This window comes from Pipistrellus hanaki (assembly GCF_964339955.1).
Source record: "Pipistrellus hanaki genome assembly, chromosome: 3".
NCBI classification, from domain to species: Eukaryota; Metazoa; Chordata; class Mammalia; order Chiroptera; family Vespertilionidae; genus Pipistrellus; species Pipistrellus hanaki.
The window spans coordinates 153,829,701-153,951,596 of NC_140505.1; the positions used below are offsets into that span (position 1 = coordinate 153,829,701).

At 42.1% G+C, this 121,896-nt stretch overlaps 2 protein-coding genes and 1 pseudogene across 14 annotated transcripts; 1 reads left to right on the top strand and 2 right to left on the bottom strand.

The window, feature by feature from the left end:
- Positions 1 to 60,025: 60,025 nt before the first annotated feature.
- Positions 60,026 to 91,797, top strand: AMN1 (antagonist of mitotic exit network 1 homolog). 9 transcript variants are annotated; one of them, XM_084877884.1, is made up of 8 exons: positions 60,026 to 60,180; positions 60,256 to 60,365; positions 68,553 to 68,685; positions 77,306 to 77,450; positions 78,957 to 79,174; positions 79,484 to 79,540; positions 82,674 to 82,785; positions 89,619 to 91,797. In XM_084877884.1, exons 2-8 carry the CDS (start codon positions 60,352 to 60,354, stop codon positions 89,690 to 89,692), a joined length of 753 nt encoding a protein of 250 aa, XP_084734010.1. In that variant the 5' UTR covers positions 60,026 to 60,180; positions 60,256 to 60,351; the 3' UTR covers positions 89,693 to 91,797. The 9 variants fall into 9 exon arrangements, with proteins under 9 accessions (XP_084734010.1, XP_084734011.1, XP_084734012.1 ...); XM_084877886.1 differs by lacking the exon at positions 60,026 to 60,180 and adding an exon at positions 64,621 to 64,736 and having other exon boundaries at positions 60,295 to 60,365; XM_084877885.1 differs by lacking the exon at positions 68,553 to 68,685.
- On the bottom strand, positions 89,827 to 102,238 carry ETFBKMT (electron transfer flavoprotein subunit beta lysine methyltransferase). Of its 4 annotated transcripts, none has more exons than XM_084877893.1 (4): positions 102,095 to 102,238; positions 96,757 to 96,931; positions 94,050 to 94,180; positions 89,827 to 92,848 (listed from the first exon to the last, which is right to left on the bottom strand). In XM_084877893.1, the coding sequence occupies exons 3-4, from the start codon at positions 94,090 to 94,092 to the stop codon at positions 92,505 to 92,507; spliced, it is 387 nt and encodes a 128-aa protein (XP_084734019.1). In that variant the 5' UTR covers positions 94,093 to 94,180; positions 96,757 to 96,931; positions 102,095 to 102,238; the 3' UTR covers positions 89,827 to 92,504. The 4 variants fall into 4 exon arrangements, with proteins under 4 accessions (XP_084734019.1, XP_084734018.1, XP_084734017.1 ...); XM_084877892.1 differs by having other exon boundaries at positions 96,503 to 96,931; positions 102,095 to 102,237; XM_084877891.1 differs by lacking the exon at positions 102,095 to 102,238 and adding an exon at positions 101,685 to 101,898 and having other exon boundaries at positions 96,503 to 96,931.
- A 6,637-nt stretch (positions 102,239 to 108,875) lies between these two features.
- Positions 108,876 to 109,818, bottom strand: LOC311619471 (large ribosomal subunit protein eL6-like; annotated as a pseudogene). The gene has a single exon. The product of its transcript is annotated as a large ribosomal subunit protein eL6-like (transcript).
- Positions 109,819 to 121,896: the final 12,078 nt, after the last annotated feature.

Genomic DNA, 121,896 nt, shown 5'->3' on the forward strand with positions numbered 1-121,896 from the left:
AAATAGTAGAAAATTCAACACACTGGAAAAAAGAAAACAAAAACAAAAACAACTTTGACTGCAGTATCACAAGGAGGTAAACAGTAATTAGACACCTATCAATTTTCCCAAAACAATCCCCCCAAAGAGTAAACAGGCAAATAACTCTGCCTAAACTTACACAGCTTCTCAAATCACCTTAGAAGGGTCTCACATCCAATGATCAAGAGGTTTTAAAATAGCAGTAATTACTTTCATTTTAAGAAAAGTTTCCCCTCTCCTCCTCCCCCACACCAAGTACTCAACATGAAAGAGTGGGCTTCCTGGGCATTAATTTTATTACTGATTTGAAGCAGCAACAATAACCATCAGTGATTTGGCATTTCTGTTTACAGTTGTTCCAATTTTTTTTTCTTCAGTTGCATAAAGCCATTATCCAGTGTTGCTTTGAAATAGAGACTGAAGATTCTAGGTACCAAAGATTTTTCCTGAGTAAGTCAAATAAATAAATAAATAAATAAATAAATAAATAAATAAATAAATAAATAAAACAGGGTATTACTCTAAATGTCTGGATCTAGTACACTAAAGAGAGCAAAACCTAGGAAGTCACCTACTGTGCTATACAAGAGATAAAGACCTGCAACAGCGGATTTGTGGTTGTATAATTTACACGCTGTGAGGATGTGCAGCATATGCCAACTGAAGGCGGCATGCGCTGTATTTCTCCCTGCCTTATATCCTAGATCCCTCCCTCCCCACCAACAACCTACTACCTTATACCAAATATTGTGGACACGAGCCTCTCGTCCCAGACAATCCGGTGAACAAAGTTAGTGTAACGTGTTAGGTGGGCTCTGATTGGTTTCTCAGTTTAAGCCGTGGGTTGTCAAAGAATTCACAGGGAAGAGTAACTGAGCCAAACATTTAGTCACTTTCCAGGGGAGAAAAGGTGCCGCGAGGGCTAAGGATCCTAACTGTGAGGGACTGAGGTTTTTTTTAAAAAAATATTTTTAAAATTGATTTCAGAAAGGAAGGGAGAAATAGAAACATCAGTGATCAGAGAATCTTTGATTGGCTGCCTCCTGCACGCCCTCTACTGGGGATCATAGGTCCATGCTCAACCACTGAGCCATACTGGGGCCACTTTGGACTTATTTTTACCTGACATTAACATCTTATAGCATTAACAAGGTGGAATGGAAGGGGTTTTATGATAGTGGTATTATTCAATTATTTGAACTCTTTTTGAGGTACCTGCCGAAAATTACATAGTTATTAATAATCAAATGCTGGTTTTTAATGCAATTTTGACTGTCAACTTCTTTGAATCCTTCTTCAATTTTGTTGAAAGCAAAGAATTTGGAAACATCTAGCTTGCAAAGGATGTGTTACTCCACCATTTGAGGCATTCGGTTCCTTGATAGCTGTTTTCAAGTGTGTCCTTCCCCTGCCCAGGAGCCGTCCTGTCCCTCTAGCAATGCCCTATCGCATGTCCTGCCAGTGGGAGGAGAGTGGACTTAAAGGGGAGCTGGAAAGGTAAGACCTGTAAAGCACCTGAGAACCAGCACCATGCCTAGACTACAGCCATGTGCTCCGGCAGATCTAGTTTAAGAAAAAGTCTATACAGCCCTGGCTGGCGTGGCTCAGTTGGTTGGGGTCGTCCATGCATGGAAAGGCTGCTGGTTCAATTCCTGGTCAGGGCCCATGCCCAAGTTGCAGGCTCTATCCCTGGTAGGGGGCGTGCAGGAGGCAGCCTATCGATTTTTTTTTGCTGTTACATTAATGTTTCTCCTTTCCTCTTTCTCTAAAAATCAATAAACTTTTCTTTTAAGTCTACTGATAGAGAGAGAGAGAAAGAGAAGAAAGAAAAAACACATACAGAAATTGAGGATCTGAAAGTTCATTTTCTTCAAACTAGTTGTCTCCTTTCTCTGTCTTCACCAAAGCAGTCATTTGCTCTTGCCTCCTGCTAGTATTCACAAAACCCTCTGCTTCAGATGGACCAGCAACATGAATCATGAAAAGGTGGGCAGACTTCACGCTCAGCTCAGGAATGGAGACAGAAGTCCACCTGATTTTACAGAAAGAAGGTGAGGCATACCGGAGTCACAGCAAATGACAAAGAAGAAGAAAAGAACACACACACACACACACACACACACACACACAAACTCCCTCAGTTTTCTTTCTTTCTTTCTTTCTTTCTTTCTTTCTTTCTTTCTTTCTTTCTTTCTTTCTTTCTTTCTTTCTTTCTTTCTTTTTTAAATAGTTATGATATTACCGGAGTGGAACAAATAAACCTAATTAAAAGTGAAGGGGGCCGAAACCGGTTTGGCTCAGTGGATAGAGTGTTGGCCTGCGAACTGAAGCGTCCCAGGTTCAATTCCGGTCAAAGGCATGTGCCTTGGTTGTGGGTACATACCCAGTAGGGGGTGCAAGAGGCAGCTGGTCAATGATTCTCTCTCATTGACATTTATAACTCTCTATCCCTCTCTCTTCCTTTCTGTAAAAAAATAAAATAAAATAAAAAAATAAAATAAAATACATATTATAAAAAAAAATAAAAAAAATGAAGGGGGCCAGCTGATGTGGCTCAGCGTTTGAGGGTCAACCTATGAACCAGGAGGTCACAGTGGCTTCCCAGTGAAGGCACATGCCTGGGTTTCAGGCTCAATCCCCAGTAGGGCATGTGTAGGAGGCCGCTGATCATTGATGTTTCTATCCCTCTCTTCCTCTCTGAAACCAATAAAAATATATTCAAATAATAAGAAAATAAAGTTCTTTAAAAAGTGAAGGGGAAGCTGAAACTGGTTTGGCTCAGTGGATAGAGCATCAGCCTGCGGGCTGAAGGGTCCCAGGTTTGATTCCGGTCAAGGGCATGTGCCTTGGTTGTGGGCATATTCCCAGTGGGGGGTGTGCAGGAGGCAGCTGATCGATGTTTCTAACTCTCTATCCCTCTCTCTTCCTCTCTGTAAAAAATCAATAAAATATATTTAAAAAATAAAAGTAAAAAGTGAAGGGGGAATCCCAGGACCTAGGCTTTCCTCTAGGAAAAGCCAAAGGAGTCTCAGAAATGCTCCCTGGAAGATGGAGGCAGCTGGGCACTGAGTACTACATGGTCTAGGATGTTAGGGAAACGGTCTTTCCCACAGCAAGTGTTGAATAGCAAAGAAGCAAAACTAGAAGATACTGACAAGGAAGATAATCAGGGTCTTGTGGAAATACGCGAAGACTACCCAAAGGAGAACAAGTAAAGGCAATGCTATTTATTATGAACTCACCGTAGCCGAGTCAGCCCCATCACTTGTGCTTTGGAAGAGTGGGGAAGCTTTAACAGTGGAAAAAAGGGATGTGTTTTGGGTGTGCTCTGATTGGAGGACGTTGGCATGGGGAAGCTTTAGGTGGGCTAACTGATGGGGGGGGGGCACATAATAGAAACAGAATCATAGCTGCTTTATAACTATTGACATAGAAAAGAGATTTTTCTTACAGACCCTGGGCAACTGGAGGAGGTGTTGCAAAAAGAACAGGGCCTAAAGATAAGGCAGCCTTGAAGCCCAGATGAGCCTGTCACTCAAAAGAAACAAAATGTATCTTCTGGCTGGCCTGGCTCAGTGGTTGAACACTGACACATGAACCAAGATGTCCCAGGTTCGATTCCTGGTCACATTGCCCAGGTTTTGGGCTTGATGCCCCCCATGTGGGACTTGATCCCCAGTGGGGAGGGAGAGGGTCATGTGATCGATGTGTCCCTCTCATCCATGTTTTTATCTCTTTATCCCTCTTCCGTCCCCTCTCTCTAAAATTAATTAGTAGAGAAGATAATTTTACATTTTAAGCCCAGATCAAGGATAGAATCTATATGAAGGCAGACAGTGTTCCAGGATTAATCTTTACAGTGACAAAAATAGAAGGCAGACCCTAGGAACTCACTAGTTTTTAGGATTTTTTCCCCATCCTCTAACCCTATATAAGTGCTGGTTTAAGATGAAATGTCAGAGTGGTCTTCTCAGGGTACTATACCTGTTGCTCTCTCAGATCACTGACCATCCTATATAATAAAGAGGTGATATGCAAATTGACCATCACTCCAACACACAAGATGGCCGCCCCCATGTAGACACAAGATGGCCAGCAGGGGAGAGCAGTTGGGAGGGACCAGGCCTGCAGGGGAGGGAAGTTGGGGGTGACCAGGTTGAAAGGGAGGGCAGTTAGGGGCAATCGGGCCAGCAGGGGAGCAGTTGGGATCAATCAGGCTGGCATGGGAGTGGTTAGGGGGTGATCAGGCTGGTAGACAGAGGTGGTTAGGGGCAATCAGGCAGGCAGGCAAGCGAGCAGTTGGGAGCCAGCAGTCCTGGATTGTGAGAGGGGTCCCAGATTGGAGAGGGGGCAGGCTGGGCTTAGGGACACCCCCCCCCCCCCCCCCCGCCACCCCATGCACAAATTTTATGCACCGGGCATCTAGTCTGAATAATAAAAAGTAGCACAAAGATTCAATCGCTTCTCTAGTTATTTGACTCTGATAGTTAAAGGTAGTAGGACCCTTTTGTGTCTGGTTTATAGCTAGAAGGGAAATATCCTATGTGGCTAGTGAGGGGTACATATTTGTCCATTTCTACTTGGTCTTAAGTTGGAGATATGGGCAAAAATAAGGAAAGGTATCAGATATTAATCAAGTCCTAGACATTTGGAGGCAATTGTTACAGTGTTATTTGGCTTCCTGGAATGTTTGCTAGAGATAGCAATCTGACTTCCTACAAATATAACTCCAACAAACATGGCTGGTTGCTGCAGAATGTGGGTCAGAGTTCTATTTTCATGTTGAGTCTGGCTATTTTCAGCTTGTATACTTAATCTCTCAGTCTAGATACTCTAGCCATTAAAAAAAAAATTATATATATATATATATATATATATATATATATATATATATATATATATATATAAATATATCATTGATTTTCTACAGAGAGGAAGGGAGAGAGATGGAGAGTTAGAAACATCGATCAGCTGCCTCCTGCACACTTCTCACTGGGGATGTGCCCGCAACCAAGGTACATGCCCTTGACCGGAATCGAATCTGGGACCCCTGAGTCCGCAGGCCAACGTTCTATCCACTGAGCCAAACCGATTTCAGTTCTAGCCATTTTTTATGTGACATCAAAGGATGACAGTAAAGTTTTTTCTGGTTCTTGAAGCACACATGGAGTTGATGTAACAATCCAGCTCTCTGGTTCCAAAGTTGTAGAGAACAGAGAACATCGTCTATAAATACTTATATAATAGGAATCTTTTCCATATTAATAATGCTGTTTATTTATCATCTCCCCATCAATTAACTTTAAATTTTGTATTTACTCCCAGGATCTCTGTTTAAATACAAAGTATAGATATGGCTTGAGGGATTATTTTGTTATTATTGTTTTTATTTGGGGAGGGAGTTTTTTGTTTTTGCCTTTTTCGTTTGTTAACTTGATAAATATGAGTTTGTGCAAGAGGTATGTGTGTATACGCAGTGAAGAATAAATTAGAAAATATTCCCCTTGATTGTTCTCTTTTCCCCTCCCAGAAACAAAATTTATATTTGTTGTGTTTTTGAAACATAGTAATCCCTCCTTTGGAAAACTGCTGTTTGAAACTGCTGTTTGAACTACTCTGTTATTATTAGACAGTCTCTTATTTTGTAGGTCAACTCTGTTATTTTTTTTACTGTAAAATAACTTTGTTTTTTGCTTGAATAGAAAAGATAAACTTAATTGTCTGACCTTGAAAGCTAGCCATCTGATACACTAATATTGATGCCAGGTGTCTGTGTAGATATGATACTCAAGGTTACAGGTGTCTGTATAAATATAATATATACTCAAGGTTATAAAGATGACTCTTAACTAATTGGCTCATTACTCTTGTCTGGGTCACTGATGTGCAATACAACATCTTTGCCTAACTACGCAGAGGATTATTGAAAAGTGTCTTGCCCTAGCCAGTTTGGCTTTGTATATAGAGCGTCAGCCTGCAGACTCAAGGGTTCCGGATTCGATGCTGGTCAGGGGCACATGCCCTGGTTGCAGGCTCAGCCCCCAGTAGGGGGCGTACAGGAGGCTATCGATCAATGGTTCTCATCATTGATATTTCTATCTCTCTTCCTCTCCCTTTCCTTCTGAAATCAATAAAAGTATATATTAAAAAGAAAAAGAAAAGTAAGTGTCTTGTGTTTTAAATATGAAGACATTCAAGAATTGTGGTGTGTTTTTTTTTTGCAACTTAATTCTATGTTTTCCCTCCCCAAATTCTTTACTGTTGAAAGTTTTACATATGTTTCCTTTTCCCCCATTGACCTCTCCCCATCCACTCCTCCGCCTAGTACATGCCCCCCTCCCCCATGAGTCCGTTAGTCATGCTCATATGCATAGATACAAGTCTTTTGGTTGATTTCTTATCCACTCTCCCCTGCATTCCCTCTGAGGTTCAAAAGTTGGTTTTAATTTGCTATATTAATTTTTGTATTTAAAAAACATTTTTCTTTATTACCTCAAACAGAAACTCTTTTTTAAATATGATTTTTGTTGATATTTTAGAGAGTGGGGAAAGGAGAAAGAAAGAAAGAAAAAAAAATCCATGTGAGAGAGAAACATCGATTGGTTGCCTCCCACATGCACCTGATGGGATGGAACCCGAAACCTGGGTATGTGTCCTGACTGAAAATCAAATCTGTGACCTTTTGGTGCAAGGGAGGAGAATCAACCAACTGAGTCATACCCGCCACGACTCAAATAGAAACTCTATTTTTTCTATGAATTTGTCCAATCTAGATATTTTATGTAAGTGGAATTATATAATGTTTATCTTTTTGTGCCTGGCTTATTTCAATTAACATAATGTTTTCAAGGTTATCCATGTTGTAGCATGTGTCAGACTTCATTTCTTTTATGACTGATATATATATATATATATATATATATATATATATATATATATATATATATCACATTTTGTTTCTCCATTTATCTGTTTTTCCATTTAGACTGTTTCCACATTTTGTCTCATGTGAATAATTCTGCAATGAGTATTTGCTTGCAAATATCTGGTTTCAGTTCCTTTGGTTTTATGCTTATTTTAAAAAAACTTTTTTTAAAATTTATTTCAGACCGGAAGGGAGAGGGAGAGAGAGATAGAAACATCAGTGATGAGAGAAAATTATTGATTAGCTGCCTCCTGCAACCCAGCACGTGGTATTGACCAGAATCAAAGCCAGGACCTTTCAGTTTGCAGGCTGACAACTATCCACTGAGCCAAACCAGCCAGGGCTGGGTTTATGCTTATTAATGAAATTGTTGAGTCACGGTATAAATATATGTTTAGCTTTTTGAGGAACTGCCAAAATATTTTGTTTTCACTGTACTATTTTATATGCCCATTAGCAACGTATAGCAAATTCTCCACATTTACACCAACACTTATTTTCCATTAAAAAAACATTATAGCCCTCCTAGTAAGTGTGAAGTGATGAATATAATTTTTAAAAATATGTCTTTTAAAATTGATTTTTAGAGAGAGAAACCCAGGTGTAAGGCCATGCTTGGGGGTTGGAGGTGGAAGTAATAAGATCCCAGGGACAAGCCGTGTAGAGAGGCAGGGGGAGGGGGGAAAATCTATGATTCTCAAGTGGTTGGAAATCAGCCATGTGCAGGCATCTATAAGTGCTGGGCAGTCAATAGTTTTTAAAATATGCACTCTAGGTAGAGCTGGATACGTTTCATAGTGTGGACCATGTTGGATCTCCTACTCTTCATATTCTACAATATGGTGTCCAGGATAACATGGAACATGGAATCTTGTTTTCTTCTGGGTGCTCATACAACTTCTAGGCTCACTATTAGGGCATCCTAAACCTGTTGTCACATTTCCAGTGAATGGCTCCAAGTTGGTGAACTCTCTTCATTAATATGTAAAGGGGTCGTTTATGCTTCCCAATTCACCTTGATGATTTTAACATGCTTGGGGGTAGTTTTTAAGGACAGCACTTACAGTGAGAGGTGAATGGTGTGTCTCTTTCTCTAGCACACTGATGGCTATGTACTTTGCAGTTAGCTTATCTAAAATGCCTTGTAGAGACTAAGAAGAACCTATGATTTCAAGAAAAAGAGGTTTTCAGATTGGAATCACATTTCCTCCTCACAGAAACAGATTTTTGATAATTTTCACTTGAGAAAAGAATCAGGGCCTGCTAGTTAGGAATTTACTTGTTAAAGAAAGTTAAATGCTTTACATCATTTGGGTCATTAAGGGTGCAGGGAATAAAAAGACAGGTGTTAGGTAGGACCCCAAATTAATCAATTAACATAAATATATATATTTGAATATATTTTTATTGATTTCAGAGAGGAAGGGAGAGGGAGAAAGAGACAAACATCAACGATGAGAGAGAATCACTGATCAGCTGACTCCTGCATGCTCCCAGTAGGGATGGAGCCCACAACCCAGGCATGTGGGAATCCAACTGTTATCTTTTGGTTCATAGGACAATGCTCAAGCTGTGAGCTACACCAGCTGGGCTTCAATATTTTCAAATGAATTTTAACATTTAAAAAAAATGTATTTTATTGATTTTTTACAGAGAGGAAGAAAGAGGGAGAGTTAGAAACATCGATGAGAGAGAAACATCTATCAGCTGCCTCCTGCACACCCCCTACTGGGGATGTGCCTGCAACCAAGGTACATACCCTTGAATGGAATTGAACCTGGGACCCTTGAGTCTGTAGGCCAACACTCTATCCACTGAGCCAAACCAGTCAGGGCGAATTTTAACATTAAAAAAAAAAATTGATTTTAGAGAGAAAAAGACACACACACACACACACACACACACACACACACGAGAGAAAAACATTGACTGCTTGCCTGCGGCACACACCCTGACCAAATCTAACCTGAAACCTCGTATGTGCCCAGCTAGGATTTGAAACTGTCACCTTTTGGTGCAAGAACAACACTCCAACCAACCGAGCCACACCAGCCAGGGCTGAATTTTAACATTTTTAAACACTTTTAACACTGATTTAGCTGTAAAAAGTATATTATGTCTGTGAATTGTAAAAACCACTGTGAAATTTAAAAAATATTATAGGCATTTTCACTTACATTTATAAAGCAGTAAGACCAACTTCTAAAGCTCTCCAAGCTTTCTGTATGCCAGGGATAATTTGAACTTTTCTCTTTAAACATCTGGAACATAAGAAAAGAGAATGTTTATTCCAAAACACTGGCTCAGGAAAACACTTCTTCCTATGCACGATTACCTTCCTTGGTCTCACTGGTAGACAGCCACATTTGTGGACAAATATAAACCCTTACGTTTTGCTCAGTATTACAAATCTTTACCTGACTACAAATGTATTGTTTAACTTGTTATGTTGCTAAAATACTTTCAAGCTCACTTCAAAGAACTTCCCACACAGAGTGTTAAACTGTATTTATTGGGATTTGTTGTTGTTGTTGTTGTTGTTGTTGTTGCAAATGACAGAAATCCAAGTCAAACTAGTTTAATTACAAGGGCAATGTATTGGTTTAGTACAAGCAGGTCAACCTCAAAGGCTAACATGGGCCAAATAAACAAGGCTTAAGTTTATGTGGGCCGCAAAAAAACAAAATCTTCAATTTTCATAAAAACATAGGTTTATTTCGATAAAGACATGCTGTATACAAAGGGCTGAAATAAATTAGTAATTGTTAACATAAAATAATAGAACATTTTAATAAAAATTAATACTTTTTCTTGAATATTAACTTACCGGACACTGATTATCTGCATAAATTAATAAGTGTAACCCAAATAAACCTATTTTTCTTGTTGTCTGAAAGCTAAATATTTCCAGTTGCGCATATCAAATGTTGTGGAGCCAACGTGAGTGAACGACCACTGAAGTCCAGACCAAATTAAAGTTTAGGGAGCCTTTATTAGCCGGCCAGCGACTGCTCTGTCTTTCTCCACGCAGAAAATCCAGAGATCAGCCCTGACCCTTTGTGTCCGACCATATTTATTTTTTATTTTATTATTATTTTTTAAAAATATATTTTATTGATTTTTCACAGAGAGGAAGAGAGAGATGGAGAGTTAGAAACATCAATGAGAGAGAATCATTGATCAGCTGCCTCTTGCACACCCCCTACTGGGGATGTGCCCGCAACCAAGGTACATGCCCTTGCCCGGAATCGAACCCGGGACCTTTCAGTCCGCAGGCCGACGCTCTATCCACTGAGCCAAACCGGTCCCGGCTGTGTCCGACCATATTTAAACACATTCACTACCTCCTGTTTTTGCAGAGCAGGCAATTTCAAACAAAGCAGTTTTTAAGTAATGTCAGCATGTTATTTACAGGGTCCTAGCACCTGGTGGAGTAAGTAACTACATCCTGTTCTCAGGAAAGCTGACAGTGATCTATCCTGTAAAGCTTACTGGCATCCTGTTTTGTAGGCTATTTTGTGAGGTACAGCTGGGTTTCAAGGCCAAGTCAACTAGGAGGAAGCATGCTAAAAAATTCCCATTCTCTAACACAAACAAGTCAGCCCAAGACTAATGACAGGGCAATCGGTTGCTAACATATTCTCTGCTAGTATTAGTGGAGAGAAATGGTGTGCCTGTTGTGTAAGGTGTGTAAGGGAAATGAATGCAACACACTTATAGTAATCAGTCCTTGGTGAACATTGTAGTTCATTATTAATAATAATGTATAACAGGATATTGTAAAAATTAAGTTACAAAAAATTTTAAAAATATTTTATTGATTTTTTTACAGAGAGGAAGGGAAAGGGATAGTGAAATATAATGGCAACCATACTTTGGTAAAAACTGCTGTTTGAATTTTAACCCTGCTAAGTCTGGCTCTTGCATCTGATTAAAACTCTGATTAAGAGAGAGGGATAGAGAGTTAGAAACATTAATGAGAGAGAATCATCAACCAGCTGCCTCTTGCACACCCCCTACTGGGGATGTGCTTGCAACCAAGGAATTAATCTCCTGTGGTCCCGGTCCCAGGCAAGGGAAAATTGCCTTAGCCTTCCAGGTGGAGACGTGGAGGCTAAGGCAATTTTCCCTTGCCTGGGACCAGGACCATAGGAGATTAATTCCCACTGACTCCGTAGCTTCAGGGATAGAAACTGTAGATAACCTTTAGAGACTAACCGCTGAGCTCTGCTTCTGTGTTATCGGCTATCGCAAGATAGGGCCACATTCCAATGTCCAGCAGGATGTGACTGGGAACCAACCCTGCTGTCCCCAATCTTTAGAATTTAGTCTTTAGGATTTAGAATTTAGAACAAAGGAAAATTCCTGTGATTTGAACCTTTAAAAGGGACTGCCTACCCCTGAAACGGTGCAGTCGTGTAAGACTACCTGCATGTGGTGCTCTCACGGCTGTCCTGGCCAGTTATTTCAATAAATCCTTGCCTGCTTTTTTAATTAATCATCAGCCTCCGGTGGTCTTATTTTGAACCCAGATTTCGACCCCACAACAGATAGAGAATTAGAAACATCAATGAGAGAGAATCATAGACCAGCTGCCTCCTCCTCACCCCCTACTGGGGATGTGCCCATAACCAAGGTACATGCCCTTGACTGGAATCAAACCTGGGACCTTTCAATCTGCAGGCTGATGCTCTATCCACTGAGCCAAACCGGTTTTGGCAAGTTATGAATTTTTTTTTTTTAATATATTTTTATTGATTTTATACAGAGAGTAAGGGAGAGAGATAGAGAGTTAGAAACATCGATGAGAGAGTTATGAAATTTTTATTAAGATGTTTCTTACATGCCGGGACCGGTTTGGCTCAATGGATAGAGCGTCGGCTTGGGGACTGAAGGGCCCCGGGTTCGATTCCGGTCAAGGGCATGTACCTTGGTTGCGGGCATATCCCTAGTGGGGAGTGTGCAAGAGGTAGCTGGTCGATGATTCTCTCTCATCGATGTTTCTAACTCTCTATCCCTCTCTCTTCCTCTCTGTGAAAAATCAATAAAATATATTTAAATAAGATGTTTCTTACATATAGCTGGGCTATAAAAATATTCAGGTCACAAATTTGACATGCTTAGTTTAGTACACTGGAAATTCCATTGGTAGATCTAGTTTCAGATACGTCATAACCCAAGAACTCAACAAGCATTACTATTTGCAATTGCTCTTGCAAACATCCTTCCTATTTCTTTTTCCTTCCATGCCTCTGTTCTGCTTTTCTCTGTCAATAAGCGATGTTCTCTCTCACTACTGATGGGCTTCTTCATGGGGACAGATCTATCATCTCAAATCATCCCAACTGTAGGAGAACAATGTCCATGCTACCTCTGGTAGATATGTCGGATAGATATGTCTACTATACAAAAGTATTTGTTGATGTTTCTATATAATATTGACTAGAAATTTTGTTTTGTTCAAGAATTATCCTTAGAAAAGTAACTATAGCCAGGACCGGTTTGGCTCAGTGGTAGAGTGTCGGTCTGTGGACTGAAAGGTCCCAGGTTCGATTCAGGTCAAGGGCATGTACCTTGGTTGCAGGCACATCCCCAGTGGGGGGTGAGCAGGAGGCAGCTGGTCGGTGTTTCTCTCTCATCGGCGTTTCTAACTCTCTGTCCCTCTCAATTCCTCTCTGTGTAAAATCAATGAAATATATTAAAAAAAAAAAAAAAGAGAGAGAGAGAAGAAAAAAGAAAAGTAACTATGAGGAAACAACAATCAGAAACTAGATTCTCTTCATAGGGAGTTGTAGTAATGCCATTTCTTAAATGAAAGAAGAAGTATGTATTCAACAAATGTTGATTGAATATCTGCTGTGTTCTCTGAGGACATGTTTGTGAAAAAGTTATTTTAGAGAAAGAGAAAGGGAGAGGGAGAGAGAAAGAAACATTAATTGGTTGGCTCCTATATGCACCCCTACCAGGTATCAAACCTGCAACCTGGGTATGTGCCCTGACCAGAATCGAACCCACTACCTTTTGATGCATGGAATGACACTCCAACCAACTGAGCCACACCAGCCAGGGCAAGAAATTATATTGTTTTTAAATCACAAGTTGATATTTTGTCAGTTCAAATTTACCATTATACTTTTATTTTATTTTGATATCTTACACTTTACTCTTATTTTTGTTCTAAAGGAAATAGATATTATTGCCCAGCAATTAAAAGTACTTAAACATGTATTTTCTACATAATTTATTGAGTTGGTCAATATTAATTTTTATCATTTGCTTCAATTCATGTCGTCCAGATTGAGTCTTTGTTTACCTTCCAAAACAATGGATGCCACACCCCTCAGGCATGGAGAGTTTATAAACACTACAGCTAAGAACTTAAACATTCATCTGCAGCTACCTATGTGCTAGTGAAGCATAGTAATGATCCATCCTTTGGGAACACTGCTGTTTGAAACTGCTATTTTCAAGTACTCTGCTATTTCTTTCTTTTTTAATATATTTTTATTGATTTTTTACAGAGAAGAAGGAGAGGAACAGAGAGCTAGAAACATCGACGAGAGAGAGACATCGATCAGCTGCCTCCTGCACACCTTCTCCTGGGGATGTGCCTGCAAACACAGTACATGCCCTCGACTGGAATCAAACCTGGGACCTTTCAGTCTGCAGGCTGACGCTCCATCCACTGAGCCAAACCAGTCTTGGCAAGTTCTCTGCTATTTCTTGCTAGTCCCTTGTTCTATAACTCAACTCTGTTATTTTTAGATGGTCTCTTATTCTGTAAAAATAACTGCTTTTTAGCTTAAATAATAGAAAAGATAAACTTAACTGTCTGACCTTACAAGCTAGCCATCTAAAGGGGCTTATACACTGATACCGATAATATTTTCATGCCATGTGTTTGTTAGATATGATATGTACTCAAGGTTACAAGTTGTCTCTATAGTAAGGTGACCAGAGGTCCCGCTTTTGGTGGGACAGTTCCGATTTTTAACAATTTGTCCCACGGCATTTTTAAAAAGTCCTGATTTTTGGAAAGATTCTTTTAAATCTTTTGGACTTTTTTGAAATGCCGCAGGACGGGGGACAAATTGTTAAAAATCAGAACTGTCCCGCCAAAAGCGGGACGTCTGGTCACCTTACTCTATAGATATGACAGGTGTTTGTTAGATATGATATATACTCAAGGTTACAAGCTGTCTGCTAAAATTATTTACACAAAGACCTAGAAGGATATAAAAAGGGAACACTCCTTCCTTTGTTTGTTCAGAATTTGACAGAGATATTCTGTTCTGAACCTGTGTGAAATAAAGATAATTCCTAACTAATTGGCTCATTAAGGCATCTCCTATCTAGCTCACTGATTTACAATACAACACCAGAAAAGCCTGGCAGCTGGCCCATCAATGCAGGTTGCATGATCTGCATAGATCAGGAACCAAGTGGGGAATAAAGCTCTTAAACTAGGGGTGTCGAACTCAATCAGAGAAGGGGCCAAAATCTAAAATCCAGCCTAAATCGCGGGCCGAATGGTTTACTGAACAGTCATAAACTGACAATGTCATAAACTGACAGCGGAGTGCAGTGATGACAGCGCGGTGCGGGCCACATTGCAAGGCCTGGCGGGCTGGATTTGGCCCGCGGGCCTTGTGTTTGACACATGTGTCTTAAACTTTACTTGTACTGTATTCTATTATATACTTTATCCTAGTGTGAGTGCGCACGTGCATGCATAATAGTTATGTGTAATCTTTAAAAGTCAATGTCACGAAGAACAAGTAAACAAAGATGGTGGGGTGGATGTTCTAGATTAAGTGACTAAAAAAGACCAAACAACACATGAACCTTGATTGGATTATGGTTAGGAGAAAAACAAAACAAAATGAAACAAAACAGCAATAAAAGGCTTTGGGGACACTTGAGAAAATTTGAATATGGACTAGATCAGCAATTTTCAGACAGGATGGCCACAAGAATTTTTAAAACATGCAATACTTGACTATTTCATTAGGGGCACTGCTGTCTTTTCCCTCAGACAGAAGAAGGAGGAGGAGGAGGAGGAAGTGGAAGAAGAGGAGGAGGAAGTGAAAGAGGAGGAGGAGGTGGAAGAGGAGGAGGAAGAAGGAAGGAAGGAAGGAAGGAAGGAAGGAAGGAAGGAAGGAAGGAAGGAAGAAAGGAAGAGAGGAAGAGAGGAAGAGAGAAAAAAAGAGAAAAACAGTCAACTTGCCCTGACTTAGTGGATAGAGCTTCTGTCTGTGGATTTAAGATCCCAGGTTCAATTCCTGTCAAGGGCATGTACCTTGGTTGTGGGCATATCCCCAGTAGGGGGTGTTCAGGAGGCAGCTGTTTGATGTTTTTCTCTTATTGATGTTTCTAACTCTCTATACCTCTCCCTTCCTCTCTATATAAAGATCAATTAAAATATATTTAAAAAAATAAAAGAAAGAAAAACAGCCAACACAACAACTATCTAGTGTGAATGCCTTGTCTTGAATTATACATATATGTATAATATAATAGAGTTGCATCTTATTTGCCACGTTGTATAATAGGATTGTGTCTGATTGGTTAATTCTTGGTTCCAAAAAATCCTTAAATACAAGTAGAGGCTCCTGATTTTTAATTTATTTTTATTCACAATTTTTAAAAAATATATATTTTATTGATATTTTACAGAGAGGAAGAGAGAGAGACAGAGAGTTAGAAACATCGATGAGAGAGAATCATTGATCAGCTGCTTCTTGCACACACACCCCCGTCCCCACTGGGGGATGTGCCCACAACCAAGGTACATGCCCTGACTGGAATTGAACCTGGGACCCTTGAGTCTGCAGGCTGATGCTCTATCCACTGAGCCAAACCGGCTTCAGCTTATTCACAATTTTTAAATTGCAGTTAATTTTTGTATCTTCAAAGTCTATTTGTCTTTTAAAAAATTAATACTTCTTTTTAAAAAATATATACTTTATTGATTTTTTACAGAGAGGAAGGGAGGAGGATAGAAAGTTAGAAACATCGATGAGAGAGAATCATCGATCAGCTGCCTCCTACACCCCCCCACTGGAGATGTGCCCGCAACCAATGTACATGCCCGGAATTGAACCTGGGACCTTTCAGTCCACAGGCTAACGCTCTATCCACTGACCCAAACCAGTTTCGGCAAAATTAATACTTCTTACTCATTATACAATCCACCCCTCACCTCCACGTAAAGCAAACCCAGGGAAGGAGAAATTTAGGGGGCAGTTGAAATAGGTTCTCTAGGTTTGAAGCATCCATCTTGTATGAAAACTGCTGTTTGAAATTTTAACCCTGCTATGCTATTTGGCTTCTATGGATTTAACCTTCCCCAGACAAGGTTATCAGTGCTGGCGCCAGGCCAGGCCTCTGGTTGAGGTCTCAAGGCCCCACATAGGGGCTCTTTAAGAACTTGCAAAAGGAGGCCAGAAACACTCCATATTTGGGAGACAAAGAAAGTAAAATCATATAAATAGGGAGAATTCCTGCATGTTGGGGCCCAGAATTTGAGATACAGAATCTGGACCCATGTGTAACAAATGTAACTCCATCTCTCTAAGTATTGCTTTGTTCTTCTTCGGTTTTCTGTAACAGGTTCATGACAAAGGCTTCTCAGCCCACCATCTTAAACAGATACAACAAAATGACAGCACCTCAAGTTCACCTGAATGAATCGTCCCAAATTCCAACCCTAGGGGAGTGATGCAAATAATTGCCATGGAAGTAACAAAAGCTTAGTCATTGGCTTCCATTTACTTTCCATGGTAGCTAACAGACTCTTCAAACTGTCTTACCTGGGAAAGTCAAACGTAAGCAACACAAGAGCAACATTTTGATCCAGCCAAGAGTAATTTAAAATGAAACCAGAAATAATTTACCTGGGTCACAGAAATGAATTTATATTTTTCCTTAAGTCCCTAGTGTTAGTTCTGACCAAATAATTGAATCAATACTCCCTTGCCCCTGGGAAGTTATCTTTAGACCACACAATTTTACAACCAACACTCCCTTTTGCTTAGATCACATTCCACTAGCTAAGATCATTATCTTTCCCCTCAGGACCTTTCCCAGAGAATTATCTGCTCAGAAAATGCTTGCCCAGAGTCTTTTAAAATCTCTGACTGCCTTTCCCTGGTGCTGGCGCATTTTGGAGCTCAGCCCATTTGGTTTTCCAGACGACCTAATAAATGTATAATTCTTTATCCCTTTTGTGCGTTCCTCCTTCAGTGACCCTAACACCCAGTACCTGCATAGCAAGTTCTAATAATGGGCTTCTAAAGGCATGCAGTTTTTCACACATCTACTTCAAAGAATTTTTTCCACTCAAACAGCACAATTAAGGATAAAATACTTTTGAGGCATAGGAAGAGCACAGGAACAAGTAAGTATATGCTGAGACCTTATGTACAACCAAGATGGTACACTTCATATATAGGAAGCAGTGAAAGCTGTTCAAGTGCTGCTTACAAAGGGTAGTCTAATTATTACACACACAACTCAACTGCACTGCTAAATGTGGTGTCTTTATTGTCTTTTTCCTTGCTCAGCCCTATTTAGACAAAATAACCGACAGGACTGAAATTGACAACCCATTATGAAAATGATAAAGCTTTTTAATAAGAGGTAGTTAAGTTATTTATACTATACAATCCAACAGCTAGGGGTAAAGGGTCTCCAATGAGTCTTCCTGAGGTAAGGGAGAGAAAAGACAGCATGGGGGGGAACTTGGGAATTTGAAAGACAAAGGGGACATGATGACATCAAAGTGCAGGCTGAATAACATTTCTGAGAATATTGATAAGAGCAAACAGTAGCACCTGCACAGTGGGACTATGAGGAAGGAGGGAGACTGCCTGTAGGAAAACCGGAAGCAAATCTTCACATTAAAATGAGAAAAGTTTAGAACTTAACTATGTGTACTATGAAAGTGTGTTCAATGTAGATATCAGATGGTTAAAAGCTGGTAAAAGTTAATGATTCTAAAAGAAAACAAAACCAGAATTGATCTTTTTTCTTTTTCTTTTAAAAAATATATTTTATTGATTTTTACAGAGAGAAAAGGAGAGAGATAGTGAGTTAGAATCATCCATGAGAGAGAAACATTGATCAGCTGCCTCCTGCACACACCCTACTGGCGATGTGCCAACAATCAAGGTACGTATATGCCCTTGACCAGAATTGAACCTGGGACCCCTCAGTCTGCAGGCCAACACTCTATCAGAGCCAAACCAGCAGGATTGACCTTTTTTCTACCTACCCCAGACCTCATTCACTCTGTGCACTATAAAGAGTGAGGTGTTTTATCATAATCAAATGTTGCATCAAAATAGATGATTTTCCCCCACATGATTTTCCACTATAAAAGACATCTATATTTTTATGGACAAGCTTCAGAAAGATGTCTTTGGTTTTCAACACATACAGTTGAAATAGGAATTTTAGGGGTAAAATAGGACAGGTTTAGGAAATTTTAGAAATTAATGGGACCATGGAGGAAGCACAGGACTGCAGTGCAGCAGAAAATATATTTCCATAGATTAGGGAAGCTGAAAAGCTGCAACAGGTACATTTCTATAGAATTAGGGAGCTGGGAATAGCAAAACATCTATATTTACAATATAAAGGGAAGGAAGCCCTTCATCCAGAAGGAAAAGAAAGCCCAAAGGGAATAGGAAAACAAGAGGGAAGTTTTGGGGACGGGGGGGGGGGGGGGGGGGGGGGGGAGGGGGAAAGAACCTTACATGTCCCATGTGAGGTTCAACCTTTGAGCCCAGGAGTTACTATAGTAACCAGTCCAAGGGAATAGTGACCAATCAGAGGGGGATATCAAGGCACCAAGATCTGCAGCCTTTGTAAGCCACAGGGAAAAGGAACTCAGGGGGACCCTTTCCTCCTCCCCAAGTGGGAGACCATTCTGTGGGGCTCTTTGCCACTCCCCACGTGGGAGTCTGTACTCGTTCTTCAATAAATCTCCACCTTTGCTATACTCCCTCTGTTCGTGGATTCATTCTTCAATTCCGGTGGACAAAGAATCCGGGTGCCAGTCCAAAAATTCCATTTCACAGTTATCAAAATTTGAAATAAAAATGTTGCCATGAAAGGGAACATATGTAATATTTTCAATAATAAAGATTAATAATAATAATAATAATAATAATAAAATGATGACACAACAGTAAAAAAAAAAAAAGTGCTGCCTGGGCTCAGACCGTGGCCTGCTTTCTTCCTGCAGAACTCCTCTGGCTCAGGCAGATACAGAGGCACAGGGAGCTTTTCCCTCTGGCCCCTCAATCCAAATCACAGGGCCTGGGTGGCACCTGACTTTTTAAAAAGTCACTTTGGGTCAAAAAAGGTAGGTTATTACTATTATTATTATTTTTTGATAAATCAATAAAAATTACACCTATTTTTTTGTCATGTTTTTGTCACTTACCTTTTTTGGGGGGGGGGCTATTTTTTGTCAATATATCAGCAAAATATATTTTTGTGTTTGCCACAGAATTTTAGTAAATAGTTTGTGTGTCATGAGATGAAAAAGTCTGAAACTTGCTGGACTAGATATTAGGAGGCATAGGGTGGGGATAACAGATTGTGTTTATGAGTAGACTCTTCTAAAAGATACCTGTAATTGCTGAGATATTTAGAGGTGAAGTGTCATGATATCTGGGACTTACTCTCTAATGGTTAGGTTTTTTTAAAAAGCATACACACACACACACACACAAATACATAAATGGAATAATTTACTTTTTAAGAGGAAATGGCTGGTTCTAAGGGTGGGGCAGGTGAAGTATGGTAGCAATCACCTCAGGTAGAAATTGCTGTTTGGGTTTTGTACTTACTTGCTTACTAAAACAATAAAAAGTTATTTTGATTTTCTGAATGGTAAGACAATATCACTGTGACCAGATCAGTGCCAAAGTCACTGTATCTTTTCCCTTCAGCATGTTATCACCTCCCTTTCTCGGAGGTCTTTACAGGCAGACCTCGGAGATATTGCAGGTTCGGTTCCAGACCACCGCAATAAAAGCAAGCATTGAAATAAAGCGAGGCATAACCTTTTTCCTGGTGGAAGGTCTTGCCTTCCATGTGTAAAAAACACAACATCTGCCAAAACCGGTTTGGCTAGGTGGATAGAGCGTCAGCCTGTGAACTGAGGGGTCCCGGGTTGATTCCGATCAAGGGCATGTAACTCGGTTGCGGGCACATCCCCAGTGGGGGGTGTGCAGAAGGCATCCCAAAAGTACACTGATTATGGTTTGAATATTCCATTGATTGTGATTTCACTGGTCACTGAAGCACATTCTTCTGGGACCCAAGACAGATCAATTATTCTAAGTTATCTCAGAAGCACAGATAACTGAGTTTCGGTTGACTTAGTGGTCCCGGAATCAGAACAGACCTTAAATTGCCTCAGTAGCTACAGGTAATGCATTCCGGTTGACTCAGTGATCCAGAAGCTGGACAGCACAATTATTCTAAGTTTCTGTTGATTCAGTGATTCATAGATACTTTAGATAACTAACTTACTCACCAAACAGGTTCCTCATTCCAGACCCAACGACGTAGATATAATCGATACCTTTGTGATATTCTGCCAGCATAAGCCAGATGTGGCAAGCTGTTCGAGGCTGAGAGATTGGAGCTTTAGCCCCTCCTTTTCCGCCGGCCTTTAACAAATGACTCCATAATTCCACCTTTTTTTGAGGTGTCCTTTGTGAGATTCGGGGTACATCACAATACAGGGAGATGTCGAATAAAAACAAAGCTAGACTTAGGGAGAGACTTAATCAGAAATAATGACTATTGCAATAGGAAGACACTCTGATCTCAGGAATCTGCAAGCATTTAAATTTCAAACAGAAAAAAGGCTTGTCTTTAAAGGAAGGGAAACAGATGAGCAGAATCTGATAAAGGGGAAGCTGGATAAACAAAAGAAAGGATCAGTGGGAAGTGACAGGAAAAGGGTCTGGTTCTTGTCAACCAATTCCCAGGAAAAGCTGATAAGGGGGCATATTTCACCTTCTTGTATATGTGACTGCTGAGGCTTGGGGCCCCGAGCAGAGTTCAGGGAGCAGTAGGAATAAAAGAAACCTGACTAAAGTTTGATCAAGATAAACCAAAAGGGGGGAAAAATGGCTAATTGGGAACACATGGTCAGAAAATATAAGATGAGCTTAGAATGTCTTGATATGACCTTAAAATAGATTCCATAGTTGTTGTTGTTTAAAAAAAAAATTTTTTTTAAAAATTGATTTCAGAGAAGGGAGAGGGAGATAGAAACAACAATGATAAGAAAGAATCATCAATTGATCGGCCGCCTCCTGCATGCCTCCCATTGGGGATCAATCACACAACCCGGGCATGTGCCCTGAATGGGAATCAAACTGTGACCTCTTGGTTCACAGATCAACACTCAACCACTGATCAATGCCAGCCAGTGTAGATTCCCTAGTTTTAAATGATGACTCCATCACCTGCAAAGTTTGTGAAAATGACACAAGCCCTGGCCAATTTTTTCTCAGTGGTTAGAGCGTCAGCCTGGGGACCATGGGGTCCCAGGTTTGATTGCAGGTCAAGGGCACGTACCTCAGTTGCAAGTTTCTCAGACCTGTTGCGGGTACATATGGAAGGCAATCAGTCGATGTGTCTTTCTCACACCTCTCCCCATTTCCACTCTCTCTAGAAATTGAAAGATCAGACAGAGGCCGAAAACCAGAACTACAGGCTTTATTAGAGGAGAGGGACCTGCCGGGCTGTCTTGCAAGGGGAGAGCAGCAACCGGAGCAGAGGTGAACACACCTTTTGAGGGGAGGAATGGGAAGGGATGGGGCTTAGGATACTCGGCAGGCGCTGATGGGTGGTTCAATATATAGTCCATATAAGGTGCCTGGTTAGGTGTTTCCTAGTCTTGGGCCCCAAATTTGACTAGGAAAAGACTCAAAGCCTCTTGAGACCTGTCTCTACCTCCGTCCTGATTGTATTGTCTTGATTAGCTTCAGGCTATGGACTACAGGATGGGGCAAGAGGTTTTTAAACAGGGTGGGACAATTGCTTTTGCCTGCAGGCTGATTGTTATTCTCAGTCTCTTAATGGGCCTCAGAAACTTCGTAGGGAGGGGTGAGGGGGTTTTATAATAGGGTGGGGCAACTGCCTCCTCCCCAGGCAAAAACCACGTGGATAGCAAAGTTCTGTTTGAGAAAGACGACTTCCACAGCTCAAGGCAATGACTTAGCACAGGAAACCAGGGTGGCTGTCTTCCAAGGTCTTACTCCAGAGCCCTCAATTCTGGCTTCTGCTTATACAGTTCCAGACCATTCTGCCCTCCCTCTGCCAGAGCCCAAGGTGAGTGGCTACATACAAAATTTTGGGTGTTGGCCCTTAAGAGGATGCCTGCATTTCTAGTCTTCTCTCCCTGGTAGGTAGCCATTCTGCTGTTTTTCACAGCCAAATGTTCTCTGGGCACTTTTCTGAGTTCTGGTACTCTGGGCTAAGATGCCCAGTTTGGAACTTAGTCCCCAGAGTTCTTAGTAGGAACTCTACATGCGCCCGCCACCCCCTCCCCGCCCCCCCTTAAAATATTCCTCCAGAACTTCAGTTGCTGTCTCTGTGAGCCTGGCAAGCCCTTTTGCACATCTGCCCTTCCTAACAGTCTCTATGCAGTCTCCACTATCCAACCTTAGTTATCAGGATTTTCTCCAGCTAGTCTTCAGTTCATTATTCAGGATATTTTTTCTCTGTTTTAGTTGTACTTCCAGTTTGGTCCTGGGAGCCTGTCAGTGAAGCATCCACTTACAGCCACTTACTCAGCTGCCATTTTGGAATCTCAAGCCTCTGTTTTCACAAAAAGTTTTCAATCTGATAATAGCAAGTGTTGGTGAGGATGTGGAATAAGGAGAACAAATTGCTTTAAAGAAACCAATATCTGAGTCTCAGCTTCCATTGTACTCTCATGAAACTGACCTGCCTGAGAATATGTCTATGATCGGCTAATATTCTGTTCACTCTTCTCCCAATATACAAAACAAGGCATACCTCTCACCCATCCCAAAATGTGTATGGTGTGTGAACTGTGGGGTAGAGGGCTATAAAAATGTTCTCTGAAACACAACATAAAGAAACTATTGAGCCCTATTTTATTTAGATACCCAAATGAGCAACTTATACCTTGACCAATGAGCTATTTATCTGTTACTGCATAGAAAATTACCCCCAAATTAGAAGTTCAACACAATAAACACATGCTACCCATGGTCCTCACTCATGGTGGAATCTTTATCACTAGATTGAACCATCAAGACATGTGCAGAGAATCTTGGCCTTAGAAAGGCAAAGGCAGAAGTTTCCAGAAGGGATTTTGTTCCTCTGGTCACATAATCAAGTCATGTGATCTAATTGGTTAGGCTATCGAAAACCATCAGCAAAGAAACTAACTTTGGGGTTAACCAGGGGAGATTCAGATTTTAAACAGCACATCATTACCTTCCACTGCCCTTATGTGGGCCAAGAGTCAAAAGCCAAACATCTAGGCCTCCCCAAAGTTACATAATAACCTATTGTCCCAATCAATGTCCTTTTCTTTAAGATCCCTTGGCACAAATTCAGCAAACCGAGAGGTTTTACACACATTAGGAAAACATCTTAACACATATGACCCAGCCTAGTTGGAGATTACTTGCTCATATAATAAGCACTTATGAGTGCTTTTACTGCTTATTATATAGTCTTTGTTGAGAGAAAGAGGAAGAAGAAAAGGGAAGCAACATAAAGAGCAATCCTGTGAGCCCATTTCCCTTTCTGCTTCTATTTTTCTCTACTAAGCATTTTTACTTCCTCAACTACATTGTTGTTCCACTGTTTGAACTTCCCTTTCATAAAAGGGTCAGCATGACCTTGATATCTGACCCAAAGTTAGCTTTCTAGTATCTTTAGTCTCTGTTTCCCCCTAATGGCACTGATTGTATGCTCATTTTTCTTATTCCTGAATGCCTCAATACTGAGCTCCTATCTCAGTTTATCCCAAGATAGAAGTTAACCTTCTTGCTCTATGAGATGAAGAGACTAGATATGTCATCATGAATTAGAAATAAACACCTCGTTATTAGCATCTAAGTTCTACTTACCACTCTTTTCCCTAAGCAAATAGGTTAAAGTTGCTTTGTAACCTTTGTTTTTCATGTGGTTCTTTTCATGACTGGTTCCATTCACTTCCTTATTATTTTCTTTACAGTCTTAGTTTTCTCAATAAATTTGTTCTCAATTCTATGGGCATATTGAATTTTACTGTATAAACCTTGTTTATAAATAAGTTTCTTGAATGATAACTGTCTTTAAGATACCGTCTGTGAAATAAGTCAATCAGCAGATCTAGTTGCTAAGTTCTCACATCTCCAAGGCCATCTGAAACCATGACAGACCCTTGGCCAATCCTCAGGAATGTGGTCCTGAGAATATTCTTTTAAAATGTATTTTATTGATTTTTTTACCAGAGGGGCTCAGATGAGATTTTACAAAACTGGGCATGTATTTGTCCATAGATAGTCATTGAAGTCATGGATGTGGATAATTATGCCTAAGAAGGAAGCATGAAGGAAGAAGGAAAGCCAGCGAAAACCTGAGTCCTGAGGAACGTGGATCTAAAGACTGCCTGAAGGGGATAACCTGATGAAGGAATCTAAAGAGAAATGAGAATAGATGTAGACAGAAAACCAGGAGAGAATAATGTTACAGGATGCTGCTGAGAAAAAAAAGAAAATGAGGATAGAAAAGTAGCCACTGGCCAAGATGAAATTGCAATAAATCTATGGATTTTGGATGATAGAAAAGAAAGAAACAAATCAGGCACTGGATTTAAAGACCAGGAGGTCATTGATAACTTTGGGAAGGATCAGGTTGAGGGAGAGGACAATGCCAGATTGCAGTGGTGGAGAAATGAATATGAGTGTAGATGACTGAGAAATCTATACTAATAAAAGGGTAATATGCTAATTAGACCTGGTCGACTATACATCTTCAGGTCATCCAGTTTGGCAGGGGAGGGCAGTTAAGGTGCAATTTGGCCAGCAGGGGAAGGTGGTTAAGGGCGATCAGGCAGGCAGGCAGAGAGGTTGGGGGGAATCAGGCAGGCAGGCAGGTGAGCAGTTAGGGGCCAGCAGTCCCAGATTTCGAGAGGGATGTCTGACATCCCCCAAGGGGTCCCAAATTGGAGAGGGTACAGGCTGGGCTGAGGACCCCCTCCCCCCCATGCATAAATATGCACCGGTCCTCCAGTATAGATATATTATAAAAGGAGGAGCTATAGGCCACAGAGTAATCTCTCAAGAAACAGTTTTTGTTAGTGCTTTTTTTCCCCCACAGTCATTTAATAAATTTTATGTTACTTGGGAATTTTCACTTAAGTATCAAACTTACTTGGTCATTCCACATTACTTTTTCCCCCCCTTTTTTTAATTAAGGTATTATATGTGTACATATCTTACCATTGCCCCCCCCCCCACACCTCCCATACATGCCCTTCCTCCCCAGAGTTTTTCATCCATTGGTTATGCTAATATGCATGCATACAAGTCCTTCGGTTGATCTCTTACCTTCCCCATATCTCCCTACCCTCCCCACTGTAATTTGGCAGTTTGTTTGTTTCTTTACTGTCTCTGTATCTATCTTTTTGTTTATCAGTTTATAATGTTCCTTATTATCCATAAATGAGTGAGATCATGTGGTGTTTTTCTTTCATTGACTGGCTTATTTCACTCAGCATAATGTTCTCCAATTCCATCCAGGTCGCTGCAAATGATAAGAATTCCTTCTTTTTTTTATGGCAGCATAATATTCCATTGTGTAGATGTACCATAGTTTTTTGATCCGATCATCTGCTGACGGGCACCTAACCACATTACTTTTAAAAAAATATATATTTTTATTGATTTCAGAGAGAGAGAGAGAGGAAGAAAGAGATAGAAACATCAATGATGAGAATCATTGATTGACTGCCTCCTGCAGGCTCCCTACTAGGGATCAAGCCCGCAATCCAGGCATGTGCCCTTGACTGGAATCAGACCTGGGACCTTTCAGTGCTCCCTGGCATCTGGCTGGTCATGTGACACATTTAAGGTAATAAGACGAAGCTAAAAGTTTCTGAGGATAGTGCCCTTTCTGAATAAAAGGCAACATTTACTTTGCCCTCTTCCCCTTCACCTCACATCCTTCTTTCAACCAGGAGTACCTATATAGGAACAGGGTGTGTAGGTGCAGCCGCAGCCGCCTGGTGGCCATGAGACAGGAAGCAGGAAGACAGAGTCCTGTGTACTGGAGCCGGGAAAGTCAACACAGGCCCTGAATTAAAATAGTGTCTTTGTGTACCCAGGCCTCAGGGTGTGGTATTAGTAATAATACTTTTACAAGCTGACATTCACGTATATGGTAATTGACAAATGATGAATGTACTTTCACAAAATTGATCATATTTTATTTTTTCCAATTCCTCCACTGCATGTGATAAGCATTGTTTCTCTTTGGGGGGTGGGGGTGGGGGTATAATCTCCCACAATATCAAGAGCACATAATTCATTAGTGGTTATTTTGAGTTAGTTTGCTTTCCTTCTAGCAACTAGCTAAGAGTCACTATCCTAAATGTGTCTTTTAAATGTGAAGATGTGGGACAAAAGTAATGTACCATGGAGAATTTGGGGGAGAGGTCCCTACTCCAAAATTAAAGTGACAGGGGACAGTGCCACAAGGGCACCACAGGTCAAAGAAAAGATGCAGAACATGGAAGGGAAGAGTACAGCCAGGATGTCCACACGTCATCAAAGACAAATTTTACCCATTCTGAAAGTGCGCTGTCGTCTGTGGGAAAACCAATGGTCCCTGTAGTTCCGTGTTCCTGCAGAGCCCCGGGCTCCTGCGGCATGGGCATTGATCGGCTGGGAAAATGAGGAAGCTTCCTTGAATGCCTTCCAGGAGCACCTGCTCTGATGGAGCCATTTACTAGCAATGAAACTTCTCTATCTCACCTGGAATCACTGCCTGACATTCCAGGACAGAGGGCTGCTCTCCTCCTCCCCAGGCAGAGCCCAGAGGGTTGAGAGGACTAGCTCCCTCTGGTTTACACATCAAAAGGGGAGAAAGGCCTGGTTCTAATCCAAGGAGGATGTTTTTATCTTCTAGAGCACACGTGTCAAACACAAGGCCCGCGGGCCAAATCCGGCCCGCCAGGCCTTGCAATGTGGCCCGCACCGCGCTGTCATCACTGCACTCCGCTGTCAGTTTATGACATTGTCAGTTTATGACTGTTCAGTAAACCATTCGGCCCGCGATTTAGGCTGGATTTTAGATTTTGGCTCCTTCTCTGATTGAGTTCGACACCCCTATTCTAGAGACTACTGAGATCATTTAGATTAAAAAATACCAGTAATTTCGCTTCCAAAAGGGAAGACTCCAAGCTTCCTTGCCTTCTGCCCCCTAAGGAAGACTAGGGTACTTTACGGGCAAAGACTTCTTCCTCCTTCGGGGAAAGAGGTATGGTTATCCCTCCTATAAACTTCAGGGCCACACGTTAGGGTCCCTCTCCTACAGTGCGTGCCCCTTGCATGTAGGCTTGCCCTCCTGATGGCAGTGCCCTCCTGATGTCTCCGCTGTGAGTAATGAAAGCTCTGACCACTCATGCAGACCTGATGTTTTTGCAATCTACCTACCTACCTATCTTGGTGCAAGTAGGGTAACATTTCAGACCCACCATAGTTTCTGACTCTGAGAAGGCAAACCCCTATTTTGTAAAAACTGCTGTTTGGAACTCTCTGCTATTTTTTAGGTAGACTTTTATTCTAAAAATAAATAAATAAATAAATAAATAAATAAATAACTTTGCTTTCTAGCCTGCTTTAGCCTGCTTGAATAATGAGGATGATAAACTTAGCTGTCTGACCTTGTAGGTCAAAACTAGGCATGCCCATAATTTTTAGAACTGTGTTTGTTTTCAAAGACAGCAGCGACACCACTAATTGCACAGAGGGCTGGCTCCTTGATAAAAAGGAAGTTCTGCTTGTAGCTTTGCTTAGAATTTGAATTCATTTTCTCCAAGCCCACCGCGGTGAATAAAGTGTAACTTTAAACTCTCCTGCATTGTTTGATTATTCCTATTCTCTGTAACAACTCGACATAATCTTCCTTTAAGAAATTAGCAAATTACTCTTTTTATGATTCAACCAACCTTGATTTCTAATATTTATACAATATCATGTATGTATTTTCCTGCCTAAAAAGATGGAATATAAACATGAGGAAACATTGAGAAAAATCCAAATTGACGAAAATTCTAGAGACACAGAGAGAGAAACATTGACATGAGAGAGACACATCGATTGGTTGCCTCCTGCACCCCCCTGACCAAGGCCTGGCATGGAGTTTGCAACCAAGAGGGGAATGCTGTGGAGTGAGATAGGAAGTCTGAGAGACAAAGGCAACTTCCTGACTGAAGATCAAACCCTTCAGCTGCTGCTGGGTGTCTGCAGAGGCCTTGAAGCCAGTCATGCCCAGGGCTATGCCCACAGGGACCTGAGGCCCACCAATACCCTGCTTGGAGATGAGGGGCAGCGGGTGTTAATGGGCTTGTGCCCCATGAATCAGGCACGCATCCACGTGGAGGGCTCCCGCCAGCCTCGGCCCTGCGGGCCTCTAGGCTGAGTGCCGTGTGCCGTGATGTTTGGAGAAGGCCTTGTGGGATGGTGTTCCAGAAGGTGACAGCGTGGCCCCGGCCGTACAGAACCAACTCACCATCATCACAAAGCCCTAGGCGCTCTTCAGCATGGCGGCAGCTGCTGGCCTCGGTGATGACTGACTGTGCAGCCCTGGCAGCGCCCTCACATCCCTTCCCTCCTCAGTCAGTTGGAGGCACTGCACCCCCCAGCTCCAGGCCAGCACACTGCCCAAATCTGAACAAACCAGTGGCCACACCTCTGTGCCTTGGAAAGAGGCCCTTGTCCCTCACTGGACCCTCCGTCCTCTCTCTCCACGCCTGCTCTCTCATAGCTGGGTGCAGGGGTGGGGAGACTCAGCTCAGTCTTCTCACTCTGCTCTCTTACCCACAGAACAACCAGACAGGGAAGCCTGAGTTGGGGTGGGTGGGGGATGGGAAAAGGGAAACAGAATCTGGTAAAGGATCTGAGCAGGACTGCCGAGCTTACGGCATGGTCTGCTTCCAAATCTGGGACCAGGAGAATCCTATATAATAAAAGGTTAATATGCAAATTGTCCTCTCCACTGGAGGTTCAACCAAGAGTTCGACCATGGGGTGGGGCTGGCTGGCCAACAGCCTGTGGTCCAGCCGCCCCAACCTCGTGAAACCCAAAATACAACAAATGAGAATAGAAAGTGATTAAAAACTCTTTGGTTAAAAACAACAACAACAACAAAAAAACTTTCTTTAAGGCATATTTTGACATTTTTAACTTTGTACAAGGGTTTGCACATATGTTCTCCTAAAATGAATCTAAGAGTAAAGGTCTGAGATAAATAATGGAAATGACTGAAAAATTTACAAGTTATTACTACAATAAGTAGCATCCACCAGCAGAATATTTTATTGTGCATGAATCTCATGCTTATCATACATGGTTAAAAGGGGAGTACCACTCTCTTGGACAACCCGAAGCAGAACTTCAGTTCTACCTGGTTCTAACCTCAAAATTATTTTCTATTCATACTTCTTTTATATGATCCCATTTGGCAGTTACATCCACTGGCAGGAAGAAGTTCTCCTCGTTCCGTGATCAGGGTGTTCATTTGTCTTCACTGAGCATGATTTTTACTTTGAACACAATTTTGATTTATACATTCTCAGATTGCTCTTCATGCATGCATGGGTTTTTTAAATGCATCATTATTTTCCCTCTGCCAGAATAATTACCTTCTCACTATTTGAGAAGTATTTGTTCATTCTTTTATGCTAACGCCCACACTGCTTTGTCCAGAACAACCTTGTTGCTGGACAACTGGGATATATTAGCAAATAGCTCATCTATCATTCTGCTAATCACTTTAAAAGGTATGTTTAAAGAACAAGAACTAGTAAAAATGTCCAGACAAAATAGCTTCTCAGAAGAAGCAGAGTCCATCCTCCTGCCCAAAGCTAATCCTTACCATATCATTTATCTATTTCTGCCGATAGGCTCAGCCTCAATCAATACATAAGGCTTTGCTTCTTTTTGTTTTTAATTTCATATTCACTTTATTGACTGCTGAAGTTCAGTCTCCGATGCTTCTTCCAGCCTTCTGATACTGTCTTTCTGAGGCTTTTCTACGGTAGACATCATCTGGGCCCTGGAAAACATGCCCAACGAGGTCGTGGAGAGGGATACGGAGACACTGGGACTGACGGGAGCTGCCTCAGCCCCTGGACTGAAGCGCCGGGTGGCAGCGAGGCCGTCCTACCTGCCCTTGCAGAGCCCCGCGGTCGAGTTCACCACGCTATCGTGGCCGGGCCTCTGCTCCAGGCGGGCAAGGTCTTCAGGAACCTAGGCTTTGCTTCTTTATCTCGTACAAAGATATTAACCACACTGCAAAGGTATTTACTTCAGCCTAATACACAATCTGCACGTAATTTTCATTCTTATTTTTTTAAACTGTATATTTTTATTGATTTCAGAGAAGGAAGGAGAGGGAGAGAGAGATGGAAACATCAATGATGAGAGAGAATCATTGATCAGCTGCCTTCTATGTGCCCCCTACTGAGGACTGAGTCTACAACCCGGGCATGTGCCCTTGACCAGAATCAAATCCGGGACCCTTCAGTCCACAGGCTGATACTCTATTCGCTGAACCAAACCAGCTAGGGCTGCTCATAATTTTAAAAAATCAGCATCATAGTCTGGTCCTTGGTTTAATTCCAGTGCGGCTCAGTGATTGAGTGTCAACCTATGAACCAGGAGGTCACGGTTAGACTCCCGGTCAGGGCACATGCCTGGGTTTTGGGCTCAATCCCCAGTGTGCAGGAGGCAGTTGATCTATTTCCCTCTCATCGATGTTTCTATCTCTCTCCCTTCTTCCTCTCTCTCTAAAAATCAATAAAAACATTTTTTTTTTTAAAATCAGCATTATAGCCATGAAGATAACTTATGTCCATGGTTTTAGTAAAATTAGCACCTTGGGAATCAAGAAAGTAGAAATTTAGATTTTTTACTACTCATCCTATTGATAGGGTTCAGAATACGCAACCCCAAATATGGCGCCTTGGCATATCAAATATTTTAAGCTGAAGGAATGTGAAAGAACAGCAGAAACAAGGTCACTCTGACCCTGTCCTTCTTGAAACCGGTCATAGAACCCTCTTGTCAGAGGTGCCCCGGAGGCAGGCAGCATCTTTATCTCCAAAGACAAGGGGCACCGAGAGAAATCCAAACAAAGAGCTCTTGTTGAGTGTCCCCGGATTACAATGACCTTGTGTTCCTTAGCCTATCATTTCTCTAACACTATCCACTCTTCACCGAACTTAGCATCAAACACTCTGGTTTAACTGTTTCTTTGGGTCTCATGTCATGTAAGATTTACCTATACTAATAAAAGGATAATGTGCTAATGAGACCGGGAGACCTTCTGGTCGACCTTCTGGACAAAGCCGTGGTGACAGGGCTGAGGCCATCAGGCCAGGAGGGGAGGGCAGTTGGGGGTGATCAGGCCAGGAGGGGAGGGCAGTTGGGGGTGATCAGGCCAGTAGGGGGGGAATTTTGGGGGTGTTTGGGGGGGGGAGAGTTGGGGGTAAGCAGGCCAGCAGGCAGAATGGTTAAGGGTGATAAAGCAGGCAGGCAGGTGAGCAGTTAGGAGCCAGTAGTCCTGGATTGTGAGAAGGATGTCCAAGAGGTCCCAGACTGGAGAGGATGCAGGCTGGGCTGAAGGACACCCTCCCCTCCCCAGGGCATGAATTTCGTGCACGGGTCGCTGGTATGAAATAAATCTGTATGCTTTCTCCTGCTAATCTGTCTCTGTGAGTTTCATTTTCAGACCCACTCAGGGACCTTAAGAGGGCTGAGGAAACTTTTTCCTTCCCTACACTGCATAGTTGCTTGAGACTTAGCAGTTTAAACAATAAACATTTATTATCTCATGTCACTTCAGGTGGTGCGGAATCTGGGAGCAGCTTAGCTGAGTGTGTCTGGCTCAGAGTAGCTCATGCGATTACAGCCAAAATGCCAGCAGGGCTGCCGTCACCTGAAGGCTCCTGAGCTGGAGGATCTACTTCCAGGCTCACTCACCTGGTTGTGCCTTCCCACTACGTGTGCCTTTCCACAGGGTTGCTTACGAAATGGTGGGTGGCTTCCCCCAGAGTGAATGATAGGGGGGTGAGGGGTGAGGAAGATGGTGAGGAGTGAGGAGGATGGTGGGTTGAGGAAGCAGGGAGGAGGAAGCCAGCAAACCCCCAAGATAAAAGCCATGGTGTCTTTGATATCCTCATCTCAAAAGCAACCACTCTGCCACATTCAACCAGACACACAGACCATCCCAGGGACAGCCTGGGAGGGGATGACATAAGTGTGTGTGTTATAGAAGTCCAGAGAAAAAAATAAGTAACGCTTAGAGGAATGGAGTTACACAGCTTTATCACACCTGCGGACTCAAAATATGGAAGGGGCTTCCGGATCTTTTGGGGGCTTTGTGGGGATGGGGGTCATGAGACCATATCTAAGGGCCTGGTCTGGTGCCAGCACTGACAGCCCTGTCAGGGGTGTGTGTATTCTTTTACAATTTATGGCCTCTGTAACATATGAGCAAACAGGCAACAAATCTTGCTAGCCCAGACTGCAGGACAAGGGGCAATAGGTTATATTTTCCCAGCTGGGTTATATTGTTCCGCTTGAAGAAAGTTCCCTTAGAGCCGTGGTCAACGAACTGCGGCTTGCCATCCACATGCGGCTCTTTGGCCCCTTGAGGGTGGCTCTTCCACAAAATACCATGGTCTGGGCCAGTCTACTTTGAAGAAGTGGCGTTAGAAGAAGTTTAAGTTTAAAAAATTTGGCTCTCAAAAGAAATTTCAATCATTGTACTGTTGATATTTGGCTCTGCTGACTAATGCGTTTGCAGAACACTGCATTAGAGGGAACCAAATATTATTCCGGTTAAGGGCACATACCTGGGTTTTGGGCTTGATCCCCAGTAGGGACATGCAGGAGGCAGCCAATCAATGATTCTCTCTCATCATTGATGTTTCTATCCTTTTCTCCCTCTCCCTTTCTCTCTGAAATCAATAAAAATATATTTAAAAGAAAGTGTCAAAGCCCCACCAATTTCTCAATTGATATATGTGTTGGCTCAATTTGAGGGGGATTATTTATTTCTGAGAACTTCTAATTGGGAGAGGAAACTCAAAAAAAAAAAAAAAAAAAAAAAAAAAAAAGTATTCTTTAAAAACCCCCACCAAAAACCTTATCTCCAAAGAGTTTATCCCTTCTCCCACTTGCATCAAGCAGCCTTTTGCTCCTACACTTTGACTACTTCCTCTTTCCTAGCTCTTTCCTAACTTGGTTTAACTCGAACGCTTCACTTTTATACCTTCTTGGGAAAAAAGAAAAAAGACAACTCCTCCTACACTATGGGCTCTGCCTGAGTCACTCCTCCGTCTCCTGCAGAAGGCCACTCAGGCCTCCACGCCCCACTTCTCCTTTCTTTGGTCCAGGACAGTTTGACCTGCACCCCAACGTCCCCAGTGTAACTGTGACCCCCAGGTCACCATGACATTGGCAAGAGCTTTGTGGTTGAAAATTCCAAATGTGTTTTCAGCCCTCAATCTCTACAGCACTCCATGCACCTCTTTTCCCCTGGCCGGGGTGATACCATTCATTCCTGCTTTTTGTCTTAACCCCTTCATGACTGTTTCTCAGCCTCCTTTGCCGAAATTCTTCCTTTACCTTTCTATAAATATTGGTATTCTTTACCATTCAACCCTCGCCTGTCTTTTGTTATTCTAAGCATTGTCACTTTATAATTCCTTCTATATTAGTGGCATTAACTACTATCTGTATGCTGCTAACTGATAAACCTAAATTCCCAAATTATTCCTCTTTCTTGACTTCCACACTAGAACCAACCCCTTGCCTAAGAGCATGAAAGCACCCTACCTGGTTTGGCTCAGTGGATAGGGCGTCAGCCTGCAGACTGAATGGTCCCTGGTTTAATTCCAATCAAAGGCACATGCCTGGGTAGCGGGCTTGATCCCCAGTAGGGGGGCATGCAGGAGACAGCCAATCAATGACTCTCTCTCATCATTGATGTTTCTATCTTTCTCTCTATTCCTCTCTGAAATCAATAAAAATATATTTAAAAGAGGAAGAAAAAAAAGAGTGTCAAAGCTCTACCAGTTTCTCAATTGATAGATATATTGGCTCTATTTGAGGGGATCACTTACTTTTGAGAACTTATTGGAAGAGGAAACTTTTTTAAAAAGAAGTATTCTAAAAATTTTAAGACACTTCATCTCCAAAGAGTTTTATCCATTTGGTACAACACTTAGTGCAAAGGCATGATGGAATATGGACACAGCAAAAGTTGCCCTCCCTCTCCAGATGAAGCTACCAATATGTCCACCAAATCATTATTTATCACCAGGGGCCCAGTGCACGAATTCTTTCATCCACCTTGAAAGGAACTCGGGGCCATGAAACTGCGGTAGGCACAGGGTTGAATCTCAGCCCATTCTCTGCGCCCCCATGCAGCCTCTCCTACCATGACCCCTGGACACCTGTCTGTCAGCAGCCCCGCTCCCATGGCCACCACTCCCACATGATGATGGTGCAAGTTCCGACCTTACCTGCTGAAGGTGTGAAGCAACTGGGGCCGGTGCCCAAAGCGGTATGAGCGGCAGCTGCTGCCCTGATTGCCCCTCAGGAGCAGGGGGGGGGGGTGGAAAAGCCCTTGGAGGTGATGGTGCCCAGTGATTGGGACCAGCACCGGGCACCAGAAACAGGTGCGAGTGGGGCCGGTGTTGGCAGCAGGTGCAAGCACTGGGCAGGACTGCAGTGCATGGGAGCAAAGAATTTTCAGAGAATGGCCCCCATGACACCAAACAGTGCCCTGCCTTGGTCTGGCACCCCCGCTCACGTGCTCCACCATCCTGCAGTGGCCAACACCCGCCATGGTCTGCGCACGCCCCCTGGTGGTTAGTGCACATCACGGCTACTGATTGTTTGGTTGTCCTGGTTGTTCTGCTGTTCAGTCTATTTGCATATTAGCCTTTTATTACCGTATTTTTCGGACCATAAGACGCACCGGACCATAAGACGCACCAGTTTTTAGAGAAGGGAAATGAAGAAAAAAAGATTCTGAAACAAATAGTGTCCTAAAATATTTTATGTGCATTAAAACCCAACATCACAGTCATAAACACATGTAATCAACCTTGTAAAGTAAACAGCAGCATTTAGAACCATTTAGAACCATTATTAACAAATACAGTCAGCAAAAGACAAAATGTACTGTAAAACACAATAACGAGAGACTTCAGTAATAAATTAGAATAAAGTTGAAGATTTATGGTAAAGGTTCTGCTGAGATCTACAGTACGCCTACACAGTAGTCAAGCACGGCAACAGAGGGCGGAGAGGAATGACTGGGGGAATAGACGCGGCATTCTTCCGGGCACGGAGTACGGGCCAGCAAGGGGTACAGGCGATGATTACGGTTTGGATTACGCAGTTACCGTACACCGCACCTGGGCTGACATGGAGATATGGCTGCAGCGAGGGCATGGAGGCTGACTACCATACATGGGAACTCCTCTACCACTCGGGGTTTACAGAGCGGGGCAGACACTCTGGGCACGGAGGAATGGACAGTGGCTGCAGCAAGCACACAGAGCCGGGTAAGTAAAAAAACTTTTTTTTTTAAAGTATATGTGTAGGCTATATTTGGACCATAAGACGCAGGGACTTTTTCCCCCCACTTCTGGGGGGAAAAAAGTGCGTCTTATGGTCCGAAAAATACGGTATATAGGATTTTTGTTTAACATAAATAAGAGCAGGAGGCTCCCCCTAAAATTGGTTTATGCAGAGAATGATAATGCAGCTGCTTCATAATCAACTCCCAAATGCCACCTTCAGACACTTCGTGATTGCTGTCCTAACGCCTGCCACATTCTGTCCTTCTAGACAAAAATGCTCTACTAAGAGCAACGTCTCCCTGAAACATTCAGGTTTCAGACCCAACCCTCTCCATTCATCAGTTGATCAGTACTGGACATTTTTCCACTTTGGGGCTATTTTGGACATTGCTGTTATGAACACTTGTGTACAAGATTGTATGCGGTTATATATTTTTATTTTTCTAAGATATATACCTAGGAGAAGAATTGCTTGGTCAGCTCATTCATATAATAACTCTAAGCTTAACTTTTTAAGAAATTGTCAAATTGTTTTCCACAGCCACTGACCCATTTTTTATTCCCTTCAGCAATGTATGAGGAACCCTATTTTTCCACATTCTTGCCAATACTTGTTATTGATTTTTTTTAATATATATATTTTATTTTTGATTTCTTACAGAGAGGAAGGGAGAGAGATAGAGAGCTAGAAACGTCGATGAGAGAGAAACATCGACCAACTGCCTCTTGCACACCCCCTACCAGGGATGTGCCCGCAACCGATGTACATGCTCTTGACCGGAATTGAACCTGGGACCCTTCAGTCTGCAGACCGACGCTCTTCCACTGAGCCAAATCAGTTTCGGCTTGTTATTGATTTTTTACAGAGAGGAAGGGAGAGGGATAGAAAGCTAGAAACATCGATAGAGAAACATCAATCAGCTGCCTCCTACACCACTCCTCCTCCCCACATTGGGGACGAGCCTGCAACTAAGGTATATGCCCTTAACTGGAATCGAACCCGGGACCCTTCAGTCCGCAGGCCGACGACGCTCTATCCACTGAGCCAAAAAGAGTATAATAGTTGTCCTGACCGGTTGGTTGAGTGTTGTCCCATGCACCAAAAGGTTGCTGGTTTGATTCCTGGTCAGGATACATGCCTGGTTTTTGGGCTGGATCCCATAGTAGGGAGCATGCAGGATGCAGCCAATCACTGTTTCTCACATAGATGTTTCTCTCTGACATTGTTTTTTTTTCGTCACTCTCTCTCCTTTCTTCTCTCTCTAAAAATCACTACTAAAACAAAAACAAAAAAAACAATTATTGTAGTCAACATTGTGGGTATAGAGTGGTATCTTATTGTAGTTTTGATTTGCATTTCCCTAGTGATTAGTGGTGTTAGGCATCTTTCATGAACTCACTAGTTAGTCATTTATATACCTTCTGAGGAGAAATGTATAATCAAATTCTTTGTCCATTTTTTTTCCAATTGGGTTGTAGTTTATTTCTTTTATTTTTTTATTTTTTAAATATATTTTATTGATTTTTTACAGAGAGGAAGAGAGAGGGATAGAGAGTTAGAAACATCGATGAGAGAGAAACATCGATCAGCTGCCTCTTGCAAACCCCCTACTGGGGATGTGCCCGCAACCAACATACATGCCCTTCACCAGAATCGAACCTGGGACCTTTCAGTCCGCAGACTGACTTTCTACCGCTGAGCCAAACCGGTTTTGGCGGGTTGTAGTTTATTTTTAAGCTGTTAGAATTCTTTATATATTCTAGATACAAATCCCTTATCAGATGTATGACTTGCAAATGCTTTATCCCTTTTGCAACAAGTTATTTCACTTACTGGGGGGTGTCCTTCAAAACACAGAAGTATTTAATTATAATGAAGTCTAATTTATCTATTGTTTTGTTGATTGTGCTTTTGGTGTCATATATAAGAAATCATTGCCTAATCCAAGATCACAAAAAGTTACATCTATGTTTTCTTACAAGAGTTTTATAATTTTAGTTCTTAGATTTAGGTCTGAACTCTTTAAAAAAATGTTTTTATTTAAGTTAAAGAAAGAGGGAAAGAGAGTGGGGAGGGAAAGAGGGAAAGATCATTGTGAGAGAGATACATTGATTGGCTGCCTCCCATACGCACCCCAACCAGGGATTGAACCTGCAATCTGTGTATCTGCCCTGACCGGGAATTGAACCCACAACCTTTTGATCTATGGAACAATGCTCCAACCAACTGAGCCACCCAGTCAAGACCACAGATAATCTTTTGATTCGTTTTATTTAATTTATTTCAATGGTGTTTTGGTTTTTACAGTATGAATCAGCTACTACTTTTTTTCAAATTTATTTTTAAGTATTTTATTATCTTTATGCAATTATAAATTAATTTCTTAATTTTATCTTTTGATTGTTATTGTTAGTGTATAACAAACTATTTTTATATACTGATCCTATATCTCTGCAACATTGTTGAACTATTTATTAGCCCAAATAGGTTTTTGTGTGAAATCTTTAGGATTTTCTACATATAAAATTATGTCATCTATAAATAAAAATAGTTTTATTTCTTCCTTTCTAATCATGATTTTTAAATTTTCTTTTCTTGCCTAATTTCTTTGGCTAGAGAATCTCCAGTACAATGTTGAATACAGTGACAAAAGCAGGCATTTTTATTTCCATTATTTTTAACGACCATTCCCCTCCCCGCCCCATTCTAAAAATATTTTCATTAGCTGGAAAAATTTTAGTGGTAATAGTAACCTTCTGTTAATTGGAATGCTTTCAATATTTTCCTATTGAACATAATTTGGCTGGAGGTTAAATAGATTTGTGTAATACATTCTTTTTAAAAAATATATATATATATATTTTATTGATTTTTTTTACAGAGAGGAAGAGAGAGGGATAGAGAGTTAGAAACATCGATGAGAGAGAATCATCAATCAGCTGCTTCTTGCACACCCCCCATTGGGGATGTGCCGGCAACCAAGGTACATGCCCTTGACCGGAATCAAACCTGGGACCTTTCAGTCCACAGGCCGACACTCTATTCACTGAGCCAAACCGGTTTCCGGCTGTGTAATACATTCTTATTCTCTTATGAACATTTTTTAAAATTCAAAAATAGATGTTAAAAGTTTTCATCAACTTTTTTTCAAAGTCCATAGAGTTGATCTTCCTTAGATCTATTCATAAAATAGATGTCCTAATATTTAATCCTTCTTATATACTGTATATGAAATAAACTTCATTTTGTCATGCTATTTTTAAAAACATTACAGTATTCTTTTTCCTAGTATTTTATTTAGTATTGCTTTGTCAATATTTATAAGTGAGATTAGAGAGCCTTTGTCAGATTTATTGTCAACATCATTATTGCTTCAGATAAAGAATTTGGAAGGTTTCTTTCTTTAAGTATTGAAATAGCTTAAATAATTTTGAAATTATCTATTTTTAAAAAAATATATTTTATTGATTTTGTACAGAAAGGAAGGGAGAGAGATAGAGAATTAGAAACATCAATGAGAGAGAGTCATCGATCAGCTGCCTCTTGCACACCCCCTACTGGGGATATGCCCGCAACCAAGGTATATGCCCTTGACCGGAATCGAACCCGGGACCTTTCAGTCCCCAAGCTGATGCTCTATCCATTGAGCCAAACCGGCATCGGCTGAAATTATCTATTCTTTAAAGCTGCACATAAGCAGCTATGGAAAGTACCTAATGTAAAAAATAAGGAAGTACCTGATGCTTTTTTTGTGGGACAGCTCTCTGTATTTTCTTTTATGGTAAGTGATTTGTTTATACTTTCTGTTTCCTTTGAGATCAGTTTTAGTAAGCTATAGTTTCTTTTTAAAAGTCCATTTTAAATGGAAGCCTGATGCAAACAAATAAAACTGGATTACAGTTCATCCCCATGTACAAAAATTAATTCAAAATAGATAAAAAACCAAACATAAGACCCAAAACTATGTTACATAGAAAAAAATATAGGTACCAAACTTATGGACCTGGGGGGTAGAGAACATTTTAAAGACTTGACCCCAAAGGCAAGGGAGGTAAAGGCAAAAATAAATGAATGGGACTACATCAAACTGAAGACCTTCTGTATCGCAAAAGAAATGGACAACAAAACAAAAAGGCAGCCAACCAGATGGAAGATGATATTTGCAAACAGTAACTTTGACAAAGGCAGCTTAATTTCCATATATAAAGGACCTGTATAAACTTCACACCAAACAAATAAACAATCCCATCAAAGAGTGGGCAGAAGACCTGAAAATACATCTCTCCCAAGAAGCCATACAAACAGCCAATAGATATATAAAAAGATGTTCAACCTCACTGGCAATTAGAGAAATGCAAATTAAAACTACAATGAGACACCACCTTACACCTGTTAGAGTGGCCATTATCAACAAGACAAGCAATTAATAAGTATTGGAGAGGTTGTAGAAAATAGGGAGCCCTCATTCACTTGCTGGTGGGAATGTAGACTGGTGCAACCACTATGGAAAGCAGTGTAGCTATTCTTAAAAAAAAAAAAAAAATTAATAGAGTTACCATGTGACCCAACAACCCCACTCCTGGGTATAAAACTGAAAAAACTCAAAATCATTTATATGCAAAGATATATGCACTCCTATGTTCACTGCAGCATTATTCATGATGGCCAAGACGTGGAAACAGCCGAAGTGCCCTGCAATAGAGGACTGGCTAGAGAAGATGTGGTACATATGCACAATGGAATACTACTCAGCCACAAAAAGGAAGAAATACCAACATTTACAACAACATGGATCCATCTCGACAGCATTATGCTAAGTGAAATAAGTCAGAAAGAAAAAGCTAAGAACCATAAGATTTCTTTCATATATAGGATATAAAATTGAACTTATGCACACAAGCAGCAGTGTGGTGGTTGGCAGGTTGGGGGAAAAGGGAGTCCTAATATGAGGTGGCCAGGAGAAGATCTGACTTTGGGTGGTGGACACAAGGTGTTGTATACAGATTTTGTAACTTAGAGATCCACACATAAAATCTATATGTTGTTGTTGACCAATGTTACCCCAATAAAATTTAATTAGAGAAAAAAGTCCATTTTGTTTAGAATTTGCAAATGATTGAAGTTTTTTTTCTTTTTTTTTTTTTCTTAATTAACTTAGATAAACATTTATCTATTTACTAGAGGTCCAGTGCACAACATTCGTGCACTGGAGAGGGGTGTCCCTCAGCCTGGCCTGCACCCTCTTGCAGTCTGGGACCCTCTGGGGATGTCCACCTGCCGGCTTAGGGAGCGGGCCTAAGCTGGCAAACAGACATCTCCTGAGGAGTCCTTAGTACTGCCACAGAGGTGGGAGAGACTCCCTCTAGCTGAGTGGTGCTCCCCCTGTAGAAGCGTTGAGCATCTGCCCCCTGTGGTCAGTGTGCATCATAGTGTCTGGTCGGTCCACCTTTCAATTGATTTGTATATTAGGGTTTCATAATATAGGATTTCCTAGGCAATCAGCTCTTGGATTATTTAATTCTACCATTTTTTTTCTAATTAAGTAGTTTCTATTTTTATATCTTTTTTTGTATTAAGTATATCTTTATTGATTTCAGAGAGGAAGAGAGAGAGAGAGATAGAAACATAAATGATGAGAATCATTGATCAGCTACCACCTGCACACCACCTACTGGGGATCAAGCACGCCACCTGGGCATGTGCTCTGACTGGGAATCGAACCATGACGCTCAACCACTGAGTCATGTGGTTAAAGATAAAGGCCAAGCTACCTTTATCTTTTTAACCACTTGTCTCTGCTTTCTTATTTAGTTTGCTGATTTTTATTTAACTTCATTTAGGTGGTTACTTCATTTGTTTTCACTCTTCCTTATTAGTTAGTATTGTGAAAGTTTTCCAGCTGGTTTGTGATTTACTCACCTCTGGATAAGACCTACTTTGGAATATTTGTGGAGCCAGTTTCTAGACTATGTTTGTGTCACTATGACCTGGATTATAAGTAATTTACATCTGATTAAAAACCAAAATAATTTAAACAAGCACTAATAACCAGCTGGTCAAACTTAGTGCATGACATAACTTTGATGTGGCAAAGGACATATAGGCGCTGAAGAGAAAGTTTTACAGACTTTTTGTACAGTAACTTGTTTGTTCCGTCTCAGACCTAGACTGCACTCCATGTGCCTAACACCAGCTAAAATAGCCTGCCTTGACTTTACTGTTGTTGCAGTATTTGACACAGTTCATTAAATTCTAGATGTCCTCCAGCAATTTTAGTATATCCTTCCTCTTTGTATAGCACCTGTCCCATGGTCTCTGCGTGTAAAAGTTACGCTTGCTCTTTTCTTCTCAGAGATGTTTTCAGTTTAGGTCTTGAGTGTCTCCTTATTGCAGTTGTCTCCCTTAATAAAGTCTTGCCTTATTACTTATCCAGAATTGCATTTTGCTTGACACCATGCGTTTGAAAGACACTTTGATTCCTAAAATGCCATTGATTTTAGATTATCATTTTGCTGCTAGCAATTTTTGCTTACTAAATATTATATTTATAAATGTAGCTATTTTTTAAATCTCCTAGTACAATCCAGGTCAATAAACCTGCTACTGTGGCATATGACATAAGTATTTAAAATATAATGTTTCCTCTAAACACTGTCACATGGGATATGTAATGTTTTTCTGTTTCCCTGCTATACTTTTATTTTATTACATTGCTACTAGAGAAAGTTGTCTGAACTATTTATTATATATTTTTTTAATGTATTGAGGCTTCCTTTTTTTTTTTTTTTTAGGTTTCTTTTTTAATTGGGAATATAAAAAGGAGATATATCTGTTTTCAGAATCACAGAGTTTGATATGCACCAATTAGCTCCATCTTATTAATTATGTTAATTCCACTATATTGTTCTTCTTTTTTCTTTTTTTGAGGGGACATGCTTAGTCATGGACTAAGGGTGAATTAAACCACCCTGCCACTAATGTGTTTCTGTCTATTTCATATATATATAATTCCAGAGAGGAAAGGATAAGGAGAGAGAGAGAAACATCAATGATAAGAGAGAATCATTGATCAGCTGTCTCCTGCACACCCCCTACTGGGGATCGAGCCTGCAACCTGGGCATGTGCCCTGACCAGGAATCAAACCGTGACCTCCTGGTATAAGTCAACGCTCAACCACTGAGCTACTCTGGCTGGGGATCGAGCCTGCAACCCAAGGTACTTGGCTCCTGACCAAAATCGAACCAGGTATCTTTCAGTCCTTGGGCCAATGCTTTATCCTGAGTCCAACCAGCTAGGGAAGATCTTCCCATTTTAGTTTCCATATATTTTAACCTTTTTTTTCCTTCCATATTTTCCATTTCCTTGTTTCTCTTTACTGCTGGATCAGTTTTTCAGATAGATCTTCTGGTTCTCACTTGAATTATCTAATCTACTTAATACCTTCACTGAGATTTTCTAGGTTTCTGTGTTTTCTTTTTGTTTTTTGTTTTTGCTAACAACAATTATATGTTTTACTAGAGGCCTGGTGCATGAAATTCATGTAAGGGTAGGGTCCCTAGGCCTGTCCAGTGACCAAAGCTGATCTGGAAGGTGACTGGCAGGGAGATTGGGGGTCCCCCAGCTGTCACCCGCCTTGGCTGGCCTGGTGCCGCCCACTCACTGGCCCCACCCCCTACCACTGCCAGTTGCCTCCCTCTGCGGGGCAACAAGTGGGGTGATCAGCCACCACCTCTCCCCACCTCACTGGCATCTATTTTGGCTGGCCTGGGACCTGTGGGCAGGGGAAGCTCCTGCGTTGAACATCTGCTCCCTGGTGGTCAGTGCACATCATAGTGACCAGTTGTTCGATTTGCATATTAGGCTTTTATTATATAGAATTTCTGATTTCCTTGGAACTGTTTCCATAATGTTTCTGTTCATTCATTTCCAAAGTGTTTCTAGTTGAACATTCACTTCATGCTTTATTTAAACACTAGAGGCCTGGTGCATGACATTCATGCACTGTGGGGGGAGGAGTGTCCTTCAGCCCAGCCTGTGTCCTCTTGCAGTCGGACATCCCCTTGGGGTCCTTAGAGCTGCCACGGAGGTGGGAGAAGCTCCTGCCACTGCCGCTGAGCTCACCAGCTGTAAGTCCGGCTTCTGGCTGAGCGGCGTTCCCCCGGTGGGAGTGCACTGACCACCAGGGGGCAACTCTTGCATTGAGTGTCTGCCCCCTGGTGGTTCGGTGCACGTCATAGTGACCAGTCGTTCTGCCATTTGGTCAATTTGCATATTAGGGTTTTATTATAGAGGATTTCACACATAGCTGTTTTAACTTACATATATGTATTTATAATTCCAATACTTGAAATTGTTGGGGAATCTAAATCTGTTGTTTCTTGTTTCTGCTGACTCTCACTCATGGTTATCTTCTCGTGTGTTTGGTAATCCTTCTGAGTTCATTGCTTAACCATAATCTGTGGGAATCCACTGAACCAAATTTGGAGAGCTTTCCTCCATATAAGGTCTGTTTCTATTTTTACCAGTAACCAAGACCATTTCCTCCTTGGTATTTTTAGTTTAGGGTATCCCATGTTCAGCTACTCAAGTTTTTCTACCCACAACAATTGTGTTGCTATAGGAATATTTTCTCAGGCCAACACTGTATTTCCTGGCTTCCTGCCCATTTCAGTAGCTTCCCGTTAACTCTGGCTTTCTACTGCTTTCCCCAGCCATCAGAAATTTGGCTTATGACCAAAACTTTGTGTGTGAGTTTGACCTTGACTTCTCCCCAGTCAATGGAGATAGGACATTGTGGAGATGTTCACAATGCAAACTCTCTGTGCTCCCTGACTGTCACAGGTGCAGACTGTTTTCTGCAAATACAACTTGCCCCTGTTGCTGCACTCTCTCTGCTTCTTGGAACCTTATGTAGTTCAAGGAAGCTCCCTCAACCAGCCTGTGAATCTCATTCCTATCTTTGAAACAAAAGACTTAGGCTCTCCACAGATTAAGTTATGTACTTAACCTTGAAGCTGTATGTTTTGCTATTTAGCCCTATCCCTAACCCACATTCCATCCCAAATTCAATCTAATGAGATCTTCCTAAAATACGAACTCTTAACATCCTCCCCTATTCAACCCTTAGTTTCCTGTTATAATTCAGAGATTTGTCTCATAGCTTTTTCTTCTCATTCTGCTTGTTACTTTTGGATGGCTACCCTCCTCTCTCCCTCCCCCCTTCCCCCCCAAAAAAGGAAAAAATGCTAACTTTACACTACTGTCTTCAAATCTTAAATCTCACTACATTCATGCACTTTTACTGTGTTTGGCCCTGGCTGATGTGGCTCAGTTGGTTGAGCATCTTCCCATGCATTGAAAGGTTGCTGGTTCAATTCCCTGTCAGGGCACATTGAGTAGGTTGTGGGCTCAGTCCTCAGCAGGGGATGTGCAGAAGGCAGCCAATTGATGTTTCAATCTCACATTGATATTTCTCTCTCTCTAAAAAATATCTATTAAAATATTAAAAAACAAAACAAAAACAAAAATGGTGTTTGGCAGTTTGTCTCCCCTAATATTCAACTACCAGGTGCAACTCATCTTGGTTTAAAATATTTTCATAAAACTTTAATTTATATGTGGTTTCCACTATGTGGTCTTATATCTCCAATGTTTAAAAAAATGTTACCAAGGACTTTGAAAGTGTTTTACTAAAGCAAAAGCATAATGATGAAATGGTAATATAAATATTAAAGTTCAGAATGTCAAATGTAAAAAATGAATAGGACTTCTATTTTTAGGTATGTGAAGAGGCAAATGTGATAATTTCATAGAAATAAGTGAAAAAGAAAAATATGAATAGAATAGAATCTAAATAGAATTCTTAAAATTAGCAATCCAGCTATATTTTCTCATGATATTATTTTCTAAGAAACTCTGTCATGTTTTGGCATGAAGTAAAATATGTTTTTACTCAACTTCTAACAAAACACTGTGACCTCTGGCAACTCAATTTCATTTTTCATTAACAAATTAAACAACATGGTACAAAATTAAATAATTCTCTTTGCTAAAGTCAGAAAGAGGCCAAAACTTCAAATATTTTATTCAAAGTTGCACTCCTTATATGATAAAACAGGTAGTTCTCACAATTGTCAAAAAGTTTGCAACATTCAGCTGCAAAATTATTGAAAATATGCTCAGAGAGAAAGTAAAACAAGGTATTGGCAAAATTCCATTGTCAGCTTATTTGTCATGTGTAATGTCAATGGAATTCAGTGTGAAAGAGGAATTCTTGTCCTATGCTAGCAAATAGTCTGTTTAGAGTTGGATGAAGCCACTAATCACTAATGTGCAGAACATGAATCAGTTCTTGGCATACATGTGGTATATGGAAGGGAAGTACTAGAGGAGTTTTTTCTGCTCCTTCTCTATAATAAAAGGCTAATATGCAAATTGACCCAACAGTGGAATGATTGGTCGCTATGATGTGCACTGACCACCAGGGGCAGATGCTCAGCGCAGGAGCTGGCCCCTCGTGGTCAGTGTGCTCCCACAGGAGGAGTGCTGCTCAGCCAGAAGTCGGGATCACGGCTGGTGAGCGCAGCAGCAGTGGTGGGAGCCTATCCCACCTCCGAGGCACTTCCAAGCTCACTCATGTTATTGGCAGAATTCAGTTCCTATGGTAGGACTGAGGGCCTCCCATTGCTCTTTGGTGTGTGTGTGTGTGTGTGTGTGTGTGTGTGTGTGTGTGTTTTCCTGCCTATCAGCCAGAGGCTGTCTTTGGCTCTTAGAAGTTGTCCACATTTCTTGTTGTGTGGAGTCCCCTACACAACATTTGCTTCCTCAAAACCAGTAAGGGGGTACGGGTAGAGAAACTGAGACTCTAAGAAGATGGATACTACATGCTTATCCTATCTAATAAAGAGGGAATATGCTAATTGACCACTAAACCTTCACAAATATGGCAGTGCCCATTGCCAATAAGGAAGGTATATGCTAATTGACTGCCATGCCCTCAAAGATGATGGCACCCACAGCCACAAGATGGAGGTGCCTAGTCCTCTCAGACCCACCGGGGTGGCAGGTGTGCGGCATGGCTGGGCCTGCCTCCAGAATTCCCCAGTCCCCTCAGCCCTCCAGCCGCCCAGGGCCAGCCTGAGGCACAGGCAAGCATCAGATGGCAGCTGCCCAGCCACCCAGAGCCAGCCAACCCTGTGCTGCTGGCAGTGGCAGCAGCAGAGGTGTGATGGGGGCACTGCCTTTCCCTAATCACCAGGTGACCTCCTACCCTGAGGGCTCCTGGACTGTGAGAGGGGGCACGCCAGACTGAGGAATCCCCCCTCCAGTGCATGAATTTTCATTCACCAGGCCTCTAGCGTAACAAAAGCACATAATCATGCCCATGTAATCACATACATCGTTTTATCTTCGCTATATTTTTTCAGTAAGAAGCAACTCACAGGTCCTTCTTACTCCTGAAGGGACAAGACCACATAAAGCAGTGAACACCAGGGGCCACCTTATGAGTCAATCTACCATAATATCTTCCAATGCAGGAATGTTAATGTTTGATAGTGTCCTAGACTTTCAAAGAGGTGTCTCATAATACCTGCTATATGCACCATGATAGCTTTCTAAAATCCTGAAATTTTTAAATTCTGAGACATACCTGCCCTTGTGTTTGTTTATTTGTTTGTCTTTTTATTAATCCTAACTAGAGGATATTTTTTTTCATTGATTTTTTTTTTTTCTAGAGAGCGAAAGTGAAAGAGACAGAGAGAGAAACATTGATGTGAGAGACTCATTGATTGGTTGCCTCCCTCACATGCTCTGACCAGGCTGGGGACTGAGCCTGCAATCGAGGTACTTGCCCTTGACTGGAATCAAACCCATGACCCTTTAGTCAGAGAGCTAATCACTGAACAACCATCTAGGGCTGTTCTCATGGGTTTGGGATAAGGTACTGAGATAGGTTAGTAAGAAACTAGGAAATTCCCAGGCAAGTGGAATGAGGAATCAGACAAGTGGTTAAACAAATGACCGGAACAGCTGAGCAATTAACAGCCGGTTAATAAATCACAAGACTCTATCCTCCCTAACTGGAATGCCTAATTGCAAATGGTTTAAATCACCAGAGACAAGGAGGTAGATAATGAAAGCTCCTTAGATCCTGACCAATCCAAGATAGAGGCAAAACTGACCAGAGAACAACCCCAAAGCACATTATACCATCATTATAACGACAACTGACACCACACACAGAAGGGCCCCACACCAGGGGGATGACCGCCATGACACTTTTGAATGGGCCATTTTAGGAACAAGACCTTCTCCCAGCTAGAAAGTGGGGTGAGAATTTGGTACCACAAAACTCAGTAACAACCCCCCCCCCCCCCCTTCACCACTGTGGAAACACTTAAAATCCCAAGAATTTACTGACCACGTGTGCAACTCACTGGTGACTTGGCCCATGTGCACTCAGAAACTTTTGCTTTTTTCACAGCAGCGCCTGCACCCCGGTGTCCTTTTCTCTACCCGAATAAAATATGCTTTTTCTCACTAGGACTAACCCTTGAAATTTTCCTGGAAAAGTCAAGAAACTGGGGGTCACCTGACATGAGAAAGGCCCCGGACCAGACTGTGCCCAGGCAGGCTGGTAACAGTACTATATTATATCCTCATTTTACAAGTGAAGACATGGACTTACTGAGAAGTGATTCAGTCTACGGAAAACTCACCTCCACGTGTTTCTCCTCTACACTCAACACTTCACTACTATATTGGGCTGTGCCAGCACAGCCAAGGGTTCCCCAGGCCTGAGGGGGGAATTGACAAAGGATGGAGAAATGATAAAGAGAAAAAGCTGGGTCCCGGTGGACCTTTTGTGCCTGGCTGAGGCCACAGAACAGATCCAGACTGCAAAGCTGAGGCTTTATTGATAATCAGGGACAAACAAGGCTGTACAATGTTGTTGTAACTTTCACTTGTTTTGGCAGCACTTGCTGCCCCTTCCACAGCCACTAGCTACCCAGGAAAGATCCAGAGAGCAGTTACAAGATCCAGCTTAATTATGCTTACAGGACTGTGCCCTCCACGCTGGGACTTGTTTGCGACTTTGCCAGCAGGTCAGTCTGAGGCTTACCCTATAACCGCTTCCTACACTATACCATTTCACTCTGACACCAGTTGTCTGGGTCTTCCACACATCAAGCAGTTCATTGATACCAGCTGGGTGTCCTACAGTTTAAATTCTGACACTATCTACCTGGGGATATAGTGTCAGATCCACCAGGAGATAGCAGGTCAGTCTCAGAAGTCCCCTCTCCACTCTGTCTCCACTTCAGATGCCAATCACAAGTCCAGGTTGGTACCTGCCTTCTGACCTATGTCTATAAATAGGCGGTTCCCATGACCCCTCTCCCCCTTGGGTTAAATTAGTTAGTGTGGCTCACAGGACTCAGAAAAACGTTTTACTTATTAAATTACCAGTTTAGTATAAAAGAATATAATCCAGGAGCAGCCAGATGGAAGTAATGCATAGGGCAACTTTTGTGGGAAGGGACATGTAGAGATTTGGGGAGAATGGTGTCTAGGAACACCATTCTCCCCAAATTTCTACCTGTTCACCAGTCTAGAATTTCACCAAGCCCTGATCTTGGAGATTTGTGGAGGCTCCCTTACATAGGCCAGATGGATGAAATCGCTGGCCATTGGTGATAGACCTAACACCCATCTGCCTCCCCTCTCCTCCCCAGAAGGGAGGGGTGAGACTGAACGTTCCAACCCTCTAACTAGGTGCTTGGATTCTCCAGCAACCGGCCCCCATTCTTAGGAGTTTTCCAGCAGTCACCTCATTAACATTAACTCAGGTGCAGCTGAAAGGGGCTCGTTAGGAATAAATAACCTTCCTGGCTCTGGAGCTATTTCAGGAACCAAGGACAAAAGGCCACAAATACTGTAACAAGAGACATTCCCATTGCTCTTAGGAAATTCCAAAGGTTTTAGGAGCTCTATGCCAGAAACAAGATGAAGAGCAGATGTATATTTATCACAGATAACATCACCCTCATTTTAGGCAGAAATAAGGGGTTGACTTTCAGGCCAGCGCTCGCGCTCTTGGCCACATGCTCTAGGCTCCATGGTTCTGAGGCCTAGCAGTCTGTCATGCAGACATTTCAAATGCTTTTGTAACCAGACAACCAGGGGGTCTGGGCTGCCTGTCACTACTTGAACCAATTAAGCAGAGACACGGTTGGAACGTATCTGACGTTTATTCCAGTACTGCCAGCAGCATGGGAGAGCAGCAGGTCATCCACAAAGATCTGCTCTGCATCCCACCACAAAACAGCTGCTTATGTTAAAGGACAGAGATGACGTGGGGAAGTAGGAATCACAGGCATGGGAGAGTGGGCTGGGGATAATCTTCACAGGTTACACGTCATGCAGGCCGGGGTTGGGGGAATGTCATGGAGATGGCATGTGCCCGGGGCCCAGATTACAGGTGATAGGGGCTGGGCTTGTAAAGAGCAGGTGCCTCCTGGATTAGATTGTTTCGGCCAGGAGGTTGTAAATCTTTCCACCATGATAGGCAGTTCTCGAGACAGGAGGATGGACCGCATTCCGATGTTAGCTCCCATGTCCCAGGGCGTACGACTCTCAGCCAGGTTATAGAATGTGCTTTCTCGAATCAGAACAGAACCATCATGGTTCACAGAGCATGGTTAATATTTCTCATTGTTAGAATTAGCTTCCAATATTCTATTTTTTTTGCTCCTAACACCATCACTGGCATGACAGCCGCCCAGGGCTGAAGGCTACAGAGTCCTAGACAAAGAGGTCCCATAGATGTGAGAAGGCAAACGCCTATTTTGTAAAAATTGCTGTTTGGAATTCTCTGCTGTTTTTCTTAGATGGCCTCTTATTATTATTAAAAAATAATAATAACTTTGCTTTCTAGCCTGCTTTAGCCTGCTTGAATAATGAGGACGGTAATCTTAGCTGTCTGACCTTGTAGGCCATAGACTAGATATGCCCATAAATTTAGCTGTCTGACCTTGTAGGTCAAGTCAAGGTATGCCCATAACTTTTAGAACTGTGTTTGTTTTCAAAGACAGCAGCGAGATAATCACTAATTGCACAGAAGGCTGGCTCCTTAATAAAAAGGGATGTTCTGCTTCTAGCTTTGCTTAGAATTTGAACTCATTTTCTCTAAGCCCACTGGGGTGAATAAGGTGTATCTCCAGACTTTCCTGCATTGTTTGATTGTTCCAGTTCTCTGTAACAGATGCAGCTGCTGCTTGCCACCAGCAGAGAGTCTTTTCCCGGAGGGCGCCTTCCACCTGCTGAGGATGCTGGGTTGGGGCTAAAGAGAGGTGGAGCCTTTGAGGGAAGCCACCACCAGGCTCAGCTCTGTTCAGAACATGCTGTGCGTCACTCCCCACAGCCCCTCCATTCTTAACACTGCAGCCTGTGGACGAAAAGGGGCCACATGTTAAACCTGACATGCTCAGGGAAGCCCTGCAAGGTGGCCTTATAAACTCAGAGACCCAAAGGAACCAGACAGATGCTTTAAAATTAAAACTTTTAACTAAAAGCAGGTCATGGCGGGTAGTGAGTCCTAAGGCAGCATTTTTCCCTAACAAAAGTCAATCTTCGCCGAGACCGGTTTGGCTCAGTGGATAGAGCGTCGGCTTGGGGACTGAAGGGTCCCAGGTTCGATTCCGGTCGAGGGCATGTACCTTGGTTGCGGGCACATCCCCAGTAGGGGGTGTGCAAGAGGCAGCTGATCGATGACACTCTCATCGATGTTTCTAACTCTCTATCTCTCTCCCTTCCTCTCTGTACAAAATCAATAAAATATATTAAAAAAAAGTCAATCTTCACCTTAATTGAGCCTGTCTATTGCCTTTTTGCATCTATGATAACATACCTTTGGAATGTCCAAGTAATTTCCTTTCTCTGGGCCCCTCAAAGAGCTGTCACAGCTCTGCAGAGACCACAAATCCCCTCTTGTTATTGTTATCATGTTAATTGTTGACTGTTAACTATACTGTATTCACCTGTGTAAAAGACATTTTACTTTTTATACAATCCCAGAGGTTTCTCTCCCCCTCCCCCCTTTACCTCTCCAACCCACTTTTCAAACTTACGGTTTCTCTCTCCTTTAAAAAAAAAAAATTCTCAGTTTGAGAACATGTTTCTATTGACTTTTTAGAGAGAGAGAGGGAAGATGTGAAAGAGAGAGAGAAATATCAATGTGAGAAAAAAACATGAGTTGGTTGCCTTCTGTACTCATCGACTGGGGATCAAACCCACAATTTAGGTATGTAGCATGACCAAGAATCAAACCAACAACCTTTTGGTGTACGGGATGATGCTACAATGAACTGAGCCACCGGGCCAGGGCTAAGTCTTCTCTCTCTCTCTCTCTCTCTCTCTCTCTCTCTCTCTTTATTAATTTCAGAAAGAAGAAGGGAGAGGGAGAGAGGGATAAAAACATCAGTGATGAGAGAGAATCATTGACTGACTAGCTGCCTCCTGCACACTCACTACTGAGATTGAGCCTGGGCATGTGCCCTGATGGGAATTGAACCATGACCCCTTGGTTCATGGGTTGATACTCAACCACTGAGCTACACCATCCTGGCTATGTCTTCTCTTTTGATTGTAATGTATAAAATAAGGTTCAAAACTGCCATTCTCTGGAGCATTTCCTCAATCCGTTGAGTTTTTGCTTCCTGGCAAATGTCGTCAGTTTGACTCAAATAAACACAAAAATTATCTGCAGGTCTTAATGTTTCTTTTATTGACAAGCCCAAGTAGTAACAATCTCCTTTTTTAAACTTTCAATGTTTTCCATTTCATTTTGAATAACATTCAAATTCAGTCCTTTGACAATTAAGGTTTGATCTAGCTTTTCTGATCCTATCTTCCACTCTTCTAGCCTTCATTCAGCCATATGAACTTCCTTCAGTCTTTCAAACTTTAACAAGCACATTTAAAATAATATGTTTCTGTTGATTTCAGAGAGGAATGGAGAGTGAGAGATAGATAGAAGCATCTATATGAGAGTCATTGACCAGCTGCCTCCTGCAGGCCCCACACTGGGGATCAAGCCCACAACTGAGGCATGTGCCCCATGAATGGGAATTGAACTGTGACCTTCTGGTTCATAAGACAATGCTCAGTCACTGAAGCCACACCTGCTGGGCTACCATGCACATTTTTTGCTTCAGAATCTTTCTCTTCCTTTTGTCCTCAGGTCTCTGCATATCTGTTAAATCCTTCATATGTGTTAAATTAATTAAGGAGGCCTTGCCCTAGCTGGCGTGGCTCAGTGGATAGATGTTTAGCCTGTGGACTGAAGGGTCCCAGGTTTGATTCCAGGCAAGGGCACATGCCTGAGTTTCAGGCTTGATCCCCAGTAGGGGACGTGCAGGAGGCAGCCAATCAATGATTCTCTCTCATCATTGATGTTTCTATCTCTCTTTCCTTCTCCCTTCCTCTCTGAAATCAATAACGATAAATTAAGAAAAGAAAAGAAAGGAGAAGAGAAAAGAAAAGAAGAGAAAAGAAAAGAAAAGAAAAGAAAAGAAAAGAAAAGAAAAGACTGAGATGGCTCTAATGTGTGGCTGCCAAAATCTAAGCCTGTAGGGCAAGCACTCACAAACCACCAATTAAGCTTCAAAGTATAGCCAATCAAATAATTTCCTTTCTTTGCTTCCACAGGTTCCCTATACTACTCTTCTCCTCCCCCAATGTCCTGTCCGCAGAATGCTCCCACTTCTGGTTTGGCACTAGTGAGAAGGCTAAAAGGGCTAATTCCAATTTAACCCTGATATTTGGAGGCTAGGGATCTGAATCCATGCCAGCAAGCTAGCTCAGTGTACATTCTTGATAACCTATAATTAAGTCCCTACCTCCTTCCCAGATACTGGTCTTGCAGAACCTGTTACTGTGAACAGTGCACTGCCCGGGAGGGGGGGGGGGGGCGGTTCTTAATGCTGGCGTCAGGCCAGACCATCAGATATGACCCCCAACACCTGGGGGCCTTCTTGCAAGGCCTGTGAAAAGGACAGGAAGCATAATCCATATTTGCGGGACAAAGACCCCAGGGAGACATAAAGGAAAGCCCCGTGCATGTTTCTTCACTAAGATTTGGAAAGTTATTCTCTGAGTCTGCCAGTGTATTAAACAGTGTCCCTCCTTTTCTTTAAAGCGTCACTTGGTTTTTCTTTGGTCTTCTGCAATACCAGATCCCACACAAGCAAAAGTATGGGTACATCTCGGAGACGTTGCAGGTTCAATTCCAGACTATTTCAGTAAAGCAAGTACCACAATAGAAACAAGTTGTTATTGAAAGGTTCGGGGTTGGGCCGGGATCACAAAGAACGGACTCAAGGCTCAGTGTAATCAAAGTAATATTTATTTCAGGCAACTGTGTGCAGGCGGTCTGACTTGAGAAAGAGGCAGCGATGCATTGGGGAGGGAGCAGGGTTTTTATGTGCTCAGAGAGAGCTGCTGACAGGGCTTCAGCCTCACCCAGGTATCAGACTGTGCTCCCCATCGTAGTTTTATTTATCTATTTTTAAATATATTGATTTTTTACAGAGAGGAAGGGAGAGGGGGAGAGAGAATTAGAAACATGGATGAGAGAGAAACATCGATCAGCTACCTCCTGCACACCCCCTACTGGGGGATGTGCCCGAAACCTAGGTACATGCCTTTGACCTGAATGGAACCTGAGACCTTGCATGTTTCTTCACTCAAATTTGGTCCACAGGCTGACTCTCCATCCACTGAGCCAAACAGGTGCACATGTGTCAAACACAAGGCCAGCAGGCCAAATCCAGCCCGCCAGGCCTTGCAATGTGGCCCGCACCGCACTGTCATCACTGCACTCCGCTGTCAGTTTATGACATTGTCAGTTTATGACTGTTCAGTAAACCATTCGGCCCGCGATTTAGGCTGGATTTTAGATTTTGGCCCCTTCTCTGATTGAGTTCGACACCCCTAGTAGGGTATCATAGTTTTATGACCTTGCCCTTTGTCCTTCTGCTGGCACCAGACGTGCTTTCTCAGGGGGCTGTGCAGCGATGATGGTCTTCAGGAATTTCTGTAAAATAACCATTCAAGGGGAGCATGGTTGTGCAAGCTTAGGCTAACAGAACGAGCTTTCCCTTTGACATTTGTTAGATTTTGTAAGGCTCAAGCCTGAACCTCAACAACCTGTAAAACACAATAAAGCAAAGCACAATAAAGCAGTCACACCTGTAACCCCGCTTCATCGACCCCCTCCTGCCTCTCTTCCCAAGCCTGTCTTATTTATAGTCTTCCTCTCTACATAGCTTTGTTTGTATATCTGTCTTCGATCTCTCATGCTAAATGTAAACTCCAAAAGAATATGTTATTATTTGGCCTCAGGGTACTATTAATATTACTAAATTTTCAAAATGTTTGTGATTTAATTACTTTGTCTAAAAATCAGCGGTCTGTTTATGAATTGGAGATTTGCCCCTCTTGTCCTTTTCTATTCTGGGCTCTAACTGCATACATGGGGACCCTTGACCTCTAACTTCTGGTTTGGGTTGAAACTCTGAGAGGCACCCGTAGGAGAGCAAAAGGAAGAAGGAGAAGGGGTGAGTGAGCACATTTGCTCCCCAGCTCCCTCCTGACTGGGATGCCACAGACTATCTATGTCCTTGTACCGACCCCAAAGCCAAAGCTCCTTTAAGTGGATACTCTCTCCAGGGTTTGGTAGAGACTCTCTCTCTACTCTTTTAGGCCCAGGAGAAGTAAGGGCTTTTTGCTATTGCTAGTCCCAGGTTATTGAACCAGCCCCAACCCTGCTTTCCCTTCATTCTACCCACTCCTTCGTAAACTCTCCTTTCTCCTTGTTTATCCTGTTTGAACTTGCCCAGTTTTCTCTTGCTGGGATCCTGACTCAGACATCATATGCCTTAAACTCCTGGAAATTTGAAAGATGAAGGTCTATGGTGAGGGGAACCAAAGTGTTGCCACCCTGAGGCTGCCTTTTGGGGACATTGGTTTTAAGCGGGTTATTCAGAAACACCTTCAGAAAGAACCTTTCACCCTCCCACTTCTTGCCTAAGAAATGCAGATGGAAAGACCTACTCCAGGCAGAGGAATCACCTGAGCTTGAATAGCCTAATTTGCTTGGAGTACAGTAAATAGGAGGGCATCAGGCAGGGACTTGTTAGCTAGTTAGTTACCCCATGTGTTCCATTGTTTCTGGGTTACCTAGCAAGAATATGCCTTCCATGTGTGTTTTGTTCTTCCTCAGCTACTTGTAATGGCCCATTTTCACTTCTGAAATCTAATACCTTGTTCCTACCCCCCCCCACACCTTTCTCCTTTTTCCAAAAATGTCATTTATACCTTATATGGCCTCAGTGTCTTTAGAATTTTCATGTTTATGTGAATTCCCTATGCACATGTATTAACATTTTATTTTTTCCTGTTCATCTGTCTCTGTTAATTTGATTAGCCCAGCTAGAAGAATTTAGAAAGTGGAAGGAAAAGTATTAATTTTTTTTTTTAACCCTCACAATAGCCTAGAACTAAATTAAATCAAAGGTTTAGCCAATGGAAAATTTTAACAATGCACAAAATTCCATTGTAAATGGACCACAGCTGTTTTACTACTCGGCTGTAAAAAAGAAAGAAATTTTACCCCTTGCAACAGCATGCATGGACCTGGAGAGCATTAAGCTAAGTGAAATAAGCCAGTCAGAGAAAGACAAGTACCATATGATTTCACTCATATGAGGCATCTAATGAACAAAATGAACTAATAAGCAAAATAGAGCCAGACTCAGAGAGAACAGGCTGATAGTTGTGGGGGTGAGGCTGGGGAGAGGTGGAAGGATTGAGCACAAAAGAAAAAAAGAGAAAGAACTCATGGACATGGACATCAGTATGGTGATTGCCTGGGGAAGCGGTTGGGGAGGTGGAGAAAGGTATAGTGGGGATACATTTTGATGGATGGCAAACTTGACTTTGGTTGGTGAACACACAATACAATTTAGAGAGAACATATTGTAGAATTTTGCACCAGAAACCTGTATAATTTTGTTAACAAGTGTCATCAATATTTAATAAAAATGGGAAAAAAACTTAGGGTAAGGTAAGTGGGGCTGCATCAGTTTTAGGACAAGGAATTGGGAGGGGACATTGTTGGAGATAGGGAGAAATGAGCAGGGCTTGAAAAAAATAAATAAGAATAAATAAATTGAGTTAAAATAACAATGCATAAGAATTCATGAGCATGCGCACTGTTTCCAATTGAGAGTAAAATGTAATATGAGATACAAAAACATTAAATGAAGAGAGCGTGTGTTATTTTCACGTTGGCATGCGTTAAGGGCACTCCTATTTGGAAATAATCTGTACATAGTAGGTTATTGAGTAGTGGCTCATCTGGCTTACCTTCATGCTGTTTATCTTCAGCCCTCTTTAAATATATTTTATTGATTTTGTACAGAGAGGAAGGGAGAGAGACACAGAGTTAGAAACATCGATGAGAGAGAGTCATCAATTAGCTGCCTCTTGCACACCCCCTACTGGGGATATGCCCGCAACCAAGGTACATGCCCTTGACCGGTATCGAACTCGGGACCCTTCAGTCCCCAAGCCGACGCTCTATCCATTGAGCCAAACCGGTCTTGGCTTCAGCCCTCTTTAAAGTAATAATCTAAAGTTCAGGTTTCGGTTTTTTGTTTTTTTGTTTTGTTTGTTTTTTAATATTTTTTTTATTGATTTCAGAGAGGAAACGAGAGGGAGAGAAAAATAGAATCATCAATGATGAAAGAGAATCATTTGCCAACTGCCTCCTGCATGCCCCATATTGGGGATCAAGCCCAAAACCATGGCATGTGCCCTGACTGGAATTGAACAGAGACCTTCTGGTTCATAGGTTGACAACCACTGAGCCACCCTGGCCAGGCTCAGGTTTATAATTATATACTGATCAAGAGATTGGTGAACTGAGGTTCTAGTCTCCTCTTTGCCAGAAGTCTTTTCTGAAAGAAAAGAAACTTTTTCTGAAAGTTTCTAAAGCTGCAAAGTTAAGATGTTGGAATAAATTATAGCTAAGATATCCATTAGCTCTAAATCTTTAATATCTATACTTTGTAATTGTGAAGACTATGAAGTTTTTATTTTAAAAATGTGGAGTCAGAAATATACATAGTCATGCTTAAGAATTCAGGTCTCGCTGAAACTAGTTTGGCTCAGTGGATAGAGCGTCTGCCTGCGGACTGAAAGTTCCCGGGTTCTATTCCAGTCAAGGGCAAGTACCTTGGTTGCGGGCACATCTCTCATCGACGTTTCTAACTCTCTATCCCTCTCTCTTCCTCTCTGTAATAAATCAATAAAAAAAATATATATATAAAAAAGAATTCAGGTCTGCATCCTAATTGCTTGGTTTCAAATCCCAGCTCTAAAACTGATTAGCCACATGGGCTAACTTTGGTTCCTCTCACCATAGACCTTCATAGAAACATCAATGACGTTTATTGAGTAGTTAGAACAATGTCTTGCACACAGTAAACATTTTACAAAGTTCTAACTTATCCTTATTTAATCCTCAAAGCAACCCTGGTTGGTAGATATTTTTATCATTATCGCCCACTTTCCAGTTTGTCGACCACTGATATAGGATAACCTATCCAGAGGAACATTTTACAAAGTTCTAACTTATCCTTATTTAATCCTCAAAGCAACCCTGGTTGGTAGATATTTTTATCATTATCGCCCACTTTCCAGATGAGGAAACGGAGATGCAATGAGATTAAGACACATCACCAAGCCCATGTATTAAACTGTGACCTGATTCATAGGTCAATGCTCAACCAATGAGCAACACCAGTTGTGCTTATTATTCTTGTACTTGAGGCCCAGCGCATAAAATTCATGCACAAGTACAGTCCCTAGGCCTGGCCTGATATCAAGGCCATCTTCCCCAGCTGCCCACAGCTGAACCTGCCCCTAGCCACCACCCACCCCCAGTTATCCATTTGCCATCGGGTGATCGGAGCCTGCCGGCTGTGGGGAGGAACCAAGAGATTGGCTGTTCTGCCACTCGCTGGCCCTACCCCCACTGCTGGTTGCCCTCTGTATGTAGGGCGAGTGTTGGGGTGGGGGCCTTGGCCTGGCACTACCTGTGTCTCCTCTCACCCATCCCCAGTTCCTCATTCACCATCAGGAGATCAGAGCCTGCTAGCTGAGGGAAGGGACAGAGAGGTGGTCAGTATGCCTCATAGTGATTGGTTGAGCAGTAATTCTGGTCGTTCTGCCGTTAGGGTCAATATGCATGTTACCCTTTTATTATATAGGCCAGTGGTCAGCAAACTCATTAGTCAACAGAGCCAAATATCAACAGTACAACTATTGAAATTTATTTTGAGAGCCAAATTTTTAAAACTTAAACTATATCGGTAGGTACATTGTTATTAACTTAATTAGGGTACTCCTAAGCTGGCCTTTGCTAAAAACTCAAGGGGCCAAAGAGCCGCATGTGGCTCGTGAGCAGCAGTTTGTCGACCACTGATATAGGATAACCTATCCAGAGGAACAAACTATAATAAAGTTGTCTTTATTTGGTACCAGGGTAGAAAATGGAGAAGGTTCTGAGCTAGAGGAAACTACAGTAAATGGGGCACAGCAAGCAAAATGAGAAAGGAAAAATGGCATCCTGTCCTTAGCCTCGCCCTTTCCACAAGTCACCTGCCATGTACCAGAAGAGACTTTCATTCTTTATTTTACTTTTATTAATTTCAGAGAAACATCAATGATGAGAGAGAATCATTGATGGGTTGCCTCCTGCATGCCCCCTACTGGGGATCGAGCCACAACCCGGGCATGTGCCCTTGACTGGAATTGAACCTGGGGCCCTTCAGTCTTCAGGCTGAAGCTCTATCCACTGAGCCAAATCGTCTAGGGTGAGACTTTCGCTCTTAATAACCTTGCATTCCAAGATAAACCATGAATAACAGGAAATTCCTAAGAGCATTGACTAACAGGAAATCCTAAAAGCTTTGTTTCCAAGATAAGCCACAAAAAATAATAACATCCTGTTTTCCTTACCAAAAGACAGGAACATCTTGTTCTTACCCAATCTGAACTGTCAACTGCCATATCTGGGCTATAAATATCTGTCCTAACATGTGATCTACAAATTCTTCTTATCCTATTTGACGAGCCACTACTTCTGAACATCTGGTTCCCTTTCACAGCCAGTAAAAGTGTCTCCCTGTATGCATATTATCTCTGAATTTTATTTTGACGGAGAGTTCCTGAGCAGTCAGTATCTGGACCTGACTTTCTTTGTGCACCAAGAGCCATCTTCATGGGTAAGGCCATTTGTGTAGTTGCACAGGGCCCTGACTTTTTTTTTTTTTTTTAAATATGTTTTTATTGAATTTTAGAGAGGGAAGAAGAGAGAAGGATAGAGACAGAAACATAAATGAGAAACACCATCAAGCAGCTACCTCCTAAAGAGCCTCTACTGGGAATCCAGCCAAATGGGCACTTACAGGTCAGCAGAGGGCCGGGGTCTTCAAAGGGCTTAGTGGTATACAAAAGGTCTTCAAAGGGCTGCCATTCTAGTTTCTGCAACAAGTTTGTTTTAAAAATATATTTTATTGATTTTTCACAGAGAGGAAGGGAGAGGGATAGAGAGCTAGAAACATCGACGAGAGAGATACATCGACCAGCTGCCTCCTGCACACTTCCTTATGGGGATGTGTCCGCAACCAAGGTACATGCCTTTGACCGGAATCGAACCTGGGACCTTTCAGTCTGCAGACCGACGCTCTATCCACTGAGCCAAACCGGTATCGGCTGCAACAAGTTTGTTAATCTTTTCATGGTAATACAGTAGGTCCTTGGCTTACACTGGAGATCCCTTCCTATGGCGCTGCAAAGTAAAGCGATTTTCGCCTTAAGTCGGAACCCACCTACGTCACTCACATGGAGCACATACACAGCAGTAATGAAGTGAAACAGAAAAGGGTCCTGAAGTGTCCTGGGTTCAATTTCAGCCAAGGGCACATGCCTGGGTTGCAGGCTCGATCCCCACTAGGGGGCATACAAGAGGCAGCCCATCAATAATTCTCTCTTTATTGCTGTTTCTGTTTTTTGTTTTTTTTTTTGTTTTTAAATATATTTTATTGATTTTTTTACAGAGTGGAGGAGAGAGGGATAGAGAGCTAGAAACGTCGATGAGAGAGAAACATCGACCATATTGCTGTTTCTATTTCTCTCTCCCTCTCTGAAATCAATAAAAATATATTTTAAAAAAAGAACAAAAGAAATTTGAAAGGAAGATAACAATTCCTGAACCTTTACTTGTGGTAAATAAATAGTAAAAAAAAAAAAACCACAAAGCACATATGTACATATATTGAAATGATGGAATTTTTTTTTTTTTTAAATAAGTAAATGGGAGATGGTGACATAACCACGAAACAATGTATGTCGAGTCCGACATAACCTGAGGACTGTCTGTAGGCAGCTCCAAATGGGGAAGATGGGCTGTATTTCCGGGTGAGCTCCCAGGTCCCCTGTGATTTCTTTCATCAGAACACAACAATCACGGTTAACAGAGCAGGATGCATATTTCTTACAATGAGCTGCTCCACAATATTCTATTTCTGCTCCTATTATATTGCATTTGGTTGCATTTGAGATAAAAGTTGAGTAGTTTTGACTAAGCCAGTATGGCCTACAAACTAAAATATTTACTATCTGGCCCTTTATAGAAAAAGTTTGCCAACCCCTGCTCTACACTTACCTCTCAGCATTCTCCATGTAGCCATCCCTGAAGTCGGTAACCGATCACCCTTTCCTCTTTGACCTGCTTGGCCCACCCCTCCATGGGTGCTGTCATAGAACTAACTCTATCTTGGCATGTAACTGTTACTCTGATTGTCCTTTTACTTGTCTGGTGCAAGTGTTCACTGCTGAATCCACAGCCACCGGCACAACCCCTGCCCTCCTTCCGTGCTTCATAAACATGTTTTGATAAATGAGCAGCATCCAGAAGAGATGGCAAGACTGGGTTCCAACTTTCAAGAGCTTATAAAGGGAGGATAGTAATATAAACAATAAATTAACCTACAAGGAAGATTGAAAAGGCACTAAAAAGTAGCATGCACTGTGCAGCATATCCAAGGAGAGATCCTTCCACCTGGGGGAAGAAGTTCCTTCTTTATGAGAAAAGAGTGAAGAAACAAAATGGAGTCACCATGGTCAAGTTGCTAAATTTTAAAATCAAGTAGGCTGAGATCTGACAAGGCAATTATGTTCTTGCTTTAACTAGCTTGGGAACTTAAATTTTTGAACTTTTCAGTTGCGCCTGGAGATAAATATATATATTGTTAATGATAGAATATCCAATCTAAGAAAAAGTTTATTTGAACCAAATAAGACAATTGCCAGGAAGCAAAATCTGAACAGATTGAGAAAACGCTCCAGAGAATAGCACTTTTGCAGCTTATTTTATACATTAGACTCAAAGGAAAAGCCATAAGGAAGGTTACTGGAAATTCATCCGTGGTACATTAGGGAGGCAGGAGGAAGCAAAGTGGGGGAAGTCTCTGAGATTGGATGAGAAGCAAAATGTACACATACTTCTTTTACATTGGTTGGGTACAGGATGGTTAATAATGAACATTCACAGCTCATAGAGATGGTAAAATGGAATTTTTGGACTGGAACCCGGATTCTTTGTCTGTAGGAGTCAAAGAATGAATCCACGGACAGAGGGTAGTAATAGAAAAGGTGGAGATTTATTGAAGAACAAGTACTGATTTCCATGGGAGGAGAGGGAAAGAGCCCCATAGAATGGACCCCCACGTGGGGAGGGGAAAGGGTCCCACCGACTTCCTGTTTCCTTGGTTTATAAAGGCTATACGTAGTTCCTATGTCCCAACACATCCTCTGATTGGTCAATATTCCCTTTCCAATTGGTTACTATAGAGACTCCTGAATCCCTCCTCCCTCATAGTCCTTCCATTCCTTCTGGGCTTTCTTCCTCCTTCTTTATTTTGTAAATACAGACCTCATTTGGTTACTTCCAGTTCCCTTGTCTTATGGAAATGTAACTGTGCCTGGCTTCCTTGTTTTATGGAAATGTACCTTCTCCCAATCTGTAGCCCTATATTTTTTCCATGGACCCCAATTCTAAAAATTCCCCAAGCCTGCCTATATTCCCCTAAAATTCCCGTTTCAATGGTATGCAGGGGAATAAGATAACCAGGAGGGGTTCTGTGGTCTCATGCTCTGGTGCCCGGGGTGGTGCCTACAAAGGGAAAAACAAACTACTCTGACATTTCAAAGGTATGTTATCTTAGATGCACAAAGGCAACAGACAGTTCCAAAGGTAAAGACTGACCTTTGTCGAGGAAGCTACAGGCCTATGCTGTGACTACCCACATGACCTTCTTTTCCTTAGGAATTTTTAGTTCAGAACACCCTGTGCAGTTGGCTACCTTCAGGCTCTGGGTTTGGCAGGCCCGCAGGCCTCCCCTGAGCTTGTCTACGTTCAAACCCTCTGAAGAACTGGGTCACCTGACATCTGGCTGATGACCACCTTGAACTAGTCCAAATGCTGAGAATGCAGCACTGATTTTCCTCAGGAATGTGACTTTTTAAAAACTCTCAGCTTGGGGGGTGGGGAAAGGGCAGAGGGTGGGGTGGGAACCTGGTGGAGGGAGGAAGAAATGAGGAACCTTTGTAATAATATGAACAATAAAGATTGATTAAAAAAAACCCACAAAACTCTCAGCTTAAGATTGAAATAACTTGGCACAGTGACTGGTGGTTACCAGACTTAGTGTGGTGATCACATCATAAGGTACATAACAGTCCAATCACTATCGTATGCCAACCATACTTTAATTTAAATAGTATTAATAATAAAAAAGACACCTCTTAGTGTGGCACCCGCCGGTGATGTACCACACCTGAATGAGGGGGTGAGGATAAGAAAAGACAGACAAGAACAAGCTGGGAACAGGAGGACGGAGCCTGGGTTGACGGCCGTCCCGAGTTTATTTCTTAGCTCGTTTTTATACAGCAAAAGCAGGGAGGTACAAGATACAGGACAGCAGATAAATATCTGCTGACCTTTAGGCTAAGTATTTCCCCAGCACCACATCTTTGTTTCTGTACGTAAGCAGAGAATTGTTTCCTAATCTACACGCAAGCAGCAGGTTAAACAGTATATGTTATTCTTTACAAAGATCAGCAGTATTTTTACATTAGCAAACTGCAAAACAAGCTGAACAGCACGTTCTCATGAGAGCTATGACTTTTGTCCTACCGAAGCTGTGTCCACCAAGAGACCCCTGATTCCAGGGCAGCTCCGAGGAAAAAGTCCCCCGTTTTCAGGGCGGCTCCCAACATCTTAGCTTCTCTTCTTCGCAACACTATGGGTAGTGCCTAGTTTTGCTCCTGACCAGAATATCCTAAGATTCTTTAATAATTATTTGTCATTTATTTGCTGTCAAAGCCTCAGGATTGTGCTGGGTGTGTTCTGGGCTGCAAACACGGCACAGCTCCTCCGTTGCCTGGAGGCAGCATGCCTTGGGACAGAGGGAGGTAGAGGAGGTCACCCAACAATAGGTCGGTTGGAATTTGGAGGGAGGTGGAGAGTCATGCTCCGGCCCAGCGTGCCCAGTCGTTGCACCTGTGCCCCGAGTTCCTTGGAAATGGCTAAAATAACTTTTGCAACCTTTGGGTTGTCATTGTAACTGTCCTAACTCCCACACCTGTGGTCTGCACTGCAGTTCGGCCTTTACCGCGGTGAGGTGCTGCAACTGTAGTTGCTGGCCAACTTAAGAAAGGCTCGTAAATTTTGATCTCTGTCTCTGGTGGTCGTCTCTTGGGGGTCGCCCCATAACAGGTGGGTATTTAGGATCCTTTATATTAACATAGAACCTCTACCTCCGTGATGTAATGCTTACGGAGCTTTTTTGGTGGTTGTTAGCATGTACTGCTCTTATCTGTAAAATAAGTCTCAATGCCAACTTCACAGGATTCATAAACATGGTTAATTATTGGAGGCACAGAAAGTGCTCACTAAGCCGCAGTCATCCCCGATCCTCTGAAATGCTCAGTTTAACGATAATGGAGCCCGTCTCCAGAAAGCTCCCCAGACTCTGCACCGCTCAGTGTGTGTCGCAGCATCAAATGCATCGCAGTGGTAAGCGCAGCAACCGCTCAGCGACACGCTTTGAGCTGCGCGTGGTACTGCATCCCCGGGGTAAACCGCCAGGAGCTGGAGCCCGCGATGTGGAAGAACTACAACTCCCATGGTGCTTCACGCGAGCTTAGGGCTAGGCTATATTTTATCGCCCCAGCTCCAGCCGCAAAACTCTCCAAGACTCCGCCCCAAGTGTTCTCCTCGCCTAGTCCGTCTCGGCTTCGGAAGTCGCCATGTGACGTCATGAGGCCCTACGTTTGTGCGGGGGAGCAGGAGTTGATGGACGGTCCCTGGCTGGGCTCGGGCGGGCCTGGGACCGCGGAAGAGGCTCTCGAGGGACCGCCGCCGCGATGCTCCACCAGGAGCCGGTCAGTCAGCTCCTGGATCTGTGAGTCCACTCGGTCCCCGCCTCTTCCTCGCCCCGGCCCGGCACCTGCCCCGGCCCGGCCCCTTCCCACCACCGGACCCACGTAGAGGCCCCGCTGGTGTGTCTCCGCCGGGTTCCTGACTTGTCTCCTCGACGGTGGCAGTTGTGCCCAGCGGGCTGCTGCCCGGACGTCCCCAGGCGGGTGTCCGAATTCTCCGTCGGCCTTGACCGGGAACCCTGTGTGTGCCGGGGCTGGGGGCGCTGGAAGAACCACACACCGGCCGGGGCCGCCCTCCGCCCTCCGCCCCCCGCCCTCCCGAGGCCGCTCGGTCCCTGTGCCGGGGACGCGGGGGGGGGGGGGGGGGGGGGGGGGGATCCTCGGGGCCGGAGGGCCTGCGCGGCGGTCCCCAGCTGTGTGGCCGGGGGCGTGGCAGGCTCTCTCTGCTCCAAGTTCTCTCTTAAAAAAAAAAAAAAAAAAAAAAAAATATATATATATATATATATATATATATATATATATATATATATATATTGGTTATGGTATCACATAATTGATCTCATCCCCCCATTCCCATCCCAAACCCCTCCCCACGTATGCCCCCACCCCCTGTTGTCCATGACCCCTGGTTAGGCCTAAATGCTGCGCCGAGTTCTGGATCTACAGAATTCTGTAGCAGCGCCTGGCCCACGGGGTTGCAGTGAGCAATACATTTAACGCGGGGAAAGGCCTTAGAAGGATGCTTGGTGTCCGAAGACAGTTCAGAGAGCTTCACTGGAGAGGAGTATTTTATTTCAGAGGCTGGTGGTTGGGAAACCGGACACGGAGGAGTCCTGGTGCCCGGCGCTACCAGAGTCCAATGGGTAGAGACGAGAGAGGATCAGGTGCAATACCCCTAATGACCTCTCTGACCTTTCACTTCAAGCCAGCGCTTATATACGGATAGAAGGTGGGGATGAAGGCGGGGGTGGGTGGGGACTTAAAACTAGTGAGTCCCCAGGGTCTGCTTCCTATCATTGTCGCTGCAAAGATGAACCCCGGAACGCTGTCTGCCTTTAGACACATTCTGTCCTCCGTCTGCGCTTAAAATGTATCATCTATTCCGTGAGGAGCTCATCTGGGCTTCAAGGCTGCCTTATCTTTAGGCCCTGTTCTTCTTGTAACGGGTCTAGTTTCCCAGGGTCTGTAAGAAAAATGTCTTTTCTGTGTGAATAGCTGTTCTCTTTCTATTAAATGCACCTCTCCTGTCCGTCAGGACGGCTTATAAAGTGAGAGTGATTGGTTAAAAGTGATTATCTTACACGATTTTAGGAAGACCATTTAAGTTGATTATCAAAGGCATTTATAACAAACTAGAGGCCCAATGCACGAAATTTGTGCAAGAGTAGGCCTTTCTTCCCCAGTTGCTGGTACCGCCCTCCCGGACCCGGGCTTCCCTCTGGCCCTGGCTTCGTCAGGAAGGACATCCGGAATGATGTCCGGTCTAATGAGCATATTACCCTTTTATGATTATAGATAGATAATATATTGGATTTCACTTTGTTCATGAAATGAACTAGAGTAAGTTTTGCTTGTGTGGTCAAACTGGTTTGCTCTGCTTGAGGGATTTTCAAGCCTGGTATCTATTTTATTTTATTTTTTAAAAATCCCTCCTTTTGGTCATTCAGCAAGCTAAGAGTGTCAACCAGAATAGTGTTACTCTTGCTACCACTGTTGATGTAGGCATTGGGATGGATGGTCATACAATTATTGTGTTTCTTACAGTTGCCAAGTCATCTGGACATGGCTGGTGGGATCATTGAATTCTTCAAGTTGTCTAATCCTGGTAGATAACATTGGATGTGAGTGGTTGTTGAAAGGCATTTACAACTCTTGAGAGGATGCAGTGCGCTAGGAAGGTTAATATGGTGATTATGAGGAGAACAATAGCGAAGGATTGAAAAATTCCCTAGAGTAGAGATTCCCCAGTGCCAAAATGTAATCTATTAAAAAAAAAAAAAAAAATCAGTGAAAAAAGTGTTGCCTATTTGATGAAAGATTGTTACCTGATCTTTAAGACCTTTTAAGTTTTGGGTAACAATTCTTGATTTATTAACATAAAACTCTTTTTTTTTTTTTTTTTTTTTTTTACCAGTTACAGCACAAGCACCTTATTGCAGTGTTTTTCAACCTTTTTTGGGCAAAGGCACACTTGTTTCATGAAAAAAATCACGAGGCACACCACCATTAGAAAATGTTAAAAAATTTAACTCTGTGCCTATATTGACTATATATAAAGTAATTCTCTTGAATAGGAATCAAATAAACACAAAGAAAGTATTTTATAATTACTTTATTATGAAATATTAAGTAAACAAAATAGTGAAAAATTATAAAATTCTTGTCTTGTCTGCACCTACGGCACACCAGGAACAGCGGTTGAAAAACGCTGCCTTATTGGGTGGTTAGGATGTCTAAGGCTATGTAGTTATTTCATGTAACCCTGACTAAAGAGTTATAAATTCTTGCTGTAAGTGTCAAGGTTTTGCAGAGGATAAGGTCTCCTCTAATGAGGCAGTCCTTTGTTGATGTCCTTTCCAGTAAACTCCTTCGGTTGTGATGTGTGCAGCACACTGCCTTCCTTTGGGAGGGAATCACAGAAAGCTTTCTGGACCAGGCGGAAATAAGGCTTTCAGTACTGCATTAGTGCCTTACTGAATTGAACTGTGTCGTCATTGCTCAGGACAGGATAAACATGAGGATGTCATCTTTCAGGAGGCAGTGTTAAAAATCACAGCAGTTAAAAGTCACTTTTTTAAGATGAAGAAAAAACTTCTCCATCACTGAGCACAGGCTAAGCTTTGGAATCTTATGAAGCTTAAGCTGTAAATATTAGTATAAGATATACATTCTCTTCAACAGTGTTGTAATAGCTATGTATGGTGCCGGGGGAATACTGGAAATATTGGGGGGAACACTTTGTAAAGTATATAATTATCTAACCACTTTGCTATACACTTGAAATCAATATAATATAATGTTAAATATAAACTGTAATTGAAAAATAAAATGTCCTTTATGAAAGGACTAAGGTGCTAATAGACAGCATTAAATAAATGTTAAGACTCAGTCCTGGTACAGTATAATTTACTATATCACGTTTGTATTTCAGATGCCTTTGGTGCTTCACGAAGAATATTTCCAGATATATCACAGACATTAAGTCTTTGCCTCCCAACATAAAAGATAGATTGATTAGAATGATGAGCCTGCAGGGACAGATAACAGATTCAAATATAAGTGAGGTAAGAGTATATACAACTATATAGCAAGCATATTATATTTTACTGTTTGGATATGGTTTCAGATTTCTTGAGCAATGGTATATAGTAGGATTAATAATACTTTTAAGATATAATAAAGCATCAGGGTTCTTTTTTTCCTCCAGAATGTTCATGTGTAATAGTTCTAAAAAATCTCTCCTACCATTTTTCAATTACTTCCCTTATCTTTATAATACCAGCACCTTGATCTCCATGTTTTTTAAAAGTTTTAAACTTTTTGATCAATTATACCATAATAAAGCTGGAAAGAGTAAAACATTAAATGCAGGGTAAATAAGTGGTCAAAAAAAAAAAAAATCCACACTAAGAAATACGTTTCATCGTGACTTTAGTACACAAACCACACTTACTGTGAGAGTACAGCAGGCCCTCCAATAACATCATTTTGTTATAATGTTGATGAGATTCCATAGGAACTTCACATTTATTTATATCAATTAGCCTATAAAATTGATTTCAGTGTATGTTACTTGTCTTAAAGTCACAGGACCTATCAATACTGTGTGCATTATACTTGAATATTCTCTATCTTATTCTGTTATCTCTTATTTCCTTTAAAAATGTTGACCACAGCCTACTAAATTAAATTTTTCCATTCATGGATAACAACCAGCAGTTAAAAGTCACTCTTCTAAACTCTTCTCATTTCTCTTCTGGATACCTCACTACTACTAATTTATACTCACTCCCTTCCCTACAACTAAGCTAAAATTGGCTATTCTTTAAGGTAGTAAATATAGTAAGTGTCTACAACCTGAATTAAAATTCTAGCATTGCCACTCTTTCTGGCATTGAACCTCAGGGGTGTGTGTGTGTGTGTGTGTGTGTGTGTGTGTGTGTGTGTTTGGGTGGGGAAAGGGGTTCTTTTTAAGAGAACTTTACTTTGCCCACCCGGCATGGCTCAGTGGTTGAGCATCAGCCTATGAACCAGGTTGTGAGCTTGATCCCTGGTGTGGGGCATGCAGAAGGCAGCCAATCAATGATTCTCTCTCATCACTGATGTTTCTATCACTCTCTCCCTCGCTCTTCCTCTCTGAAATCAATAAAAATATATTTAAACAAAATAGAGAACTTTATTATTATTTTAATTAGGGAAGAAAAGAGAAAGAGGAATTAATAAAATAATTTTTAAAAAAAGAGGGGGGGAAAAAAGAGAGAAAGAAGAAAGAAGGCAGATAAGAATCAAAACAGGAAAGATACTGAAAAAAAAAAAAAGTTCCCCTCCCCTACCTTCCTTCCTCAGGACAGTTTTCCGAAGTCCCTTATGCCCTTATGTGTGTGTGTGTGTGTGTGTGTGTGTGTGTGTGTGTGGTGGGGGTAGGGAGCGGTAAGTGAGAGTTTCTGGGGTTGTAACCATCGTCACTGTGTACAGAGACTAGAACTACAGTAGTTCCCCCCTGTCTGTGGGGGATACATTCCAAAATTCCCAATGGATGCCTGAAACTGTGGCTAGTACTGAACCTTATATATATATACCATGTTTTGCCATATATGTATATACTTTTTCACATAAAGGGAGCACTTTATGGCTTCTCTTTGGCATATCTGATTGACCAGCTACACTGTTCTTGGGTTTGGGGGCATTATTAAGTAAAATGGGTTACTTGAACACAAGCACTGCAACACCATGGCAGTCATTTTCATAACTGAGGTGGCTACCAGGTAACTAACGGGCAGGTAGTTGTACAGTGTGGATCCGCTCGGCAAAGGGATGAGTCACATCCCAGGCAGGATGGAGTGGGACAGTGCAGGGTTTCATCATGCTACTTAGGACAGCGCACAACTTAAAACTTACGAATTCTTTATTTCTGGAATTTTCCATTTAATATTTTTGGACCATGGAAGACCACGGGTACCTGCAACTATGTCAAGTGAAACCGCAGACAATGGGGCACTACTGTACAAATTGATGTCTTTACCACACATTCTCCCCCCAGCCTGTGATCAAAAGGACGCAAACTCTGATGTTTGCACTCCAGCATTCGACTGGGACTTCACATTGTAACTGTGCTTCAGTGTGTCTTAGTATTCCTTCTGCATCAACCTGATGTACTTTAAGATATATATATTATTGATTTTTTTTACAGAGAGGAAGAGAGGGATAGAGAGTTAGAAACATCGATGAGAGAGAAACATCGATCAGCTGCCTCCTGCACACCCCTTACGAGGGATGTGCCCACAACCAAGGTAATGCCCTTGACCAGAATTGAACACTGAGCCAAACTGGTTTTGGCCTGATGTACTTTCTTTCTTTTTTTTTTTTTTTTAATATATTTTATTGATTTTGTACAGAGAGGAAGCGAGAGAGATAGAGAGTTAGAAACATCGATGAGAGAGAATCATCGATCAGCTGCCTCTTACACACCCCCTACTGGGGATATGCCCGCAACCAAGGTAAATGCCCTTGACCGGAATCGAACCCGGGACCTTTCAGTCCCCAAGCCGACGCTCTATCCATTGAGCCAAACCGGTTTCGGCGGCCTGATGTACTTTCAATGCTTGCATTTGAACAAAGACATTTTCATGTTGTAGTCTACTTGACTCTATGGAGGTAGAATGACATCAAGTTCTTACCGTTGATGGTTCTATGGGATATATAAATTATATGTGGCTCTCAGATGAAACATGACTCTGCAGAAAACTGGTGAGATTCCTCTCTTCTCCACCATCCCCATTTTGGTCTATCCCTTTCATTTATATCTCACTGACTTACATTTTTATGGCAGTCTTTATTATTCAGTTAAACTTAATTTCACCTGAATAAAAATGGGCTAAGGGGATGAATGAGAGAGAAAAAACAAAAGTAAGGTTTTTCTTGGTGCTCTCCACTATTCCCCATCCTTGTAAGAGTCCTGCTCATGAAACTAGATCTAACTTTTGTTGCAAAGTTGCACACATCTTTGGATAGCTCTTTTTGAAATAGTTTCTGAATCTTTTTATAGTCCCTGGAGGGAGAAGGTCTTTGTTAACATGGCACTGTGAAAGAAAAAAACAGCAAAATGGGGTCGACATTGTCAAGAGAGCAATCTAAAATGGAGCCAGAGGCTTCCGGGAAGCTGAACTAACACAACTCCTCCATATGTAGTTGAACTTTTGAAGTGGGCTAAACCACAAATGGCTACATCCTGCTATAATTTCTGGAACTGAACTCCCTATTAAGAAATAAATTTTTCATTTAAGGAAAGACATCAGCAATTAATTATGCATAGCATATAGCCAATACCAGTCACAGCTCTTTCAAAACAATTTGTGTAATCCCTCTGAAGTCCCCCTTTTTCAGTGTTTATAAATTCCCTCTCTTTCCCCCTTGGAACACAATTGGGTTTCTACCCAAATCTGTGTGTCTAGAATTGCAATTTCTAAGGACTCTAAATAAAGTTTCTGATTGCTTTGCGGTTCTTGGTCAAAATTAATTGACATTACATGGTGTCAAAAAGTGGGATTCAGAGTGACTGACCTCTCCTTTCCGTGCCTGCATGGATTTGAGTAAGGTACCAAAAAGAGCCACTGCACTCTGCCGTGGTCCCAGTGGTTCCGGATCATTGTGGCAAGTCCTCCTGGATCAGAATCTCCCTCCTTGGTTGAAGTTCAGGCTCTGTTTGGGCCTCCTCTCTTATGGGGTTCCCCCCACCCCCCACCCCCATCTATGGGACATAAAGTGCCTATCTAGTGAGGGTTTATTTTTGAAAAAATGGGAAGTTCAACTGCTGAATATCTACCTTCTGGAACTTGTGCTGAAGCTGTGTATGAAATTACAGGCCCTCCGCATCTTGCAAAGTTCTGTCTTGCTGGACCATAATTACCTGGGATATTTACCTCCTTCATTCTTATTTTTGGGACCTAGTACAAACATACCCAGAATTACTGAATATTCACTTGAGGGCAACAAATAGCAGATTCACTTCACAATGTAGAACACTACTCTAATTGCCCTTGAAAAACAACAAGAAATGATTGACAGTCTGGCAGAGGTAGTACTACAAAACCAGGGCTCTAGATGTCTTAGCCACCCCACAGGTGGTACTTTTGGGAGAAGAATGCTGTTTCTGTGTCAGCAAATCAGGTGAAGTAATACAACAGCTTGAGGTTCTGAAAAAAATATGTAAAATCCTCAAAGAGGCAGAACATTAACCCTATAAACTGAGATTAGACAGACTTATCTAACTGGCCTGCAGGAATAGGAGCCTGGATTTGTTCTATATTTCAGGCCTTGACCATATTTTTTTTTGTGTGTGTGTGATTATACTGTTTACTACCTTAATTATGTATCTTTTTGGGTGTCTTGAACAATGACTGACAGCCACTACCAGAATAATAGTAGCCCAATGCCCAGAGATGTTACAACGAATAAATCCTGACAAGACCACCTCTACAAAGAACTTTTAATTTGAAGAATATGTGACTTAGCTCAATTTCCAGTTAGCCTCCTTGTTGCTCAAATGTGGCCATAAACTCTCCTATTGTACACTCAGGAAACTACTTTTCCTCCTACATGGGACATGACATACCAGGAATGAGCCTTACTGGTAGATGGGATCCATGTTGCTTTTTTAATGATGGACCATGGATGCTTCCTACTAGTTGATCATTGATACTTGATAAGGAAAAATCTTGATCTAAAGGGAGAACTGGGGAAGAAAAACAGCAAAATTGAGTTGATATTCTCAAGAGAGCTATCTAAAGGTATCCAGGAAGCTGAGCTAACACCTACCCCCTCAACTCCCCCTCCCCCCAACACACACACACACACACACACACACACACACACACACACACACGTGAAAAGGAACTTTTGAACTGGGCTAAACTACAAATGGAACTGGCTCTGCATCACTGAACTCTCTATTAAGAAATAAAATTTTCACCTAGCAGTAGACAGAGTGATCATGAATACATAGTGTAAGTCTGCTTAACAGCACCAATCACAGCTCTTTTAAAACAACTATGTCACCCCTTTGGCAGTGCCATTCTTTCTGTCTTCATAAATTCTCTCTTCCCCTCAGAACACAGTTGAATTTTTACCCAAATTTGTAGTACCGGAATTGCAATTTCTAAGGACCACAAGTAAAACTTTTTTGCTTTGCAGTTCTTGGTCAAATCACTAAGGTTAGAAACCAATAAGAAAAAGATCTATGTATTTGATTGCATCAGAATATGATCTTCTTTGTGACAAAAAGAAAAAAATCACATAACTAGGAAAAATATTTGCAATGTATGAAATTCTATTATTTTTAACATAAAGGAACCCCACAAACCAATAAGAAAAATCAAAACAAATACTAAAATAGAAGAATCATAAAGATTCAAAGGAAAGAAATATAAGTAACTAAAAGCAAGTAAAAGGATATTTAAACTCATTTAGAAATAAAAGTCACAGTTTGTCTTTCAGTTTGGCAGAAACTTAAAATAGTAATATCCAGTGTTGGCAATAGTGTGGGGAATGTCATTTTTATCTTCTGCTGATGAGAGTGGAAATGATAAAAGCCTTTTAGGAGGACAGTTTAGCACTATCAAAAGTCTTAAAATTTTGCTTACCATTGACGCAACAATTTTACTTCTGGTATGTTTTTAATCTGAGATATAATTAATATATAATGTGTAAATTTAAAGTGTGAAACACATGCTGATTTGATACACTTATTTATTGCAAAATGAGTTCCACAATAGGGTTAGTATCTCCATCATCTCATATAATTAACATTTGCTTCTGGTATTTATCTCAAGTTAATAATAATCAGGAAAGCATACAAGTATGCTCATCATAACCCAAAAAGTCAACAGTTACATACAGCACTAGAGGCCTGGTGCATGAAATTCGTGCATGGGAAGGGGGTCCCCTCAGCTTGGCTTGCATTCATTCCAATCTGGGTCCCCTCAAGACCTCTGGTTCCTAACCACTCACCTGCCTGCTGGCCTGATCTCCCTAACTGCTCTTCCCTGCCTGCCTGATCTCTAACCTCCTCTGCCTTGACCCCACCAATATGGCTTTGTCCGGAAGGACATCCGGAAGGTCATCCGGAAGACATTCAATCTAATTAGCATATTACCCTTTTATTAGTATAGATGCCACCTTGTCCTAAAAAGGCAGATTGTTCCCAGGTTTTCCTATAGTGGAAGGGAAAGCCTGAAGTAGCATCCTGGGTTCTGACCAGGGCTTATATGCTTTTGCTTTATCTCAGCAAATGTGATTTCTAGAAGACTCTTGGATTTACCAAGTCATCCTCCCAAAATGTTGAACCACCTTAATCTCCCACCGGCAACCATGCCTGTGCCCTCTGTCCCACTTTGATGCCAGTATCATTGATTTTGCCCTAGAAGCTTCCCTCCCATCAGTTGGGACTGCTTGGTACTTGAGCCAATCTCATTGTTCAGCTGGGGACTTGATTTCCCGAGATAGAATTATGGAGGAGGAAAAATAGTTTTTTTCTATCTTTCTAAGTTCTTAGTGGAGGCCCTTGTAATGAAAGACAGATCACTAAGAGAAAAACAAAAGTTCATTAACATGTGTATCTTGTATATATGTGGGAGATCCCAGGGGAAAATGAGTGACTCCCCAAGGTGACTTAGAATGCAGATTTAAACACTTTCTTCCTAGGGAAAGGGGACGGGAGATGTAGGCCTCTTAGAGGAGAGTAAGTGATTTTTAGGAAAGATGGATGGGGGAGAGGGATAGTTTATAAAAAAGTTTGGGTATGATGTCAACTTCTACTCTCCTGTCCTGTGACAGGAGTCAGTCTTCTTTACCTGATGACACTTCTCCCATCAAGAGGACCTATGACATTTAAGCTCCTTTAGGGGGGTCCGATTTTAGGCAGATCAGGAGACTCCAGTGAAAGCCTCTGCATGCATTTGCTGTTTTTCAAGCATCTGCAGCTCAAGATCATCAATATAACAACACAGCACATGTTGGGGTGGCATGTTCTCTGACCTTCAGAATAAACCCAACAGAAGCTTGTTTCCTCTCTTAGATGATTTGCCACAGTAGCATTATTCCCCGGAGATGGTATTCTGACCAGATATTCCTGGGAGTGGTCATAACATACCCTGTACTTGTAGAAAGGTGTGGGACATGTCACTAAATAAACCAAGATCAGTTTTCTTATCTTGTGGAAAGGGAGATAAAGTTATGATAGTTTAATCTCCCTTTTCTCAGGTTTCTTGTGGGTTTGTGTCTCCAATCCAGCCCCCAGTACCTCCAGCACTGCGGTGATGGGCCTTGGGGCTGCTTGGTGCCAGGCCTGCGGGTTTGTGTCTCCAATCCAGCCCCCAGAAGCCCCAGCGTCACCTGGCCACTATGGGCACCATCATCTTTGTTGGGCTAATTTGCATACTCACTCCTGATTGGCTGGTAGCGTAACGGAGTAACCATCATTTTTTGCAAGTTTCTCTTTTATTAGTGTAGATATATAAACAAAGTAACTTTATTGCTTCCTAAATCAGCCTAAATGTTCAACTTAGTGTTTTGCCATATAAGATGAATTTAATGAGCTATGAAATAGTATACAACCATAATTATTTTTGTAAAAAGTGCTCATAAGTATATATGATCTAATCTCATTTTTCCTCAAAGACTTTTTTTTTTTACTCAAAAAACATGAAAACTACGCTTATGTTTTTCTTTGGATATTGGTACTTTGGGTAACTTTAGTTGAAGTGGTTAGAAACATGGTCTTTGGAATTAGGAAGAACTAGTTTCCAAATCTAGTTCTGTTCCTTTTTTGGTTGTGTAGTTTGTGTTGCTGTTTAAACTCTGGATGCCTCAATTCCTTCATTAATAAAAGGGCAATGACCATTCTCTCAAGGGTGTGTGTATATGTGCGTGTGTGTATATGTACGTGTGTGAGAAAGAGAACAAGAGACAGAATACTAAGTAATATTGTATACAGCACACTTAGTACCCTTCCTGGTAAGAGTCCAATAAATAGAAATACTTATTCTTATCATTTGTATAATTTTTCTAAATTGTCTGAATGTTTCACAATAATAACATATTACTTTTATATTCAGAAAAGTAAAGCAATTTCTATTGAAAAAAGTAAAGGAAAATATTTCTGGAGAGAGAACTCAGAATACTTTGAAGTGAATCTGCTATTTGTTGCCCTCACATGAATATTCAGTAATTCTGGGTATGTTTGTACTAGGTCCCAAAAATAAGAATGAAGGAGGTAAATATCCCAGGTAAGCAGTGTTAATTCCCTATAAGTGTTTGGTATGTGAGAGACGCATAGCTAGAATGTCTAATAACCGGCCGGAACTACTGGAAGAGAATAAGCATCTCCACCAGTGGATTCTGCTTCTCAGGTCTAGTGTGACTTTGTACCCACCCCTGTATTCTCAGCAGTACTTTTTGTTCCTATGAAGACATTAGCAGCACTAGAAGGTGTACCTCCAATGGGAAATAGGCTTGTGGTGGTTTTTCCCCCCCTGCTTTATGTATCTATCTTCACACAGACATGGTCTATATTCCTTGCTGTATTTTCCATACTCCAGTTGTCTGTTATGACCCCAAAAACACTGAATATGGAATAGACGTTTATATTTGTAGAAAAAATTGTTTTTTAAAATCATGTATTTGTTCCAGATTTTACATCCTGAAGTCAAGACTCTAGATCTACAGAGCTGTGATATTTCAGATACTGCTCTGCTGCACCTGAGTAACTGCAGAAAACTAAAGAAATTAAATTTAAATTCCTCAAAAGAAAACAGAGTTTCTATATCTTCAGAAGGTATGTTTATTAACATTGAATGAATTGGCAACTTAATATTAACCATCTGGTATAATTTAGGAACAAAAAAAGGGGGAAATATGTCAAAAGAAAGTATGAAGATGTCAAAGAAATAGAAACTTATGTTTATCAACAAAAATATTCAAACTAAGATAAAGAATCCAAATTAGAATTCTTGCTTATAAACAGTGCTGAAAGATAAGAAATACACTAGGCAAGTCACTATTTGAGAAATTTTAAAATAAACATGGGTGGATACCTCTATATTTTAAATATTTTGCCTGCTACGGTTGAAGAAGAAATGACCAGTTCATACTTTGTTAAGGCTTTTTGGATGCAATATTACAACAGAAAATTAAATTATCATCAGTTTAAACTTACCATGCAACTCTCCTATCAGTCTGTACAATGCATAGCTTTTCACTATAGCCAGACAACTGCATTTTTCAGTGTCATTATTACATGAATTAGTGGATTTTTCAGAGAGATGAATTAATAGATTTTTATAAATTTTTTTTTCAAAATAAGATTTTTTTTTTTTTTTTTTTTTTTTTTTTACCTTTTTCTTTTCTATAAGAAAGAGGGACTTATTTGGCTAAATTTCTGGAAAATTTTGTGGGTTGGTTATTTTGCTGACTATATTTTATAATCATCTCAGCAAGTTAGGATTATCACAATATTGCAAAGAAGCATGTTTTTAAATGTTTATGCAAATAATGACTCATTAAAAAGAACTTTTATTCTATACAAAGATGAATAAAAGAAAAGTTCTTTAAGATATGAAAACAATAAAAATGACCTATACATACATTTACCATCTTCTATTTTGTGTATTTTGCCCATAAAGTTATCTTTTCACAGTGGACTGAAGAGCCCAGGATCCTGAAGTACTCTCTTATTTATGTGGCACATTATCATGTGCCCGTCTTCAGTGTGCACTCACATCAGTTTAATTAGTAAGATTGGTCCAGGCTAGCAGAGCAGGAGCGTGGTGGTAGAAAGGGGCAGAGTCAAGGAGGGGAGAGGGAATGCATAGATAGGTGTGATTCCTAAGGATAAGCATGGAAACGTTACTTAAGACATTTGGGCAATTTAACTTTGATTTTTCTTCAGAGGCCACAAGAAAACTGACTTTACTACTTTAAAACTTTTGTTTTAACAAAAAGAATTGTACTATTTAATTACTTAATATGGTTCTGAATGGCTTGGATATATTCTAAAAGCAAATCTGCTCTCTACTCATAAATAATAAAAGCTGACCATTAATAGCAGATATTCTGAAGAATATACTGCAGGCTGTGTAGAGAGTTCCTGAAACGGTACAAAGACTTTTAAATAATGGCAGCGTCACTGATAAGTATATCTTCACAGATGAACTATTTTGAAAGGGATTTCATACAAGTAGATGTATCATATTAGTACTAGTGATCAGTTAAGTGAAAATCAGTCATATTTCTCATCTATATACATTTATAGCTCATTGATACATAATTGTGTTTTCCCCAGGAATAAAAGCAGTGGCTTCATCTTGTACATACCTGCATGAAGCTTCTTTTAAAAGATGCTGCAGTCTCACTGATGAAGGAGTCCTTGCTCTTGCACGCAATTGCCGGTTGCTAAAGGTCATTGATTTAGGTGGCTGCTTAGGTATTACTGATGTGTCCTTACATGCATTAGGAGAAAACTGCTTTTTTCTGCAGTCTGTCGATTTTTCAGCTACGAAGGTAAATGAAATATAGACTTGAAATATAGAGGTTGCATGTGTTTTCCCAATGTATTTTCAGTGACTCATTAGAAGAACATAATTACTTTTATTGAAATTGTTGACTACTTCATGCTTTGGTGGTTAAATAATTGCAGTATAATTTGGCACATTCTGCTCAGTTATTTTAAGTAAGGGTGGAGGGTATATGTAGCTAAAGCACATATTTGCTGAATGGGAGGCAATAAAGTTATATCTAAACGATTAACAATTTTTAGAAAATTTTACTTTGTCCCAATTATGTGCAGTGTTGCTTTTTCCCTTTGCTTAGGTATCTGACAATGGTGTGGTTGCGCTTGTTAGTGGACCTTGTGCCGAGAAACTAGAGGTAACATAAAAATATCTATAAAGATGATGCTAACAAACTTCTTATATCTTCGGAAATTATTCTTTAAACCTAGCAGACAACCATTTTCAATTAGGTATTTTCATGAATTTTGGGGGTCTCTAACTCTTTCTTCTCAGAGTAAAGAAAAATTGGTGTGGTAGGAGATAAAGTATATTTAAAAAATAAAAACCTATTGCTCTGGCCAGTGCGGTTCATTTGGTTAGGCATTGTCCCAAGCACTAAAAGGTTGCTGGTTCGATTCCCAGTCAGGGAACATGCCCAAGTTGTGGGTTGAATCTAGTAGGAGACATGCAGGAGGCAGCCGCCAATGCATATTACACTCTCACATTGATGTTTCTCTCTATTTCCCTCCCTCTCCCTTCCTCTCTAAAAAAGTCAATTAAAAAAATCTTTAAAAAAACAAATACCCATTTTACTTCTAATGAAACATCTTACTTTCCAGAAGTTTTAGCTTCTAACATATTTAAGGATAGTCTTATTTTAGATGAAGACTGAAAATTTATCAATATAAACTAATAGTCTTTAGAATTTTCATATCTGACTGATATTTCTACCAGGACTACTTATTCTCTTGCCTTTATATTTTTCTGGATCTTTGAAGGGATCCATAAAGGACACCACTATGGCATAAAATTATTTTTAGCTGAAGATTTTTGAGAACCAACCAATGCAAAAAAAGAAAAAAGGAAAGCTTTGAACTACCACCCTTCACCCATCTGCCTGAAAGCAGAGCTTCTAAAAAGGATTCACTTGCCATCAAACCCCCTTCAAGGAAGGCTTCCCATACTGCAGAGGTCACTCCTATCACTGGAATTCCAGACACGCTCTGGAGCCCTTCTGTAGTCCCTCCCTGGCTGTCCCTCCCTGGCTGGCCAACTTCCAGTGTTCCTCCCCAGCTCCGATCGTGCATCAGTGGGGTCCCTTGGCCTGGCCTGCACCTTTTCAAAATCTGGGACCCTTCGGGGTATATCAGAGAGCCAGCTATGGGCCGAACTGGCAGGCCAGGCAGAGGGACCCTGCTGATGCATGAATTCATGCACTGGGCCTCTAGTAAAAAAAAAAAAAATATATATATATATATATATATATATATATATATATATATATATATATAAAATATATATTTTATTGACTTTTTTTTTACAGAGAGGAAGAGAGAGGGATAGAGAGTTAGAAACATCAATGAGAGAGACATCTATCAGCTGCCTCTTTCACACCTCCTACTGGGGATGTGCCTGCAACCAAGGAATCGAACCTGGGACCTTTCAGTCCGCAGGCCGAAGCTCTATCCACTGAGTCAAACCAGTTTCGGCTAAAAATATATTTTTAAAAAAGATTAGAACATTTGCTTCACCCTGTAGTCAGCCCCCTGCCATCACTCTTCCCCCAAGCAACCACTGATTTACTTTGTCATTGTACTTTTACCTTTTCTAGAATTTTTTATAAATGTAATCAAGAAGTATATAGTCTTTTGGGTTTCTTACTCTCTTCTTTTACTTCTTTCACTTAGCATAATGATCTTGAGATTCACCCATGTTGTTGATTGCATTAATATTTCATTTCTTTTATTTATTTTTTGCTAACGAGTATTCTGTGTATGGATATGACACAATTTGTTTTTACATTGACCATTTGGTGGACATTTAGGGTTGTTTCAATTTGCACTATTATAAATACCGCTATAGACATTTGCATACAAGTCTTTTTTTTTTTAATAAATCTTTATTTTTCAGATTATTACAGTTGTTCCTCTTTTTATCCCATAGCTTCCCTCCACCCAGTTCCCACCCCACCCTCTGCCCTTACCCACCCCATCCTCACCCATATGTGTACTATTTTGTCCAGTCTCTTCTCACACCCCCCACACCTCTTTCTTCCTGAGAATTGTCAGTCCACTCCCTTTCTATGCCCCTGATTCTATTATATTCACCAGTTTATTCTGTTCATCAGATTTTTTATTCCCTTGATTTTTAGATTCACTTGTTGATAGATATGTATTTGTGTTCATAATTTTTATCTTTACCTTTTTCTTCTTCTTCCTCTTCTTATAGAATACCTTTTTCATATCCTCAAGGGTCTTACTAAATTTATCAGCCTTTTCTAGAAAATTCTTGAAAAACCTTATAACTGTAGTTTTGAGCTCTATATCCTCTATTTCTTTCATTTGTGACCTGTTTCTTTGTCTCCACATTTTGGCTGCTTCCCTGTGTTGATAGATTCGCTTTGTGTGCTAGGTGTCTTATAGGGCCCAGTGACTCAGTGTGCTTTCCTTTGTTTTTGCATATGAATGGCCTGGTCCTTTGAAAAGACACATGCTCTGTCCACTGAGCCAAACCGGTCTTGGCACCATACTGTTTCCCAAAGAGTCTGAACTAACATTATGTTTGAGATGTGAGTCTGTTAATACAAGTAAATATTTTTATCTTATTCTATTATATTAATGAACCACCATTTATTTAGCCAGTCACCACTTCTTTACTGTTGTAAATAATATTACAATGGGGCATATTTATAAATTGTTTCCTTGTACACATGTACAAGAGTTTCTCTCTATAAAATATAGACATCAGCAGCTGGAATTGTTGTGTTCTAGGTTATACTCATCTTTAGCTTTGCTAGATATTGCCAAATCCTACCTAATAAAAAAGAAACATGCAAATTGACCGAACCTTCGCTATGCCCACAAGCCCCACCCACCAGCCAATCAGAGTGAGGATGCAAATTAACCCAACCAATATCCAGGCCAGAGCGAAGTCTGAAGACAATGTAGAAAGAAGCCAGGAGCTGCAGAAGGGAGCGAAGCTGCGGAGAAGCAAGCAAGTAGAGCAGGGAGAAGGGAGAGAAGCCGGTGGGGCAGGCAGAAGGGGAGAAAGCAGGAGGGGCAGCGACCGCAGCAGGAAGCCCACTAGTAGCTTTATAAAATGGTTGGTTATTTAACTTATATAGCTGCTATACCTTACAAGTTACTGCAGACTTATATTAGTTCTTTCTATAAGACTTTTTCTTACAAGTAGACATTTGGTTCTTTTTGTATCAGAGTATGTCCCAAGCTTTTTCATACTGTTATTATAAACCTATTTTTTTCTTTTGATTACCCTTCATTTTTAAATAGGAGATTCATATGGGACATTGTGTGAATCTGACTGATGAGTCTGTAGAAGCTGTCCTTACTCGCTGTCCTCAGATACATATATTACTGTTCCATGGATGCCCCCTGATAACAGGTTAGTATGATAGACTGCTTAGGCTCAAATCGTGCTTTCATCTTTTAATAACTGTGTGACCTGGAGTAACTTATTTTACCCATTCCATTATTCTGTGTCCTCATCTGTAACATGGTATAATGACAGTACCTACCTCAAAAACTTGGTCACGATGAGTATCTGACAATACTTTACATGGTGCCTGATATAAGGGCTCAGTAAATGTTAGTCCTGGTGGTGGTGGTGGTGGTAAGTGTTAATGTTAATTGTGATGAGGATGAGAATGGTGGTAGTTGCCATGATACTAAACGATGCTTTACAATATCACATTTATCAAATATGCTAAATGACCTGTTAGCTATACTCTCATCAGGCTGTAGCCATTGAAGTTCAGAATAATTTGTAATGTGATACTTCACTGAAGAAGAACAAAGAAGTCATAACCCATTTGGCCAGTATAAGAGCCATGATACCACCATGCTTCTGAAAATGCAGCACCTCACCTCTTTTGTATTATCCAGACCATGCTACCCTTCCCTCTGGCCATCACCAAACTGTTGTCTGTGTCTATGCATTATACATATATGTTATTTGGCTAATCCCTTCACCTTTCATTCATCCAATCCTGCCCCCTCTGACAGCTGTCAGTCTGTTTCATGTATCCTTCCTTGCCCCTGTTTCTATTTTGTTCGTCAGTTTATTTTGTTCATTATATTCCACATAGGAGTGAGATCATGAGATACTTGTCTTTCTTTGACTGATTTATTTCACTTAGCAAAATACTCTCCAGATCCCTCTATACTATATCAAATGGTAAGAGATCCTTCTTTTTTTTTTTTATAGCTGCATAGTACTCCATTGTGTAAATGTACCACAGCTTTTTATTCACTCATCTACTGATGGGGCACCTGGGTTGTTTACAGATCTTGGCTATTGTAAATAACGCTGCTATGAACATCAAGATACATATATTCTTTCAAATTGGTGTTTTGGGATTCTTAGGACATATTCCTAGAAATGGGATCACTGGGTCAAAAGGCAGTTCTATTTTTAATTTTTTGAGGAAAGTCCATACTGTTTTCTGCAGTGGCTGCACTAGGGTTCCCTTTTCTCCACATCCTCACCATCACTATTGTTTGTTGAGTTATAGATGGTTGCCATTCTGGCAGGTGTGATATTTCATTATGGCATTAATATGCTTGTTTCTGATGATTGTGACATTGAGCATTTTTTCATTTGTCTATTGGTCATCTGTCCTTTTTGGAGGTGTTTATTCAGGCCCTTTGCCCATTTTTTAATTTGGTTGTTTGTCTTCATGGTGTTGAGTATATAAGTTCTTTATATAATTTGGAAATTAACCCCTTATTAGATGTACTGGCAAAATCATTCCCCCATACAGTGTGTTCCCTTTTCCTTTTTTTTTTTTTTTTTTTAACAAATCTTTATTGTTCATATTATTACAAATGTTCCTCATTTTCCCCCCTCCATTGCTCCCCTCCACCAGGTTCCCACCCCACCCTCTGCCCTTTCCCCACCCCCCATTGTCCTCATTCATAGGTGCACAGTTTTTGTTCAGGCTCTTCCCACACCCCCACTCCCCTTTTCCCCAAGAATCGTTAGTCCACTCCCCTTCCATTCCTTCTGATTCTATTATATTACCAGTTAATATTGTTCATCAGGTTTTTTAATTCCCTTGGCTTTTAGTTTCACTTGTTGATAGTTACGTATTTGTTGATCATAATTTTTATCTATATCTTCTTCCTCTTCCTAAAGAACCCCTTTCAGCAATTCATATAATTCTGGTTTGGCGGTGATGAACTCCTTTAGCTTTTTTTATTTGTGAAGCTCTTTATCCGGCCTTCGATTCTGAGTGATAGCTTTGCTGGGTAGATTATTTTTGGCTGTAGGTTCTTCTGCTTATCACCTTGAATATTTCTTGCCATTCCCGTCTGGCCTGCATGGTTTCTGTTGAGAAATCAGCTGACAATCGTATGGGTGCTCCTTTATAGGTAACTACCTGCTTTTCTCTTGCTGCTTTTAATATTCTCTCTTTGTCTTTTGCTCTTGGGATTTTAATTATGATGTGTCTTGGTGTGGTCCTCTTTGGATTCCTTTTGTTTGGGGTTCTGTGTGCTTCCTGGACTTGTAAGTCTAATTCTTTCACCAGGTAGGGGAAGTTTTCAGTCATATTTCTTCCATTATTCTTTCAGTATCTTGCTCTCTCTTTTCTTCTGGGACCCCCATAATTCTGATGTTGGTTCACTTGAAGTTGTCCCAGAGATTTCTTACACTATCTTCAACTTTCTGGATTCTCTTATCTTCTTGCTTCTGTGGAGGAGTGTCTTCTGGCTCTTTGTGTCCCAGATCTTTGATTTGATTCTTGCGATCTTCCATTCTGTTTTTAGGACTCTGTGTAATATTTTTTATTTCATACAATGTATTCTTTATTTCTAGTTGATGTCTTTTCATATCCTTATAGGTCTCATTTATTTTATCAGCCTTTTCTAGGAAATTCTTGAAAAACCTTATAAGCGTGGTTTTGAACTCTATATCCAGTCACTTCTTTTCCTCCATTTCTTTTGTTTGTGATCTGTTTCCTTGTCTCGGCATTTTCACAGCTTCCCTGAGTTGGTAGGGTGGCTTTGTGTGCTAAGGTGTCCTATATGGTTCAGTGAGTCATCCTCCCAGTTACCTGAGGTGGACAGTCTTGGTGTAGCCCTTTGTGGGCTGTGTGTACAGTCTTGTTGTTAAGTCTTGCTTGTTGTTGGTATCACTGGGAAGCCTTGATCTCCAAGCCAATTGGCTATGAGGATCAGAAGTGTCTCAGCTAGGAGGGTTTCTGTATTCCGCTTGAATGGGAGCGGAGTCTCGGGGTGGCACAGACAAGCTTTGTTGAATCCCGCACAATTGGTTGCAGGCGCATGCACCTCTTTGGTATAAGCACAGACAAGCTTTATTTTTTTATTTTTTATTTTATTTTTTTTTATGTGAGAAACTTACGGATTGTTGAATCCTGCACAATTGGTTGCAGACAAGCTTTGGATTCCTGCCTGTCCCTTCATAGGAGAGTCCTATTGGCAGCGAACGAGGAAGCTAGCCACTGGAAGGGCTTCTGTGCTCTGCTTGGATGGGGCGGAGTCTTGGGTGGTGCAGACAAGCTTTATTCAGCCCCTCCCTATGAGGGTCTGGTTTCTGAGTCCCACAGTAATGGCTTCACACACCTCCGAGAGGTCTCTGCCCACTGCCTGACAGTCTGGCCTCTCCCTGTCTGGGGCCATCTATCAGCACAATAGGGTGGTTCTGTTTTCCTCCCGAACAAGAAAGCCAGCCGCACATTAGCTGTCCGCCCTCTCCGCGCAGGGAAGGAGTAAGCTGGTAGCGAACTCGGCCCGCCCTCTCCACGCTCCACAAGCAAGCCGGCAGCGAACTCTGCAGCCGCCTTTTTGCACACACAGTTCTCCGCACCTTCACAGTTCCTGAGGTTCAGCACGCCTTCTTTCTCCTTCCCAGATGGTAGAGCCTCCTCCCAGCCAGCCATCTGGCGCTTCAGGGTGATGTTTCCCCTGTTTTTCAGTTCTAAATTCAAATTTTTTGTGGTAGGCTGCATTCGGGTGTCTACCCTATGCTGCCATCTTGGTTTTTCCCCTTGTCAATTTTTTTTAAGAGAGGATTTTGGTGAGATTGCACTGAAACTGTAGACTTGGGGGGTATTGCCATCTTAATATTAAGCCTTCTGATACATGAACATGGATGTCTTTCCATTTATTTAAATCTAATTTTTTCAACCATGTTTTCTAATTCTTAGAGTATAAGTTTTGCACTTTTCAAATTCATTTCTAAATAGTTTTTCTGTTTTGATAATATAAATGGAATTATTTTCATTACATTCTTGGATTGTTCATTTCTGGTGTGTAGAAACACATTTGAATTTTATATATTGATCTTCTACCCTGCAACCTTGCTGACCTCATTTATTACTTCTAATCTTTTAGAGCACATGTGTCAAACACAAGGCCCGCGGGCCAAATCCAGCCCGCCAGGCCTTGCAATGTGGCCCGCACCGCGCTGTCATCACTGCACTCCGCTGTCAGTTTATGACATTGTCAGTTTATGACTGTTCAGTAAACCATTCGGCCCGCGATTTAGGCTGGATTTTAGATTTTGGCCCCTTCTCTGATTGAGTTCGACACCCCTATTTTAGAGGATTCCTTAGGACATTTTATACCCAATATAACATAATCTAAAAATATAGTTTTACTTCTTCCTTTCCAACAAAATGCCTTTAGTTCCTTTTTTCTTCCCTAATCCCCATGGCTGGAACCTCAGTCCAATGTTGAATAGAAGCAGCAAGGGCAGACATTCTTGTCTTGTTCCTCTTTTCAGGGGAAAGATATTGAGTGTTTCACCATTAAATATGATATTAGCTGTGGGTTTTCAATAGGGGCCCTTTATTACGTTGAGGAAGTCCCTTATATTCCTAGATTGTTGAATGGTTTTATCATGAGTATTGGATTTTTCAAATGCTTTTTGTGTGTCTATTGAGATGATTATGTGAGTTTTGTCCTTATTCTATAGATATGATATATGTCATAGGTAGAATAATGCCACTACCCAGAGATATCCATGTTCTAATGCCCAGGACCTATATGTATGTTATGTTAAAATGGAATTTAAAAGTTATTTATTAGGCTGAAACCGGTTTGGCTCAGTGGATAGAGCGTCGGCTTGTAGACTGAAAGGTCCCGGGTTCGATTCCGGTCAGGAGCATGTACCTTGGTTGCGGGGACATCCCCAGTGTGGGGTGTGCAAGAGGAGGCTGATCGATGGCTCTCTCATCGATGTTTCTAACTTCTAACTCTCTATCTCTCTCCTCTCTGTAAAAAATCAATAAAAATATATTTTAAAATAAATAAATAAATAAATAAATATTGTTTATCAGGCCCGCCTGGTGTGGCTCAGTGGTTGAGCGTTGACCTATGAACCAGAAGATAATGGTTCAATTGTCAGTCAAGGCATATGCCTCAGTTGCAGGCTCGATCCCCAGTGTGGGATGTGCAGGAGGCAGCTGATCAATAATTCTCTCTCATTATTGATCTCCTTTCTTCTCTCTCTCCCTTCTCTCTCTCCCTTCCTCTCTAAAAGTCAATAAAAATATATATATTTTTTAAATTGTTTATCAGTTGACCTTAAAATAGAGAAATTATCCCTTACTATCCAGTTGGGCCCAATATAATCATAAGTCATTATAAGTACAGGAGGGAGGCAAAAATAGGGAATCATCAAGATGAGAGATGTCCGATGCTGTTCACTTTAAATATGGGGGAAGGCAAGGAATGTGGTGGCCTCTACAAGCAGGAAAGTCAAGGAGGTGGGTTTGTCCTTAGAGCCTCCAAAAAGAAATGCTGACCTGCTAAAACCTGATCTTAGCCCAGTGAGACCCATTTTGGAATTCTGATCTCTAAAACTGCAATAAGAAATGTGTGGTGTTTTAAGCCATTAAGGTTGAGGTAACTTATTACAATTAATGCAATGTATTATATGAATTAATTTTCAGATATTAAATCAGTCTTGTATAGCTGAGATCAGTGTCAATAAATGATAGCATATAATCCTTTTTATATGTTGTTAGATTTGGTTTGTTCGTATTTTGTTGAGGACTTTTGAGTACACATTTCTAAAAGGGTTGTGTGTGTGTGAGTGATATCTTTGTCTGGCTTTGGTGTCAAGGTAATACTGGCCTCATAGAATGAGGTGGGAAGTGATATTTCCTCTTCTATTAGTATAGCCACTCTATCTTTATTATAGTTGTGTGCATGATATATCTGTCCATCCTTTTACTGTCAACCAATTAAAAACCCATCTTTAATCTAAATTTCCTATATAATAAATGTCAAGTTATCCTGTTCTAGTAACTGTTCCGTCCCTAACCTTTTACCTGTTGGCTTTCTTTAATCCTGTTCACTCCTTTGTAAATAGTTGCTTCATTAAACCCTGTTCAAACACCCCATTTTAGTGCATCATCTATTTCCTGCCAAGAGATTAAGAAAGACTATACACAGGTTAATGGTAAAATTACACAATTATTCTTTGGTTGATGAAATTACAGAGAAAACAATATATGCCTGATTTTTAAAAGTATTTCTATGATATGTGCACTGCAGCTAATAATTGTGAGGGTTACTATTAATTAAATGTATTGTTAATTGTAGATTATCCTTATATATCATCTTATTTAATCCTTTACAGAAGACCGGGAAAAAAACCAAGCCACACTTAGAGAAAGAGGGTTCCATTTTATTAAGTGCAGGGCCAGAGAAAAATGTGTCTTTCAAAATCTGGGCTCCCTTACATGGAGGAAACCTTTCTTATTTATACTTTTCCTAGCTCTTTTGTCTCCCAAATTTGGAATGAGACCCCGGGCTTACATACTGGGAAGGGACCATGAGACCATATCTCAGAGCCTGGCCTGTGTCAGCACTGACAACTCTGTCTGGGGCATAGTCCACGGCCTCTCTGGAATGGGAGTAATCTTATATTCCTTATTATTTAAGCAAGCAAGTATTTACAGAAGCCAAAATAGCAGGATTAAAATTTCTTTTTCTTTTCATTTTTTAAAAATTAAGGTATTATATGTGTACATATCTTACCATTGCCCCCCCTTCCACTCCCGTACATGCCCTCACCCCCCCGAGTTTTGCGTCCATGCAGGGTTAACATTTCAAACAGTTTTTATATAAGATGGATGCTTCATTATAAGATACAATAATTATCATCATCTTCAGTTTATACGTAAAGACACATGAAATATCTCTGATTACTGTGAATTAATGTATTGTCAATGTTTTCTTTTGTAGATCATTCACGAGAAGTCTTGGAGCAATTAGTAGGCCCAAACAAATTAAAGCAAGTAACATGGACTGCTTATTGATGCTTATCCAAGATATACTCTTCATACTGTCAGGAAAGGATGGTCTTGGAGAATGGCTTTCCAACATATAATATGGTTTGTGACTTAACAGACCCTTAATGGCTTTAATAGTGCTATTATTCTGTGTTTGTTTAATAAGTCATTGTCTTAGAATTTTAATCCTAGCATGCCCCTCTGATAGATTTGGGGGTAGGGGGAAAGAGCACTGTGTTTGTTTCTTAAATAACAAAGATTTTAAATTACCTGTTTTCCCTGGAGATTTCCTTTTCCTACCTAAATATTTGAGCTGTTGTAAAAGAAATGTACCAATGTGGGATAGATTTTAAGTAAAGGTATTTCTAAAAGTATAACTACCTTTCTAGCTATTTTCTGGCTCCTGCCTTCCTGAAGTATTTAAATGCCCATTGGACAAAATAATCAGACAAGATGGAGACAAGCAATCTACTAGATACAGAGTTCAAGATACTGGTTATAAGGATGCTCAATGAACATAGGGGAAGAATAGATGAACTTATAACTTCAACAAAGAGATAGGAAACATAAAAATTGAGCTAGAAACATAAAAAAGAACCAGGCTATATTTTATACTTGACATGTGACATATACAGTAGTTGTGTTTACCACAGTTTTTAATTGGAGAATATGAAATACAGTACATATAATTAGTACAAAACTAGAAGATCCAAAAGTAAAAACTAGGTCTTCTTCCCACCCTAGTCTACTAGCTATCTCGTACCCTCTCAGAAGGCAACCATTTTTACCAGTTTCTTATTTATCTTTCCAGGGATAACCTAAATATATACTGCAAGCAGATGTATTTTATACACATACATACATATGTAAGTATTGTCAAACAAACTCAAAGAGAGTCTGGAGGCTTTGCTAGAAAAAAAAAAAAAGACAAATATTTATTCAAGGGTCCTAGAGTTTGCACACTGGAAACACAGCTAGGCAGATCCCGAATTATATTCTGAAGAAAAAAAGTTAAGAGTTCTTATAGTAAAAGTCACATTCCTGAGAATAGAGCCCTGCATTTTTAGCTCTAGGTTTGGTCCAGGATGCTTATTAGCCAGACGTCAGTGGTCTGGATGCTGGATGCCAGGGTGTCTGGAGGATGGGCACCAGGAGGTCTGACCATATCCTGCGTCCTTAGGGGGTTATCCAAAGGTAAGTAAATGCCCAGGCATTGATAGAGGACGGGAAAATTCAAAAGTTTATGTTCCTAGGCTAGTTAAGACAAGAAAAATAATTGTTTCCTTCTGCCTCACCTTCATACTTTAAAGCGACTCCATTTTGTATTTCCCCTTTCTTCATTGTTTTCTTTTATTTATCACTTAAAAATTTCCCCCCCAAATTTTATTTTATTTATTGGATATTTTTCCATTGATTTAAAAAATACATATATATTTTATTGATTTTTCACAGAGAGGAAGAAAGAGGGATAGAGAGCTAGAAACATGGATGAGAGAGAAACATCGACCAGTTGCCTCCTGAACATACCCTACCTGGGATGTGCTTGCAACCAAGGTACATGCCCTTGACCGGAATTGAACCTGGGACCCTTCAGTCAGCAGGCCGATGCTCTAGCCACTGAGTCAAACCAGTTTCGGCTGACTTTTTTTTTTTTTTTTTTTTTTTTTAAGAGAGAGTGGAAGGGACAGGAAGAGACATAGAGAGAAAAGCATTGCATCGATTGGTTGCCTTTGAATAAGATTGAACCCAGGACCAGTGCTCTAACCACTGAGCAAAACTGGCAAGGTCCCTATCTTCATTCTTTTTCTCAATATATACATACATCTTTTTTGCATAGTGGTATTCTTTTTAAAAATTTATTTTTTATTGTTTTTTTTTACAGAGAAGAAGGGAGAGGGATCGAGAGTTAAAAACATTGATGAGAAAGAAACATCGATCAGCTGCCTCCTGCATACCTAGTACTGGGGATATGCCCGCAACCAAGGTACATGCCCTTGACCAGAATCAAACATGGGACCCTTCAGTCCACAGGCTGATGCTCTATCCACTGAGCCAAACCAGTTAGGGGTACATAGTGGTATTCTATATACATTCTCCTTCACATTGTTCCGCTCTTATATCATAGTGCTGTTTTTTTTAAATATATAATATTCTTTTTAAAATAGATTATAAAAACCTGGGATGTGTAGTGGTGGCAAAATCAATTTCTAACTAACCTTAGTAAACCATAAAGAGTCATATGGTGTCTGTACAGACTATATTGGAAATTCTAAAATCTTTATTTTTATCCTTAGTTGTCCATTAATACCCTATTATGCACTAAATACTATAGTCTTCTGTATTTTATATTTTTGTTTAATTCAACACATCACATAGTTGTTCTCAACTACAGAAACCAACTCAGCTAGGATATCTAATTCTCTCCACAATTTACTTGTTGCTACCACTGGGCACTGCCTTCTATAATTATAATCCTACTAGAGGCCCAGCGTGCAAAGTCACATGAGACCTAGACCCAGTGCACCATAGGACCCAGCATCAAGTCCCGCCAGCACCACGGTACCCATCAATGCACCTCCTGGTGACTGCTCTTTGATAGTTAAGGCATTATGACCTCTGGGTTTTTATTATGTAGATAGTAGTAAAATTAGAAAAAAAAATTACAGATAAAGATTTATATATTTGGCAAAATAAAGAACTAGGTAATGACAAAAGTCTAAATCTTCATATTTTGAAAACAAGATTTGTCATTTCACAGGAACTGCATTCTTCAAACTGGAGAGTCTTCTAGGGTTGAACCCAAACATAGGTCTATCCATACTTGGAAGCATTTGACAGTTCAAGGCTGGAAATCCCACACTGCGCTTGTTGTCAGTCCATTGTTTTCCTGCCTAGTAGGTTCTGGAAGAGAATATTCTACCACTTTGTGCAGCTGATGCTGAATGCTGTGTCCTCTGAACTGGGGCCGGCCGGGGTCACCAATCAGTACTTGAGTTTTGTGAGTCCAAAAGCAATCCTTCAGCCATTGATGAAGACTATCTGCAAGGTCTTCATCATAAAACATATCTCCAAGCACAACAAGGTCCCACTTATCTTGTTCCAAATCCAAAATATTTTTGGTTAAAATGGGAAAAGGTTTCAGTTGGTTCAATTCACAATTCAGTGTGATAGCCATTCCTGCAACTTTAGAAAAGAACATGATGAATTGGTAATATACTAGACTGTTTGAATTCCCTATTGATTAATTTATAGTATCTCTTAATGTTTTCTCCCTTTAAAAAATTATTTTAAAATATATTTTTATTGATTTTTTTAGAAAGAGAAGAAAAGAAAGAGAAACACTGATGTGAGAGTGAAACATCGATTGGCTGCCTCCTGCACCAATTGGTTGAGCCTGCAACCCGGGCATGTGCCCTGACCAAGAATCAAACTGGAAACCTTTGGTACACAGGCTGACTCAACCAACTGAGCCACACTGGCCAGGGCAAAGTTGTGTGTGTTTTAACTGATTTAGAGAGGAAGGGGGGGGGGGTGGAGGGGAGAGGGGGAGAGTGGGAGAGAGAGAGAGAGAGAGAGAACTATCAGTTGGTTCCTGCATGCGCCCTGACCAGGGATCAAAGCTGCAACCTGGGCTGAAACCGGTTTGGCTCAGTGGATGGAGCGTCAGCCTGCGGACTGAGGGGTCCTGGGTTCGATTCCGGTCAAGGGCATGTGCATTGGTTGCGGGCACGTCCCCGGTGGGAGGTGTGCAGGAGGCAGCTGGTCGATGTTTCTCTCTCATCGACGTTTCTAGCTCTCTATCTCTCTCCCTTCCTCTTGGTGGAAAAATCATTAAACTATATTAAAAAAAAAAAAAAAAAGCAGCAACCTGGGTATGTGCCCTGACTGGGAATCAAATAGGCCACTCTTCACTATACAGGATGAAACTCCAACCTACGAGCTATACCGGCCAGGTTTCCTTTTTTTGTTGAAAGATGTTTTTAGGTAAGAAAGCCTAAAGTTTATGCCAATGTAAGCTATTTATTGTGATTTTCAAATATATAAATGGATATCCTAAATGCAAAACAAACAAAAATACACCTGGAAATGTTGGAGTTTAAGGAACATTTGTTGATCTCAATAACACGAAGTCTGGTTTGTTACAGGAGAGAGGGAAACAAGCCTTGGGCTTGAGCAAGATGGTAAGTTAAAACTGAGCCCCTGTATAAAATAAGGATCTTCAAGGACGAGATCCTCAGTGAAAAGGAAGACTAGAAGAAAATCAGATAAAATTAAAACTTATCTGTGTAGTATAGGCTATCATATTGAGGCGTCAGAGATATTTATCCTGGAAGGGGAAAAAAACAGGATGAGCTTTACAGACTTTTAAATAGGAAATCCTTACTAGGGTCTATGTCGTTGGCCAAGATCCTCGATGCCCCACTCATCTTAGCAGCGATAGCCGTAGCTCCACATCCACTCCCGAGATCTAACACAGATTTTCCTCTGACAACATCAGGATTATCCAAAAGATACCTAAGTTAGAAAAAAATGGGGAAAACATGGGAGAAATTCAGTAGAGCTGTTCAAAAAGAAAATCTCCTTGGGTTCAATGAACAAAGAAATAATAGAACTTAGCAGAAGCATTTGGTCTGATCTTGGCAAGTTTGGCCTGACCAGAGTGAGACAAAATGTCCATCTTAAGAGCTGGTAAAGGTGGCAGAGAGAGGACCTAGTCATTTGATTACTCTTCAGCGTGTGTGAAGAACAGTACCACAGTTACTAATCAGGTGCTTCAAGTCAGCTGTTTAAAAGCTTTGAACACTTACTGTGATCCAGAACTAAGAATCCAGACTGACAAAATATTACTATAATCAGGACTCAGTACATTAGAGCCAAAACCCACCATCTCCTTTTGATTGTTCATCAGGGTGGTTTTACCTACGGTTTGAATTGTCTTGTAATGACCATCCAAGTCCAGTTCAACCAAAGAATTTGGACCAGGACTAAGTGGTTACCAAACTACTAAAGATGAGTGGGAAACACTGAAATAATGAATTTCAGTGGACGCTTGATCTTAGCATGAGAATAATGAAGAAGAGCAGCGACTATGGCAAAGTAGAGGTGTGCGTGCCATGTCTTAAAGGGACAGCTGCTACCCATCTTCAGGTAATTGTTGCCACACAGAAATCCCATGTTCTCAGAGATGATTCTTGTTTTTCAAATCAATGCATATTTTCAATGAAATCTCTCAGGTTTTAAATGTTAGCAACCGATTTTTAAAAAGAAGTGTGTTGAGAAGCCAGAGCTGGTGTATTGAATTAAAAACATGCAGAGTATGGGCTGGTGAAGGAAGAGACCCAAGCCATCCACACCAGAGCAGCAGGTGGCTAGTTCCCTCCGTGTGGCAGCTTCCACTTTGGGAAGGTGGTTTCAATACACCCACAAAGGAAATAGAATCACAAGATTTACTACTTCCAGATCCCAGAAGCAAGGAGGTACAATGAGCTGAGGGGAGGGCAGTCTTCTGTTCCAGGTCACAAGCTGGAGGTAGAGAGGGTGACACATAGGTGAATTGGGCAGAGGTCACTAACTTTTCGAGGACTTAACACTAAGTGGTTATTCTAAAAGGTCACCTGGAAAAGCAAGTTGGGAACTTATAGCAGACATCCTAAACTCAGGTCCTTATAAACATGTCCAGATTCAGTGTAAGCAGGGTTATGTGAAATGCCCAGGCAGCAACTCTCTTCTTATCACAGTAAGTAAAACTGAAACAAAATACATCTGTGGGTCACCAGTTTGCATTCCCTTGATTCACACAGTCTCTTAAGGATTTGACTGTGTATTTGGAGTTGATAAACAATAGCTTTAATAGAAGACAGTCACTTGTAATGCCAGTACTTTTCAAATATGATGTGAGCAGTAAATCTTGGGAATTTGGCAACACAACAATCAGAAAATGGAAATCGTTTGATACTACCTGGAAAGCTTTCCATCCTCAGTCTTCTCCCCAAAGCTCTATGTTTGCATTTTGCTTTTCATTCAAGACTACATATAGCATTAACTCTGTTCGGCCATACCATTCATGTGAAAGAGAAGTCCTTACCCTTTTTGTTTTCCAGCTCTGTAACCTCGAGATATAAACAGATGAAAACATTTACCAATCCAATAGCAAAAGCTGGATGGAAAGCTGCAAGTTCTAGTCTTTGTTTCAGCGGCTGTGTTTTAATAAAAAGCATAGTGTGAAAGTGAGCAAATGTCCTAACGAGCTCTGCAGTGTGAGAGGTGGAAGGAGGGGCCTTATAATGCAGATTCGGGTCATGAGTTCACCTGAGATGTCAATAAATCCCCAGCAAAGGGAGTTTTGAGCAGCCCATTCACTCAGATATCTTCCTGAGGAAACTGTGAAGAGGCAGTGATGGAGGGTGTGAGGCCTCAGGGGCAACACTGACAGGCTAGTCTGGGAGAGCTGAAGGTCTGGGGCCTTACGTTCTGTCTGGGACCCCTGCACTGGCCATACATCATGAACCATGAGCCTGAGAACAGTGTAAGGTCTGGATATTTATAGCTACCTCTGGTCTTGATGGCTGACCCGAGGACTTCTCTTGGGAAAGAATTGTATTTGGGGGAATACCTTGATAAGCTTGGAGTAGAAAGTAAAACTATGTAACAAAGCAACCAAAAAAAAGAGTAACCTGTTCAAAATTAAGAGAATGTGGGTTTTTCTGTGTGTGTGGTAGGGAGGGAGGAGGCAGGGGGTGGGGGGTGGGGGGAGCGGGGTAAATTCAGAGTTGAAATGCCTGAAAAGAGAAAGGACTGTTGCAAACTTAAAGGTTCCCGTTTCAGTTGGGTCAGTACCTAGACAGGGCTTGGCCTCCTGGCCAGTAGATGGCCCAGTAAGGATCGCTGTGGGGCCACAAGTCAGCTCTTTCCCACCAAAACTTGCATCTAGGGGTCAAAAGCCGCAACCGGATTTCAGGGGTGAGACTGCCACTGCTGGTGACTTCAGTGTTCTCCTCCAAGAAGGCTTTCACCTCAGGGTCCAGAAAGCTCCCATTCCCTCTCCAGGCACAGCGGCCCCAGGGACACAAGGAAAGACCGCTGCTTCTCACGGCCTTTCGAAAGACACAGCCGTGGTTCAGTGCCAATGTCCTCCAACCTGGGCTCACAGCCATCAGTCCTTTTCCGAACCACAGGTTCCGTCACCGCCGCTGATGAGAGCTGCTCCTCAGGGGCACAGTATAGGATCTGGCTCCCAACTTGATGCCAACTGGAATCTCTAGATTTCTAAAAACAGAAATAATACTGAAAATTCCAAGGCTCACCGACATTTCCATATCTTATCACATAGTAAGAAAATATTACCAGTGTAGGCTCTGTAAGCTCTGTAGTAGATGATCCACAAGTACAAGTTCATTTTATTTTATTTTTTTAATGTTTTGATTTTTAGAGAAAGAGGAAGGGGGAGAGAGCAAGAAAGAATAATTTGTTATTCCACTTATTTATGCATTCGGTGGTTGATTCTTACATGCCCTGACCGGGGATGGAACCTGCAGCCTTGGCATATGGGGCAACACTCGAACCCACTGGGCAGTACAAGCTCATTTTAGATGAAAGCATTGGTACATTAATTTAGGAAAATCCAATCTTTTAAAAGCATGCCTTTTTTACAATGGAATCCTTTTAGTAATTTCAAATGACAAATGTAGAAGTATTTCCTTTTGAGAGAAATCTTCAGGAACAATGCCTGTTACATAAAATAAACTATACCTTTAAAGTTCTTTCATATATAACCTAGCCAGTTTAGCTCAGTGGACAGAGCATTGGACTGTGGACCAAAGGGTCCTGGGTTCTATTCCTGTCAAGGGCATGTACCTTGGTTGCAGGCTCCTCCCTGGCCTACGCCCTGGTTGGGGCTCATGCAAGAGGCAACCAATCCATAAGTTTCTCTCACATGAAAATTTCTCTGTCCTTTCCTCTTTCTTCCACTCTCTCTAAAAATCAATGGAAAAATATCCTTGAGTGAGGATTTAAAAATAAATACAGTGTAATTAAAAAAACAAAAAGAAAACCCCTAGCTGCTTTGGCTCAGTGGATAGAGTATCAGCCTGTGGACTGAAGTCCCTGGTTCAATTCAGGTCAAAGGCACATGCCTAGGTTACAGGCTTGATCCCCAGTAGAGGGGAGTATGCAGAAGGCAGTCAATGATTCTCATCATTGATGTGTCTCTCTCCCTTCATCTCTGAAATCAATTAAAAAAAATATTTTTTAAAATAATGAAGTTCTGCCGAAACCGGTTTGGCTCAGTGGTAGAGCGTTGGTCTGCGGACTGAAGGGTCCCAGGTTCGATTCTGGTCAAGGGCATGTACATTGGTTGTGGGCACATCCCCAGTAGGGGGGTGTGCAGGAGGCAGCTGATCGATGTTTCTCCCTCATCCATGTTTCTGGCTTTCTATCCCTCTCCCTTCCTCTCTGTAAAAAGTCAATAAAATATATTTTTTTAAAAAAATGAAGTTCTTTCATACATTTAGTCACCTTTAAGCAGGCACTGTGCTTGGCAACTCTGAACAAAATAAAAGTCTAAGTAGCTTACATTCTAGGTGGGATAAACCTAATGAACAGGCAAACACAGTCTTGCCTTTATGAAGTCCAGCCAAGAGTTATGGAGGCTAATGAAGCATAATTTTCTATAGGCAGAGGTGTACAAATTATACTGACCACACACTATTTCAGTAATAATTGTCATAGCATAAAACATCTATGTAAACAGATTCAGGTCTTTTTCCTTTAAAAACAACAACAACAACACAAAATAAAAACATTAAGGATTTCATTATAATAAAAGAACATCAACTCCCAAGTCTCTCTGTATACATATGTGATGATTTGTTACCAAGCCTGGGTTGAAAAGACTTGTTCCAAAGAAAACCACCTTGAAAAGAAAAAGTAGGAACGAGAAAGGGCAGTTCTATTTTTTTCAACTTATTTCATTTAAAAAAAAAAAATTATTTTTTGAGCTCATGAGTAAATTCCAAAATAGCAATACAGAAAATTTTAATATTTCTTTCTACTCAACACTCTACCTTTATTTTGCTTCCTATAAATATACTAGATTAAAAAAACAATACTCTTACCCCTAAGTTCAATGCTAAGTACTTTCAATATCTATTTTGAGCACATAATAATGCAGAGACAATTTTCTTAAACATGTTATTTCCAGTCAGAGCTTAGCAATTACTTTAGCTTCACATTATTCTGTCACAAATGATAACCAAATGGCCTAAATAGCTAAAATCATAAAGCTATTTTAAGCCAAGTCAATGGTATGTATAAAGTTAATATAAAATAATTATTCTGGTTCACATTTGTTTTGCACCTACTAGAAATGTGCCAAAACACTAAGATTTAAGAAAGAATGAGATCCTTGGGCAAAGGGGGAAGAGGAGTCATAGAATAAAAAATTATTAGAAAAACACAATAGGTAAAAAGAAATATGCCTACAATTTAACCAAATCAAGAAGGAAAGGGGAGTACATGGTTAGGGTTGATGTCATTCAGGAAAAAACGTTTACCATTCCACCACCAACCTGTTCACTGCAAGAGCTCAGCATCAGCTCTCTACTCTATTATTCTCCCATTAACTTAAAAAATATATATATTTTTTTAATTGATTTTTTACAGAGAGGAAGGGAGAGGGATAAAGTTAAAAAAAATCATAAGAGAGAAACATCAATCAGCTGCCTCCTGCACACCTCCTACTGGGGATGTGTCCGCAACCAAGGTACTTGCCCTTGACCAGAATCAAACATGGCACCTTTCAGTTCACAGGCTAACGCTCTACCCACTGAGCCAAACCAGTTTTGGCCCATTAACTTTCTTTACATGGAACATAAACCCACATTTATGACAACAGAACACTACACTGCTATTTAATCTGATAACAAACAATAGGAAAACAATGAAAAGGGTAGGGCTGGACTAACTTTTGGCTGTCTCAATACCCCTGAAAAATAGGGGCAAAATGAGTCATTAAGAAACAGTAAAGAGCACTGTATTATGTAATGTGATTTATAAAACACTTAAAATTCTCTGTCAATGGAAAAAGCCGTATTTGAAAATGAGGAATGTTTTGATCCTGAATTTTTACCAAAATGGTACCCCAAGCCACGCGTACTACGTTGGAACAAATTACAAACTCACACTCACTTGTATCACCTCAGTTTAATAATCCAATAAATGACAAAAAAAGACAAACATATAGCACACCAGCTTTGTTTGGCTCCCTCTGGATAAAATCTTCAGTTTTTCCATAGCTCTACCTAGGAATCCTCAAATTGGGAACCCATTTCGGCTAATAATTTATTTTGTGTTTTCACTTCCTGGCCTATCTCTTACAGCTGTTAACAGCTGTTAATGGTAAGACCTCTTACAACTGTTACTTTGTGCCTCAGGCTTTCAATGTGTTTATTTTCTTCTCCACGGGCACTGTATCCACTATGAGCACAGCCAGAGCTCCATAGCTGCCGGAAGGTACACCTTCCCCCAGGCGTGCGCCGCTCATCCTGGCAGAAGAGAGAGGGGAAAGGCAGGCGGAGGGGGGGGCAGGAAGGGGCCAGGGATCACCAGATCCCATTTCGGGGACCAGGGCCCGGCGAATCGCCAACTTCTTCCCCTGCAGCGCCACGACAGAAAGAGAAGTTTTAAACACGAATTATACATGTAGTTGTTTGGGACCTCTACTCTGTTCTGCAAAAAAAATGTTTTAAATAGTCTTATATTCACCCAAGTCAGAGATTTTCAACTGGTGAACCTCAAGAATTGTTAAAGCTTGCAATACTTGACCTCTTTGTAGTGTTTCCCAAAGTGTGGTACGCGTACCCCCAGGGGCACGGGAAGAGTTTGGTCGGGGTACGAGTTGCACCGGAGTGTGGTGGGGATGTGCACTGCACCGTGCTTAGCTGCGCCTAATTCTACGTTCTCAGCAGTACGAGGGGTACTCAGCGTTATGAAAATTACAGAAGGGGTACACATATGTCAAAAGTTTGGGAAACACTGCCTTAGGGTGTCAAATTAAAAAAAAAAATGACAATAGCCAACACAAAAATAGCAGTCTGGTGTGAATGAATCAAAATGATACCTATTTTGTGGAAACCAGTTTGGCTTAGTGGATGGGGCCTCGGCCTGTGGACTGAGGGGTCCCGGGTTCAGTTCCGGTCAAGGGCACGTACCTTGGCTGTGGGCGCATCCCCAGTGGGGAGTGTGCAGGGGACAGCTGGTCGATGTTTCTAACTCTCTATCCCTCTCCCTTCCTCCCCGTAAAAAATCAATAAAATATATATTTTTTAAAAAATACCTATTTTTTTTTTTTGTCAGATTGGCAAAATATATACATTTTGTTGTGCCTAAGACTTCTTGCAATTAGCTTCTATGTGCCAGGAGATGAAAAAGGTTGCTGACCTAAGTATTTAGATCAGGGCCACAGTTCAAATGCCTCCCAGGGGCCTGGCTGGCGCTGAGCGAGGGCTGCAGGCGGAGCGTGCTGGGGCCGAGGGGCTGGGGCCGAGGGGCTGGGGCCGAGGGGCTGGGGCCGAGGGGCTGGGGCCGAGGGGCTGGGGCCGAGGGGCGGTGGCTGCCCCACACGGGCCCACAGGGGGCAGCAAGCCTTGCCAGGTTTTCCCCTTTCCCAGAATAATATAGATGCACACGCTCCCCCCGTTAAACGTTTGCGGTGAATTAGGTTACAGACCACCAGGCAGGGCAAAATGCCTCTCGGGGCTCCAGCCTGCGAACTGGGGTACCCTCCCGAGGGGGGAGTCAGCACTGAGGATACCTGGGGCGGCGCTGCGGCCCGCGGCCCCACTGGACTCCTGCTGTCGGGAAGGACTGGGTTAGCCCTGACCGGCTCCAGCCCGGGCTCGGAGCGAGCACCGGAGGCGGTGTGGGCTCGGACCCTGCCCGTCCCCCCCAGCACCGCCGTTAGGATCGTGCTCAGCGGACCGCTTCCAGCGTGGTGCAGACGGACCGGGGACGGCGCGCTCACCGGGAGAGCTCCCACAGTGTCTGTGACCACGTGTGTCCCCGGCGGACAGCACCTTCCCTCCAGCCGCACCGGCTCTGCGGACCCGCCCCGGGACCCAGCAGGGGGCCCGGTTCCTCTTCTCCCGCACCTTTCCAGGCGGCGTGCGGGCCCCGGCGGCGGCGCTGACCCCGGCGGCGGCGCTGACCCCGGCGGCGGCGCTGACCCCGGCGGCGGCGCTGACCCCGGCGGCGGCGCTGACCCCGGCGGCGGCGCTGACCCCGGCGGCGGCGCTGACCCCGGCGGCGGCGCTGACCCCGGCGGCGGCGCTGACCCCGGCGTGGGCCCCGCCCTCCTCCCCAGCAGCTCTTCCGTTCATCGGCCCCGCGCTTTCTTAAAGGGGCCGGAGGCGCGAACCCGGAGGGCGCCCTGACCTCGCGCAGGGAGGAGGGGAACGCCAGGTTCTGATTTCTGAAGTATTCGTTCTGAGCCATTTAGGATGCTCTGTGCCAATTCTAGGCGCCGCACAGAGTGGCTTGAAAATAGAGCATGCGCCCTTGATGATGCTTACCTTGAACTGCGATGAAACCATAACGTAAGGTGACCAGATTTAAACATTGGGACATTGAGGGGAGTGGGGGAGCGGGTTCTTGATTAAAAATTTGGTCTATATGGAGCAACAAAAATTTTCATAGAACGCAAAAATCGTATTGTAAAATATATTTTTTAAATTTCAACATAAGTACAATTTACAAATATAAATAAATAAAAATTATGTATAGTCATAAGTGTCACTTTCAAGGCCGGCGCTAGACTTTTTGCCGCCACTATAAAATATAAATAATACAAGTACTGTCTGCTAAATTCAAGAAAATTTATGTACTTATGAAATATATAAATTACTTACCTAAATTATCTGAATAGCTGATTTGTAATGACATCACTTGTTTACTAGCTTACTAGCACGCAGTACTATGTGTATGGTCTGAGAGAGAGTTACAACATGTTTTCGTCGATGCCAATCCCCAAAAAATGCCATTGTTCATTAAGTCCAAACAATGGTGGTCGAACTCTAACAACTGATCAACAATGCGAACTTTGATAAGCAGTTCTTGATAATCAGTTCTCAACAATTATTTGTTATTATTAAAGTTTAAATTATAAAATTAGCAAAAATAATATAAAACTCATATCCTTGTATCCCATTGGCCCCTGAATCCAGCACAATCCAAAATTAACTCACCATCTCACCTGATAACAAGTAAAACTTGCTTCGTGCCTGCCGAAGGGGGGAAAAATTGTCCCAAACCAAGAACGAGGCAAACCATGTTTCTGCTTCTTACTTGGTGGTTTCAGAAATGAACTGGCAGCCACCTGTCGCTTGGGTTCTCTGCCTCTGCCTCTAGCTGGGTTCTCTGCTTCCCCTGTGAACAGAATGGAACTATCAATACTATGCCTACTATACCAGTCCCAGGTGCATCCTGATCCTCTGCTTCTTGGATGGCATATTCATTAGGGGTAGGCTACACACGCGGTATCTCAGAGTATTCTGCTCTCCATTTCCTCTGTAATTACCAGTATGGTGTTTCATGACTGTGAGTAAAACTGTTTATGACTGTTCATTAATTTAGTAGCTGCTTCTTTAAAAAATTGCTGCTGATGTAAATCTTTGTTTTCTCAACTATAAACCCTCATTTCCATATATTCACCAACTAGAGGCCCAGGGCATGAAATTCATGCACTGGTAGGATCCCTAGCAGCTGCTGCTGCCTGCTGGGTACTCCCTCCCAGCCTCCTGCCCCCCCTCCCCTGCCCCTGCCAGCTCCCAGGTGCTGAGGGAGCCAGGCAGTGGTCCCACCCTTGCCACTGCCGCTTCTGGTCACCCTGCGATCAGATCTGCAGGTTAATCAGTCCCTGGGTGAGTGGCAACCAGTGGCTCGCACCCACATTGGCCTGGTGCCACCCACCCACCTGCTCCACCTCTCATCGGGCCCATAGGGGCCAGTGGTGCCTCCACTGCTGCCAGCAGCCAGCGCCCAGTCGCCAGTGCCTGCTATGGTCCGCACCGCCCCCTGGTGGTCAGCACACGTCATAGCAAGCAGTCAAACTCCCCACAGAACTCCTGGTCGAGGGGACAATTTGCATAGTAGGCTTTTATTATATAGGATTCTCTTGCAAGCAATAAACCGTAATACATATTCAAGATCAATCTGCCTAAGAATTGTTTTTAATCAGCTTGTGTTCTATCCCAGTAAATGACAGGAACATAGAGTTATTGCCCAAGAAACCAGAGAAAGGAGACAGGTCTAACATTTCAACAAAAGAGTATTTCCAATAAAAGTTTTGGTGCTCATCACTAAAGATGAGTTTAATAATGTGAAGACAGCTTATCTAAAACTTGGAACTAGACTAAAGATTTCTAGATATCCTTTCCCCTTCCTTCTAGGTTTTTCATTGATTCACTGTCAATCTCCCCTTCTCCCCCCCCCCTTCTGTGCCATTGTCTTATTTTCTCCTTGTGAGAGCTTGCCTGAATTCCTGTATCCACTCTCCCTCTTCAATCCTGCCTTCCTAACACATGCTTTTAAATATATATATATTTACTTCATTGATTTTTTTACAGAGAGGAATGGAGAGGGAGAGGAATAGTTAGAAACATCAATGAGAGAGAAACATTGATTCAGCTGCCTCCTCCACACTCCCCATTTAGGATGTGTCTGAAACCAAGGTACATGCCCTTGACCCTTCAGTCCACAGGCCGATGCTCTATCTGCTGAGCCAAACTGGCCAGGGCTCTAACACATGCTTTATACTGAAGCTCAAATGTTGTGTGTGTGTTTCTGAATTTACATTTTTACAGTTTAAAAATGGCCTTACATTCCTATAGTCCCAAATAAGCCGTGAAAAAGATACCTGGGATTCTGTTGTTTGGTGTTGGTGTATTGCTATCTTTTAACTGAAATAAAATTTTAATTGCTTTTATCAAAACTGACCTAAATGCAACAAAGCAGACTTATTACTTGATAATTTGAGCTATCTTCTGACCTTGTGATTATGGGGGTCCAAGAGGAATCACCCCAAGATGTCCCTCTGTGGTATGCATATTGTTTTGAGCTAAAGGCAACTTAGCCACAAGCTCAAGAGAAACAACTTCTTTTTCTTCTCCTCCTTCTTCTTCTTCTCCTCCTCCTCCTCCTCCTCCTCCTCCTCCTCCTCCTCCTTCCTCCTCCCCCTCCTCCTCCTCCTCCTCCTCCTCCTCCTCCTCCTCCTCCTTCTTCTTCTTCTTCTTCTTCTTCATCTTTTTTAAAATATATTTTTACTGGTTTCAGACAGGAAAGGAGAGGGAGAGAGAGAGAGAAACATCAATAACGAGAAAGAATCACTGATTGGCTGTTTCCTGCATGCCCCCCACTGGGGATCAAGCCCACAACCCATCATGTGCCCTTAACTGGAATCGAACCCAGGTCCCTTCAGTCCGAAGGCTGATGCTCTATCCACTGAGCCAAACCAGCTAGGTAGGGCAAGAGAAACTTCTTAATTGCCGAGCTGCAATTTGCTGACCACTGGCCTAGAAGAATTTGAATTATGGGCCTTGCCCAGAAGAGATTATCAGAGGTAAATTCCTGTTACTGATCTATAGGGCAGGCAAACTGTTTACCAAAGGCCTGCTCTTCTTATCCTCCTGCGATGACCTTCTGAAGCCCCCAAAGCCCCTTACCTCATCCCTAGTTCAGGATGTCATGTATTCACCTTTCCTTCCTATGACTGTGGGGTCTCTGATTCTCTTATGAATGCGGGGTTCCTATTCTTTTTTTGTTTGTTTGTTAATCCTCACCAGAGGACATTTTCCCATTGATTTCTAGAGAGAGTGGTGCGGTGGGTGCTTCTCCTTTTCCCGTGTCCCCCACGGAAAGGGAGAAGGACAGGTTCCTGAGTGGAGGAGCTGGGGATTAAGAAATAAAAGAAAGAAAGAGACAAGAGGAAGAAATAGCTTCATCAAGCTGGGCGCTAGGTGGGCACCATCTTCTCTGATGGAGAGGCAGCGAGCAGCTCAGCCACGCAGCAGGTTTATTTTATAGGGTCAAAGGAGCTTATTTGCATTCTTAACTAGGCCCTAGCAATACTGGATTTACATATCTAGACCCACCCATGCTGACACCTGGACAAAGGTAAGTCAGAAACTGAATAACACACCCAGCCCTCGGGCTCAGCTGACAATTTAAAGGATGTCCATGTGCCTTCTCAGGAGGCCCTCTACAAGTGGAAAGGAGGGGGAGCGACAGAGAGAGAGAGAAACATTGATGTGGATGTGAGAGAGACACATTGATTGGTTGCCTCAAGCACACACTCTAACCGGGGCCGGGGATCCAGCCTGCAGCTGAGAAACAGGCCCTTAATCAGAATCAAACCCAGGACCCTTCAGTTCTCAGGCCAATACTCCATCCACTGAGCAAACTGGCTAGGGCCATTCTTATGTGTGTATTAAATTTGGTTATTTTCTTTTGCTAAACGGTCTCACATCTATTTGATGATTAAGCCAGCTGGAAAGACCTTGAGGGTAGAGCCATGGTCAGCAAACTGGGGCTCGCGAGCCACATGCGGCTCTTTGGCCCCTTGAGTGTGGCTCTTCCACAAAATACCATGGCCTAGGCGAGCCTATTTTGAAGAAATGGCGTTAGAAGAAGTTATACGTTTTAAAAATTTGGCTCTCAAAAGAAATTTCAATCGTTGTACTGTTGATATTTGGCTCTGTTGACTAATGAGTTTGCTGACCAGAGGTGTGGAGGAAAGCTTGTTCCCTTCCCCAAATGATTTTTGCCTTTAAACATCAGCCTATATTTTTGTTCAGAGAGCCAGTTCTCTGATAACTGATCTCTCTTGCAAGTGAAAGTAAAAAGAAGTTTATTTCATACTCAACTTTTTCTTTAAAGGTTTTTTTTTGGAGGAGGGAACAAGTTATTCAATTATACTTATTAGCCATATGACCTCAAGTACATTATTAAAGCTTCGTACTTTGGCATAAGAATTATTTTGAACTGAAGACATTTGAGTTCCTAAAATCCCTCATCTGCCTAAAACGGCCTCCCAGAAGAATTCAGTTGTCGTAACTCTTCTGTCCAGGAGCAACTCTTATCTTGCTGACTTGAAAAGTAGGTACCACCCTCAACCAGACTATCTCCCATCTATTCTCCTAGCGAAGAACTTATCGTTTTCTCCATTTATCTGTCCAAAAAGTCATTCCCATAAATGCCTTTTCTCCTCTTCCCCATTGCCTATTAAGTTAGGTATATAAGCCAGATTCTGACTACCCCTTTGAATTACTCATCACTAAATTCTTCTGTAAGTATGTGTGTTGCATGTGAAAATTCTGGTTTTTCCCTCATAAATCTGTCTTCTGTCAGTTTCGTCCACATTTCCCAGACTCTGAACATAGAGGGGAGAGGAATCTTTTTCCTCCCCCTAAACTAAAAATCAATTTTCTTGTTTGTAAAATAGTGATGATGATAATAATGTATTGGAGAATTTAATGAGACCAAAGGAGACTGCCCAGCACAGTTCCTGGCATACCGTACAAGCTTGATAAGTGCACTATTACTGTGATTATCATGATTGGAATTATGGAGACAGTGTTGGTTAAGGAGCAAGACTGGAGGCTGAAGATCGGGTTTTCAACTAAGATGATCAGATTTGAGTTTTGGAAAAATACTTTAAGCTGCAGGTAGCAGATAGTTTAGAGAGAGAGAGGCAGGACTGAAGACAGGGAGACCATCAGTTCAAGGATATTGTGGTAATCCAAGCAAGGAACAATGAGGATCAGAACTGATAGCCGGGAAACCCCTGGGTGGGCTCAGGCTGCCTGTTGCAATGTCCACTCATGGAGGCAGGGTTGAATCATATAAAGTATTTATTGAGAAGGCCAGCCAACCAAGAAGATTAGGAAACTTACAAACATACAAAACTTGTCTTACAGCAGGTGCAGGGGACAGGATTATGTAGGAAAAATGGACTGGGGTGAGGTTGGGAACAGAATGTGTTTACATGCAGTCCTGGAGGTCAGCAGAATTCAGTTATTGTTCTTGATTGTCAGGCGATGAGATGAAGGCTTGGCCTGATCATGTGTAGTGGTTTTGCTTGCTTGCTGGGTACAGTAGACATTGTTTGAAGCGAAATCACCTCCTTAATCACTTCGTTGCAGGTGTACCATCCTGAGAAAGGAAACTTAGAAAAGAAAAACTTAACCCTCTGTTCCCATATAAGAAACTTAACCCTCAACCCTCTGTTTCCATATATATATGAATTTCAAAATATGATTATTTTTCAGATTAATCCAGGTCCTCTATCTATCGGATTATAAGTCCCCCTCTATTAGAACGATGGCAATTGCAGTCCAGATGGAAGAACTGGACACATCTGTAAATGATACAGGAGAAGCTACCAGCAGGCATTGGAGACTAAGTAAATATGCTTGCTTAATGCAATGATAGACAACCTAAGGGCAAGATGTCAGTTTTTCTTTTTCAACTTTACCTGACTGTGCTCTTAACGCCATGCTATCTGATTATGTTCTTCCTTGTTTAAAACTCTCCCTAGCTTCCCAGGCGTTCAATATCTGAGCCAAATTCCTAATCACAGTTTCCCAGGCTTAGTGATCATTGCCTACTTACTCATCTTGCCTTGTTTCAAAACCCTCCTCTCTCCCCTACAACTTACTTTTTTTTGTTTGTTTGTTTTTTGTTTTGCATAGGACCTGTTCTATCACCCCATCCTTGATTAAGAGGGACAGTTGCCACCACTTCGAATACACACCCTCCTCACTGCCCCTAACCGCCTTCTTATTCTTCAGGACATAGCTCAGGCTTCAGGTCCTCTGCAAAGCTTTCTCCAACCCACATAATGATCTTGACATTTCCTTAGCATTCTATGGTCTTCTACAAGGATATCAGGCAAAATATCACTGCCTGCATCCTGGACTGGCTTAGAGACAGACCATCTCATTGTATCTTCTGACTTTATTGGACTCTCAATGAATTATGATAAATGAAAGAAAAAGCACATAAATGAATAAACTGACAAATATCACATATCAGTGTCTCGTTTAAAAACTTTAACAGCTTCATTGAGGGTATAATTGACATGCAATGAACTTCACAAATTTTAAGTGTACAATTTATTTATTTATTTATTTATTTATTTATTTATTTATTTTTAAACATATCAGTTATTTAATCGGGTTCTTATAAGAAATTCAGAACACCAGTTTGTGAGGATAAAGCCCATTGGTGAGAGCGAACGTAGAGCGAAGGTAGCCCTGGAGCTGAGGGACAGCTTTGATTTTTGGCAGAATTTGAGAGTCACAGCTTTCTGGTCAACCTTGCGCTGTTCTGTAATCTCATATTTCTCCTTCTCTGTGTCGAAGATCTCACCCTCCTGGTGTTTGGGCTTGCACAGCTTCTTCTTCTTGAAGTAAGCATCGGTGAAATGTTTGGGGATTTTCACACCACTGATATCAACTTTGGTGGAGGTGGCGATGACAAATTTCTGGTGTGTTCTACAAAGAGGAACTCGATTGAGGGCCAGAGGTCCAGTCACAAGTAGCAAGCCACTGCTCAGCTGCTTCAGGAAAACCACCCTCTTGCCTCTGTGGCGCCCAGTGAGGATGATCAGAACGGTCCCAGGAGTGATGCTGGCCCGCAATCTCCTCACATGCTGGCTGAAGGGCTTCTTGCCATGGCTCAGCAGCTTTCGAGGCACATCTTCAGTAGGATAATATCTAGGCATTTTGCGGAGTTTAACCACTCGGGTACCACCATTCTTGTCGCCACCAACTGGTTTTGTGACAGTGGCAGGGACTTTCTCCTTCTTTTTCTTTTCAATCCTGGATTTAGGGGCGGAATACTTCCTCTTGTACATGGCCTTTCGAGAATACATAGCCGACCGGGAATATCTGCCGATTCCTCTGACGAGGACGGGGTTTCGGCTGCAGTGCGGCTTCCCCTTCTTAGGGGCCTTCACCTTGCCGCCGGCATCAGCCTTCTTCTTGGCTTCAGGTTTCTTCTCCTTAGTGTCTGGCTTCTTCTCCTTAGTATCAGGCTTCTTCTCTTTAGTATCCGGCTTCTCGGTTTTCTTTTCACCCGCCATCTTGCAAGATGGGAAAGAGCTTAAGTGTACAATTTAATGTTTTAAAAAAACATTATTGAAGAGGGACTGGGACCAAGGCCAGGCTGCCCTGGGACTGACGGTACGAAATGTGTAAACCATTTGCTCCTAAGTGTCCTTGGTTAGGGATGATAAAGCCTGTTGTTTATTAGCCAGCTGTAAATTGCTCAAATTGTCTGGCCTTGTTTAGTTATTTTGTCTCAATTTCCCTTATTCCACTTGTCAAGGAATTTCCCTTGCTTCCCACTGCCCTGCCTCCTGAGTAGGCCTGAAGCTGTGTCTCATTCCCATCGTGGTTTTAGTATGCATTTCCCCAATGACTAACAACATTTGAGCATTTTTCCGTGGGCTCTTTTGCCATCCACCCATCTTTTATTTGAATTGTATCTCATTTTAAATCCAAATCGTTGCATTGTTTTTCTGATCTTACATAATTCAGGTACTTTAAAAAAGTTTTTCCAAATTGCTGGGAGAAAAAAAACAGTACAACTAATGGAATTATCTGGAATGATGAAAAAAAAGTTTCCTTACCACTTTTGGAGAATATTATCCTATATAATAAAAGGATAATATGCAAATTGACCTTAATAGCGGAATGACTAGTTGCTATGATGTGCACTGACCAACTGGGGGAAGACGCTGAGTGCAGGAGCTGCCTCCTGGTGGTCAGTGTGCTCCCACAGGGGGAGCTCGGCTCAGCCATGAGCCTTTCTCTCCTCCTCAGCAGCGCTAAGGATGTCTGTCTGTGGGAGTGGGCCTAAGCCGGTAGTCATACATCCCTGAGGGCTCCCGGGTTGCCAGAGGGATGTCTGGCTGCTGGCTTAGGCCCAATCCCTCAAGGAACAGGCCTAAACTGGCAGTTGGACATTCCCCGAGGGATCCTGGACTATGAGAGGGCCCAGGCCAGGCTGAGGGACCAACTGAGTGCATGAATTTTCATACACAAGGCCTCTAGTTTATAAATATAATATAATTTATAAATGGTTATAAATATAAATCCTAAATAAAATTGTTAATATATTTCTGGTAATAGTGCTACTTCAGTTCTCAAATCAACATCAAGAGGCAAACAACAGATAAATTGTACCCAAGCAAGTGTGACTTGCCCCTGCAACCCCAGAATGTGTTTGTCCTCAGATTTATTTTTATTAAAAGTAAATATATATATTTATTGACTTCAGAGAGGAAGGGAGAGGGAGATAGAAATATCAATGATGAGAGAGAATTGTGGATCAGATGCCTCCTGCAACCCAGGCACGTACCCTGACCAGGAATTGAACTGTGACCCTTCTGGTTCCTATGTCGACGCTCTACCACTGAGCCACACCAGTGAGGCTGTCCTCAGACTTTTGAATCAAGTTTGAAGTTTTGTGATTTCCAGAGCTGTAGCTTCCTTCTAGCTTTTTCTCTCCATCAAACTACCCTTGCAACAAATCTGTAGCACCATGTCTGAGTGAATTATGTCTGAGTGAATTTGTAGGTTTCCTATTTTTGATTTCTTATCTGCTATTTACAGCTGAGTTCCTCTAGTTAGTCACGAGGCAATTACAGATCTCCAAGTCAGGCCTGAAAATCCTGATTTCTGGCCCCTTAAGACAGTTTGCTATAAAAGCCATTGAGTTTAAAGCATTAAAATCTTCCACAAACTAAAGCTATACTGCCATCTAGTGATAATTTAGCTATACTGCCATCTAGTGATAATTTAGCTTACTATTGTCCAGGTGTGTCTAAAATGGTCAAAAAAGAAAAAAGAAAAAAGTGAAACTGTGAAATAGACTTAGTTATGTGTAAAGAGCAAAGACTTACCTACAGTGTTACCACGCACTCACATGCTTGCTTTTGTTTGTTTGTTTGTTTGTTTGTTTTAACTTATTTTGTTTGTTTGCTTGTTTGTTAATCCTCATCCAAGGATATTTTCTCCATCGATTTTCAGAGAGTGGGAGGGAGAGAGAGAGAGAGAGAGAGGAAAAAAATAGATGTGAGAGAAACACACCAATGTGCTGCTTCCTACCCAATCCCTGACTGGGGCAAGGATCGAACCTGCAACCCAGGTACGTGCCCTTGGCCGGAATCATACCTGGGACCTTTCAGTCTGTGGGCTGATGCTCTAGCCCAGTGTTTCCCAACCTTCTCTCATGATGAGAATCACCTGGTGGAGTTGTTAAAACACAGATTCCTGAATCCCAACTAAGAAGTGCTAAACTAGAATTTTTGAGAACATATAGGTAAAATTGCATACCTAACTTAGTGCTCTGTATATAACATCTGTGTTAGAGCACTAGTTAAGTATACAATTTTACCTATATGTTCCCAAAAATTCTAGTTTAGCACTTCTTAGTTGGGATTCAGGAATCTGTGTTTTAACAACTCCACCAGGTGATTCTCATCATGAGAGAAGGTTGGGAAACACTGCTCTAAACTTTAGGTTCAGAGCTAATTACTAGATATTGGTAGTTGAAGAAGCCCCCACCTGTCAGTCCTAAATCCAGTGATTGGCTTTTATTGGAGTTTCCTGTCTAGGGCATATGGGTGTATCCTACAATTGTAATCTTAAAAGGGATGGAAAAGCCAGAGCGAGGAGTAGGTCTCCCGCTAGAGTTGGACTGCCACCTGGCCCCCATTTCCCAAATTAAATCTTTCTAAAGTCTCTTTTCATTTATGCGCGGCCTTCTCCAGAACCTGAACCCTGAATCATGCGGGACATGAAAGGGGCTCCCACAGTGTGCGAAGTTCTAGGGCAGCATATTCCCAGCTCCCCAGACGAGAAGAACTTAAGCCACTTGACTAAATTCCAGTTCCCAGGTGGCGACTGGGAGATGCTGATTTAGCAGTTTGTGGATACAACCCTGAAATGTATTTTACAAGGAACGTATGACTAGCAGCCCCAAGGTTTGGCAGACAACGGCCCTTACACACAATTTGGAAGCCATTCTATTCCGCGTTCGGCTCTAAGATGTCTTCATTCTTGCATTCACTGGACCCCAGTGTTGGCTTTTGCACAATCTCCTCCAGGACTTGAGCAACTGCTCTGTTTCTTCATCTTCGTCTTCATCCGACTTTCAGGTGATTCTGAAAGGTCCCCGCCCCAGGCAACTGTGACCAAGGTAAGTCCCTCTGGTCATTTTGCAAGTTACCATTTATTCTTTCAACTTTCTCTGAGGACCGAGACGCTTAGGGCCGCTGAGGTCATGACTGACAGAGCCTTGGAGAGTTCCTGCATCACTATATTTCGGTGAATTGGGTGCCTTTATCATTACCCAAGATGGTGGATTTTTCCAGAAGCAGAGAACTAAGTTTCTTTGCTGCTGTCAGAGCAGTTGTTCTACAACAAGAGAAGGCCTCTACCCAGCCAGAAAACAGAGTAGTAAAAACATAGTAACATCCCAAGAGGAAGAAGCCCAGTGAAATCCCTTTGTAGGGGCTTTAGGGACATAAAAATGTTGGCTCCTGTCAATGTTTTATCTTTATCGGTTTCCCAGGGCTGCAGCTCAGACGGTTCAGACGGATGGATCGTATTCCAGAGATATCCTCTGAACTCCGAAGGAAGGTGCTTCACGGAGGCTTGTTAAAGACGTTGACACAATGACAAATATTTACTTGGTCTTTGTCCCTGTGTCAGGGCATGCCTGCACCCCACCTGGCAAAACTAGGGCAAACAGTGAAGCGGCTGTGAGGCAGGAGAGCGAGAAGCTTGGAAAATTCCTGGGCAAGGGGCATGGGGAAACTGAGACAAGAAAGTAAAACGTTAGATTTCAACCTTGTGTGAGCATCGCCGCCTGCCCGCGCACAAACCAGGTAGGGTAGCCGACTCCGTTCCTAGGCTGTCTAGCCCAGTGGTCGGCGAACTCATCAGTCAGCAGAGCCAAATATCAACAGTACAACGATTGAAATTTATTCTGAGAGTCAAATGTTTTAAACTTAAACTATATAGGTAGGTTCATTATTATTATTAACTTAAAATAAATATTTTATTGATTTTTTACAGAGAGGAAGGGAGGGAGATAGAGAGCTAGAAACGTCGATGAGAGAGAAACATCAACCAGCTGCCTCATGCACCCCCCCCCCCCCCCCCCCCCCCCCCCCCGCCACCGGGGATGTGCCCGCAACCAATGTACATGCCCTTGACCGGAATTGAACTCGGGACCTTTCAGTCCGCAGACCAACGCTCTACCGCTGAGCCAAACTGGTTTCGGCTATTATTATTAACTTAATTAGGATACTCCTAAGCTGGCCTTTGCTAAATACTCAAGGAACCAAAGAACCCAGTTTGCCGACCACAGGTCTAACCTATTGCTCCCAGGCTGCAAACCTGTACAGCACATTGCCGTATGGAGTCCTGTAGGCAACAGTAACACAAGGCTAAGGATTTGTGTATCCAAACATAGACAAGGTGTAATAAAAGTGTTCCAGGATAGTGAGAAGCGAGGAAAATTCCTGGGCCAGTGGAAAAGGGAAACTGAGGCAAGAACGTTAACCAAGGCCGAACAGCCAAAACCAGTTTGGCTCAGTGGATAGAGTGTCGGCCTGAAAGGTCCCAGGTTCGATTCCGGTCAAGGGCATGTAGCTTGGTTGCGGGCATATCCCCAGTGGGAGGTGTGCAGGAGGCAGCTGATAGATGTTTCTCTCTCATTGATGTTTCTGACTCTCTATCCCTCTCCCTTCCTTTCTGTAAAAAAAATCAATAAAATATATATATTTTTAAAAAACACAACAAAAAAAATCAAGGCTGAACCATTTGGGGAGCTTGCAGCCAGCTCGTAAATAACAAGCCATTACCTTCCCCAACCAAGGACAACTGAGAACCACAGGCTCAATCCCCCTCCTCACTGCAGAATGCGGGAAGGGAAGCGGGGGGGGGGGGGGAGAGGGAATCTTAATGCCCCTTCCCCCTCTGAGCAGAGAAGACATAGTGTAAACCCCCCGGAACTGCTAAGGCAGGACGGGGGAAGAAGCCTGTCTCACTGAACAAAGAAGCCAGCCGCTTTGGGAAAGGAAGAAAAGTTGGGGGGAGAGCAGTTTTATTTCACTCCCTAAAACAGAGAAGGCAGCCGTCTCGGGCTTGGCAAGATAAAATTACCAGGTGTTTCTCATAATTCTGGGAAAGCCATAGCAAACAAAAAGGGAGACCTTCAGAGGTGAGGGATGTCCCGGCTGTAGAGCAATACAATCCTGAATGGCCATGTGCAGGTTAGGAAAAACTCGCTGGACACCAGGAGGCAGCCCATACAAGGAATGGAAACTTCCCGGAGGCACCTGATGGCATACCTGCACTCCACCAGCATTCCAAGCTCAGCAGCTCAGCCCCCGACCCACTGCCTGCAGAATCTTCCCGCCAAGGACGCCATCTGAGGGTGACACTGCAGCTCCTGGGGCTGCTGTCATCCACCCTGTGTCCCCTCGGCTGGGAGCTGTGCAGCCCTTTTCTTTGTTTTTTTCAAACGGATTTTATTTTCTTTATTTAAGTATATCTTTATTGATTTCAGAGAGGAAGGTAGAAACATCAGTGATGAGAGAGAATCATGGATTGGCTGCCTCCTGCACGCCCCCTACTGGGGATCCAGCCCACAACCAGGGCATGTGCCCTTGACTGGAATCGAACCCAAAACCCTTCCGTCCGCAGGCTGATGCTCTATCCACTGAGCCAAACCGGTTTCGGCAGCTGTCACCGGTTTTCAGCTCACCCTCATTGAGTACCAGGCCCCTGCCTGCTGGGGCTGAACTTGGAAGAGCCCTTTGCCTTTGATCTTCTCCTCAATATTAACCAGCTTCTGCTTCCTTTCTGAGACCTCCGGAACTCCGAATGCTGCTTCCCTGTCATGACCCCCAGCTGCTGACACGCATTTCCCTGCCTCTCATACTGCCTACCGCCTGCTTGATTCCAGACCTGAGGACTGCCAGCCCCTGCTCCTGTGGATGCCCTGGTGACCCTCGGACAGACGCTGATAAGCTCATCTTACCTTGGTGGGCCTTAAAGGGAAACGCATCTATAAAAAAAATAAAAATATCTGAAACCCATAGAGATAAAACACTTCATAGATCATCTCAGTCTCCTGGCATCTCTGAGAGGCTGAGAAGGTGGCAGAAATTACTTTCTCCTCCTGAAGGTGAGGAAAAACGGAAAGTGCGATAAATGTATCAACATTTAGTAGGGCTGGACTGGGACCCGTGTTTCCATTTTATTCTTTGGATCAGTGGTCGGCAAACTCATTAGTCAACATGCTAAATATCAACAGTACAACAATAGAAATTTCTTTTGAGAGCCCAATTTGTTAAACTTCTTCTAACACTATTTCTTCAAAATAGACTCGCCCAGGCCCAGTGGTATTTTGTGGAAGAGCCACACTCAGGAGGCCAAAGAGCTGCATGTGGCTCTCGAGCCACAGTTTGCCGACCATGGCTTTGGGTAGATCTGTGAGTGGCCGCTGGGTGCCAGGCCCCTAATGCAGCTCCGTGTTCCCCAGGAGGGAGGGCTCTTACATTAGCGGGGAAAGCAGCTCTCTGCCAGCCGGGTGATTGCAAGCCGAGACTCAGAGCCAGAGGTCACCGAGGAGGGGTCTGTGCCGGTGGTGTGCTGTTTGGAAAGCATTCCCCGTGTCTGGGTCCTTTCATTACTTGTTTCTTAATAATTGATGCTAAGAGCTCATCCATCCACTCTCACAGCCCAGAGAGAGGTGCATGGGGCACAAGGCAGAGGCCGGGGGAAGTGCGCTCCAGTTTACCAAGTGCTTTCACTTTCACGTCTTCTAGCATCACGCTCTGCAGGAGCAGGAGCAGGGCCGGGATGGTCCTCAGCACACGGAGGAAACCCGGGCGGGGGCGGAAAATGAGTTCCGAGGACTACTAGTCTGCTCTTTCACTCTTGATACATTCAAACTGAGTTTGGAGAACCCACGTAAGAGCCAGGAATGTGGCAAGAAAGTGACTTTGGTAGAATATTTAATTTTACCCAAATGTCACACTAAGATAAATCTTGTGCTGTCATTGAGCAATCCACCCGTTTTATTTTATTTTATTTTTATTGATTTCAGAGAGATAGACAGAAACATCAGTGATGAGAGAGAATCATCAATTGGCTGCCTCCTGCATGCCCCACACTGAGAACGGAGCCCACAACCTGGGCATGCACCCTGACTGGAAATCAAACCATGACCTCCTGGTTCAGAGGTCCACGTTCAACCACTGAGCCACGCCGCCTGCTGGGCCCCCGTTTTTGACAACGCATGCAGGCTGAGACTGGCTGCCTTTGTAGCTTCAAGCTAGCAGCTCCTCTCACTGTGTTCCTGTGTGTTTATTCCCAACAGCCCAGGATCAGCCGCCACTGAATGACACATAGAGTGCATGTCGTCCGCACAGCTCCTGTGCTTAGCGAACCAAAAAGCAGCTGGGGGGACATGAGTTTGCCAACGAGAGGCAGCACAATGCAGTGGCTGCAAGTTTGGGATCCTGGGTTTGACTTGAGCTCAAAATCTGGCTTTGTTATTTGCCAGGGCTGCAACTTGAACCCTTTCGTTACCTCCTCTGTGATTCCGGCTCCTCGGCTGCAAATAAATAAATATGGCACCAGCCTCAAACGTTGTTGAGAAGATGAGGGGTGGCAGGACACGTCACCTCAAACAGGCACTGGGACATGAGGATCATTTTGAGCTAAAGGCATTTACGAACACACACGTGCCAGAAGGGTGCTCTGAGTCTTTTCTTCCTAAAAAGCAGGAGATAAAACCCCATGTGGAAAAATCAACCCAGGAGGAAGCTGTTCTTTTCTCCCGTTAATCTGTCTTCTGTCAGTCCTCAGGCCCAGAGGAAAGACTGAAGGTAAATGTAAAAGGTAGCTTCCCCAATGAGGATTAAGTGAGATAACATTGCACCTGGAATGTTTATTATTACTACTAAATAAGTGCATTAAGTATGCATGTAAATGCAAAGAAAATCTGGAAAGAACACAAACTGACAAGAGTGGTTATTCTAGGGCAGTGTTTTTCAACCTTTTTTGGGCAAAGGCACACTTGTTTCATGAAAAAAATCACGAGGCACACCACCATTAGAAAATGTTAAAAAATTTAACTCTGTGCCTATATTGACTATATATAAAGTAATTCTCTTGAATGGGAATCAAATAAACACAAAGAAAGTATTTTATAATTACTTTATTATGAAATATTAAGTAAACAAAATAGTGAAAAATTATAAAATTCTTGTCTTGTCTGCACCTACGGCACACCAGGCAACATGTGCCGTGGAACAGCGGTTGAAAAACGCTGTTCTAGGGAAGTGAGATTTGAGGGGAGGGATTGGGAATGATGGGTAACTATCCCATTTACTGTTCCCTTCTGGATTTTATTTTTTTTACAATAAGAATGTATTGATCAATGTAGTATTTATGGAGTTTTAACAGTGATGTATAGATATGAATGGTCATTGCAGGACTCTTAGAAAATATCCCATGATAGTAGTATATTAAAAATACCTATCATTTCATAAAGTAATACCAGTTTTGTACTTTTTTTTTTTTTTTTTAGAAATCAACTTTATTTTTGTTTGTTTGCTTGTTTGTTTTGTTACCCCTTCCCTGAGGATTTTGGAGAGAGTGGAAGGGAATGAGAGAGACACACAGGAGAAAAACATCCATGTGGCAGAGACCCGTCGATCGGTTGTCTCCCTCATGTGCCCCATCCAAAGCCCCATCCAAAGCAACTGAGGTATGTGCTCTTGACCAGAATCGCACCCCGGACCCTTCAGTTTATGGCCGATGCTCTATCCACCGAGCCACAGCTGCTAGGGTCAGGTTTTACATTTTCTAGAGAAAAGATACAAATCTGATTGTTAAGACCATATTGGTTTTGCCACGGGAAATTGTTGGTCTAGGAAATGACTAGAGCAGTGTCACAGAAACACACTAATGTGCTCCCACCGCAGCATCCTCGAAACCTCAGGTGCTGTAATTACAACAGAAGGTACGTGCTCGGCAATGCTATCTGTTTTCATTACTGAGCTGCCACATAGGCTGGTCATTGCCTTTAGCCTGGGGCAGTCATACCACGTATATCTGAGTTTCCACATTCACGTGACCAAAAAGAAGTCCCCAATGTGTGCTGCTGTTAATATTCCATCAGGGCCACAGCCCTAAGTTATGTAGGATGTGTCAATGGGTAAGAAAAGAACGTTACAACTAAAATGAACTTGTAAATTTAGAGTTTATGTTCAGCCCACTAGTGATGAATTTTTTTCTGACTTTGGTGGTGAGTGTGTGGGAATATTAAGAAGAACGATACTTGAGCTGTTTGAACAGTTTTACCCTTCATTTCAAGGGCATAAAAAACGTTAGGAGGAGGAGCCAGGGTACAGAGCTTCTGGAGTTTTTATTCCCACAGATAGAACCTAATTTTCCCACCAGAGGTCTCCACTGGCCCCTCTCCTCCGGGGTCAGGTGTACTGACAAACCACGGGATGCGTTAAGGCTGAGGCTTGAGGTTCCGCAGCTGGTGAAATTGAGTTGAAGATAACTCTGACATCCCTTCAGTATGGTAGACCATTTACACCATTTTTCCAAAAGGGGAAAAAAAAACAAACAAACCGGTTTCCAGGGAAAGGTGGGAGATGGAGAGGAGGGGGAGGGAGTGGATAAGAAGAGAGAGGGGTTGAGTGTTAAGCTAACAACCCCAGGATGTGGTCCTTCCAGAATCAGCCCAGATAGAAGCTCCTGCTATTACAAGATATAACCACCAGGTGGCGCGTACGGAACCATCAAATTTACATCTATAAACTACAGGCTTGTGTTTAGTCACCAGTTCGCGGGGTCAGATACAGAAAGGGTGACTATACACCCTCGGGGACCGAGCGGCACCCAGATAAGAGGAAATTAGACGGGGCTTATCATAGGATAGGATTCCTGTTGGATGGTTTTGAAAAAAAAAAAGGTTCCTCAGAGTGAGGATTGCTCCGAATTGGATGCTGTCAGAAAGTGGGCGTCATTTGGAGATAATTTTTACCTGTCAGAGGCAGGCATGGGATAAAGAAGCAGCAGTTGCTCCGGTTGGCCAGGAGAGGGAGCTGTTGGGTCATCCCTGAGGGGCACACAGTGTTCTTGTTCTTGGGCTAAGACAGGAGTGACAAGTGGTCTCTTCTACGTCTCGTTCCGTGGAGGCCAGAGTAAGCTCAGTAGGATTTTCTTTCTTTTAAAATATATTTGTACTGATTTTAGAGAGGAAGGGAGAGGAAGAAAGAAATAGAAACATCAATGATGAGAGACAATCATTGATGGGCAGTTTCCTCCCTCTCTCCCCTCCACTGGGGCTCGAACCTGCAACCTGGGCATGTGCCCTTGATCAGAATTGAACCCAGGACCCTTCGGTCCGCAGGCCAACGCTCTATCCACGGAGCCAAAACGACTAGGGCTCACTAGGCTCTTCTGCTCTGTGAAGTGGCTTGTGTTTGTGCCAGGCCAGTTCCAGGCTGACAGCTGTCAGAGCTCTTATTCTTTCTCACGTGCTTCCTATACCAAAGTAGGAGGAGCACGCACGAGAGGGAGCACCCCAGGAAGCCACCCTTCAAGGAGAGTCCCACGCTGTGACCTTGGACTGGCCTGACCGGACTTTGCATCCCCGCTCTGCCTCTCATGGGCTATGTGGCCTTGAGTAAGCTATTTACCTTCTCTGTGTCTGTTTCCTCATTCCTAAAACAGAGCCAAAACCATGGAAACTGGGAAAATGAAGTGACATAACATATGTAAACCACGGACAACATTGCCTGTCGCGGAATAAACATTTCATTCAGGCCCTCTGCCCTGGTCATCCTCTGTCAGAAGCCACCTTGTCTTGGCAAACCACAACTCTCTGGAAACCCAGCCCTGGGTTTGAATGATCAAACAATATTTGATTCCAATAACACTTGTGTTGATAGAAGGAGCTCAGAAAAGGAGCTGATGGGTTGTCTTTCATTTCTGGTTGGTCAAGTTTCTAAAAAATATATTTTTATTCATTTCCGAAAGGAAGGGAGAGGGAAAGAGATACTGAAACATCAATGAGGAGAGAATAATTGATCAGCTGCTTTTTGCACACCCCACAGTGGGGTTTGAGCCTGCAATTCAGACATGAACCCTGACCGGGAATGGAACCATGACCTCCTGGTTCATAAGTCAACACTCAACCACTGAGCTAGGGAAGGATCGCCAAACTTAAAAAACAGCAACATTCCAGACTTTCATTCAAAAGGATTATCACAAGCGGGGAGGGGAACTGTGGCAATAGGAGAAAGCTGTGACCTGAAGGTCTGACAGCACCTCAAGAGTTAGGCGGAAAGAGGCTCAGTGGATAGAGCATTGGCCTGCGGACTCAAGGGTCTCAGGTTCTATTCCAGTCCGGGGCATTTGCCTTGGTTGCTGGCGCATACCCAGTGGGGAGTGAGCAGGGGGCAGCTGATCGATGTTTCGCTCTCATTGATGTTTCTAACTCTCCCTCTCCCATCCTCTCTGTGAGAAATCAATAAAATACATTTTTTAAAAAGAGTTAGGCAGAAAGAATTTTTCTTTGTAGACAAGAGTACACCAGGCTTGGGAGGATCCAACCTGGGCAGGTGGGAGGCACAGGGGCACGATCGATAGCAGGTCAGAGATGGCGTGGCCCTGAGGGTGGCTGTTCTCAGAGGGGCTGTGTGCTGACTCAGGCTGAGGGCAGGGTGGGTCAAGCTCAGGGCCTGGAGGAAGGACGGACACCTAACCAAGTGGGGGTGACAGCGTATTGTTGGGACTGATCAGAGGGCGAGCAGTTCAGTTAATCATTGATGAAGCAAAGAAAGGGAGTGGAGGGTCTGCGTCTGGCCCCCTCACAGGTAAACGCAGGTGGATCTTATCTAAATCACCGGGAAGGTGCGGCCTTGCCGAAGCTCTTTCCCGGAACGCCAGGGGTCAGGGATCCAGCCGGTTACTGTTTCCCAGGATCCCTGCGCTCAGGTAAGAGTCAACATTGTCCGGTTGCAAAGTACATGTTTCCTGTCTCTCAAATAGTTGTTTTTCAGAGAAAGGATGAGAGTTGGGCTTTAACGTGACCCGGAGGTGCAGGTCCCCGGGGAGAAGGGCTGGGGCCTG

Coding starts and splice junctions, on each gene's coding strand:
- ETFBKMT (XM_084877892.1), bottom strand. CDS start 96,819: ATGGCTGTGAGCCCAGGTTGGAGGACATTGGCACTGAACCACGGCTGT. Junction 94,181..96,502: donor GGAGGCCAAGCCCTGTCTAG/GTACTGACCCAA, acceptor TTTCTAACTTAG/GTATCTTTTGGATAATCCTG. Junction 92,849..94,049: donor GGCCAACGACATAGACCCTA/GTAAGGATTTCC, acceptor TCTTTTCTAAAG/TTGCAGGAATGGCTATCACA.
- AMN1 (XM_084877881.1), top strand. CDS start 65,316: ATGGACGGTCCCTGGCTGGGCTCGGGCGGGCCTGGGACCGCGGAAGAG. Junction 68,686..77,305: donor CAGATTCAAATATAAGTGAG/GTAAGAGTATAT, acceptor TATTTGTTCCAG/ATTTTACATCCTGAAGTCAA. Junction 82,786..89,618: donor TGGATGCCCCCTGATAACAG/GTTAGTATGATA, acceptor TTTCTTTTGTAG/ATCATTCACGAGAAGTCTTG.